The sequence below is a fragment of the Zingiber officinale genome, chromosome 8B (assembly GCF_018446385.1).
Source record: "Zingiber officinale cultivar Zhangliang chromosome 8B, Zo_v1.1, whole genome shotgun sequence".
Classification (NCBI taxonomy): Eukaryota; Viridiplantae; Streptophyta; class Magnoliopsida; order Zingiberales; family Zingiberaceae; genus Zingiber; species Zingiber officinale.
In genome coordinates this window covers 10,824,087-10,968,265 of record NC_056001.1, presented here as the reverse complement: position 1 = coordinate 10,968,265, position 144,179 = coordinate 10,824,087, and the positions used below count along the sequence as shown (strand labels likewise).

The 144,179-nt window shown below is 38.3% G+C and overlaps 9 protein-coding genes across 15 annotated transcripts; 2 read left to right on the top strand and 7 right to left on the bottom strand.

Moving 5' to 3' along the window:
- Positions 1-19,061: 19,061 nt before the first annotated feature.
- On the bottom strand, positions 19,062-21,122 carry LOC122014268 (GDSL esterase/lipase At1g31550-like). 2 transcript variants are annotated; one of them, XM_042570456.1, is made up of 5 exons: positions 20,453-21,122; positions 20,155-20,370; positions 19,926-20,071; positions 19,558-19,834; positions 19,062-19,490 (listed from the first exon to the last, which is right to left on the bottom strand). In XM_042570456.1, the coding sequence occupies exons 1-5, from the start codon at positions 20,697-20,699 to the stop codon at positions 19,201-19,203; spliced, it is 1,176 nt and encodes a 391-aa protein (XP_042426390.1). In that variant the 5' UTR covers positions 20,700-21,122; the 3' UTR covers positions 19,062-19,200. The 2 variants fall into 2 exon arrangements, with proteins under 2 accessions (XP_042426390.1, XP_042426392.1); XM_042570458.1 differs by having other exon boundaries at positions 19,062-19,475; positions 20,453-21,113.
- Positions 21,123-21,781: 659 nt separating this feature from the next.
- Positions 21,782-24,613, bottom strand: LOC122013408. The gene is made up of 2 exons (XM_042569683.1): positions 24,494-24,613; positions 21,782-22,531 (listed from the first exon to the last, which is right to left on the bottom strand). The coding sequence occupies exon 2, from the start codon at positions 22,512-22,514 to the stop codon at positions 21,972-21,974; it is 543 nt and encodes a 180-aa protein (XP_042425617.1). The 5' UTR covers positions 22,515-22,531; positions 24,494-24,613; the 3' UTR covers positions 21,782-21,971.
- Positions 24,614-54,076: 29,463 nt separating this feature from the next.
- LOC122017213 lies at positions 54,077-55,146 on the bottom strand. The gene is made up of 4 exons (XM_042574769.1): positions 55,051-55,146; positions 54,880-54,935; positions 54,492-54,717; positions 54,077-54,413 (listed from the first exon to the last, which is right to left on the bottom strand). Exons 1-4 carry the CDS (start codon positions 55,124-55,126, stop codon positions 54,259-54,261), a joined length of 513 nt encoding a protein of 170 aa, XP_042430703.1. The 5' UTR covers positions 55,127-55,146; the 3' UTR covers positions 54,077-54,258.
- Positions 55,147-56,866: 1,720 nt separating this feature from the next.
- Positions 56,867-59,138, bottom strand: LOC122014544. Its single transcript, XM_042570792.1, has 3 exons — positions 58,885-59,138; positions 58,403-58,806; positions 56,867-58,095 (listed from the first exon to the last, which is right to left on the bottom strand). The coding sequence occupies exons 1-3, from the start codon at positions 58,948-58,950 to the stop codon at positions 56,973-56,975; spliced, it is 1,593 nt and encodes a 530-aa protein (XP_042426726.1). The 5' UTR covers positions 58,951-59,138; the 3' UTR covers positions 56,867-56,972.
- Positions 59,139-87,500: 28,362 nt separating this feature from the next.
- LOC122016699 (bZIP transcription factor 53-like) lies at positions 87,501-88,757 on the top strand. 2 transcript variants are annotated; one of them, XM_042574083.1, is made up of 2 exons: positions 87,501-87,794; positions 87,874-88,757. In XM_042574083.1, exon 2 carries the CDS (start codon positions 88,114-88,116, stop codon positions 88,522-88,524), a length of 411 nt encoding a protein of 136 aa, XP_042430017.1. In that variant the 5' UTR covers positions 87,501-87,794; positions 87,874-88,113; the 3' UTR covers positions 88,525-88,757. The 2 variants fall into 2 exon arrangements, with proteins under 2 accessions (XP_042430017.1, XP_042430016.1); XM_042574082.1 differs by having other exon boundaries at positions 87,868-88,757.
- Positions 88,758-90,890: 2,133 nt separating this feature from the next.
- Positions 90,891-110,682, bottom strand: LOC122015196 (histone-lysine N-methyltransferase EZ3-like). Of its 2 annotated transcripts, XM_042571957.1 has the most exons (17): positions 110,541-110,682; positions 110,333-110,434; positions 109,916-110,253; positions 108,066-108,227; positions 107,446-107,530; positions 107,110-107,265; positions 106,957-107,004; positions 106,793-106,864; positions 105,141-105,835; positions 104,229-104,376; positions 103,422-103,642; positions 102,850-102,981; positions 101,406-101,496; positions 101,271-101,318; positions 101,069-101,197; positions 100,654-100,731; positions 90,891-91,192 (listed from the first exon to the last, which is right to left on the bottom strand). In XM_042571957.1, the coding sequence occupies exons 1-17, from the start codon at positions 110,586-110,588 to the stop codon at positions 91,007-91,009; spliced, it is 2,739 nt and encodes a 912-aa protein (XP_042427891.1). In that variant the 5' UTR covers positions 110,589-110,682; the 3' UTR covers positions 90,891-91,006. The 2 variants fall into 2 exon arrangements, with proteins under 2 accessions (XP_042427891.1, XP_042427892.1); XM_042571958.1 differs by lacking the exons at positions 90,891-91,192; positions 100,654-100,731 and having other exon boundaries at positions 101,112-101,190.
- A 350-nt stretch (positions 110,683-111,032) lies between these two features.
- On the top strand, positions 111,033-118,571 carry LOC122014841. Of its 4 annotated transcripts, none has more exons than XR_006120773.1 (8): positions 111,033-111,364; positions 113,257-113,595; positions 114,523-114,973; positions 115,124-115,129; positions 115,363-115,658; positions 117,361-117,690; positions 117,975-118,044; positions 118,337-118,571. XR_006120773.1 is itself a non-coding variant. In XM_042571296.1 (7 exons), exons 2-6 carry the CDS (start codon positions 113,281-113,283, stop codon positions 117,670-117,672), a joined length of 1,380 nt encoding a protein of 459 aa, XP_042427230.1. In that variant the 5' UTR covers positions 111,033-111,364; positions 113,257-113,280; the 3' UTR covers positions 117,673-117,690; positions 117,975-118,303. The 4 variants fall into 4 exon arrangements, 2 of the variants coding, with proteins under 2 accessions (XP_042427230.1, XP_042427231.1); XR_006120774.1 differs by lacking the exon at positions 118,337-118,571 and adding an exon at positions 118,112-118,303; XM_042571296.1 differs by lacking the exon at positions 118,337-118,571 and having other exon boundaries at positions 117,975-118,303.
- A 1,595-nt stretch (positions 118,572-120,166) lies between these two features.
- Positions 120,167-123,864, bottom strand: LOC122017825. The gene is made up of 3 exons (XM_042575531.1): positions 123,689-123,864; positions 123,458-123,606; positions 120,167-120,535 (listed from the first exon to the last, which is right to left on the bottom strand). The coding sequence occupies exons 1-3, from the start codon at positions 123,816-123,818 to the stop codon at positions 120,461-120,463; spliced, it is 354 nt and encodes a 117-aa protein (XP_042431465.1). The 5' UTR covers positions 123,819-123,864; the 3' UTR covers positions 120,167-120,460.
- A 653-nt stretch (positions 123,865-124,517) lies between these two features.
- Positions 124,518-125,606, bottom strand: LOC122016546 (transcription factor MYB2-like). The gene is made up of 3 exons (XM_042573883.1): positions 125,418-125,606; positions 125,209-125,338; positions 124,518-125,136 (listed from the first exon to the last, which is right to left on the bottom strand). The coding sequence occupies exons 1-3, from the start codon at positions 125,563-125,565 to the stop codon at positions 124,626-124,628; spliced, it is 789 nt and encodes a 262-aa protein (XP_042429817.1). The 5' UTR covers positions 125,566-125,606; the 3' UTR covers positions 124,518-124,625.
- Positions 125,607-144,179: the final 18,573 nt, after the last annotated feature.

Genomic DNA, 144,179 nt, shown 5'->3' with positions numbered 1-144,179 from the left:
TCGGCCTTTCGCTCGGACATTTATAGACGCCGGCTCGTCTCTCGATCTTTAACGACGGTGCTCGTCGGCGCAGATATTTATAGCCGATCGGCGCGACTCTCGATCTTTAACGACGGTGCTCGTCGGCGCGGATATTTATAGCCGATCGGCGCGGCTCTCGATCTTTAACGACGGTGCTCGTCGGTGCGGATATTTATAGCCGATCGGCGCGGCTCTCGATCTTTAACGACGGTGCTCGTCGGTGCGGATATTTATAGCCGATCGGCGCGGCTCTCGATCTTTAACGACGGTGCTCGTCGGCCTTTCGCTCGGACATTTATAGACGCCGGCTCGTCTCTCGATCTTTAACGACGGTGCTCGTCGGCGCGGATATTTATAGCCGATCGGCGCGGCTCTCGATTTTTAACGACGGTGCTCGTCGGCGCGGATATTTATAGCCGATCGGCGCGGCTCTCGATCTTTAACGACGGTGCTCGTCGGCGCGGATATTTATAGCCGATCGGCGCGGCTCTCGATCTTTAACGACGGTGCTCGTCGGCGCGGATATTTATAGCCGATCGGCGCGGCTCTCGATCTTTAACGACGGTGCTCGTCGGCCTTTCGCTCGGACATTTATAGACGCCGGCTCGTCTCTCGATCTTTAACGACGGTGCTCGTCGACCTTTCGCTCGGATATTTATAGACGCCGGTGCTCGTCGGCGCGGATATTTATAGCCGATCGGCGCGGCTCTCGATCTTTAACGACGGTGCTCGTCGGCCTTTCGCTCGGACATTTATAGACGCCGGCTCGTCTCTCGATCTTTAACGACGGTGCTCGTCGGCGCGGATATTTATAGCCGATCGGCGCGACTCTACGGTTTAACGTCTGAGCTAGACGACTCTGGCTAATTTTGACGCTTCCGTTCGGCGAAGCTTTTTGCCCTCCTTTTTATCACTTTTGGTTCCTTTCACCCAGCTCGGATAACATACTCTTGGCCGAATGGCTCAGGGTCTGCTTCGTCGAGCATTTTGGCTAGGATAATATACCTCCGTCCGAATGGTACGGGGCCTTCAATTTTAGAGCGCTTGGCCCGACCCATTTACCTCCGGCCGTGCGGCTCGGGGCCTTCGTTCTTTTGTTGGCGATGTCTTATTTGTTCTCTTGATTTTTCGTTTCTGCATTTTAAGTATTCAGTCGAAAAAAGTACACAAGATGATTTACATAGGCACACCTTTCACCCTGCCCGGTAAGGCTGGAGGTGGTTTGCGCTCCACGGCCTATCTAGCTGCCGACCTTCCTCATCCTCCAAATAATACGCTCCCGAGCGGAGCTTCTCGATGATTTTGAAGGGACCTGCCCACGGAGCTTCAAGCTTGCCGACTTCACCGACCGGCTTGACTTTCTTCCAGACAAGATCGCCAACCTGGAATGACCTGGGAATGACGCGCCGGTTGTAGTTTTGCTTCATTCGCTGACGGTACGCCATCAGCCGAACGGATGCCTTGGCCCGCTCCTCGTCAATCAAATCCAGCTCCACAAGTTTGGCGGCCCTCATCTCGACCAGAGCGTCGAGTTCTTCTGTTGAAAGCGCCACCGTGTGTTGTCGTCCAGCCTCGTCCATCGTTCTTGTTCGGATGCAGGTGCGTTCCCACAGACGGCGCCAATTTGATCCTATCCGAACCAGGAGTCAACGGACACTGGGCACGTGGCGCTCCCTGCTGGATCCTCAAGTGCTCCGGTGAACCTGCAGCAAAACCGAGCCGGGAGGGGTGTCCCGGCGACGGCCCTCCGACGCTCAAGTCAGGCGAGGAATAACAAAAAGGTGGCCTCAAGATGAAGACTTTTCGTACCTCCGGTGAAGAAATGGAGGCCTTATATAGACCTCTCGAAGAAGCCGGGGCGCGCCAATCAAAGCAACCACCTGCCTTTGACCATGCCCAGGCATGGGTCTGTCAGAAGGGCCATGCCCAGATATAGATCTGGCAGGAAGACGTCCATGAGGCCATACTGCTACTGTATCAACCTTTCCATGATGTGACGGCAAGATCCTCCATCGTGCGATCTTGTGTACGGCCTAATCATCAGACATGCTTCTGCTGATATCCCATATCCCGAGCCGAGAGCATAGGCCGCTCGGCCACCTTTGTACCCTCGCCCTTATCTTGGCCGAACGGACAACCCGCTCGGCCCTTTGGCCCCAGCCGAGCGGACTCCTGCTCGGCCCTTCGATCCTCCTGCCTTGGCGTCGGAAACCCAAGCCCCTGGATGGGTTATCTCTAGATCCGCTCGGACCTACTCAGCTGCTCGGCGCGGCCATTAACCGCTTAGTCAGCCCTTCATCGGTCCTCAAGCTGAGACCCTTCAGGAAGTGGGTCCCCCATTCTTACCGCCGGATCACCTGCTATGGCTACAACAAGAAGGGACACTACAAGCTTGAATGTCCAAACCAGAAGCAAGGAAGAAGGAAGGTGTCGAATGCAACATGGTCCGAGTCATCGAAAGAGTCAGATGAAGAAGAACACAAGCAAGCAAGCTTTGTTTCTCTACCAGCACAAGTGTACATTGTCGAAACCGAGTCTGAGTCCGAACCGGTGTGAAATCAGGAACCGAGTCTGAAAGAAGACACGGATCCATATCTGTTTCTGAAGGGCCAAACCACTTTGTAAGTTCTCTATTCGCTGGTACTCAAATAGATGAATTACAAAACTTAATTGAATACTTATTAAGAAAATTAGCTAAATCCAATCTCCGAGTCAAGTCACTCCAAAAGGAGGTAACATCCCTTAAGGAAGTAACTAACTCGAGTTCTTTGACTGAGTAAATTCAATAAGGAACCTCAACTCTAGTTTAACAACTTGAGGAAGAGAATTCCAATTTGAAAAGTCAAGTCAAGGAACTTAAGGACATGTTGGAACGGTTCACCTTGAGTTCCAAGAACCTTGATCTAATTCTTGGAAAATAAAGGGTTGTATACAACCGAACCGAACTTGGATATAAAGCTAGAAATCGATTCAAGTCTTACTTGTTTTTAATGAATGAATCAAATAGAAATATAGTCCAAGCATGAGTCCCCAAGTCTAACTTAAATAATCAAGTTGGACTTGATCAATATTGTATCCCCAAGGATCAAATCCATTATCTTAATAGACCTTATCGAGGCTATGATCTAGGGGGAGCCAATAGAAAGACCATCTTTATAAATAAACCTGATTGATGCTTGATTTACTATTTTTCGCTTATGCATGCTTAGATTAGGATAGATAAGGACTTAGACTTGATATACACTTGACTAATTAGACCTAGGATTTTCAGAAAGAAAATTAAATATTTAATTTTTTTAAAAGGCTTTGTCTAGAAGTGGTTGATAAACCAATACCCAAGAAGGCCTAGTGTCTCGCTACAACTTGGAAGCCAATTATTGAAATAAATATTTAATTGACTAACTATTAAACCTTAGTCTAACTCAAATATAAATCAATCCTTAGATTTGAATTTAAATTAAAAATTAAAATTAACTATCTTGCAAAACTTATAAGGTTTCCTGATTGAAAATCTAGAAAAGATTGAGATGGACATAAGTTTAAAATAAAAAGTAGTTAACTCAAATTAATTAAACTCAATTCAATTAAGTTAACTAAAATTAATTCAATTAACCGAAATCATCTTAATTAATTTCAAGTATAATTAATTTTAAATTCTTAAGTATAATTAATTTCAAATTATTAATTAATTTCAAAAATATAATTTCAAATTATTAAGTATAATTAATTTCAAATTATTAATTAATTTCAAAAATATAATTTCAAATTCTTAAGTATAATTAATTTCAAATTCTTAATCAATTTCAAAAGAATAATTAATCCTAATAATTTCAAAAATATAATTAATTAATTTAATTATTTTCAAAACATAATTTTTAAAATTCAAACTTAGTTATTCTTCAAATTAAAATTTAAACTTAAAAATTCAAATTTAATCTATTTTGATATTCAAAATCAAATTATTCTCCTTAGACTTAAATATCTTTCAGAATTCTCCATCTCGCACAAACTCATAAGCTTAATATGTTTGATAACTAGAAAGGGTGAGATTGAAAATCAGGAAAATAGATAATTACTTTTATCTTATTTTATTTGCTTGGACTCTAGGACATTCAAAACTTAAATAATTTTCGTAATTTTTTTTGGCATTAATCAAGGGGGAGTGAAAGGACCGAGGTTCAATTAAATAATTTTTTGTTAAATATATTCTCAAAGTTAGAGTTTGTTAATTACTCTCAAAATTGAATATTCTTTTAAGTTAAAGTATTTTCTTTAAGTTAATTTTTTTAGTTTCTTTTGGTTTAATTATTTTTGAAAAGAAAGTCTAACTATTTTTGAAAAGTAACTTTAAATATTTTATTTGAAAAAAGAAGTTCAAATATTTCTATCTGGAAAATAAGTTTTTGAAAAAGTACTCTTAACTAAGTTTTCATGTACTTAACTAAGTTTTTTAAATCGTTTCAAAAAAGTTAAGTACTTAACTAAGTTTTGATAAAGCTAAGTATTTTTAAGTATTTATTTTCATAGCTAAGTATTTTTACAAGAAATTTTTTAAAGCTAAGATTTATCCAAGTTTTTCGAAAAAAACTAAGTATCTAGTTAAATTTTTTTTTAAAAAAAGATCTTTCTAAAACTAAGTACTTAGTTAAATTTTTAAATAAAATCTTTCTAAGCTAAGTGTTTAGTTATATTTTTTTAAAGAGAATCTTTATAAGCTAAGTATTTAGTTATATTTTTTTTAAAATAAAATATTTTCTAAAACCAAGCCTTTAGTTAAACTTTTTAATCTTTCAAAAAGATAAGTATTTTAAATTCCTTTTAAGCTAAATTTGTTCAAAGTAATAAATTCAAAGGGAGCTTCAAATTAAACTTTTGAAAGAAATTAAGAGTTAGTATTTTTTTTAATTTTCTCTCTAACTTAGTATCTTTGTTAATTATGTCAAAGGGGGAGAGAAAGTTAAATGTTAGAAAGATAAAATTAAGTTAAACATATAACTTTTAATTAAGGGGGAGCATAAGGGAGATTTTTTTTCAAAATTATTTTGCTTATACATAAGTTCTTTTAATTGTTTCACTTATGCTCATACTTATGTTCTTTACGTTATTGTTATGTTTTCTTATGCATAAGTTCTTTTAATTGTTTCACTTATGTTCATGCTTAAGTTCTTTATATTATTGTTATGTTTTACTTAACTTTGAATCAGGTTGTCATAATCAAAAAGAGGAAGATTGTTGGTGCAAAAAGCACCAAACTGTTGGTTGCTACTCGGAAAACCTATAGGTTCCACTGTACAAAAATTTTGTACAAAGGTCTGAACCTTTTCCTAGCTACCATGTGTTCTTTTAAATTAAAATTTTGGATCGCCTGCGGAACTTAACACGTTTGATCCAAAACTTAATCTATTTGTTCTTTTAGGTTTTGACTTGGATCTCCTGCGGAACTTAACACGTTCGACCCAAGTCTCCTTAAGTTATTAATTCCATTAAATATTAATTTCCATAAAAGGTTCCCAGTACTGACGTGGCGAGGCACATGGCCTTCTTGGATATGGGAGCAACCACCACCGACTAGACAAAACCTTTAATAGAAAGCTAATATTTAATTTCCTAAAATAACTTTAGGTTAACCAAAGAGAACAATCAAATCACAAGGAAAAGAAAGAAACAAAAGAACACAACTTCGAAAAAACATATTCGAAATTCTAGAATCGTAAGCCTCTTGTATTTGGTATTATTTCCATAAATAACTAGTATGATGCGGAAAAGGAAAAAACTACTAGTTATACCTTCTAGAAAGACCTCTTGATCTTCTACCGTATTCCTCTTCTAACCTCGGACGTTGTGTGGGCAACGATCTACCAAGATGAGAAACCACCAACCACCTTCTTCTCCTCCTAGCTAGGTTCAGCCACAACAAGGAAGCTTCACCAAGGAAGAAAATCAAAACACCAACCAAGCTCCAAGAGATGCTAGCTTCCTCTCCTTCTTCTTCTTCTTCTCCAAGTAGTATCCGGCCACCACAAGAGCTCCAAGCAAGATATAAGTTTCGGCCACCACAAAGAGGAAGAAAAGAAGAAGATGGCCGGCCAAAATAACTTTCTTTAAGCATGAAGAATTTCGGCCACCACCAGTGCTCCAAGGGATGCTAGAGACGAGACTTGCTTTCTCTCCTTCTTCTCCTTCCTTGATCCGGCCACCAACAAAAGCTCCACCAAGAAGATAGGTTTCGGCCATCAAGAGGAGAGGAGAGAAAGAGAAGGGCCGGCCACCATACCAAGGAAAAAAGAGGGAGAATAATAATAATGGTTCACACATGAAGGCACCCTCACCCCTTCTTTTATATTCCTTGGCCTAGGCAAATTAGGAAATTTAATTACAATAAAATTTCCTTAATTTCCTTGACATGATTTAATTGAGAAAAAATAAATAAAATTTCCCAATTTAATCTCTAATGGCCGGCCACTTCTAGAGGAAATAAATTAGACAAGTTTTAATCAACAAATTAAAACTTCCTAATTTGTTTCCGGAAATTTTAAAAATAAAATTTCTCTTTAAAAATCTCTTCATAGTTGATAAAGGAAATTTCTATAATTTTAATTTTATCAACATGTGGATAATTTTTAAAGAGAAAATAAAATAACTCATCAATCTACAAATAAGGAAAGAGATCTAATCTCTTTCTTTAATCTTTTGTAGATCTTTTACAAGAGAGATATTTTAATTTTAATTCTCTTTAAAAAATTATTTCTTCCACATAATAAAAACTAAAATTAAAATCCCTTTTTAATTTAATTTGGCCGGCCCCACTAGCTTGGGTTCAAGCTAGGGCCGGCCACCCAATAATATACCTAGGCCGGCCCTAGCTTGGTTCCCAAGCTAGATTGGCCGGCCCCTTATTGGTGGGTATAGAAGGTGGGTATAGGTGGGTATAGAACTCTATAAATAAGAGGATACGATAGGGACCGAGAGGAGGAATTGGTTTTGGTCTCCCGATAAAATTAAGCATCCCGTGTTCGCCCCGAACACACAACTTAATTTTATCAATGATAATTCATTCCACTAGAGAACTATCATTGAACTACCGCACCAATCCCAAATTACATTTTTGGGCTCCTTCTTATTATAAGTGTGTTAGTCTCCCTGTGTTTAAGATATCGAATGTCCACTAATTAAGTGAGTTACTGACAACTCATTTAATTAATATCTTAGTCCAAGAGTAGTACCACTCAACCTTATCGTCATGTCGGACTAAGTCCACCTGCAGGGTTTAACATGACAATCCTTATGAGCTCCTCTTGGGGACATTATCAACCTAGTATCTCTAGGACACAGTTTCCTTCTATAATCAACAACACACACTATAAGTGATATCATTTCCCAACTTATCGGGCTTATTGATTCATCGAACTAAATCTCACCCATTGATAAATTAAAGAAATAAATATCAAATATATGTGCTCGTTATTATATTAGGATTAAGAGCACACACTTCCATAATAACTGAGGTCTTTGTTTCTTTATAAAGTCAGTATAAAAGAAACGACCTCTAATGGTCCTACTCAATACACTCTAAGTGTACTAGTGTAATTATATAGTTAAGATAAACTAATACCTAATTACACTACGACCTTCCAATGGTTTGTTCCTTTCCATTATGGTCGTGAGCTACTGTTTATAATTTATAAGGTACTGATAACATGATCCTCTGTGTGTGACACCACACACCATGTTATCTACAATATAAATTAATTGAACAACTACATTTATCATAAATGTAGATATTTGACCAATGTGATTCTTATTTCTAGATAAATGTTTATACCAAAAGCTAGGCTTTTAGTATACACTCTAACACAAACGATCGAACCTAAGTTTTAATTATGGTAAAGGGTCCAAAATTAATGTTACTTGTTGTCTAACAAGGTTGAATAAGCTTGCAAGAAAGTCCTAAGTGTTCTTAGGCAAAAGTCCTAGTTGATAGTAACCCTAGGTTATGGAAAGTCCTAACTATGGTTAGGCAACGCAAAGTCTTAGCGGATCGAGCACTTTGGGCGAAATCTTAGAGTCGGGGACTCTAGGTGAAAATCCTCGTGGTCGTGAACCAGATGGAAGTCTGGACGGGTCGTGGAGTGGACATTCAGTATGAAAACCTGAAGTCTCGAACGCTGAGCAAAAGTCCAGACGGACATGGAGGACCGATCTGGCAAAAGGTAAACTCTCCTGAGAGGAGTAGCTAAGGACGTGTTCCCCCGAAGAGAGAACATTAAGTGTCAGTTCAACCTAGAGTTTTAGCGAAACTTAAAATTAGAACCGGACAATTAGAGGCTATCAAATTTATATTATATATTATTTATTGTCTGAACTAACTTTATTTTATAGAAAAAAGGAGGCTGAAAAAGCTGGTTCGGATGCCCGGAGTCCGAGCACTTGGAGCTGGTCTGAGCGCCCGGACCAGGCTCACCCCGGGCTGGCAGCTGGCGTCTAGGCGGTCCGAGCGCCCAGATTCGGTTCAGGCGCTTATACCCGAAAAATCATCCATAAGCCTACATGAAGCGCGTCGATTGGCCGAGGCACGTAGCCTAGGCCCTCGGAGGGTTCGTTCCAGGCACCCGGAATAGTCTATATAAGCAGCATTCGACCAGGGGCTAAATAACGACATTCAGAATGACTTCTGCACTTGTGCGCTGCTATGATAAAGCCTCTCGACGCTCGAAAGCTACTCCGATGACTACTATGTTGAATATCTATTCCTCTAAGTCATCGGTATTATTTTATTTAAAAGTTACTTGCACTATAATTGTAAATCTCTTGTAACCTTCGATTGATTAGTGATTGACCATCGAAAGTACTCTCACGTGTGGGCCTTGGAGTAGAAGTCGCCACAGGCTCCAAACCAAGTAACTCTTGGTGTTCACGATTACTTTCTTTCTGTCTTGTCTTTCTTATTCCGCTGCATTTTACTCGAACATTTTCAGATAAACGTGAAAGCCACGAGTACTATTCAACCCCCCCTTTCTAGTGCAACGATCATACATATAATAATAATTCTCAACTTCCAAAACAGCCCCGCTAGGCAAAGATAAAAAAATATGATCCTACAACTATAAGAGCAACTCTTGCACCATTATCAACTCGTAGATTCATTTCTCCCTTTGTCAATAATCTACTCTTTCTTAGATCTTGTGCATTAATACAAATGTGAGAAGCATATTTAGTATCTAATACTCATGATGAAGAAGTAGATAAATTGACTTTTATAACATAAATACCTGATGTAGAAGTTTTACTTTTCTTCTTCTTTTTAAATTCCTCTAGGTATACTTTGTAGTACCTCTTCCAATTTTCCGTCTGACTATAGTGGAAGCATATTCCTTCCTTAGCCACTCCTCCTTTGGGTTTCAATGCAAAAGACATTGCCTTGTCTTTAGTTTGGGTCTTACCCTTACTTTTGGATTTGCATTTTCCTTTGGCCTCTTGTACCATCAATATCATGTTGGGCTTGGTCTTCTTAAAATTCAATTTAGTAGTTCTCAACATGCTTAACATCTCAAGTAACAATTCATTTAATTCATGCACTTTATGCACTTCATCATCTCTGAGGAGGCATGAGGCAACTTCTATTCCATGGCTTCTCCTCTTCCCTTCGACTTCCATCTCTCCTCCTTTCTCAAGCCCCCTCATTTTGCAAATCTTGCCACCAGCATCGCCTCCACCGCCACCGCCTCTGGTTTCACCCTGTTAGAACAAAATCCCTTCTCATCTCCCTGCAATGGTGCTAGCGGAAGCACCAGTAGTAGTGAGCCTTGGGTTAGCCCCGACTGGTTGACTTCCCCTCTCTCTGTTCCTTTTCCTTTTCCTTTTCCAAGTGCTTCCCTTCTTCCATTTTATATGCCTTCTTTTCTTTCTCCTTTCACTAGGTTCTTTCCCTAGGAATTCGTTTCCCTTCCCTTTCCTTCTTTTTCTTTTCCCTTCCCTTCCTCTGGGGATATTTTTCATTAATTGATTCCTTTCCCTCATTGATCTGTATGTCCAAATAAACTGAGCATAAGTGAAAAGTCCAAGTAGATTAAAGGTGATAGGATGTTTAATGGAAATCCCAGGGAAGTGAACTCTAGGTGGTGAAAAATCTAAGCAGCTCAAGGATGACTGGATGCTTAGTGGAAATCCTAGGAGGGTGAACCCTAGATGATGAAAAAAAGTCTTAGAGGACCGGAATAGGTTAATAGTGAGCAAATGCTTGAGGGAGGTCTGAATCATGAGAATAATGTGTTGGTTAGTCCTAGGAAAACGTACTGGTTCCACTGTACAAAATTTTTTTGTACAAGTGTCGAACCTTTCCTTAAATAACCTATTGTGTTCTTTAGAAGTTAAATTAGGAATCACAGACGGAACTTAACATCATTGATTCCAAATTTAACTTATCTGTTCTTAATGGTTTAGATTTGAATCGCAAGCGGAACTTAACATTATTGATTCAAATCTACCTAAGTTATTAATTCCATAAATATTAATTCCCAAAATTGGCTTCCAGGACTGCATGGCGAGGCACATGGCCTTCTTGGATATGGGAGCAACCACCACCGCCTAGGCAAAGCCTTTTAAGGAAAGCTAATATTTATTTTCTTAAATAACTCTAGGTTAACCAAAAAGAACAATCGAATCACAAATTCGAAAAAGAAGAAAACACAAACTCGAAAAAACTATTTCGAAAACTCTAGAATCATATGCCTCTTGTGTTTGGTATTTCCATAAATAAATATACAAAGAAAACTAGTATGATGCGAAAAATAATTACTAGTTATACCTTTCTTTGTAAGCAAAAATAACCTCTTGATCTTCTACCGTATTCCTTTTCTTATCTCGGACGTTGTGTGGGCAATGATCTTCCGCGACGAGAACCACCAAGCTCCTTCTTCTCCAAGCTAGATTCGGCCACCATTAATTCTCCATGAGAAGTAAAGATCCGGCCACCACCACCAAGCTCCAAGGGATGCTAGAAACGAAGCATTCTTTCTCTCCTTCTTCTCCTAGCTAGAACCGGCCACCATGGACTTCCCTTAAGTTGATGCCGCCGGCCACAAAGGAGGAAGAGAAAAGAAGGAGAAGAGGATGTAGGACCGATGCGGCCGGCTAGAAGGGGGGGTTGAATAGCCCTGAAAAATCAAACACAACCCTTTCTCGTACGATTAAGCTAACACATAAAAAATAGATTAAACAGAAAATAAAGGATAAAAACGAGACACCGAATTTGACTTGGTTACAACTGGAGAGGTTGTTAATCCAAGGATGAAGATCGCACTAAGAGCTCCTTCAGGCGGAGAAGCCTCGTTTATAGCAGTGTAAGCACAGAAAGACAGAAGCTAAACTAAACAGTGGAAGCACACAAGTGTTGTTTACAATTTCTGAACTAATGAAGAGCTTCTGGACCAAGGCTATATTTATAGCCTTGGTCGGGGCGCCTGGAAGGGTTCCGGGCGCCCTGGGGGGGATAAAGTTTTATCCCCCAACGTTCAGATCGCGTAAATCGCGATCTTGGTCAAAATCAGGGTCCGGGCGCCCGGAAGCATTCCGGGCGCCCCGGAGCAAAAAGTCAACTACGGTTGACTTTTTGTCCGGGACCACTTCTCCGTTAAGTCCCCGTCTCGGTCCGGGTCTTCTGCTCCGGATCCGCTTGATTGGGTGATCTCTGACATCCGGAATAGGGCTCACCCGAACCCATCTTCCGGTCTTCTCGAGCGTGCTTCCCTCCGGCTTCTCGTCCCTCGGAATTGCCGCGTGTCCCTTCTCGTCCACCAGCGTACTCATCCGCAGACTTCGTCCCTTGATCGCACCCCGTGCCGACCTTCGCGCTAGCTGCGTCTCTTGCTCCCCGAGCAATCTTCCGCTCCGGCTTTCGTACCTCGGAACCATCGCGCGCACTTCCTTCTCGTCCGCCGGTGTACTCTTCCGCAGCGCCTCGTCCCTCGGACGCACCGCGTGCCGTCCTTCTCGCTAGCTGCGTCTTCCGCTCGAGTACCTGTGCTCCTAAGCTCCTGCACACTTAGACACAAGGTTAGAAAACAACAGAACCTAACTTAACTTGTTGATCACACCAAAACCAACCTTGGGGTTCCAACAATCTCCCCCTTTTTGGTGTGATCAACCCAAGTTAAGCTAGGGTTAACTAGACAAAAAAAATAAACTAACTAAATTTACAATTTAGTGCACAAAGATAGAAAAAAAATAGTTTTAGGCTACCTCCCCCTAGACCTATACTTATCCTTCTCCCCCTTTGATCACAAAAAAAATGGGGTTCCAAGAAAAAATCTAAGGGTTAAAGACTTAGAAAATTTTGAAAAGCTACCTTAAAAAATATTTCTAAGTCAAAAGATTCTAAGTTAGAAAAAGAATTTTGCAATCAATAAAACTTAATTAAATATTTTGAAAAATATTTTTGAATCAATAAAAGCAGACTAAATTCTATTAAAGAAATTTTTGTTTAATTTTCTCACTTAAAGCGCTAACTTTAATTTTAAAATTTATACTAAGCAAGATTTAGGAACCCAATAAAGGTTCCAACATACTGGATTAACTAAAAATTTCTTAGGGACATATTTTCTAGAGATATTTTTAATTTGTCCCTGGTGATATCTATAATACCAATTCAAATTATTGAACCTTCTAAAATTGGTTTTAGATGAGCAAGCAGAGTTTTTCAAGTTTTCTACTTGAATTTTTAAATTTTGAATTTTGAATTTTAATTTTTCATTTTCTAAATTTGATTTATCTAGCATTTCTAACGGACAAGATGTAGCTAATATTGCTTTTAAATCTTTATTTTCATTTTCTAATTTGCAGCAATCTTTTGTTAAAATTTTAATGAATTTAAACATTTTATTAGGAGGAAGAGATCGTACCTCACTTACCTTGTCGATCTCGTTGTCGGTTTCTCCCCCTGAACTGCTGCTCTCTTCGGACGTGGCTCCCCCTTCATTGATGCTTTCGATGCTCATTTCGGAAGAGCTTGATTCGCAGTCGTCGTCTTGATGACTCGCCATTAATGCGAGCCCGGAGAACTCCTCGACTTCTGATTCCGACGACGTATCGTCCCACGTCGCTTTTAGGGCCTTGCGCTTTTGGATAGGCTTCTTACCCTTGTCCTTCCCGTTGTTCTTCAGTTTAGGGCAATTGTCCTTGACGTGCCCTTCTTCATCGCAATGGTAGCAGCGGATGGTTCTTTTCTTTCTTCCCTGCGGATGGTTAGATTTCCTAGATTTACAAATATTTTTAAATCGTCTTACCATCATTACCATTTCCTCGTCGTCGAGAGAAGATTCTGACTCAGGTTCGTCTCTCGAAGCTTTAAGAGCGACATTATTCTTGGGCTCCTTCGGATCTGCACATCTTGACTCATGCACTTCAAAAGTTGAAAAGAATTCGTCTAATGAAATTTTTTCTAGATCTTTTGAAATGTAAAAGGCATCTACTAGTGATGCCCATTTTGAGTTTCTAGGAAAGGAATTTAGGGCATACCTTAGCGAATCTCGGTTACTTACCTCTTCTCCGAGATTCGTAAGTCTAGTGATGAGTTCCTGAATCCTCGAGTGTAGATGTGCAATTGTTTCACCTTCTTCAAATCGGAGGTTTGTAAGCTGGTTACGAAGTAAATCCCGTCTTGCAAGTTTGGCTTCGGATGTTCCTTCGTGTAACTCAAGGAATTTCTCCCAAAGCTCCTTTGCCGAGTTGTAGGTACCGACTCGATTGACTTCTTGTGTTGGAAGTACACTTAGCAGATGAAATTCTGCTTTCTTGTTTGCCACGTGGTCAGCCTGCTCCTTCTTTGACCATTGATTTCTTGCTTTGCCCTCTGGTGCTTCATAGCCAAATTCCATTGTTAGTAATAAATCATAATCTGTTTCAAGAAATACCTCCATTCGCTTTTTCCAGCTAGCGAAGTCCCCTTCGAATTTTGGTGCGTGGATGTTGGATCCGGCCATCTTGTTGCTTCGTTCGGCGGTTAGTCCTCCTGAAGCGCCTCGGCTCTGATACCACTTGTAGGACCGATGCGGCCGGGTAGAAGGGGGGTTGAATAGCCCTGAAAAATCAAACACAACCCTTTCTCGTACGATTAAGCTAACACATAAAAAATAGATTAAACAGAAAATAAAGCATAAAAATGAGGCACCGAATTTGACTTGGTTACAACCGGGGAGGTTGTTAATCCAAGGATGAAGATCGCAGTAAGAGCTCCTTCAGGCGGAGAAGCCTCGTTTACAGCAGTGTAAGCACAGAAAGACAGAAGCTAAACTAAACAGTGGAAGCACACAAGTGTTGTTTACAATTTCTGAACTAATGAAGAGCTTCTGGACCAAGGCTATATTTATAGCCTTGGTCGGGGCGCCTGGAAGGGCTCCGGGCGCCCTGGGGGGGGATAAAGTTTTATCCCCCAACGTTCAGATCGCGTAAATCGCGATCTTGGTCGAAATCAGGGTCCGGGCGCCCGGATTGGTTCCGGGCGCCCCGGAGCAAAAAGTCAACTGCGGTTGACTTTTTGTCCGGGACCACTTCTCCGTTAAGTCCCCGTTTCGGTCCGGGTCTTCTGCTCCGGATCCGCTTGATTGGGTGATCTCTGACATCCGGAATAGGGCTCACCCGAACCCTTCTTCCGGTCTTCTCGAGCGTGCTTCCCTCCGGCTTCTCGTCCCTCGGAATTGCCGCGTGTCCCTTCTCGTCCACCAGCGTACTCATCCGCAGATTTCGTCCCTTGATCGCACCCCGTGCCGACCTTCGCGCTAGCTGCGTCTCTTGCTCCCCGAGCAATCTTCCGCTCCGGCTTTCGTACCTCGGAACTATCGCGCGCACTTCCTTCCGCAGCGCCTCGTCCCTCGGACGCACCGCGTGCCGTCCTTCTCGCTAGCTACGTCTTCCGCTCGAGTACCTGTGCTCCTAAGCTCCTGCACACTTAGACACAAGGTTAGAAAACAACAGAACATAACTTAACTTGTTGATCACACCAAAACCAACCTTGGGGTTCCAACAGAGGAGACCCTAGGACTGACCACACCAAGGAGGAAAAGAGAGGAAGAAAAGAATAGAGTCGTTAGCCATGAAGGCACATCTACCCCCTCTTTTATAATCCTTGGTCTTGACAAATAAGGAAATTTTAATAAAAACTTCCTTAATTCCTTTGCCATGAAAAAGAAAAAATTATTTAATTAAAAATAATTTTCTTTTCTTAATATCAATGGCCGACCACCTACAATCCCCAAATCAAGGAAATTTTAATTCACACAAGAATTAAAACTTTCTAATTTATTTCCGAAAATTTTATAAAAAATTTCTCGAATAATTTTTCCCTTCATGGTGGATTATAAAAAGGAAATTTTATAAATTAAAACTTTCTTTTAAATATGTGGATAAAAAGAAAGTTATCTCTAAAAATTAAAATCTCTTTCAATCTACAAATAAGGAAAGATATCAAATCTTTTCTTAATCTTTTGTAGAAACTTATAAAAAAGAATATTTAATTTTTAAACTCTCTTTTAAATCATGAACATGGTTAAAAAAGAAAGTTTTCTTAAAATTTAAAATCCACCTTTTAATCTACAAATAAAGAAAGATTTTAAATATTTTCTTAAACTTTTGTAGAAAGCTATAAAAGGAAAGATTTAAATTTTAAACTCTCTTTTAAAACCATGGAATCCACATAAGACAAAATTTATAAATAAAATTCTTTTTAATATGATGTGGTCGGCCACATCATGCTTGGACTCCAAGCATTGGTCGGCCACCAACTTGGCTCAACCTTTGGGTCTTGGCCGGCCCTAGCTTGGGTTCTAAGTTAGCTTGGCCGGCCCCTATAGGTTGGGTAAGAAGGTGGGTATGTGGTGGGTATAAATCTCTATATACAAGAGGCTACGATAGGGACCGAGAGGAGGAATTGGTTTTGGTCTCCCGATGAAATTAAGCTTCCCGTGTTCGCCCCGAACACACAACTTAATTCCATCAATAATAATTCATTCCACTAAAGAACTATTATTGAACTACCGCACCAATCCCAAATTACATTTTTGGGCTCCTTCTTATTATGAGTATGTTAGTCTCCTTGCGTTTAAGATGTCGAATGTCCACTAATTAAGTGAGTTACTGACAATTCATTTAATTAATATCTTAGTCCAAGAGTAGTACCACTCAACCTTATCGTCATGTCGGACTAAGTCTACCTGCAGGGTTTAACATGACAATCCTTATGAGCTCCTCTTGGGGACATTATCAACCTAGATCACTAGGACACAGTTTCCTTCTATAATCAACAACACATACTATAAGTGATATCATTTCCCAACTTATCGGGCTTATTGATTTATCAAACTAAATCTCACCCATTGATAAATTAAAGAAATAAATATCAAATATATGTGCTTATTATTATATTAGGATTAAGAGCACACACTTCCATAATAACTGAGGTCTTTGTTTCTTTATAAAGTCAGTATAAAAGAAACGACCTCTAAATGGTCCTGCTCAATACACTCTAAGTGTACTAGTGTAATTATATAGTTAAGATAAACTAATACCTAATTACACTACGACCTTCCAATGGTTTGTTCCTCTTCATCTTGGTCGTGAGCTACTGTTTTTAATTTATAAAGAACCGATAACACGATCTTCTGTGTGTGACACCACACACTATATTATCTATAATATAAATTAATTGAACATCTACATTTGGTATATATAAATGTAGACACTTGACCAATGTGATTCTTATAAATGTTTATACAAAAGCTAGACTTTTAGTATACACTCCAACATAATGGTGGTCATTCATTTGAGGGGAGGATTGTTAAAAATACAATCAAAGTCTCACATTGAAAATACATGAAAAAGATTATGAGTTTAAAAAGATTAAAAACATCTCCATCGGTATAAGATCTTTTGGGTAGAACTCAAAAATAAATTCATGAGAGTGTATGCCCAAAGTAGATAATATTATACTATTGTGTAGATATGTGATTTCTTTTGGTCCTAACATATATCACAATTATCCTATCATATTCTACCAAGATAAATAAAAATATTTTACTTTGGTAAACTTGTCTACTATTGATAAAGGCGGTAATGAGTATCAAACTTTGGTGGACATCTTAAATTGACTTAATTTTAGTAAAATGACACAGTTATGACCCATCTAATATGAACTTCACAAGCCAATGAGAGGATTGAAAGGTTAACCTAAGAAAATTGCATCTTCTCCAAGTATTTCCTTGGTTCTCATGTGTTGTTGATTTCTTCTCCTCAATTACAACTTGTAGTCTAGTATTATACTTGTACCATTCTAATTTGTACATTACAACTAAAAGAAACTTCAATTATATTTGAGGGGAGTTAAATTAGAAGAAAATTTTTACAACTTGAGATGTGAAGATAAAAGGCACAACATACAGATCATATTAATTTTACAACAATCATACACACAATCTAATCATATTAGTAAAAAGGTCAAAACTATGTATCATGCCACACATCACATGTATCAACCTTATAACATCATTTTATTATGATTCCAATTAATAATTTATGTAGCAAAACTATACGGGGTCCAAGGGGCAGCGCCCCTAGTGTCGATTAGCGGGTGGGGGTCAAGGGTACAGTGCCTCTTGCGGGGGATCGAGGGCAGTGCCCCCAAACGATAAATGATTTCCTTAATTCATTGAATGAGTTACTGCCAAATTTCACAAATTGTTCATAACAGATTGATTTATATATATATGTGTTCCCAACATATTATCGTATTGTATTGAAAACCATCATTCTTTAATTTGTAGAATGAAACTAGATTATAGCATTCATATAATCAAATTAACATGAAATGCTATGATCATTACTATTTAATCAAATTAAATTGTTTCTGTTTCATATAGATTAATCAAAACACCCATAAAAACGCTTGCAAATCATTTTATAATCATAATAAACATGTTTGTTTATATTATATATAAAAGCAAATATTAAAAATGATGTAAATGAATTCACAAGTGGTTCTGATACCACTGTTGAGTTTCATAGTAAAAGTAAACACAAAAAAAACACAGTGGAAAAAGGAATTCACCAGAGATCCATGTGAATTCTAATTACATTGTTGGTTTGAAATGTTACCTCTACATGTGCAATCCCTTTGCGTATCTGGAGAGTCTGGTCGATCTAAAGGTGATCAATATGTTCGTGCCTTTATGGTATCCACATGAGCACAACTGTCACTCGTCTCATGAGCACAATTAAAGAATCACATAACTCATGCCGTAGTGCTAGCTACTATTTAAAGTTGAGACTGAACCCTAACTTTTAGGGTTGACATGATCAAACTTAAAACTTAGGTCTATTTTATTTGTCATACTAAAATAAAACTCCAAAATCGACGTGCTCTCTGTGTGTGACCCAATAAGTTCTCGTAATGTTAGTAGTGACTCTAAATCTTATTTTAAAGGCATAAGTAATGAGTGATATCTAGCAAGATATTATAACTACCTAAGTAACAAGAATGTTATAGATTCGATCTAATCTGTCTATGACTATTTATTATATAACTTAGTTCTTTGTCTATAATATCTAGATTGATTTATGAGACATAGATCGTGTTATCCTTTAATCAACCTATGTGTTTCTTGATTTCTAAATATACTAACTTAAACAAATAAACTCAATATCTCAAACTGACTTATTTGAACATGACCATGCATGTTAGTAGTTCTATTTAATCAAAGGGCATACAAATATCACTTCCATTATATAGAAGGGACAAATTCCATCTATATCACTCATATCTTTTTACATAACTTATTGTATACCCAGTGAACGATTTTATAATCAACTTTTTTTTTACAAATGACGTTTATCGATACTAAAGCACACAATTCATTATGTAGGAAGTCGTAGTAACTTCAAGTCAAAAGATTATTTATACTAATAATCACTATGAGAATATTTATGATACTCATATAACAAAATATAAAATATTTTCATGATGAATCAATTCAATAATTCTTCAATATATACTCATATGTTAACTTAATATATTAATGCATCAATTAACTTACATGTTAGTCTCAATCCTAATGCATTAATATCAAATTTGGATATATGTAAACACAAATGTTGTCTTTGATTAAAATGTGATACATTAATCTCGTATCGATCATTTCATGACTCTCTGACATTCCAGACATCGAACCATCTGCTACTATCAATGCTCGTGAAGAACTTCAGTGAATTCGGCGAAGCAGAGCTTTGTTGTCTGACCGAGCAAGTTTGGTTCAATGAAGGAACACGCGCAGGCCCTTGTAAAAGACCATCAGCGATCGTTTTATATGCTGCCTCTGTCAGGTGCAACCCGTCCCAGGAAACATACCTCGATGGATCTTCGCACAAGGATTCGCCGCACCCCCTGCAGCATCCAGTCAGAGGTGTCGTAAAACCTGCAATGGGTTGAGCTGGATTGTGACTCAGAACTCGGAAGCAAATTGTGTCGAGGCTCGCCGAAGGTACATAGAAGCTTACCGAATTGTTTCGGGGAATCGAAAATCCTCATGGCTGCGTTGTAGTAATCAGCATATGTGATGGTTGCATTATGATAAACTCCATTAAGATGGTCTAGTTCATCCTGCAGCAATCTGTTATGATAGACCGAGAACTCATTCAACCACTTGATGCAGCCAGTTTTCTGATCATAATCTTCGACATTTTTGCTCTGGAACTGTCTAAGATATAGGGGAACGCAACCGATCGGAAAGTTTCCGGGAACCACCAAGTTTTTGGCACCAAGTTTGACTAAAGCCTAGAGTGGTTCATCATGGGGCCTTATCACATAGGCAAAGATGAATACGATTGGCTACGAGTTAGGAACGAGTAGGGGAGATGAGACTTACAGTGATTGCTGAACTGATTGCTTCGATCACACTCGGCACTAATTTTCTGATTTTATCGAACGGTTCATGTTGGAAGAATGGATGGTTGTAGTCATTCCCTCCGATCTCTCCTACTAAGAACAGAGCGTTGCTCAAGACGGATGGGTCTGATATTAATTGACAGGTCCGCCGTGTTCATTATCAATGCGTGATAGAGAAACAAAACAGATATTTCTAAACAAATCTTGACCTGAAATGGATGGGTTGGAATGGAGCAGCTGCTTGAACCACTCAATCTGAACGTCCAAGGAATACGGCGTCCAAGTGACATCAATTCCCTGCTCCCTGAAGAAGGAGTTGTTCATTGCGGTGGCTCCTGCCACTGCGAAGTTCACCCCATGCCTGAATTCCTCTTCGCTCCCTCCGGCGAGGTACGGCCGCACAAATGGCAATCCCATAGCTTGTGCTGAAATAAATTACCATCAAGCCTAATGTTCTTGTTTCCGAAGAAAGAATAAAAGAGATTGAAAGATGAGATGATCACTCACCAATGAAGTCTATGATGAGTCGTCCATCTGAGAATCGCCCTGTTGGTCGGCCGAAGTAAGTCTCACCGTAGGGAAGCTTGGTAGCAGCGTCGTTGGCAGAGTGCCCGTCGATGGCTACCGAATTTCCTGTGTCTGCAAGGGAATCTCCGAAGCTAAATATGGCCGTGTAGCAGCTCGTCACATGGTGGCTGATGACGAGAAAGAGGAACACGAGCAAACAGATGGCATGAGTATCGAGGGGTGCCATTACTGGGAGAAGAGAGAGATACTATGTGGTGCTCTAGCAGAGGAGCTTCAAAGACGACGAACACTTCTGATATCTACCCTACAATTGTTGTTTCTCCTTTCCACCTGATGCAGAAATCCATTATCTTTATTATTGATGTAGATGCATCTCGTTTATTATTTTGTGGTCCCTTTATTTTCTGGCTTAAATTTGATCTTTGACTTGACTAGGAGTTGGGAACTTGGGATGAAGACGGAACTACAGGAAGACGAGGAGTTGGGATGAGTGAGCCTTCACAAGATATTATTGACCGTCAGATGCAGACAGAACTAGAGGAAGACGATGTCAATGGTCTTCAGATCAGCACCTTGCTCTATTCCGTCAATGGTCTTTTCACGTAGAGCCTGTGAACAGGGAAGAAGATTAGACACGCTTTACTGTCTCTCTCTGTAGTGCCATTCGTAACGCTTACCCACTCACCAGGTGGATGAACTAAAAGCGACTTAAGAGTTTTTTTAAGGTGTGAAAATCTAAGAAAAAAGTATAACTATTATATTTTTTCCCCATTTTTTACTATTATAAAAGTTGTCCCATCTTATTTTAATATTATTATAATAATTTTGATTTAAATTATTTTAATATGAGTTAAGATTAAGCTAATGTTACTTAAATTATTTCATTAGAATTACTCTCATGCGATCAAAAATTCTCCTATGTTAATTAAAATTACTCTAAATTAAAAAAAATCTAAGATATATAGTAATTTTGATGAATATTAAAATAATTTTGATTCAAATTCTTATATATTACACTTAAAATTACTAAAATAGTACTGAATTAGTCAAATAAAAAAAATTGATATTTTTTTAATATAAGATGTGCTTTTGATGATGACAAAATAAAGGATGCCTTTTTTAAAACTCTACTTTTATTAGATTTTACTCATTTACATATCTTAGATAGGGACGGGTACACACATGTTACATACAGAAAAGTCATGTTGATAGAGCACTAATCACACTGATTTCATGAATTACTTATTCACACAGAAGCTCACATAAGAAAACTGACCACAAGCATCAGATATAGGAAACAAAGAAGCAGAAATAAATCACAATGCACATTCACATCAGAAATTAACCATCAGCTTACAGAAACTCATCACAACTTCACATAAACTGCAAAAGGTGACAGAAACCATAACATCTCAAAAATTCAAAAATACAATATTTGCTAAACAATGTTACAAAATTTATGTTGCCATTGACTGAGTCTGTAAACAAGCATCCAAGCCTAGTCTTTGCCAAGCTTGTTCATGCAAAAAAATGGGTTGTGTTTTTCAGAGCTAGACATCAACTTATGAATGACATCCAATCGATAGGCATCTGGAGCTTCAAAAAAAATCCTTGCCTTAGCTTTATCAAAGCATAAGAGCATGTATGCATCAACAATCTTTGAAGGATTGAATTGTAATCTTTCTAGTTCTGCAAAGATCTTGTCAGGTGGGAACTCCTCTTCAACATTCTCAATTATCAGTTTCCCTTGTTCAATTGCATTTGCTAATCGAATCAGTCTAGCTTCACTCTCTTGGAGCCTCTGCTCAATATTCTCATCTAGGGACGATCTTTTCCTCTTGCTCTTGCTAGATGCTGAATCGTCTCGAAATGGACTTGCTTCATCACATACTTCCAATGGCTTATCAACGTCCTTATGAGAGTCATAATATAGCTTCAGTAATTTCAATGTTTCTACATAATGGTAACAAGCTGCTACAACTGCGACCGAACGTTGTTTATGCCACCATGCTATAATTTGTTTTTCATTATCACTTATCATCTCTTTTGCCGAAATCGCTGAAAAAAAATAGAAAGCAATTGAAAATAGGCAAAATATTACTCTCGTGTTTTTAAGGAAGGGGAAAAAAATCAAATATTACAACGTATATTCCCCACGCAGTACATATAATAGAAAACTCCAAAAAAAGAAACCAATTAGTCACCTATGTAAATGTAATAGGAAACCCAACAGAAAACTGACACTCAATAAAGGTTTGAATCACTGCTAGAAGCTTGTCTTCTGCCTTTGAATTCAGCAGCAGATAGATTTAAATTTGTGATTAGGATTCTAACATAGCATATCAATATATCCATGATGAATTAGACTGATATTTACGGTCTGTTTGGGAGGAGGTGAGGGAAGGGTAAGGAAAGGGAAATAAGGGGAAGGGAAACTTTGTTTGGGAAGGAGTGAGGAAAGGGAAGGAAAGGTAAGGAAGGGTAAGCTTTAACCTTCGTTACCATTGGAAAGAGAGATTTTCTTACACCCCGAATTAGGGTGTAAGGAAGAGGAAGGGAAAACAAAAGATTTTTTATTCCAATTGTATCCCTGTTCTTAATAATTTAAGAAATGTTCCAATTTTTAATTTTGCTATGTCGCCGGAGTTCAATTTCCTCGCCTTCTTCACAGCTTGCTGCCAGATTATTAGATGAGGGGATCCGACACTTCTTCTAACTAAATTAAAGGGAGAAACCATTTTTGTCATCAAAATTTAAGAGGATGTCTACTGTTTTTTTATTTTTTTCATCAAAATTTAATAAATTTTTAAATAATAGAAATTCTCAGCATTTTTTTATTTAAGATTTCTAAAATCATTATTTTATTATTTCTCATTTAATTACTTGATTATCGGTAATTCAGTGTTTTGTTATGAATAGTATAAAAAATTAATTTTTTATTAAAAAATAACTTAATTAAATAATAATATAAAAAATTAATTTTATTATTAAAAATATCTAATTTATATTTATAAAATAAATATTAATATTATGAAAAATATCTAATTTAAAAAGTAAGGATATTTTTGTAACTATATCTATTTAACCTTTATTCCCCTTCCTTTCCTCCCAAACAAAGTAACACATGTTACACAGGTTACGTTAATGAACCTTCCCTCCCTCCCAAACAAGGAGAAGTTAAATACTTTACTTTCCCTCACTTCCCCTTCCTTCCCCTCCCTTTCCCCTCCCTCCCAAAAATTCTTTACTTTCCCTCACTTCCCCTTCCTTCCCCTCCCTTTCCTTTCCATTAATGAATCTTCCCTCACTCCATCCAAACAGAGGGTTAATACCAACGTGGAAACATACATATTCTATTCTTGAGTTTCCAATTATAAAGCAATACATTCGCCAGTTTATGAATAGCTTAAGACAAGCTTGATCAGAAGGAAGCATATACCATTAATTTGTTCTTGTGCAATCTGCTACCTGATAAACATGATACATAGAAACAACTTCCATTAAATTAACTAAAATCATCGTTAGGCATTTTGGTCAAGGCCAATCTCAAGCCAAACAATCCCAGATCATAGAATTAGCATACTTTGGCGTTTAATTCCTAACTCCTGTATTACACCTGCAATTTTTATACTTGTTGAACAAAAAAACACATAGGTTAAAAAGTAAAACCAACTTCAGAATTACCAAACTGAAGTTGACTACAAGCTGCATATATTTGGTCATGTTATCGCAGTTTTGCTTCTCATGCTTACTTTTTCTGCAAGAGGATGGAAGATCAAACTGGAGAAGCTTTTCCAATTAGAATCACTTGTGAAGCTTAAGATATATTACCGAGACTTAGTTCTCTATTACAATTCGATCCAAAATGCATTTTTTTTTTCTCTTAATGATGAAGAAAAGCGAGTAACACTGGGATACGAGGAGGAGAAGAAACCCAGTCACTAAAACGGCGATGAGGATTAGCAAGAAACACGAAGGGAGGACGGAAACTATCTTTCGATGCAGGAGAGGAGAATATACCGGTGAGATCGGCACGTGGTCCGGCGACAAGAGCCGATGAGGCCGAGGCGGAGAAACTAGGGCAAGGAGAGGAATCGAAGAGGCGCAGAAAGAGTTTTCCGAGTTTTGAGGGTATTTTAGTAATCCAAAAACTTCCGAACGCGTTATTCCGTAATTTAACAGCTGCGTAACAGCACTACTATTGGATTTTTACAGCTTAGGCATGCATTATTACCAAATCACATTGCATGATGTTCTTTGATTTTATTCTCCAATTCTGAATATTTGTTCAAAAACTACTCTCCTCTTAATATATTCGTGAGGTTGGACGGGATAGTAAGGCATCTCTAATGCTAAGTTTTTAATAAGTTTGTAAAATTTTAAAAAAGCTCAACAAAAAAAAAAGTTTTAATTATTATCTTGTTCAAGAGCAGTTGTAAAAAATTAAATTTATTTTTTTCTTTAAGATGAACTCAATAAATAATAATAAAATAATATTATATGTTTGACCCTTTTAAAATAATTTTAAAATAAATTATTTTATGTATGAATTATTTTAGTAATGAAGTTAATTTTATAAAGTATTTAATTATAATGTTTTACTTATACAATAATAATTCGTTTCTTTTATATAAATGCAAATATAAATTTTCAATAAAATTGCTAACAAATTATTATTTTTAAAAATAAATATAAAAATATAAATGATTATAATTAAATTAAAATTCATATGTTAATTAAATATTAAATGAAAATTATAAATTTAATTCAATTAAAAATCATAAAATAAGTAATATATTAATTAAAAATTATAAATAAATTAAATTAAAGATCATAATTAATAAAAATTATATAGAGATATTAAATAATAAATAAATATATGTGATTTATAATGTAGGATCATAAAAGGAATATGAGATTTTTATATTATTGATGTGCATATTGCGAATTATAAAAAAATAACTTATTGAGAAGTTTAATGATTAGAAATGCCTTAATTATAAATTGATAAGCTGAAGGATGTATTTTTCCAAAAAAATTATTTAATAACAAACGATCATCCTCCAACAATTAACATATGCTTATATAAATAAATCCTGACTCCTAATATAAAAAAATAAAAATTATTAAAAATCATAATAAAAAATGAAAATTATTAAAAATAGTAAAATTGATGTTTAGAACTTTTGAAAAAAATACTAAACGTTATATTTCAGATCTGAAATTTGGCAATTATGAATTCCACCTAATAATAAATTTAGGTCTCTGGACGAACTTTGATTCAAGTTGATCCTATCCGAAAGCGAGCGAGTGGAAAGTTGGGAGTGACGGCTTCGCTGACCGGATGTGGATTCTGCTCCACTCTACAAAACAAACGCCATTAGTGTTGAGTTAGGGAACGGGTTTCCGGTGTTGGCTCTCCAATGTTCAAGTTAGTCGCTAGAATGTGGAGAAGAAGCAAAGCAATAGGAGAATTATGCGCAAACAGTAGATAACGCATACCTCCGCCGGTGATGAGCCCACCTTTATATAGAGCCTTGATGGGTGACGTACACGCTCCTCGAGGCATTGACACGTTCTCCGATATGTTCGTGGGCACGTTCTCTAATTGGGCACATTCTCCAATATGTTCATGGTCACGTCTGTTGGTGCAATATCCCTTGGGTTAAGGTTGACCTGATTGACTAAGCTTGAGAAGGCTCAAGCTTGAGTCTTGATGTTTAGATTTCGATGTTTGACAATACATGGAGACTGACAATACATGGAGATTGCAGGAGCAATCGTTCATTCGGGGAGATTGTTGGTACAATTCTCCTCTTGTCAAGGTTGACCAATTAGATGTGAAGAAGAGTCAGATAGGTCAAGACTGACCGGATACTTGACTGGGAAGTCCTGGTGAGTGAAGCTAGGCAGATGGGAAATCCTAGTGAGTGAAGCTAGCTGGAAGTCCTGGTGAGTGAAGCCAGGCAGATGAGAAATCCTAGTGAGTGAAGCTAGCTGGAAGTCCTGGTGAGTGAAGCCAAGCAGATGAGAAATCCTAGTGAGTGAAGCTAGGTAAAAGTCCTGGTGAGTGAAGCCAAGCAGATGAGAAATCCTAGTGAGTGAAGCTAGGTAAAAGTCCTGGTGAGTGAAGCCAAGCAGATGGAAAATCCTAGTGAGTGAAGCTAAGTGAAAATCCTGCTGAATGAAACCGAGCAGTTGGGATATCCTGGTGAGTGAAACCGGGCAGTTGGGATATCCTAGTGAGTGAAGCCAGGTGAAAGACCTAGTGAGTGAAGCTAGGCAGAGGAAAAGTCCTGATGAGTGAAGCCGGGCAGTTGGAAAATCCTGGTGAGTGAAGCTAGGTGAAAGACCTAGTGAGTGAAGCTAGGCAGTATGAAAATCCTAGTGAGTGAAGCCAGGCACGTGGAAATCCAGGTGGGTCAAGGTTGACCGGACACCTGATATAGAGAAGTCCAAGTAGGTCAAAGGGTTGACCGGATACTTGGCACGAGGAGAAAAGTCCAAGTGGGTCAAAGGGATTGACCGGACACTTGGTGAGGAAGTCTTAGTAGGTTGAGGGTGACCGGATGTTAGGCATGATGTCCCAACATGTCATGGTTGACCGGATGTTGGGTTTTAGGGGCTTGGGACTTGATTAGGGCAAATCAAGTTGATTCAATCGATCAGCCGATCGATTGAATCATGTCCAATCGATCGGCTGATCAATTGGTCTGGTGCTGCGACAAAAGCCTCTCCCAATCAATCGAGTGATCGATTAGGAGAGCGACACAATCGCACAAAAGCCCTCCCAATCAATCACTCGATCGATTGGAGGCTCCCAATCGATCGGGAGGCTCCCAATCGATCGGGTGATCGATTGGGAGGCTGGAAAATCACAAAAGCCTTGAATCGATCGGGTAATTGATTCAGGCGATTTCCAGAGAGCACAGAGGCGCTTTCGATCGATCAACCGATCGATCCAAAGTCTCCCCAATCGATTGAGAGTCATTTAATCGATTGGGATCCAGCCGTTGGCGTTAGATAAAGCCGTTGTGAGCGTCTTCTTCAGAACAACTTCGCCCGATTCTTCTCCGATCTTCACAGCGATTTCTCCACAGCTCACAGCCAGTTCTTGGAGGCTCTTGGAAACAAGTGTTGGTGCACTTCCTGTTAGAGTGTATACTAAAAGCCTAGCTTTTTGTAAACATTTATATTTGAAATAAAAGAATCACATTGGTCAATATCTACATTTATATGCTAAGTGTAATTGTTCAATTGATTTATATTGTAGATAACATGGTGTGTGGTGTCACACACAGAAGATCATGTTATCAATTCCTTATAAATTATAAATAGTAGCTCACGACTGAGATGGAAAGGAACAAACCATTGGAATAGTCGTAGTGTAATTAAGTATTAGTTTATCTTGACTGATAAATTACACTAGTACACTATGAGTGTATTGAGCAGGACCATTTGAGGTAGTTTCTTTTTATACTGACTAAATAAAAGAACAATACATCTGGTATTATGGAAGTGTGTGCTCTTAATCCTAATATAATAACAAGCACATATACTTAATATTTATTTCTTTGATTTATCAAATGGTGTGATTTAGTTCGATAAATCAATAAGCCCGATAAGTTGGGAAATGATATTATTTATAGTGTGTCTTGTTGATTATAGAAGGAAACTCTGTCCTAGTAATCTAGGTTGAGAATGTCCCCAAGAGGAGCTCATAAGGATTGTCATGGTAAACCCTGCAGGTGGACTTAGTCCGACATGACAATAAGGTTGAGTGGTACTATTCGTGGATTAAGAAATTAATTAAGGTGAGTTGTCAGTAACTCATTTAATTAGTGGGCATTCGATATCTTAAACACAAGGAGACTAACACACTCATAATAAGAAGGAGTCCATAATGTAATTTGGGATTGGTGCGGTAGTGCAATAATAACTCTCTAGTGGAATGAGTTATTATTGATGAACTTGAGTTGTGTGTTCGGGGCGAACGCGGGATACTCAAGCTCGTCAGGAGGCCAAAACCAATTTCTCCTCTAGGTCCCTGTCGTAGCCTCAATGAAGTCTCAAATCCACTCATGAAAAGCCTATCTTGGTGTCCAATAGGGGGCCGGCCCGTGGCTTGGTGACCAAGCTATAAGGGTCGGCCACTTCCTTCTCAAAGGGGTCGGCCCCTTGCTTGGTGCCCAAGCAAGAAGGGGGTCGGCCACATAATTCAAAGTTTATGAGGCGTTTTGAATTTTTAAAATCTTCTATTTGTAGACATCTACAAGTTTTTAAAGAGAGATTTTAAAATTATAAAAACTTTCCTTATTTGAATTAGGTCACATGGTTTAAAAGAAAATTTTAAAACTTTCCTTTTTTTAACCATCCTCAAGGTTTTTTAAAAAGAGAGTTTTAAATTTGAAACTTTCCTTTTTTGTAAACCATGTTAAAAAAGGAAATTTTAGAAGAGATGTTTTAAATTTTAAAACTTGATTTTAATTTTTAGAACTTTCCTTTTTTAAAACATCCACATTAGGAAATTAAAAAGAGAGCTTGTAAAATTTTATAAGAACTTTCCATCTTTGCTTATAAAATTTTTACAAAATATTTTTTCCTCTTTATAGGGGTCGGCCATTAAGACTATAAAAGAGGAGAAAAAGAAAAATAAAAGGGGAAAATGAAATCAAGAGGAAGATTTTAATTTTGTAAAAATCTTTCCTTATTTGCCTTGGGTAAGTAATATAAAAGAAGGGGAGGAGAGACCTCATGGAACAATCTATTCTTTTCTCTCTTCTCTCTAGTCTTCTCCTAAGGGTCGGCCCTTGCTTCTCTTCATGCTAGGGCCGGCCACCTCTTGTGGTTACTTTGTGTGGTCGGATACAAAGAGAAGGAGAAGAAGAGGAGAAGTAGGGATTGAATCAATTTTTATTCTCTTGTTGGTGCTCTCTCTTGTGGTCGGCCCTCTCTCCCTTCCCTTTCCCCTTGCTCTCTTTTGTTCCTTGGTGGTGGTGGTGGTGGTGGCCGAATATTAGAAAAGGAGGAGGAGTTTTGCGTGGTGTTCATCTTGGAGGATCATCGCCCACACGACGTCCAAGAGGAGGCGAGGAATACGGCAAAAGATCTCAAGGTTATTAGCATACAAAGAAGAGGTATAATTGTTGGTGCAACCTTAGGTCAAGGTTGACCTGGTTGACCTGACTCGAGTTGACCTGACTCGAGTTGTATTTTGATGTTTGACTTAGGAAGATTGTCGGTGCAACCTTAGGTCAAGGTTGACCTAGTTGAGTTGCATGTTGATGTTTGACACTCGTGGAAAAGTTGTATTCTTGATATGGGACAAGAATAGATGTTTGGGAGATTATTGGTGCAACCGTAGGTCAAGGTTGACCTGATTCGGGAAAAAGTCCAAGTATGGAGACTTGGCACTGGAAAAGTCCAAGCAGGGAGCTTGGCACGCGAAAAGTCCAAGTATGGAGACTTGGCACTGGAAAAGTCCAAGTATGGAGACTTGGCACGGAAAAGTCCTAACTGGGATGTTAGGCAGTGTGGAAAGTCCTGGTGAGTGAAGCCAGCAATGGAAATCTGGTGAGTGAATCCAGGTGAAAATCCTAGTGAGTGAAGCTAGGTGAAGGTGAAAGTCCTGGTGAGTGAAGTCAGGTGAAAATCCTGGTGAGTGAAGCGGTGAAAATCCTAGTGAGTGAAGCTAGGTGAATGGAAAGTCCTAGAGTGATGTTAGGCTGGAAAGTCTGGTGAGTGAAGCCAGACGATTGGAAATCCTGGTGAGTGAAGCCGGTGAAAACCCTAGTGAGTGAAGCTAGGTGAAAGTCAAAGTGATGCGGGCAAGGGAAAATCCAGATGGATCAAGGGTGATCGGACATCTGGTGATGGGAAGTCCAAGTAGGTCATAGGAGTGACCGGATACTTGGTACGGAGAGAAAAGTCTAAGTGGGTCTAAGGGATTGACCGGACACTTAGCGGGGAGTCCTAGCAGGTCAAGGGAGTGACCGAATGCTAGGCGCAATGTACCAACGGTCAAGATTGACCGGATGTGGGTTTGGACTTGGTTTGGGCAAAAACCAAGCACTAGATCGATCAGTGGATCGATCTGGTGACCGATCAGATAACGATCAGTGGCTTACTGACGCTCTTCTGATCGGTCTGGAGACCGATCAGAGACGAGCCAACTCTCACAGAGAGTTGGCTGATCGGTCTGGGGACCGATTAGCCTAGAGCCTGATCGGTCCACAGACCGATCAGAGCACGATCAGTGGCTCTGTGAAGATATGGCTGATCGGTCTGGGGACAGATCAGACTAGAGCCTGATCGGTCCCATGACCGATCAGAGAGGCTCTGGACCGATCAGGGTGGAGCCTGATCGGTCTAGGTCCTAGCCGTTGCGACACAACGGCTAGTTTCTGTGTCTTCTTCTTCACAGGTTATAAAAGGAGATCGAGCCTCTGCTTCTACTTCTTCTGCTTCTTCCTCTTCTTCCTACTGAGCTGCTGTTGTGCTCTTGAGCTTTGTTGAGTTCCGAAGCTTCGTGTGAGCTTCTTCGACTGGGTTCCTGCTGTTGTAGGCGTCTCGTGAAGTTGCTGCTTCAACCAGTCGACGAGAAGGCAAGCGTGTTTGTTTTTACATTCATATTGTCTTGTGCTTCTTTGTATTTTGTGTACTTCTATCTTGCTGTTGCAAGAGTTATTGTGGCGAGGTTTCTCCACCCACAAGGAGTATATATTAGCCGGTTCTCCGGGGACTCATCCACCGACGGATTGATAGGCTTCGTCCACCTTACGGACACGCCGAGGAGTAGGAGCATCATCTCCGAACCTCGTACATCGCTGTGTAAAGGTTTGATATTCTTCCTTTCGTTTCTAGTTTATTTTTCCGCTGCGCTAACGAATTGTAGGAAGAAACGAGCGATTTGGGGCGGCTATTCACACCCCCCCTCTCTAGCCGAGTACGTAGGATCATAACAAGTGGTATCAGAGCGAGGTTGCTCTTCGCCGGATTAACACCCGAGGGAGCACAAGCTAGAGATGGATCAACTCGGAGAGGACATCACGATTCCACCCTTCTACGATCGCGACGACTTCGCGTTTTGGAAGGTAAGAATGAAATATTTTCTTATGACTAATCTTGAGAATTGGAGGTGTGTGCAAGTAGGGTTCACTCCTCCGGAGGATGAAGAAGGAAAACCTCTCAAGAAGAAGAGGTGGACGAAGGAGCAAATCCACCAATCAACCATCAACGATGAGGTAACGAAAATCATTGAATTTTCTTTACCTAATGATGTTTTGTGTAGGATAGGTGGATATAACGATGCCAAGGAGTTGTGGAATAACTTGGCAAAGCTCCATGAGGAGAACTCCACTTCAAGTCATGAAGAGGAGTCAAGTGAGCCAAGGAGCTCATTTCATGGAGGAATGGATTTAGAGGTTGAGGGTCACTCAACATCTAAAGAAGAAGAGGAGAAGAGTTCTTCTTCAAGTTCGGAGCAAGAAGAAGAAGCGTCTACCTCCGGAAGGGATGAAGAAGAGAGCTCTCATCCACTCTCAAACCTAGGTAACTCAAGCATTTCAAGTTCAAATAAATTGCATATATTATGCTTTGAGTGTAGGGAATTTGGACATTACAAGAGTAAGTGTCCAAAGAGGGTTAGGAAGACTCCACCGGCGCCAAAGATCAAGGAAGCCGGAGTCCCGATACGCAAGGGCAAGGAGCACGTGGTGTGCTTCCAATGCAAGCAAAGGGGACACTATAGGAGTCAATGTCCGAGGGGGAGGCAATCTCACAAGGACAAGAGATCGAGCACATGTATAGGGGGAGCTAGGGCAAACCCTAAGGTAATCTCTAAGGCACATTCTTGCAATTCTAGTAGGATGCATGCTAGTAGCCTTATTGCTATTGTCAAGAATGATAAGCATGATAACATTAGAAATCGATACACATGCTTAGGTGCTAAACATGTTAGCCTAGATAAGGACAATTCTAGAAATGTTAACCCTAGAATTAACTCATCTAAGGCTAAGGAGAATCTAGGTAGAAATCCCAAATCAACTAGACACATGCCTAGGAATACCTCAAAGAAAAATGATAAATTAAAGCTTGAGGTATTAGAGAAAGAAAATCAAGTCTTGAGGTCAAGACTTGACTCTCTAGAAAAGGCTCTTGAGGATTTGACTCTAGGGTCTAGGGGTCAAAAACCCAAGTCCAAGGACAAGAAAGGTTCGGGTCACAAACCTAAGTCCCAAGTGGTCAAGCCCACTTATCATAGTGTTCCATTCGATTATGGAACAAAACCTAGGGCTAGGAAGACCACCACCAAGGTCACAAGGGGAGTCACCCCTAGAGTTGATCTTGATGAGTCCCAAATGACCAAGGCTTTAAAGCCTAAGAGGGTCATTAGGAGGGTTGCTAGGGAAGTCATCCCTAATGAATATTTAGTGAATCCAATGAGCTCACATAGATATTGGGTTCCTAGGAGCATCTTCTCTATCCCATAGATGGGTTAGAGAGTGTCAACTCCAATTAGAAGGGTAGTTAACCCAACTTTGAGGAAATTGACACTCAAGGAGCATTTTCAAGGTTTTGATAACCTTTGAAAATGAAAAAGAATTATTATTTACTCCTTGAAGAGTAAATTGTGCCATATTTGAAAAATATCGATTTTAATCTTATTTGGCACAATTTAAGAAAACCTAGAGAAATACCATAATTGGGATTTTGGTTTTCTCTTAGGGATATATGGGCAATCTAGGGTTAGATTTTAAGTTAGCTAAGGCTAAGGATACTTAGATAGGGAATTTAGGTATTTTATTTGTGCTAACTTGCCATGATTGTTTGCCCTCACATGTCATGACATCATGTTTAGTTTTATTATCATTTGAAATGTCATGATAATGCTTAGGCTAGTTTTTATGTCATGTTTATTTAAGTTTCAAACTTTATGCCATGACATCATGACATTGGCACATGTTTTCATTTATGATACCCTTTTATGCCATGTCATCATCTCTTGCATTAATAATCAATTGAATTGATTTAAGGATGAAAAACACATTTTGATATTGAGATCAAATTTGTGTTTAGAAAATGCATGAGACCTTAGTCTAAGATACCTTAACCCATATCTCACATCAAATTGACTTGAATGTGGTTTGATACACCTTAGATGTGTGTGAGATATTAGGATCATGAGTTAGGATCAAGGTGCATTGTCCTTGTACCTAGATGACCCTAATTCAAGAAATTAAGGATCATAGGGAAAGCTTGTGTACAAGTCATGTACATCTAGCCCTAAGATTATGGTCCCAAATTCAAATGGTTTTAAAAGCATTTTAAAATTGATTTGAAAAACCTTGATGAAGCTTTCCTAGTGATAGTATTCATCATTGAACATTGTGATACAAAGTTGAGTTAAACTTGAACTATTTCAAAGTTTTAGAACTTTGTATCAAGATTGAAAAATGGAAGTTATTTTCATAGAAAACTATTTTTCCATGATAGTATATGTTATGAGGAATGTATCCTCAAAATTTTACAATTTTTCGAATTTTCTGGAATTTTCTAGGAGTTTCTGAATTTCGGGAAGGAAATTTCAGAAATCTGCCTATCAGAGTCTGGGGACCGATCCAGGGAAGTCCTGATCGGTCCGTGGACCGATCCGTGAAGCATGGATCGGTCTGCAGACCGATCAGTAACGAGCCAGTGCGATCTGTGAAGCGTGGATCGGTCTGGGGACCGATCCATGGGGTTTCTGATCGGTCTGGGGACCGATCAGAGCGTGCCAGTTTCTGATTTTCAGCTGTTGGTCTGAAATTTCAGCTGGAAGTTAGGTTTTGTGGATTTCTAAAGGTTTGGAACTCACAAAGACATTGTTGGTGCAATGGTCAAGGGGGAGTTGACCTTTAGGGGGAGTTTTACCTAATTGTCAAGGGGGAGTTGACTTTTAGGGGGAGTTTTTACTCCTTAAGACTTTTGAGGATTAGTGATATGGGATTATCGCTAAGTTGATTGTTGAGTTTAGTATCAAGGGGGAAATTAAGAGTTTCAATGAAAGGTATGAGACTTTCATTAGGAAGAAACTCTTGACCTTGATACCCTCTTTTTCTTTTTGATGTGTGTCAAAAAGGGGAGAGTGTTCATTGGAAGAATTATTGGAGAAACCCAAGTTAGGTTATCGGGTTAACCTAAGCTAGGGGAAGAATGTCAAGGAATGTTCAAGGAAGAACATTGGAATTCTTTTTGATGTGTGTCAAAAAGGGGGAGAATTATTGGAGAACCCAAGTTTGGTTATCGGGTTAACCTAAGGGGAGAATGTCCAGAGAATGTTCAAGGAAAGAACATTGGACATTGGAAGATGATTGGAAAACCTAAGTTAGGTTATCGGGTTAACCTAACTTGATTATGGGTTTTGTCAAACATCAAAAAAGGGGAGATTGTTGGTGCAACCTTAGGTCAAGGTTGACCTGGTTGACCTGACTCGAGTTGACCTGACTCGAGTTGTATTTTGATGTTTGACTTAGGAAGATTGTCGGTGCAACCTTAGGTCAAGGTTGACCTAGTTGAGTTGCATGTTGATGTTTGACACTCGTGGAAGAGTTGTATTCTTGATATGGGACAAGAATAGATGTTTGGGAGATTATTGGTGCAACCGTAGGTCAAGGTTGACCTGATTCGGGAAAAAGTCCAAGTATGGAGACTTGGCACTGGAAAAGTCCAAGCAGGGAGCTTGGCACGCGAAAAGTCCAAGTATGGAGACTTGGCATCGAAAAGTCCAAGTATGGAGACTTGGCGGAAAAGTCCTAACGGGATGTTAGGCGGTGTGGAAAGTCCCGTGAGTGAAGCCAGGCAATGGGAAATCTGGTGAGTGAATCCAGGTGAAAATCCTAGTGAGTGAAGCTAGGTGAAGGTGAAAGTCCTGGTGAGTGAAGTAGGTGCTGGAAAGTGAGTGAGGCGGTGAAAATCCTAGTGAGTGAAGCTAGGTGAATGGGAAAGTCCTAACTGGGATGTTAGGCGGTTGGAAAGTCCGTGAGTGAAGCCAGGCGGTTGTGGAAATCCTGGTGAGTGAAGCCAGGTGAAACCCTAGTGAGTGAAGCTAGGTGAAAGTCCCGTTAAGTGAGGGCAAGGGAAAATCCAGATGGATCAAGGGTGATCGGACATCCGGTGATGGGAAGTCCAAGTAGGTCATAGGAGTGACCGGATACTTGGCACGGAGAGAAAAGTCTAAGTGGGTCTAAGGGATTGACCGGACACTTAGCGGGAGTCCTAGCAGGTCAAGGAGTGACACGCTAGGCATGTATCAACGGCAAGATTAGGATGTGGGCTAACCTTGGACATTTTGGTAAAATACCAAGCAAATGGCGAATAATGATCCGGGAATCTTTTTGAATTTCTGGAAATTTATCGGGAATTTTTCGGAGCTCGTATGGACGATTTTACGAGGATAGAAAAATAGGCCTTGGGAAAGCCTGTTTAGGCTACCCATTTAAACGAGGAAACGATCGATAGCTCTGATATTTTTCTCTTTTCCTCCATTTCTTACCCGTGCTCACCCGACGGTTTCCTTCTCCCCAAATCGTCGACGCCGACTTCCCTTTTTCTTCTCCCCGCGCCGAACCTATCAAGCGAGATCGCCTTCTCCTCGCCATTACCGATTTCCCTTCTTCTCGCTTCTTCCTCTTCTTCTCTCTTCCTTCAGTGCCAAGTTCCGCTGCTTCTCGGTTTTCTAGCTGTAGGCGCCGTGAAGTTGCTGCTTCATCAACCATGACGAGAAGGCAAGCGTGTTTGTTTTTACATTCATATTGTCTTGTGCTTCTTTGTATTTTGTGTACTTCTATCTTGCTGTTGCAAGAGTTATTGTGGCGAGGTTTCTCCACCCACAAGGAGTATATATTAGCCGGTTCTCCGGGGACTCATCCACCGACGGATTGATAGGCTTCGTCCACCTTACGGACACGCCGAGGAGTAGGAGCATCATCTCCGAACCTCGTACATCGCTGTGTAAAGGTTTGATATTCTTCCTTTCGTTTCTAGTTTATTTTTCCGCTGCGCTAACGAATTGTAGGAAGAAACGAGCGATTTGGGGCGGCTATTCACACCCCCCCTCTCTAGCCGAGTACGTAGGATCCTAACAATAACTAGTAATTATTTTCCGCATCATGCTTGTTCTTCTTTGTATGAATTCCAAACACAAGAGGCATATGATTCTAGAGTTTCGAATTTGTGATTCGAGTTTGTATTTTTTTTTTCAAATTTGTGGTTCGATTGTTCTTTTTGGTTAAACCTAGAGTTATATAAGGAAATTAAATATTAAATTTCCTTAAAAGACTTTGTCTAGGTGGTGGTGGATGATCTCATACCCAAGAAGGACTAGTGCCTCGCCATGCAGTCCTGGAAGCTAATTTTGGAAATTAATATTTAATTGAATTTATAACATAGGTGGATTTTGATCAATAGTGTTAAGTTCCGCTTACGATCCAAGTCTAAACCATAAAAAACAGATAAGTTAAATTTAGAATCAATAATGTTAAGTTCCGTTTGTGATTCCTAATTTAATTTTTAAAGAACACAATAGGTTGTTTAGGAAAGGTTCGACACTTGTACAAAATTTTTGTACAGTGAAACCGGCACGATCTTCCTAGGACCAACCAACATTTCCAAAGTTCAAGAGGCAACAACAAGTAAGAAGAAAGGCAAGCTAGGGTTTCTACCGTGTAAATCTTATAAGGTTTACTATTTTATCAGCTTGTATTTTGTTCTTCTTGTGTATCTTTGTGTGTGAGTCCTATACAGGCTTCTCCGCCTTCGGTAGTTACTGTAAAGGAATGTTTTCATAGTGAAGAGTGAGTGTCGTGTGTGGATCCTTGGATTAGTCACCTCTTCTTGAGGTGGATACCAAGTAAATCCTTCATGTTAGTGTTGTATTTTTGTTTCTTGTAATTTTCGCTGCCTATCATCACCAAGAAGCAAGACAACGAGCGCACGACGAGCTATTCACCCCCCCTCTAGCATATTTCAACCCTAACAAGTGGTATCAGAGTGAGGTCGCTCTTCACTGGAATCATCGTTGGAAGGGGCAACAAGGCTAGAGGGTGAAGAAGTTGGAGCAAAATTCTTCAAGTCAAAGATTTCATCAAGCTCAACTTCAAATGGAGTTTGGAGATGGATTTGGATTCGACACGAGGGTGCCTCCAACATTTTTATCCACAAGCTTCGATCTTTGGAGATCAAAGATCGAAAATTTTCTTATGATGGAGATAAAGCAATGGTTTACTCTAATGGAAGGTTTTGAAGCTCCAACAAATTCAAAGGGAAAAACTCTTAAGAGGAGCAAGTGGAGCCAAGAGCAAATTCAAAGGAGCGAGGTAAATGACAAAATGACCAAGCTATTAGTCAATTTGTTGCCAAGCAATATTTTGGCTCAAGTTGGAGAATTCAAGGATGCCAAGGAGCTTTGGAGCAAATTGGCAAAGATTCATGAGATCCCCTCCACTGTACCAAATCAAGAAGAATCCAAAGAGAGCGACTCAATGGATCAAAATCAAAAGCAAGAGGACTCCGAAGTTGAGAGATGCTCAACTTCCGAAGAGGAAGTCCAAGAAGCCTCATCTTCAAGGGAATGCAATGAAAAGGGCAAGGAGGGAACATACTTCTTGTCCCATATACAAGATGAAGATGAAGAAGCCTCCACCTCTAGGGTTGAGGGGGAGCGACCTTCGTTGACACCGGATCAAGAAGAAGGAGAAGCTTCTATATCCGGGTCAAACGGAGAAGAAAATGATGCATCCTCCAAAAATCAAGAGACATCAAATGGAGGATCAAGTGTCATCCCTACATATGAAGGTATAATTATTTCAATTAAAAATAAAAATCATATTATATGTTTTGAGTGTAGGGAGCATGGGCACTACAAGAGTAAGTGCCCTAAATTGGTCAAGAAGAAGGGTCAAGTGGCACCAAAGGGCAAGGAAAAGCCCAAGGAGATCACCCCCACAACAAAGAAGAGCAAGAAACACATTGTGTGTTTCTTGTGTCAACAAAAAGGACATTATCGGAGTCAATGTCCAAAGGGGAAGAAAGCGGTCAAAGTCAAGGGAGAAAGCACAAGTCAAGGGGGAGCTTCCAAGGTAAAACCCAAGGTATCATTTATTGAGCCTACCCCTTGAAATAATGGTAAAAAGCATGCTAGCTCTAATTTATTTTATTTTAATTCTATTTGCCATAAAAATAGGAAGCATGATAGCATTAAGGAAAATTATATAGCCTATTATGCCAAAACCACTCAACCCAAGGTTAGTAGAGTAGAAAATAATTTAGGCAATAACTCTAAGGATTCTAGGTATTTGTCTAAGAAAAAAAATCAAGGTGTTAGTGAAAAATCTAAGGTTAAGGTGTTATGGAGAGAAAATCAAGTCTTGAGGTCAAGACTTGATAAATTGGAGAGGACCCTTAAAAGAATCACAAATGAAATACAAGGGTCTAAGAATCAAAACCTAGGTCTAGGAAAACAACAAGCGTCATCAATTGGTCATAGAGTTTTGGGATACAAACCTAAAACCAAGAAGGATGTGTCTTCTTATCATAGGGTTCCATATAGGTATGGAACCAACCCTAGGTCTAGCGGTCAAGTCAAGGATACAAGGAAAGTTATCCCTAGGAGTATCTTTGCAACGACAAAAGTGACTAAGACTTCTAAGAAGTCTAACAAAGTCCCTAAGAAGGTCACAAGGGAAGCAATCCCTAGAGTTGACCTAGAGAAGGTGACCAAGGCTTCTAAGAAGCCTAACAAGGTCACTAGGAAGGTAACTAGGGAAGTTATCCCTAGTGAATACCTAAAGCATCCAAGGAGCATCAATAGGTTTTGAGTTCCTAGAAGCATTTTCTCTACTCCTTAGATGGGTTAGAGAGTGTCAACTCAAATTGGGAAGGTAGTTAACCCAACCTTGATGAAGTTGACACTCGAAGAGAATTTTCAAGGTTATTATTAACCTTTGAAAATGAAGTGGATTTTCATTTACTCTTTAAAAGAGTAAAATGTGTCATAATTTAAAATTTTTTATTTTATTTTAAATTGGCACAAATAGGGAAAACATAAGAAATACCAAGTTGGAGTTTTGGTATTTTTCTTAGGGATTTAAAGGCAAATATAAGCCTTAATTTAAAGTGTTTACTCTTTGGACGAGTAAAATGTGCCAAAGATTTGAGGAATATACTTAATTTTAATTAGCACAAATTTAATCATGGGTTAAAGAAATGTCAATTTGGATTTTGGCATTTTCATGAGTAGATAAGGGGCAATCTAGTTTAATTTTAGGTTTAGCTAAGGATTTAAGGATACTTAGATAGATAATCTAGGTATTTTATTTAAGCTAAACTACCATGCTTTGTTTGCCCATCATATGTCATGACATCATGTTTAACATTCATGCTTTATTATGAAAAATAATAAAAATACCATGTTATGTCATACATACATCATGTAGTTATAGCAAATTTTCTTTTGAAAATTATTCATTTTGATGTATGTCATAACTCATCATGCATCACTTTTAATTCCTTGCAATTAAGGACAAATGACATTTATTAACAAGTAACATCCTTGGTGGATGTTCAAAATTCTTTAAATGCTTAGATAGAAATGCATGATCCCTAGTTTAGGGCAAAAATCAAACTTTACATCTCACAAAGACTTATAAGATGACTTATATGTGTTTTAGTACACATTAGATACAAGTGAGATGTTAGGATGATGAACGAAACTCAAGATGTTGATTTAGTGCATCTAGTTGAGTTTTAGTTTCATCAAAACACATAGTTATGTGCATTTCAATCATTGGGAAAGCTAATGTACAAGTCATATGCATTGAGCCCAAAGAACATGGTTGGATATTGGTTTTGAAAATAATTTTAAAATACTTTTGGAAAACCTTGGTGAAGACTATCTTTTGATAGTAATCATCATTGAAATGTTAAGCACAAACTTGAAGAAAACACTAAAGTTTTTATAAATTTTCAAGTTTGTGTCAATATTTGAAAATAGGAAGTATTTTCATAGAAAACTATTTTTTCCTTGATAGTATATACCCTAAGTAATGTCTACATGAATTTTCATGATTTTTAGAATTTTGTAAAATTTTTAGAGAGTTTCTGAAATTCATTGAAATGAAATTTCAGAATTTCAGTGCTCCAATCGATCGGGTGATCGATTGAGAAGGTTGTTATCGCGAGCAGAAGCTCACTGGATCGATCCACACTGCTTGAATCGATCCATTGATCGATTGAAGTGCTGATTTCGGCTGGGAAAGCTAAATTTAAGCATTTTAGATCATTTTTAATCTAGGTAATCATTCCTAACCCCTTGAAACCCACTTGTATACATTTAGGGGGAGTTTTCATGATGAAAACAAGATTGGATTGGTAAAGGAAGACTAAGTAAAAGTTTAGGTTGAGGTTTGGTTTCATTATGGAATTTTTGAACCTTAAAACTTCTAAATTTTGGATTTCCTAAAGAGTTAGTGATTCCAAGTCATTGTTGGTGCAATGACAGAAGTTTGAATCATGCCTTTAGGGGGAGTCACTCTTTAAGGATAATGCTCAAGGTGATTAAACCTTCGTTTAGAAAAACAATGCTCAAGGTTGAGCATTGAAAAATAATGAAGAGTGGATATCTTCATTATGGGGTTATGAATGCTCTAGGATGAGCATCATAACGTAGGTTAATGCTCAAGGATGAGCGTTGAAAATAATGAAGGGTATGAGACCTTCATTATGGTGTTGTGAACAACGAGTGAAGTTGTGAACAACGATGTGTAACTCTTCGGGGAGAGAGTTCTTTTTTATGTGTGCCAATAGGGGGAGAATATTGGGTTTAAGTTAGGCCCTCATTACCTAAAGAGGGGGTTTGCCCTCTAGGAAAGGAGGAGGATGAAGGGAACCCTCATTCATACATTGGCATGAAACGAAGTTGAGGCTATGAGATTAACCTAACCTAAAGGTATTGTCAAACATCAAAAAGGGGGAGATTGTTGGTGCAATATCCCTTGGGTCAAGGTTGACTTGGTTGACTAAGTTTGAGAAGGCTCAATCTTGAGTCTTGATGTTTAGGTTTCGATGTTTGACAATACATGGAGATTGCAGGAGCAATCGTTCATTCGGGGAGATTGTTGGTACAATTCTCCTCTTGTCAAGGTTGACCAGTTAGATGTGAAGAAGAGTCAGGTAGGTCAAGACTGACTGGGAAGTCCTGGTGAGTGAAGCTAGGGAGATGGGAAATCCTAGTGAGTGAAGCTAGGTGGAAGTCCTGGTATGTGAAGTCAGGCGGATGGGAAATCCTAGTGAGTGAAGATAGGTAAAAGTCCTGGTGAGTGAAGTCAGGCAGAAGGAAAATCCTAATGAGTGAAGCTAAGTGAAAATCTTGGTGAGTGAAACCGGGCAGTTGGGATATCCTGGTGAGTGAAGCCGGGTGAAAGACCTAGTGAGTGAAGCTAGGCAGAGGAAAAGTCCTGATGAGTGAAGTCGGGCAGTTGGAAAATCCTGGTGAATGAAGCCAGGTGAAAGACCTAATGAGTGAAGCTAGGCAGTATGAAAATCCTAGTGAGTGAAGCTAGGTGAAGGTCTTGGTGAGCGAAGCTAGGCACGTGGAAATCCAGGTAAGTCAAGGTTGACCGGACACCTGGTATGGAGAAGTCCAAGTAGGTCAAAGGGTTGACCGGATACTTGGCACGAGGAGAAAAGTCCAAGTGGGTCAAAGGAATTAACCAGACACTTGGTGAGGAAGTCTTAACAAGTCAAGGGTGACTGGATGATAGGCATGATGTCCCAACAGGTCATAGTTGACCGGATGTTGGGTTTTAGGGGCTTGGGACTTGATTAGGGCAAATCAAGTTGATTCAATCGATCAGCTGATCGATTGAATCATGTCCAATCAATCGGCTGATCGATTGGACTAGTGTCGCGACAAAGTCTCTCCCAATCGATCAAGTAATCAATTGGGAGAGCGACGCAATCGCATAGAAGCCCTCCCAATCGATCACCCGATCGATTGGGAGCCTCTAATCGATCGGGCGATCGATTGGGAGGCTGGAAAATCGTAGAAGCCTTGAATCGATCGGGCAATCGATTTAGGCGATTTCCAGAGAGCACAGAGGCGCTCTAGATAGATCAATCGATCGATCCAAAGCCTCCCCAATCGATTGAAAGTCATTTAATCGATTGAGATCCGACCGTTGGCGCTGGATAAAGCCGTTACAAGCGTCTTCTTCAGAACAACTTCGCCCGATTCTTCTCCGATCTTCACGGCGATTTCTCCATAGCTCACAGTCAGTTCTTGGAGGCTCTTGGAAACAAGTGTTGGTGCACTTCCAAGGTTCAAGAGGCAACAACAAGCAAGAATAAAGGCAAGCTGGGGTTTCTACCGTGTAAATCTTGTAAGGTTTACTATTTTATCAGCTTGTATTTTGTTCTTCTTGTGTATCTTTGTGTGTGAGTCCTGTACAGGCTTCTCCACCTTCGGTAGTTATTGTAAAAGAGTGTTTTTATAGTGGAGAGTGTGTTGTGTGTGGATTCTTGGATTAGTCACCTCTTCTTAAGGTGGATACCAAGTAAATCCTTCGTGTTAGCATTGTATTTTTGTTTCTTGTATTTTTCGCTACCTATCATCACCAAGAAGCAAGACGACGAGCGCACGACGAGTGCATGATGAGCTATTCACCCCCCGCCTCCCCCCTCTAGTATATTTTGACCCTAACAACATCCTCTACTATGTACGATGAAAATACCTATCAGTAAAGTGTGTTTGACAACATACCTTAACAGGGCATGCTTAAGCGGTAGAACCTTCTACCATACGATTCGTCTGTCGACCTTGCCTGGTGTCAGCGATAGCCGCTAGGCCAAGACTCCACCGCTCGGTCAGCTTCGGTTGCTCTTCTGTGTAATGATTCTGAGCGGCGACTTGTTCCTCTCGATCAGACAAGCTCTTCCATACCCTTTGGTGCCTCATTGCTTCTCGGGATGGTCGGTTCTTAGAGATAGGGGTGAGCAAAAGTTCGGTTAAACCGAATAAATCGATCAAACCGACCGAATTTAAAAATTTGGTTCGGTTTATTCGAAAATTCAGTTTTTTTCTTCAACAAATCGGTTAATTCGATTCGGGTTCGATTTTGAATTTTTTTTATTAGGTTAAACCAAATTGGCCGAATAGACCGAATTTTTGAACCAAATCAATTTTTTTACACCATAAATTTTAGACCGAACCAAAATTTTATTAAGTCAAACCAAATTTTTAGAAAAAATCGATTTATTCAGTTTGTTCGGTTTTATTGAAAATTTGGTTCGGTTTTATCAAAAATTGGTTCGGTTCGGTTTGTTTGAAAAAAATCGGTTCAGTTAATTTGATTCGATTTAACCGAATACTCACCCCTACTTGGAGATGCCACTGCCATCCTCCGGGGTGGACGGGTGGTCCGCTCGGACAAGTCTCCTACCGACCGGGCACTAGTGCATTCGGTCAGCCAATGTAGCCACTTCCGCTGGGCGACGCGGATGAGCCTTTTTGAGTCCTAGCGTTGACTGCCTTGACATTGACCTCTACCATGGCAGTTGACCCATGCCAAGTGCACTCCTTCTCTTCACCGCATCACAAGTCTCCCCTTCAAGTCTAGTCGAAGGAAGTTGTAAGTTCGATTGATTGGACCAGTAGAGTTCGATGACTCCCACGCCGTTGTTGTTCGGTCTCGCCTTGTCAGACTGGTATATGACTGTCGCTCGACCCAAGAATTTCAAAGCAAACAGTGATTTGGTTGTTCCACCGTGTGATAATAGCTTATCCGTTTCTGGTCGAGATGATGAGCGACGACACTTGGTAAATTTTCTCCTCCCTGCTCCTCGTGCTCCTCAGTAGAGCACCTAACGTTATATAAATTTCTTGAAGACCATGCAAATCTCTAATGATTATGGATGAGCACGCAATCATACCTTTTAATTAAGCCTCATTAATGTCATCCGGTGATTGAGCGCCATGTGTCCTTTTTACCGCCGCACGTTTGACGTGACAGGCAGATATCCGCTGGCAATGTGGCAGGCACCTTTTCGAATTCAACGGCCAGAGCTCCACCTAGTTATTCGTAACCTTGGATCGGACGACTCAGGTCGATCGGCCGCGAGGTTTATAAACCTCGCGTGCGTTGCCTTCTTCCCCACTTCACGTACCTTCATCTTCGAGCTCCCCGATGACGCTACGTTTCTTCCTCTTCGGCGATCCTATTTGTAGGCTTCCTCCTCCTTTCAATCGAATCTTTTCGTTGCACTCCTTCGATCTTTTCGCTTTTGTTGGCAAGATTCTCACAACCCCCCGTCCCCATCCCTGTCCTTGGGCTCTGGTATACTTCCACCGAGTCCAGGTTCGACAGCGACGACGCTGAGAGTTTGAGAGCCGCTTACGAAATTCCATTTGACTATCAAATCGCTCTTCCATCTCCTTCCGACCAGCCATATGAACCGTCGCCAGGTTTTATATGTTTCTTTAGGGATCAGTTCACTGCCGGTCTAAGGTTTCCTATCCACCTCTTTTTTCTCGTAATCTGTAAATATTTTTATATTTCTCTCTACCAATTAGTCCCGAACTCCTTTAGGTTACTGTGCAGGGTCATCCTCCTGTTCCGCCTGCACGACATTCCTTTGACCCCTTAGCTCTTTGACTACTTCTATTATCCTAAATTGTTGAAGGACCTTTCTATTCTAAACTCGAGTGGACTTGGTCTATTTTGATAAGATATTGTCCTCCAATAAGAATTAGAAGGACTCCTATTTTTTCGTTCACTTTCCCAAGTGGCCAAATTTCCTGACCGGTTGGTAGCTGGAAGTGGCGAACCCTCCGACGCTCAAAAAGTACAAGAACTGATCGGATTACCTCTACGCAGACTAAAGTTTGGTCGATCAAAAGTACCACATTCACAAACTACTGCTAGAGGGCGCCCTCTATGTGCTTGGCCTGAGCCTGATCCACACGAAGCTTCTGACCAGTCTAGGTATACTCTTTCTTCTCCCAACCTTTGAATCTAACTGATTTTTCTCTTTCTTTTGCAGCCCGAATCATGTTATGTGCCCGTTTGGCTGGCAAATGCAAGCTCGCAAACGTAGAGATAAACACTGCAGCCATAGCTGAATTTTACAGCCGGTCGGCTCCCAAGAGGACCCACTCGATGAAAAGGAGGGAGCGTCGTTGCAGTTGAGAAAAGGAGGAGCCAATCAGACGGCTGGCAATGGGGCAACTGGTAAAGCAAATCTCCCACTGGAGCAACCACCAGCACTTCCATTTGACGTCGCCTCAGAGTCGGCCTCTTCTGGGGAACCTCTGATGAGTCGGAAGAGGCGCCGCGCGGAAGTTGCCTCCCGATCCGCTACTTCTGCTATGCATACCCCAACACGAGCCAGCTCACACCCTCCATCCGAGCAGGGCAAGACCTCTATGCCTACTCCCAAACAAGCGGCGACTGTCCTCCATACTTCAATTTCATCCGATCGGACGTCGTCCTTGTCCGGACTGCCCCAAGGAACCATCTGTGTGTCGTTGGTCACTTTCATACCGCCTCCCTCTTTGTCAATGACCCAGAAACCACGCATCCGACCGACACAAGCATCTCAGTCGGTCGACTGACCGACCTTCGCCCCGTCTGGCCCGAGCGGCCAGCGTCACATAACGGCAGTCATTCATCTGCCGACAGACGAGTGGCGCGACTCCGACGACGCCGCATCCCGAACCCCCAAACACCAAATAATTATTCAAGGTTCCCTCGCCTAGATATGGGCCGACACACGGGCTCGTGCGGCGGTCATGCCTCCTGGGGCTCTCACCAACAGTCATACCGAGATATCCATTGAGGTAAGTATCTCTCATGTATACCTGTTTATTTCCGTTCAGCCTTCATAGTTTCCTGGTGCATTGTAGTATTGGGTAGAGAGCCTGGTCATGTGACAAAGGCTCACCTACTTGGAGCATGAAGTCCAGCAGTGCGTGCTCTGAGCAGCCAATCATCTGCTTCTCAGGTGCAGCTAGAGAAGATGAGCTCTGAGATGGCTCAATTAAGAGCCGATCTGAATAAGAGATCTAAGCAGCTGGAGGTGGAGAGGGGCAAGAGCGTTGAGTAGGCCACTTTGTTGGCTCAGCTAAATAAACATGCTAGTACCTTCAAGTCTAAGATCCACTCGGCCAACACCTGGAAGCTCCGACCCATCAAAGACTTGGAGATCAAAAACAAGGAGGCCCAGCTCCTGGCACAAAACTTGAAGGAGGCTGAAGTCGCACTGAAGGTCGAGCGAGAGGGTCGATTGGCAGAGCAAATTGCAACAAAGATCTAACTCGCTGGGATGGATGAGGAGCTGGCGGCGTTGAATGCGGAATTGGAGACCTCCCGAGCGGCCCTAGAGACTTATCAGGGAGCCGAGTCTAGCAGATTCAAGCTGATGAAGAAGGACTACCTCCGCTCGGATGCTTTTAATGACAAGGTCACCAATCGGGCTCTCTGCCTTTTCAACCTCGCGATCAACAGGACGCTCGACCAACTAAAGGACGATGGTGACATTCCGATCGCGCTGACAAACAAGGTCATCAGCCGGGATAAGATGATCGAATCGCTATCTGATGATGTTTTAGATTATATTGAGTGAGCTAGTTCGTTCGAGTTTTGCCTTATTTTGTATTGCCCTTTTAGAGCTTGTAAGAACTTTCCCAAGTGCTAATGCACAATTCCCCGTTTGGCGAGTTTTTCTTGTTCGTTCGTCTCTGGGTCATCGTTCTACATTTTCTTTCCGGGTTGACTTACATTTTCATAGCCGATCGATCAATTCAGGATTGCCGAACGACCACCTTATAGTGAAAACCATTGTTTTTGAGCAGTGCATTTCCTGGTCGGCCTTTTTCGCCGAAACACTATTTTTCGTCAAGTCTCAGGTTTAAGATCGCCGCTCGACCGTTGACGGAGATGAGGGTTTAACATCGCCACTCAACGGTCGGTGTAAATTGGGGTTTAATGTCATCGCTCAACGGTCGACGAAGACGAGGGTTTAACGTCGTCGCTCGACGGTCAGTGTAGACTGGGGTTTAACGTCGACGCTCAACGGTCGATGAAGACGAGGCTTTAACGTTGCTTCTCGACGGTTGGTGTAGACTGAGATTTAACGTTGTCGCTCGACGATCGACGAAGATGAGAGTTTAACGTCGCCACTAGATAATCGACGAAGATGAGGCTTTAACGTCGCCGCTTGACGGTCGACAAAGACGAGAGTTTAACATCACTGCTCGACAGTCGACGAAGACGAGGGCTTAACGTCGTTGCTCGACTTTTAACTTGTTCGATCGGCACAAGAGTCTTAAATACTTCGTGTTTTTCATTCATAATTTTCCTGCATTCACAAAGCACACTTATGCAGTTACATTGGGACTCATTCACGCACCTCTCACCCCCGCTCTATAAGGCTGAAGGTGGTTCGTGCACCAAGGATGCTCGAGCTGTCTGTCATTTTAGTCCTGCAGGTAATATGATCCTGAGCGAAGCGTTTGCATTACCTTGAAGGGACCACCCCAGGGAGCTTCGAGCTTGGTGACATATTTGACCGATTTTATCTTGTTTTCACACCAAATCGTCGACTTAGAAGGATTTCAAGATCACCTTCGATTGTAGTTCTGTCTCATCTGTTGTTGGTATGTCATTAGTCGAACAGCAGCCTTATCCCATGCTTCGTCCACCAAGTCGAGCTCTATTAGCCTCCACTTGGCATTCCTCTCATCGTAAAGGTGTACCCGGTCGGACTCCACTCCGACTTCGACGGAGACCACTGCTTCGCCTCCACACACCAGCTGGAATGTTGTTACACAGGTCGCCTCTTTTGGAGTCGTGCGAAGTGCCCATAGGACACTCGGGAGCTCATCGACCCAACTTCCTCCTATGTGGTCGAGCCGAGCCAATGGACCTATGAGGATTTCCTGATTCATGACTTCCGCCTGGCCGTTGCTTTGGAGGTAGGCCACTGAGGTGAAGGTCTGCTGAATGTCGTAGCCTTCGCACCACTCCCTGAGCCTTCGACTGGCAAATTGCCTTCCGTTGTCCGAGAAGAGTCGACAGGCGATGCCGAATTGACACAGGTTGATGTTCTACTAGATGAATTTGATGACCATTTGCTCACTTATTTTTACTAGCGGCTTGACCTCCACCCACTTTGAAAAGTATTTCATCGTGATGAGCAGGAACCTTCGCTGACCGATCGCCATGGGAAACAGTCCCATGATGCCCATTCCCCACTGGTTGAATGGGCAAGACACTATAGATGTCTTCCTCTTCTCGGTCGGTTAGTGCGGGATGATGTAATATCTTTGGCAGGATAGATAGTTGGCTACTGTCCAAGCGACATCCTCTTGGAGCATAGGCCAAAATCCAGCCAGGAGAATCTTTCGAGCCAGCGAACAGCCACCTAGATGGCTTCCGCAGGAGCCATAATGTACTTCTTGGAGTATATACTCCATGTCCTTCGGACCCACACATTTGAGCAGTGACCTTGAGAAAGATCTCTTATAAATATGGTCTTCGATCAAGGTGAATCGTCTGACCCTCTTTTTTAGTAGTCGAGATGCCTCTTGGTCGGCCAGCGTGCTACCTGATCGGAGAAACTCAATCAGCGACGTCCTCCAATCGCTCGGGAAGATTATTTCCTCCATCCGATCAATGTGTGCTACCAGTGAAACCTGTTCGATCAGCTAACTTATCATGACCAGTGATAACGAACTAGTTAACTTAACCAGTTCATCTTCTACTTGATTATCCGATTGGGGGATCTTTTGTACAATGACTTCTTGAAAATTTGCCTTCAGCTTCTCAAAGGCTTCTGCATATAACTTGAGTCGGAAGCTGCTAATCTTGAACGCCCCCGATAGCTGTTGGGCGGCCAACTAAGAGTCCAAGTGAATGAGGACTTTTGTGGCTCCAATAAGTCGTGTTGCCTGTAAGCCGGCTATCAAGGCTTCATATTCAAGTTCGTTGTTGGTGGCACGATAATCCAGCCGAATGAAAAATTGCATCCGATCTTCCCAAGGTGAAATGAATAGAATGTCGATGTCGTTGCCCTGTTGAGTGGACGAATCATCGACATATATTCTCGAAACATATTCTGGCTCGATGTTTTGGGCCTCTGTGATGAAATCAGCCAAGACCTGAACTTTGATCGCCAATCGAGGCTAGTATTGAATGTCGAACTCACTTAGTTCGGTTGTCCATATAATTAATCATCCGAACACCTCTAGATTAAGGAGGACTCTCCCCAAGGCGCTGTTGGTCATCACGATAATCGGATGTGCGAGAAAGTATGGGCGGAGTCTCCGAGCGGCAAATATCAATGCGTAAGCTAACTTTTCAAGACCAGTGTAGCGGGACTCGACATCTTTCAATATATGGCTTAAAAATATACGGGTTGTTATTCATAGTTGTTCTGCTTAACTGACGCCAAGCCAACTGCATACTCGGTGGACGACAGGTAGATCCAGAGCGGCTCCCTAGCGCTCAGCTTAGCTGACACAGGCAAGGAGTTGAGACACTCCTTAAGCTCTTCCAACGCCCGGTCACACTTTGTGTCCCACTGGAATTTTGTCACTCGTTGCAACACCTTGAAGAGCAATAGGCTCCGATTGGATAACTTGGATATGACTTTGGGCAATACTGTGATCCGTCCGGTCAGCCGTTGGGCCTCCTTTAAGCTGTGCGACAAAGGCATGTCTTGTAGCGCCCTCACCTTGCTCAGATTCACCTCGATCCCCCGCTCAATGACGATGTAACCTAGGAATTAACTGCTTCTTAAGTCGAACAGGCACTTGTCTGGGTTCAACTTTATTCCATAGGCCCTAAGGGATCGGGAGGTCTCGTCAACGTCTGCACAAAGGTCGACAGCTCGGAGAGACTTTATTAAGATGTCATCAACATATACCTTCATATTACGGCCAATCTACCTTCGAAACACCTTGTTTATCAGCCTTTGATAGGTGGCCCCGACGTTCTTCAGTCCGAACGGTATGACGTTGTAGCAGTATGTTCCATCGGCTGTAATGAAGCTAACCTTCTCCTGATCTTCTCGGCAGAGCAGTACTTGGTGATAACCTTGATACGCGTCGAGCATGCATATTCGCTCCATGGAATCCACCATCTGATCTATCATGAGAAGCGAATAGAAATCCTTCGGGCACGCCTTATTCAAATCGTGGAAGTCGATGCAGACTCACCATTTATTGCCAGACTTGGAGACCAACACCACATTCGAGAACCAGCTTGGGAATTAGACTTCCCGTATATGACCGGCCTCTAGGAGTTTCTCTATCTCCTCCCGGATGACCAGGTTTTGCTCCGCGCTAAAGCCCCTTTTCTTTTGCTTCACTGGCTGAGCGTCCAGTCGGACATGAAGCTCGTGTTGAGCCACGCTGGGTGAAATTCCAAGGAGCTCATGGGTTGACCAGGCGAACACGTTATGGTTTCGCCTAAGGCAGGCAGACAACTCTGCCTTCTTCTCGCTCTCCAGATCGGCAACAATGAAAGTGGTTGCTTCCGACCGGCTAGGGTGGATTTGGATCACCTCCTTTTCTTCATAAACCAGCGTAGGAGGCTTCTCCATGATAGCGTTCACCTCTAAATGAAGGTTTTTACGAGCGGTCCTCGCCTAAGACTTGATCATTTCGACGTAGCATCGCCGACCAGCTAGATGGTCCCCTTTGACTTCCCCCACCTTATCGTCCACCAGGAATTTAATCTTCTGGCAGTAGGTGAACACCACCGCTCGAAACTCATTGAGTGTCGGTCAGCCCAAGATGATGTTGTAGGCCGAAGGCGCATCCACCACAATGAAATTTGTGGTCCTTGTTCTCTTCAGGAGCTCCTCTCCGAGCAAAATGGTCAGCCTGATCTGGCCAATTGGCAATACTTTGTTGCTCGTGAAATCGTAGAGCGGGGTTGTTATCAGCAACAGCTCGCTCCGGTCGATTTACAACTAATCGAACACTTTCTTGAATATGATATTCACTGAACTCCCTGTATCAACAAAGATTTGATGAGTTGTATAATTGGCAATTACTGCTCGAATGGTCGGTGCATCGTAGTGAGGGATTTCCACTCCCTTTAAATCTTTCGGACCGAAGCTGATCTCGAGTCCTTCAGCCCTCTCCTTACTGCAACCGACAGCGTGGATCTCAAGTCACCAAGCGTGTGTGACTTCCTTGCTCAGTTAGAATCATCGTCAGTCGGGCCACCGACGATCATTCCTATTTCTCCCCAAGCGGCGTTGCTCTGGTTCTCCTCCTCCCATTTCGACGGTCTGATCCTCTTAGCAGAGACTCGAGCGAAACTTGTGTTATTCCTTCGAGGAGGTTGATGATATGGCTCAGTCGTCCTCCTTTCCTCCCCCCCCTTCGCCCTGCAGATCGACGTCTGTGTCGCCGATCAAGAGATGGTGATCGACGACGATATCCACATGGGGCCGGTATACTAGCTATTGATGGTCGATCGTAGCAATTTCGTGTGTTGTGTGTCGTCGACTGGTGGAAAGAGCAGTAGAGTGGCATCCATGCCTTGCCTTTTGTGGACTTCGGGCGACCAAGCACCACATTCTATACGGTATGAGTCCTTGGTCTTGGTGGGATTGGGCTCCACCCGATCGAAGCCCCTTCGGAGGTTGATGGCTGCTCGGCGGCCTCCGTTCAGATGCTGTTGCTGGCTCGGTGGGCGCCTCCCTTTTTCTTGCTGCTTGGGCTTCTTCCACGTTAATGTATTCCGTGGCCTTCCTTTGAAGCTATTCGAAGTCCCGTGGCGGCCTCCGAATGAGTGATCGGAATAACTCCCCTTCTGTGAGTCCTTAGGTGAATGCATTCACCAACACATCCGAGGAGAACACCGGGATGTCCATTGCCACCTGATTGAAGCGCTAGATGTAGGACCTCAACGCTTCCCTGGGCCCTTGCTTCAAGGCGAACAAGTTGACGCTCGTTCTCTGATGGCGGCGACTGCTGGCGAAGTGATGCAAGAAGGCCGCTTGGAAGTCCTTGAAGCTGTGGATCGAGCCTCTCGACAACCGCTTGAACCAACATTACGCCGATCCAGATAGCGTGGTGAGGAAGACTCAGTACTTCAGCCCATCAATGTACTGGCAGACTGGCATAGCGTGTAATGCTTCAGCAGAGCGTCGTCCAGAATCCCCTATGAGAACTGTTGTTGATCCGCTCGAGCGAATCATCTTCCCTTGGTGCTTTTCTTTTTCGTGGCCCCAAACTGGCGCATCCTTCGATGAAGATCCCCGATCTCTATCCGCTCGGCCCCACTCTTCTGATGAAGTTCGAAATAACGCTTGATGGAATGAGATCGGCGCATTAGGGGCTTCCCCATAGGTGTCGATCGGCTTCTTGGTCTGCTCCCGAGTGGCTATTTGGTCCACTTGCTCTACTCGTTTGGCCAACCGGCTTGCAGCTGATGCCACAGGCTCTAGTGATTGGCGCTCGGCCAGCGTTTATTGTTGTTGTTGCTCCACTATCTTCGCTGCTCTGGCTTGTATCAGCGCATCGAGCTCTTCTTGTGTCAGCGTCACCGTGTGGTGTCATCCAACATCTTCTATCTCCTCGTTTCGGATGCATGCTACATTCCCACAGACGACACCAAAATGATCTTGTCCGAAAGCGAGTGAGTGGAAAGCTGGGAGTGATGGCTTCGCTGACCGGATGTGGATTCTGCTCCGCTCTACAAAACAAGCACCATCAATGTCGAGCCAGGGAAGGGGTCTCCGGCGTTGGCCCTCCGACGCTCAAGTCAGTCGCTAGAATGTGGAGAAGAAGCAAAGCAACAGGAGAATTATGCGCAAATAGTAGATAATGTATACCTCCGCCAGTGATGGACTCCTCTTTATATAGAGCCTTAGTAGGCCACGTACACGCTCCTCGAGGCATGGGCACATTCTCCAATATGTTCATGGCCATGTCCTCTACTATGTCCGATGAAAAGATCCATCAGTAAAGTGCATCTGACAACGTATCTTAACAGGACATGCCTAAGCGGTAGAATCTTCTACCTTACGATCTGCCTGTCGACCTTGCCTAGTGCCAGCGATAGCTACTCGGCCAAGACTCCTCCGCTCGGTCGGCTTCAACTGCTCTTCTGTGTAATGATTCCGAGCGACGACTTGTCCCTCCCGATCGGACAAGCTCTTCCATACCCTTTGGTGACTCACTGCTTCCCAGGACAGTTGGTGCTTGGAGATGCCATCGCCATACTCCAGATTGGACGGGTGGTCCGCTCGGACGAATCTCTTGCCGACCGAGCACTAGTGCATCCGGTCGGCCAATGTAGCCACTTTCCGCTCAAGCGACGTAGACGAGCCTTTTTGAGTCCTAGTATTGACCGTCTTAACTTTGACCTCCATCATGACAATTGACTCATGCAAGATGGACTTCTCCTCTTCACCGCATCACAAATCAAATTGTATCCATTTTGATATCCGAATAAAGAATTATAACCTTTAAAATTCGAAAAGTAATCGATCCTGCATATTCCTAAACTAAACTTATGTACAATTTTGTCCATTATTTTAAAAACAATAATATTCAAAATTAATTGATATCTCTATACAATAGTTAGTCCGATTTATTAACTTTAATCCATCAATTAAGAAATGGATAACACAACAAAATGATAGATGATGATTCACACAAAACACTACATGCTAAAAATTATTAACAATACTCAAGGAGTTCTCATTCAATATCGTTCAGTATGCATCACAATTCACAGAAGTAAAACAAAAGTGAAGATTATCAGCAAGTTAATGGGAGCACTGATCTTGTTTGCAATTGCATCATCATAGTCCGCATAGCCATCAGCAACGCCATGTGAATAATGGCTACCACTATCTCCCAAATGTTCAGCAACATCAAAATCTCCTGCCATTGGAAATTAAACAACAAATTACTGAAGTTAATTCATATCTTCACAATCTTGTTCGAGAATCCACACCATACCTCTGTTGTTTGTGTCGCCACAGCCTGCATCGAGGGTATATTTAACATCCTGAACCGACGCGCCATTGTAGAACTTGAAAGTATACAGTATTTCGTCCACACACGAAAGCACGAACTTTGTCTCGCTAAGGCATGGGCCACCGCAGTAGTCATCAGTCGCCTCTTTAGGGACATTGATCGTCCCTTCTGCGTTCAGTCTGTATGACTCTTGGCAACTGCTATAAACCTTTTTTTTCCCCACAAAAATATGAGCACATCAATCAAACCGATAGAACAAACATGTGAAGAATTTGAACCTCGTATTATATTTCATGGTCTTATAGGTTTCACTCGTCAGTCTTTGGTTTTGTTAGAACTGATGATATTTGAAACTTATATGTATACATACCACGCTATTGTCGAAACATGTCATGGCTTTCGCAACAAGGCTTACAGGAGTTTGATCTGCACAAATATGTTGATGTTAGGTAGGAGAGAACACCTTACATATCAAATTTTACGTTAGATTTATATTTGTAAATTGGGATCTATAGATAGAATTAACAGGAGGAATGCATACCTGATTTGCAACAAACTGTGAAGAAGAAGAGTGCCATGAAGAAGCAAAAATGCTTGAAGGTGAAAATGGAAGTCATAATTGTACGCTCTTATGATAATGGCATTGCATGGATTTATAGTTTCATGATGGCGTGTGGGAAATCTCATGGTAACCAACCAATCCATCTAATTTTCCTCAACTTTTCATGCTTTTTGGTGAGCTCTTCCATAATCATATTTCTGTTTCAGAGAGAATTTTTTTCCACCAGTTTTCTTAACTAGATCGAGAATTTATTGTTTCTTGTATTGTTTTGGGAGATGGTTCTACTTTGTTGATTTCAAGTTCTACTTCTGCGCACATGATGTATTATTTTAGTGAACATTCTTGACATAGATTTGAGAGTTGGGAAAGATCGGGCAGCATTGTTGACTTAATGGAGTGATTCAGTGGCTTTAGGTTGGGTGGGACAAATAGCATTCAACTGCCAAAGTTGCTTAATTTTGAAAATAAAAAAAAAATAATGTACGAGATGAGTTATTAGATGAGTTTTTTTAATGGGAATATATATATATATATATATATATATATATATATATATATATATATATATATATATATATATGAGCTGTGATACTCATTTAGAATTTTCATCTAAAAAATTCATCTAGATACACACATAAATGATGGGACCCATCATTTCATTTTTTGTGGATCCATTATTTATGTGTCTATTTAGATGAATTTTTTAGATGAAAATTCTAGATGAATATCATTTATATATATATATATATATATATAAACACAAGATGTTCTTCGGTATTGTGTTAGTGGATGCCACATGAAACGTTTCGGTTTCCAAAATAATGGTGGTATTAATGGTCATTAGGTGAACCCATACGGCACAGATTTCATAATAATATTTATTTATTTTGTTGCCCCACGTGATGCCGCAGCTTTAGCACCAACTTCCTCACGTGCTAGTCTGCCGAATTACTGGATACAATGAACATGGACAGTGAGCCCATGTGCAGCTCACGTGACAAATTGCAATCTTTTAAGCGAAAAGTAAACCCCTCATTAAGCAGCAGCTTAAACTCGTGTTAGTTCTTTATACTTGCTTTAGTCATATTATTTCACGCTCCCACATGCCACCTTAATTTTTTTTTTTGTTAATTTTTAATTGTGTCCCCGATTGTTCCCACATCTACGAAAACAAGTTAAAATATATAGATAAGGATTTCAAGTTTTCTCATCTACAAAACAAGTTAAAATATATACATTTGTGTCAGAATGTTAGCTATATTGATTATTATCCATGCAAAAATAATTGATAAAAAAAATTTATTTATTACAGATGGCATCAAAAAGTTAATTAACTACTAATCCTGGAGCAATGAAAAAGAAATGTATGATGGTATAAAAAATACTGGAAAATAGTTTCACAAACAATAAAAAATTAATGGGCAAAAATGAAGAGGCACAATAACTTTAGAAAAGGGTGAAATAATATATAAACAAAAAGTAGGATTGTTTTATTAATGCAAAATTTTCAAAAGATGTTTATCATATACTCTCAAACTAATTGCTAGAATCTAATTTCACTTAAAATTGCTATATTGATTATAAATTTTAAAAATTATAAAAAAATATTTTTAAAAAATAAAAAAAAAGTAAAGTAATAAATTCCATTTTAAAATTTTTTATATTCGTTAAATTTGATTTATTAGAAAATTATGATAAATATATTTTTATTTATTTTAAGAAAGTAAAAAAATCATAGTAAGTAATACATGCAATTTCTGCTAAATAGATAATAAATTAGGCAGCATATAAAATGTAGGAGGAGAAAAATATTTTACATTCACAGTCACAAAGTCTTACCTTCAATTTAATTAATTAAGCAAAATTTTGTACATTGAGCAGGTAAAAAGGCATGCTGCCTTCTATTTCACCGGAATTGCACCGTGCGGAAGTACGCTTCCTGCCGCCGTTATGTCACGACAAAACATCCCCTGAAACAACGCAGTCGCCGTTGGTGACGAGGTTGTAGTTTCCAATAGGAAATTAGATTTTATCGGCATGGAATTTTTCTCCCTGATCACTTGCTTCCTTTCCACGACCGCCGCCGCCGCCGCCTCCTGCTCCATCACCGTCGCCGTAATCCTCGAATACCCTTTCTGCAGCAACCGATACAGTATTGTTGCCGACATCTTCGCCTGATCCCTGGCGCTGTCCGGATCCCGGTGGTCGTCGCCGAACTCCAACCGTTCCACGAACGCCGCCGACTTCTCCGGCTTGTGTCTCAGCATCAACAACAAGTTCGCCCGCTCCAACTCCGACTTAGTGCACCCGCGGCGGACTCCCATCAAGGCGTAGTAGTCCACGTCGACGAGCCCTCCGGTGGCCGCCACTTGGTTCTTTAGCTGTTGCACCCGAGCGGTCAACGCCCGGTGCTCTGTCGCCACGTCACGGTACCGGACGCCGTGGTGGGGCCTCCAAGACGGACCAGGGAGCTTGCCGTCGCGAAGTATGGAATCGTAGAGGAGCTTCAGGTGGTCGAGGTCGCGGAGGCAGTCCAGGATGGCGCCGACGGCCTCGAGGAGGTCTGCGCGGGTGCGGAGGGCAGTGATGCACGAAGGCTCCACTGCGAGGGCGCGATTGCAATCGGCGATAGCCTCCGCTAGGCGGCCAGCCAGGCGGTGGGCGGAGGCGCGTCCGACGAAGCAGCCGGCGGCGTATGCGGCTGGTACTCCTCTTCGGCCATCGAGGACCTTGGAGAAGTGGCGGACGGCTTCGGAGGCGGCACCGACCTCAAGCGCTGCGGCGGCGGCCGAGGTCCGGCGGAGGAGGAGCTTGATGTGAGAAATGAGTTGGGAGGCGGATTCCGACTCTGTTGCTGCGCCGCTACTACCTACAGTGTCAGAAAAGGATATGAAGCTGTCCCCGGAGGAGGAGACTGAACGGCGGCGAGAGGCGGCGGCCGCGAGACGGCGGCCGGTTTGGAGGAGGACCAGAGCGTCTTCCATTAGCCCGAGGCGGCTGCAAGCATGGCCAAGTACTAAGTACCTGCAGCAGAGAGCATCGAATTGATTCGGCGGTGTTACAAACAGAGATGCGTATTCGGTGTACCAATTGAAAAAGTAAAAGCATTTATTACATAATAAAAGAACCCTTAAATATTATTTGCTTCTCGTCAAGATTCAAGAATATGATTAAAATAAAATAAAATGTTAAAATTATCCTGCTGCATTTGTTGCGAACTCTGCTCCAGCAGGCTCAAGAATCCATTGAACCAAACAGGAAGAAAACTTTAAACTAAAATGGCAACCAAAGGCAATCAATGGTTCTTTAGCGTGCAACGCGGTTAGATTACCTCCAATGTCCTTCGCCGGGAATACTAGAGAGTCCGGCCAAGACCTTGCGCTTGAGGTCGGCGATGGAGAAGCAGCGGAAGGAGCAAGCGCTGACGGATTTCTCACGGCGTGGAAAGAATCGCTCCTCATTTAGAGGAGCGGAGGCGGCGGAGCCAACGGAGGTGGAGGAGTCGCCCTCGCCGGTTCCCACCTTGGCGCAGCTCGGTATATAGTCTTGGAGCATGTCGGCGACCTCCCGGAAGCGGCGGAGGAAGAGAAGAGAGCGCGCTTTGAGCTCCAGCGCGGCCTCGTGGCGTGGCGAGAGAGCGAGGGCGGCATCGAGGAGGCCGACGGCGTTGAAGACGTTGGAGTGTTCCCGCGTCGCGACCAGATCTCGTGCTTCACGAAGGTACTTGCCGACGAGCTGCGCAGTGAGAAGAAAAACAGAGTAAGCATGGCGATCGATCTTTTGCCATAAGAGAAGCACACAAATGAATATTACCTTCCTGTTGCTCACCCACCAGTGCTTCTTCTTCTCCGAGCTCGCCATTGTCGTCAAATCAAGCATCAAATTTTCTCCTCAGCGAAGTCATAAAAGAGCATAATATGCCTTCATCAAAGTCTAATACAACCCAGCTCAGTGATCAGATCTCTTCCTCGCCTTTCCGAGAAAGCTTCGACTTCTTTCCCTCCTCTTCGCTGGCATAGAATGAGCTCACTCTCCTCTCAGACCTCGTGAGAGAGAGAGAGAGAGGGGGGAATAAATAGCATCAATGAAAAAGAAAGCTGACACGTACAGAGAAGCAAAAGCATACTGTTCTTACTGACTTCAGCCGAACTGAGTATGTAAAAGGCTATTATACGTGTTACTGAAGGTTTTACCCAAAGCCAATGCAACTTCCTAACAGTATCCATCAGTCCATCGAATCTACAGATCGATTTGTAATCATGTTTGAAATGGAGGTCATATCTAACAATGAATAAGACTGGAGGAATTGGACTTAGTCCATCGCAGACAATGGATCCACCATACTGTTCTCTGGCAAATGACGACTTTGAGAAGACGATGATGTTGCACGTGACTCCTGCATGCATGTCAGAGGAGCTAGCCACCAATGTCAAGATCTTTGACTCGGGTGTCCTCTGGAATTGGATCGGTTCTTCCTTTCCCACTCTTCTGGACAAGGTTCTATAACCTTTTCCTTATAGCTCTCGTTTTCCTATGCCACCTCCATTCTTCTCTCAGTTATTCACTTATTCTACATCGATATATACATTTACACTTTCATATCTGTTGTGATTTGTTTCTGCCTCAGGATTCGATTGTTTGTTTGCATAACTTGTCACTTGGGCCTTTGAACATGTACAGCCTACTCTGGCTGTAAGAAATGGCATTATTTCTCTGGGAGATTTGCAGAGTAGGGACATGCATTATTTCTCGATCAATGACTTCCTCTTAATTCATTTGTCCTAGCTCGGCATTTTCAAGTTTAAGCAATGAAACAAACCACGTATCAATGTGATAATGGCTAGCAGAAAGAAAGAGCATTCATTAGGCCCCAGTCTCCAGGAGGCATATAGCAATCATGATCTCTCTTGAGGAGTTACTGTCATTCATCAGTCTCAAGCACGCGTGTTGAATAACAGGACAATACAATCTTGTCACCATTGAAAACCATTTAGAATAACTTCCAAATCTCAATTTCACTTAGTTGATTTAGCTCAGAATCCAATCCAAAATTCTCCCATAAGTAGTTGCATCAGAAAGATCTTTAACCATCAATTTGAAACATTAATTTCTTATCATACTAGTTCTAGATCAACAACGAAGAGCTTAATTATATATACTCTCCGAAGAGAAAGGCTTACTGACCATATTGTGGATCTGTATTATTGATCAGGAGGAATCTTGCACTATCTGTTTCATCATTGCTGGTGCACTAGGCATGGATGACAATTATTGTTATCTATCATCCCCTCATGGGCAGCCACAGCTAGAGGCTCTCGTTTAGATTGGTGTATGGCAGCATTTTCAAATCGTTAAGGATTCCTTTTGTGTATTACGGATTGGAATGAATGAAGGCATTATTTTGATCTAAGAAGCTATCAGCTATGCTTGGTCGCTTAGATATCTCCATGGATTGCTTCACTGCACTGGACATCCACAAGCTGTGTTAGGCCAATTTTTGCATGCAGATTCGTGCATGTTTAAGATAAAGTCTGAATTGGCAATGTGGAGGTGGAGTTTCGTTTCTAACTCTTGATTCTTCCTTTTTATCTTCTTGAACGTGTCTTTGTTTTACTCTCAACTCATTAACAGATTCGTCAAATATTTTTTATTTTGCCTAAAAGTGCATAGATATAAGTTTTTAAATTATATAAACTTTTTCATTCAATAAAATTATGAAAAAAAACAGTAAATTTATGAAACTACTGATGTTTAGATATAAAAAAAAAACAAAAAAAATTTAAAAGGTGTGTCATGTGTGAAACGATGCGTATCAAAATGTTTTGTGTATAACAGCATCCATAATGGGATATTTCTTTTAAGTATTTGTGACCCTCATTTTCATATCGTTCTTCAAATATCTTACTATTCAAATATTTCAACTTTTATAATGAAATACTCTATCAATCAAATATTTATGGGTCTCACTCATCAAATATTCACTCTCAAATATCCTCAATTCCACAATCAAATATCTCACCAACCAAATATTTATGGAGCCCACGACCATTTAATTAACTTACATTTAATTTTAAGAAAAATACAATAGAAGACATATAAATTTAAGTTTATACAAATACAAATATTTTATAAATTTAAAATTGAAATACAGAGTATAAACTATATTTGGAGAGTTGATTATCAGAATTTTTATCCATTTCTCTCTAAATTTTTTATAGACAATAGGTATGGAAGTGATGAAAATAGATGAAAGAAATGATGTATATATATGGTGAACTTGAATGTTACCCAATGTTTAAAAAAAATGAACGTTTCTTCCTAACGTTCGAAAAATGAACATTTATTTTTTCGAACGTTTGATTTGTTTTTCGTTTTTAAATTTTTTTCAATTTAATTAAATTTTAAAAAACAAACGTAAAAACAATATGGCAGCCACCATTTTGGTGGGCCCCACAATATTAAATTAAATTAAAAAAATAAAAAACAATGACACCCATCATTTTGATGGGCCCCACAAGAAGGAAATCATCGAGTACAAATTTGTGCCCGGTGATTTCCAATCACCCCTCAAATATCTCCCACAATGGGGGATATTTGAGAGGGGGATATTTGGAAAAATATCCTCATTGGAGATGCTCTAAGAAAATTAATAGTCTTATTGAGATGAAATTCAAAGTCTAAGTGAGTTAACCAGATATTTTTTCCTTGGGCTACCGAACGGGTGGGTTGGCTATTTGGTTTGGTTAAACTGAGACTAGAAGCTTCACCGATCAGCTCAGCTCCATGGAGATGGTTCTGTGCTCATCTCCAGTCAATCCTATCGACTGGATGGTTAGCTTCACCGAGACAACTCTTAGTTCATCTCTAGTCAGTCCTATATCGACCAGACACTCTTATATATTCGGCTTAGTTTCTAACTCAACATTCAAGTCTATCCAGCTCGATTTCATTAGCCTGACACTCAACAACCTAATATACTCAATCCTTCAAACCCACCGGCCTATAACACGTGATGCCTCACGTAGGCTATCAAAGCTCCTAAAATAACATGGTGCACTTGGAGCATGATAACCCGTGAGGCATGATCTTCCACAATATAGAATGAAGGTGACATGACCTTAGATATAATATGACACTTTCCTTCTCAGAGTATATAGTTGTGATATTAAAGGAGTCCGCTCCTGCGAGGAGAGGTACACTTACGAATTACGATTCTATACATCCACTCCTATGTGTATTACAAGGCGACCGTTAGGCAAGTGGAAAAACGAGCAAAGATCTGGGTCGATTATCTCTGGGCCTTAGTGGTTATTTCTTTAGTCTGTTTAGCAATATTCACGTTCTTGAACGCCCAAGCGACGAGGATCGCGAGTCAGCCCCCTCCATCTCATGCATCAATGGAGAAGTGGAGAAGATCAACGAGTGTATCTTGATGGAGCAGCAGAGGAGGATGTTACTAGTTGGAAGACTTTCGGTAGGGACTAGAGGCTCATCTTTGGTTGTTGGAGGGGCTCCTTAGTGGTGTAGTTGTAATTGAGGTAGGGGAAGAGCATGGCGGCAAAGGCTTTCGTGTCCGCCACCATGAACAAAGCTAAAATCTGAAAATTAAGTAGCAGCTTCCAGCACAGGGAAGTCCAATAGTCTCTTCCCCCTCAACAAACAGCAATCCCATCAGTCGTTAAAGAGGAATCATCGTGCCACAATAATCTCCTGTTGCTTGATCTTGAGCCGAAAGGGGGCTTTAAGGGGGAGCGTCGAGACGTGACAAAGGGTGTGGATGTGGACGACAGACGGTAGGGGTGTTCGGATCTATGAACTTGCTTCATGCTGCCATTGTAGCTGGTCCCAAACCACCAAACATATGGCTGGGGCGGAGGAAGGGGAGGAAAAGATGAACAACATATCCATTAAGGAGGAATCCCCTCCTCCCTTTCATCAGGCCCTAAAAGCAATGGCTTGGGCCCTCCCAACAGCTACGGAGGAGGAAAAGTTATGACAGCGGTGAGAGGGCGTTCACGATAAAACAGTAAAAATAGATATAATAAAAAGAAATCAATAGATTTGTATGGAGTTGCACAACGGATATATTTCGGTTGGGCATTCAGGGTAGATTATCAGAATAGTCACTCAAAGTCTTTCACTCACATTCCCATAAATAGTGTAGATTTGTTCTAGTTCAAATATCTCATCACGATAATATGGTGGTAGAAATTCATCCCGCCATCAAGAATGATTACGTCGAGACATTCTCCTTGGTTTCTTGTTGTAGGACCATAATTTCCTCTAGAGAGTAACAAATATCAAAAGGTTCACTAGGAGTTGTTCCGACGATACAACTCTGATACCTAAGTTAGCATGAAGGTTTGATAATTGTTAAGATGCACGTGAGGGGGGAGGTGGGTGAATCACGTGGTTTTCAAAAATCTTATTTTTTAATTTTGAGATCAAAGTACATGGCGGAAAACTTAGTTGAAAGCGAAGTAGAAAAACAAGTAAAATAACATGCAAATTCAGTTGGTTTACTTGGTTTTGAGACTTCAACGACTTCTACTCCAAGACCAGGTCTCACAGGCCTATTGACGGATAATTCACTAAAAGTCTCTTCTGGAACCGTCAGAAAAAGGGATCGAGTACAAAAGAATTGGAGAAGTGTAATACACTACACTTCTCATTTACAGAAATTAAGTATAGTAATTTATGTTACTGAACACTTTCTTAGACGGTCTGCTTTAGCTCAGTGTTTGGATGGCTTCTTGACGACGATCAAACATAGTAAAGTCGTAGCAGGGCAGTAGCTGCAAGTCAGAGCAGTCAGAAAGTCAATTGGATGTATAGAAGCTCATATGGAAGTTTTGTCTTGAACGCTCCTCGAGATACCCTTTTAAAGGGTGTGGAAGGCGCCTTCCATATCCTTGAAGGCACCTTTAATGGTTAAACTTTATCCAGCATAGCTCGCTCATTATCTGCGACAAAGTCTGGATTTTATACCTTTGAAGTGTCTTTCATAGCACCGAAGGCGCCTTCAATGAACAATGTGAAGGCGGCTTCCAATGCTTAAAGGCGCCTAGAGTACTGTTCACCCGAGACATTTTTTGCTCCTTTTGCCCTACAAGTTAGGTTAGTTCAACATGACAATATCTAACCTACAAAACAAGTTTTAGTACAATCATAATAAGGAGTATTAATTAGTCCTTATCCTTGTGGGATAAGAAACTAGTCAAGGTCTCAGCTTAGGGATCCAAAATAGACTTAAACTAGACTGACGCCTACTGCCCCTCAACCGGGATGCATTCTCACCCAGTCACTCTCCTCCAGTGACTTACCTTCACTTACCAACTTGTAGTCGGTTGACTAGCCTTTCGACCCACCATATCTTCATGACAGTTGTCAAGTCCGCAGACCCAATTGGATTTCGACCAGCTGTTAGGCTCTATGGATCCAACTGAATTTCCTATCAGATATTAGGTCAACCCTTTGACCTATTTAGGCTTCGTACCAACTATTGAGTCCTCAAACATAGTTGGGTTTCATCCTGGTGTCATGTCCTCTAGATCTGTCAACTCCTATACACTTGATATAGTAATTAAACCACAATAACAACTACTTAATTTACTTGTCATTCATCAAAATATGAGCTAGACCGTTAATGCAAATTACACTAATAATCTTCTTCTTCTTGATGTAATGATAACATGGGTTAAAGTTAGGAAACAAAATGTAAAACAAAAATGACTTTAAGAGAATAAAGATAAACAAGTAAATTTTTGTTCTCTGTATCATTTTAAGATTAAGTTTTTTGATTTTCTTACTTAAACTCTAAACCTTTCACTTTGACATTTATCAAAAAATGTGTAGATAAATGAACCTAATTATGAAAAATTACCACTCAATTTGAAAGAAGTATTCAAAATTTATAACATGTTTGGAAAGCTAACTTTTTATAAAATGATTTTTTAGAGTATATAGATATAGAGAGAAGTTTTCAAATAAATGATTTTTAGAGTATATAGATATAGAGAGAAGTTTTCAAATAAAATATTTTAAGAGGGGTTTGCAAAGGACTTTTGTAAAATAATTTAAAGTAGCTTTTGTAACAATTTTAAAATAAATTTTAAAGAATTTGAAAGATTATTTTGAATATTTGCGAACTAGTTGTCAAGATAAATAATTGAAATTACTTTACAAATGAAATTATTTACTTTGCAAAATAGTTTGAAAAGGTTTTTCAAAGTGAAAAAAATAACCTTTAAATAAAATTTTTCAAAATTTTCAAAGTGTTTTCTAAAAATATCCTACAAAATGTTTTTCAACTTGCAATTTTTAAGTCAGATAGTTTGAAAAAGTATAAGAATTTTGGAAAGCAAGTATCCTAAAATTAATTTTGAAAGTATGTTTCAAAAAGAGTTTTGAAAATAATTTTAAAGGTAATTTAGATAATAATTTTGAAAACAAATATTAGGAAAGGAAATAAATATATTTGAAAATTATTTTTTATTATCCTCTCCCTAAACCGGATATATAAAAAAGATATTCATCTAAAAAATTTTGGCCTTAAATGTCTAACCGTTAGTTACTAACTAACTATCAAAAAATAGCAGTGTTCACTTGGTTAGTCAGGTTAAGTAGATGGATTCAGTTAGTGTTTAACCAAAATGGACTACTTAACCTGATCACTATAATATTAATATTTTTTGCCTAAACCTGTGTTGATGCACTGATATAAGCATCTGAAGTCTAGGCAAAGGACCTACACATCTCACGTCATTCTAAATATTTGAATACATAACTAAGGTAGACCTATTGTGTTTGTGAAATGCTCAAGTCCGAGATCTATAGGAATATGCTTTCTATGAATTTGATCTAGACTAAGGCTAAAGTCAATTTTGAATAACTAAGTAAATGGAAATTTTAAGAAAATATAAGAGATTTCCCTAGAATTTACAAACCATTTGAAAAATTATTTTAAAAATAGCAGTCCTAATCTAAAAAGGAACTTTGTAGATTAACAAATAGATAGGCAAAAAAATAGCTAAAGGTGTAGATCAAGTCAATCAGATATACAATGTAAAACAGTGCACTAGACATAGTCAAATCTAGTCATCGTCAGTAGATAGAGGTGGGGGATGCTCAGGTGCTCTGTAAGCCTAAAGAATCTACTAAAATTCGATGGACATCTCCTCCTTGAGAGAGGAGAATCCGATGGTCATCTCTCCCCGAATAACACTAAATCCGTCCGAGACTGACTGCTAGAACTGTGCAGAAAACTCCTCAAGTCGAGCTAGTCAGTCCTCGACAGATAACGAGGTCAAGGGCTGGGTCGAGGTTGAGGGCTGGGTCGGAGTCAGAGGATATCCAAAGAGCTCCTCAGCCGTGAATGTCTGCAACTCCGCTCCCTCGGTAGGAATGATAGGTGGAAAATCGTCCTAGGCCTTGCCTGGAGCGTTTGGTTGCGGTCCCACTCTCCAAGCTAGTCCCCCCTAAGTAGTGACGTCTATATTTACTAATGCAAGCTAATGCTGACCAATCTCGTCATACGCACTAAGGGAAGTGGATGTACCCTGGGTCATATCTATCCTTATGGTTGAAAATATATATGTCAAAATATGACAATAGGATATATGAACCTGACACCTAGTGATGAGACTGGATGTATGAATGATATTCTGGAATATGTGTAATGCAATGTCGATGTCAAAGCACTGACAAAGTGCATATAGGAAGAAGGAATGAGAGTGTCACATCATCGCAACATCGCAAGATGTGATCGGCAAAATACAGGTGGTCAGGACTTAATACAGGACATAGTCCTGTACCCTAAGGGAGAGTGACCTAAAGTCAGGCACAGTAGGTAGTCTCTCCTCCCTAAAAAAGTACATATGGATAGTATCCAATGTGATATATTAGTAGGGTTCGCCAAATGGCAAATCCTTACTAGGGTAACATAAAAATAGATAGACTGATCTCCTAAGTCCTAAGCTATCATACAATAGAGTGGGGGAGAAGCTAAAGTCTTTTTCACCAACTCTAGTGAAGTATGTCAGATCGTCGATCTTAACTAGGTTGTTGCAAATTATGTACACAGGTCTAGATTTACTGAATGACTAGAGTAAACTAGCATGTCTAACTAGTAATAGTCAATGATCCCAATGATAGGTGCATAGTATCTGGTGAAAAGGGACCTACTCAAAAACCTAGATTTAAGTGTAATGTATGTATGCTATAGAAAGTCTAGCCTAAGTCGTGGAGTGGGAAATCTAGCATTAGTAGATGGAGTGTTGCTCGAGGTAGGAGCAACATTTCATCATTTCCTAAAGTAGCACAATATTGTGTGCAAACGTATATTTTCAAAGGAAACATACAAACAACCAAATATTGACTAGATATATTAAGTTAGAGTATACCTAGGAGGTATTGTTGAAGTTTGGAGGTAGAAAACTTGGAAATCAGTCGCGGGAAGGTGCCTTGCCATGAGTAAAATCACGAACATAGCTATGCTCTGTTCGCTGGAAAAAGTTGAATTGAAGGCGCCTTCAGCTTAATAGAAGGCCCCATCCACGTGCTATAGAGGGTGCCTTCAACCTACTTAAGGCACTTTCAGTCGGTTGAGGCGGGAATTTTCCTGCCTTTCCGAAGGCACCTCCGGCGCCTTTGATGTCAAATTTTTATTTTTTATGTTTAAGTTTAATTAAGTTTTAATTTTAATTTAATTTGAATTAAATTTTAATTTTAATTTATTTTTATTTTAATCTATTTTAATTTGGTTTGATTTATTTTATTTTAATTTAATTTAGTTTAATTTTAATCCTTAGTCATCTCACCCGATCTATATTTTCAATCAGGGAATTCTATGATTTTGTAAGATGAGTTAAGTTGAATTTTAAGATTTGGTTTAACTTTATGTTACCAGTTATGATTAGTAAGGGGTAGCTTTAATTAGTTCCACTCAATCAAATGCACCAGATCGAAGTCATATCTTCCTAGACATGCATAGATGAAGCTTCCCTAACCTACTATAATCCAAAATTTCTCCATTACCATTTATCTACTTATACTTTTGTCCATATTTAACTTAGTCCTAATTACCCCGCCGGGTAAACTATTGCTTTGGAGGTGCCAACCAGTTTGAGTCTTCCCCTGAATTATTAAAATTTAGGTTTTATGTTTATGTCGATTTATTTTATAATTATAATAGACTTTGTTATAGTTTAGATTAATTCTATTTAGTTTAGGTTTAGTTATTACTTTGTTGGATTTTATTGAATTTAGCTTAGAAAGTTTAATTTTTGAGATTAGGGTTGGCCTTTTTTGTTTATTTGGTTTATTTGATTTATTTGGTTTTAAATAGTATATTTTCTTTTTAGGTACATAATATTGATTGATTCCTACTTACGTGTTTAGGCATGCTTTTGGAACCTGGGCTTTGGTTTGATTTTTATTTTGATTAACTAGAGATATAAATGTTTTGTTAGTTGAGCTAGACTTGTATCTGAGTCCGGACTTATTGTATACAGTTCTTTGTGATCCAAGTATCATATCAAAGTACTTGAATCAAGTTATAAATTTTTCTAGCAGTTATTTTAGTTCAACTACTTCACCTTTCAATCTAAAATTGTCCTCTTCAAGTTTTGCAACTTAGGTTGAGATTTCAGCTTGAATTGGCTCGGTCATTGAGATTGATTTTAGTTATTCATTAAGTGTTTTATTTTCTATACTTAGTTCATTTATTTGATTTTCAGACATAGTTAATTTCCCATGTAAACATGCAATTATTTAAAAAAAACTTTTTACTTAAAATAGATTGTACCTTGTCAGAACCTTCGGAAATGAGTGCGGACTCGTGGTTCAATTCGAGTTCGAACTCGTCTTCCTATTCACTTTCGGATTCTGGTCCATATGCTATTAGCACGAGGTAGTTGGTGTGCTTCGGTTCGTCACTATCTGATTCCTCTGCGGATGATTCACCCTAAGTCGCCTTAAGGGCTTTCTTCTTCTTGAGCTTCCGACAATCGTTCTTATAATGTCCCTTCTTGTTGCATCTAAAGCATGTGATGTTTGTTTTGATGTTGCTGGGAGTAGACTTGATCTTCTGCAGATCCCTTTTAGTGAAGTCTTTCTTTCTCCTAGTGAACATATTTTTTACCAGATTCACTAGGTATTTTTCATCATATAAGTTTGAGTCAAACTCATCTACTGGTTCAAGTTTAGGTCTGGATTCTTCTTTTGACGATCCTGTAACAAGAGCAATGCCTTTTTCAGGTTTGGCGTTAGTCTGTTCATGCAGCTCTAATTCATAGAAAAGTTCATCTAATTTTAATTTAAATAAATTTCTCAAGATTTTGTAGGTATCCACAATGGATGCCCACAGTGCATTTCGAGAAAATACGTTTAGAGCATATCTTATTAGATCTCGGTTCTCCATCTGATGGTCGATTTCGTGGAGTCTGTTGAGGATGTCCTTTATCCTCATGTGTAACTGATTGGCAGACTCTTCTTCCTGTATTTTGATGTTAAATAATCTATTTAAGGGCAAGTCCATTTTTGTTACCTTTGTGTCGTTGGTTCTCTCGTATAGTTCTATGAGCTTATCCCATAGCTCCTTTGCATTTTAGTGTGGGCTGATGTGGTTCAGTTCCACCTTTGTTACTTTGCACTGGATTATGTTGAGACCTTGAAGTCAATTTGGATATTTTTCTTCATCTCTGGATTCTAATTTTTCGGGTCCATTAGAATTTCAGTGTTATGGTCGACTGGCGCCTTGTATCCTTTGGTGATGTTAAACCATTAGTCGAAGTTGGCCTTCAGGTATACTTCCATTCATCTCTTCCAGTAGGGGAAGTCATCTCCTTTGAAGAGAGGAGGATGAGCAATGATGTATCCCTCAAGTTGGGTCATTTATCACTGAAATAAAGAACTAAGAGGAGATACCAAGACTTGATCTTGGATTAGCAGAGTTTGAGAAAAAAATATCGAAGAACTCAAGTGGTGTTGCACCAACTTTGAGTTAAAACTGAATGAAAAATAATTATCTGAAGAGGTAAGTTTTACCAAATCAGATAAGATATGAAAGACCAAAAAAATGATCCCCCTGGCTTGATTGGTAGTTGCACCAATTCAGAATAGAACCTGCTCTTATAGCACTTGTTTGATCGAGACGCACATGAGAAGGGGGGGGGTGAATCACATGGTTTTTAAAAATCTTATTTTTCAATTTTGAAATCAAAGTACGCAACGGAAAATTAAGTTAGAAAGCGAAGTAGAAAAACAAGCAAAAGAACACGCAAACTCATTCGGTTTACTTTGTTCGGAGCCTTTAACGACTCCTACTCCAAGACCCAGGTCCTGCAGACCTATCGACGGGTAATTCACCAAAGCCTCTTCCGGAACCTCCGGAAAAGGGGATCATGTACAAAAGAATCGGAGAAATGTAACACACTACACTTCTCGTTTGCAGAAATTAAATACAGCAATTGATATTACCGAACACTTTCGTAGACGGTCTGCTTAAGCTTGGTGTTTGGATGGCTTCTTAATGATAATCAGGCAAAGTAAAGTCGTAGCAGGGCAACAGCAGCAAACTAGAGCAGTCGGAAAGCCAATTGAATGCATAGAAGCTTGTATGAAAGTTCTGTCTGAATGCTCCTAGAGATACCCTTTTAAAGGGTGTGGAAGGCGCTTTCCAAAGCCTTAAAGGCGCCTTCAATGGCCAAAACTTTATCCAGAATAGCTCGCTCCTTATCTACGACGAAGTCTGAATTTTATCCCTTTGAAGGCACATTCAGTGCTATGGAAGACACTTTCAATGAACAGTGCGAAAGCGTCTTCCAATGCTTGAAAGCGTCTCAGGTACTGTTCACTCGAGGTTTTTTTTGTTCTTGTTGTCTTGCAAGTTAGGTTAGTCCAACATGACAATACCTAACCTACAAAACAAGTTTTGGTACAATCATAATAAGGAGTATTAATTAGTCCCTATCCTTGTGGGATAAGAAACTAGTCAAGGTCTCAGCTTAGGGATCCAAAATAGATTTAAACTAGACTGACGTCTACTGCCCCTCAACCGGGATGCATTCTCACCCAGTCACTCTCCTCCAGTGACTTACCTTCATTTACCAACTTATAGTCGGTTGACTAACTTCTCGACCCACTAGGTCTTCATGCAGTTGTCAAGTTCGCAAACCCAACTGGATTTCGGCCAGTTGTCGGCTTCGCAGACCCAACTAGACTTCCTGTCAGATATCAAGTCAGTCCTTTGACCTATCTGAGTTTTGTACTAATTATTGGATTCTCAGACCCAGTTGGGTTTTATTATGGTGTTAAGTCCTCTAGACTTGTCGACTCCTGTACATTTGGTAAAATAATTAGATCATAATAATATCTAACTTAACTCACTTGTCATTTATTAAAATCTGAACTAGATCGTTGGTCCAAATTACATCAACAATAATAGTCGCAATAAGATAGAAGACTACAGAAAAGCATAATTTGAGAGCTCCCCTCACCTTCTCTTTTTCATACTTTTGCATTAAGGATTTATTAACGGCAATTTACCAAAAGGCGTACTACAGTTAATGTATTTACCAAAAAATGCATCACAGTTTTGTATTTACCAAAAGGCGGAGTTTACCAAAATCAATCCCCAGATTACCCCTCTGGCTAACCTGGCAACCGCCTTTTTCAAACACATTTTTCCAAGCATCCAAGCCGAAAGTAGAATAGAAAAATAATTTGTGGTTCGGATACACGTCTTCTCACCGTCTCTCTCCCTTCGTCCCCCTCTGTGTGGTGTTATAAACTTGAAAGAAAAAAAAATATGAACCCTGCGCTTGCCATTACTGCTTGTGGTGGTTGGCGATTGCAATAGACCAGTTAGGTTTATGGCATAATTGCGTAAGAGTTGCTAGAGGAGACCAAGGACAAATTAAGTTAAGAAGGTCAGCCGAGAAGGACAAACTTCTTGCAAGAGGGAAATGAGTAGAAGCACACATTTAAAGATTTAGACATGTATGTATGGATTTTTTTACTGTAAAATAGGGTAGTGAAGGTAAATAAAAAGTACACCATTTGTCTGTGAAGGGTGGCAGCAAAAAGTGGTATTATGGTTAATTTTGGTTGTGTGGGGAATAATATTCAATAACACCTGAATTATGATGTAATAGAAGACTTAATCGATTTAATTCATGTTAGTTTTTGGCGTTGATAGTTAAGTTTGGCTAGGGTTTAGTCAGTGGTGGTCCTAGTTTACAATAAGTATCTGCTTCAAAAGTGGCTTGATATCTATGAGATCAGGCCCATCGTGGGCCTGATATCATAGATATCATGCCCAACGTGGGCCTGATATCATAGATATCAGGCCTAACGTGGGCCTGATACCTATGATATCAGGCCCACGTAGAGCCTGATATCGATAATGTGTTATGTGGTTAAAACTTTACTTTTACATCAGACCGTTCCTAGTTTGAGCAAAATTACAATTTAACTACAAAAAATGATTATGTAGTTGCAAATTTACTAAAATAGTTTTTTAATTTATTTATCAGGGATGATCATATAACTGACGAAATTCTATATGAGATATGGAATACTCTTGATGCAACTTCTAGCATTGGACATGCAGATAATGTAGGAGAAGTATCCAGAACAAATATTCCATCATCTTCACAGTATAATTGTGTGCATAACACAAATAGAAATACGAGCAGTAATTTCACATTTGATCTAAATGAAGAAGCTAGTATTCAAGAAGATGAGGTTCTGAACCCGTGTGCAACACTTGTTGATTACTATGAGCCTAGTTGGAGTGAGGAGGAAGGGTATTATAACTGAAATGGAGAGGAAATGCAATGCAATACAAATGTACAAGAATTCTTTGCTGATGATATGCAGATTGAACAATATGAAATATCTCAAGAGCAGTATAGTGACTTAGAGGAGGAGTTCCCAATAGCTGATGATCCATATATTCTAAATTCTCGATTGCTCCAAAGGCCAATTGAAGAGGCAACAGATCAGCATGAATTTTTTGTAGGACAGATATTTCAGTCTCGACAAGAGTTCAAGAATCAACTTGTGAAGCATGCCATGGTTAAACATATGAGATATAACCCATTTGACACTCGGAAAAATAAAGTAAAAGCTGTCTGCTTCAATCAACCGTGTAAGTGGAGAGTAGTTGCCAGGGGGGATGTCGAGTTCATTGTTACGAAATATATAAAGGAACACCAATGTGGCACCATTAGGGAAAGTGCTGATCATCAAGCATGCTCTTCATCCTTTGTAGCTTCCTTTGTTGAAGAGCAATTTCTTGCTAATGAACAATACAAGCCAAGTATGATTATAGCAGATATAAAAGCCAGGTTCGGAGTGACCATATCCTACAGAAAAGCTTACATAGCTCGAGAGAAAGCGATGAAGAAAGTTGTTGGAGATTATGATCAAGCATATAGAGATCTTCCACTATATCTGCGTGAGTTAAGAGTCAGGGATCCTGAAACCTATATTGCACTACACAGGAATGAGGATAATCAGTTCCAGCGATGTTTTTGGGGTTAGGAGCTTGTAGGAGAGTATTCAGGTCTTATCTGCGTAAATTAATTGGAATTGATGCCACACACCTAAGAGGCAAATATTCAGGTGTGTTGTTGATGGCTACATCAATAGATGCTAATGACAATGTCCTCCCAGTAGCCTTTGGAATCGCTGAAGTTGAATGTGGGTCTGCATGGGAGTGGTTTCTGGATCATACGAAGAGATTCTTTAATGTTGATCCAGAGTCAATGAGTATAGTATCAGATAGACATCGTGGCATTATAGCAGCAGTTAGGAAAGTATACCCTACTGCCCATCATGCTTTTTGTTGCCACCACATGTCTTGCAATATGGTAACAGATACTGGCAGTAGGTCAGGTTTAGGGTTGTTTTGGGCAGCTGCTCGAGCAAACACAACACTACAATATGATCTCATAATGCAATCCATGCTTGAAAAACATCCAGATGCTCATAAGTGGCTTCAAAACATTGACCCTAAAAGATGGGCTAATGCACACTTTAGTGGGAGAAGGTACACAATGCTAACCACCAATTGTGTAGAGAGTTTAAATGCTTTGTTCAAGGAGACGCGTGAATTTCCGATAAACAGGTTAATTGATAATACCAGAAGAAATGTAGCTCAATGGTTCTGTAACCGTAAGGAGGAAGCGTCGAAATGGTATGTAGCGTTGACACCTCATGCTACCAAAGAAATGCAATCAAGGAGAGAGAAAGCTAGACGATATAAAGTTCACCCCTACTCTCAATCCGAAATGGAAGTAGAGACATGGGGTGCTTCATACATTGTTGATTTGGAGAGGAAATATTATAACTGTGGGGAGTTTCAAATTTCAGGATTGCCTTGCTCACATGCAAATGCCGTCATAATTCACCGGAACATGGATACACTCCCATATTGTGAGCATTACTTTCATTCACATAATTGGAAAACGACATACATGGATCGTATTTACCCCTGTCGAAGAAAAGAATTTTGGCCTAGGGGTGTCAACAACATTATAGTGCTATGTCCACGTAGCCTTGTGCAGCCTGGTAGGCGAAAGAAGGCAAGGATCGAGTCAAAACATAATGGGAAGGTAAAAATCAAATGCAGCAGGTGCAAACAACTGGGCCATAATCGGAGGACCTGTAGAATGCCGCCAGCCCCTGGATCTTGACTGAATTGTAAATTCGAGGAGTTGAGGCATATGTTTTGTATGAAGTACATAAATAGGTTTGTAAGACAAACAGTTGTTAAAAGTGATGTTTCTGTTATATACGTTTATGGAGTATTTAGTTTGTGTTACAGTTTTATGGTAGGTATGAGAAGTGTAAACCATCACCTGCAAGGCAGAAATAATACTTCACACCATATCTCCATTGTGTCAAATAAAAATGTGATACATTTCAATTCAACAGGAAGGGGTTCGTAATTTCAAAGTCACATTAATATGTAGTGAAATATAGATGTGTTAAAACATGCACAAAGGGAGTGTAGTAATCGATTCCATAGGGTAGAAAAGAAAAGGTGTGGACTGTTCCGTGCCAACTGGCACGGAGCCATACTTCGTAATCCATGGTGTATAAATTATGTTTGACAAATAAATACCATCTCCCACCATGACCTTCACAGGGGACTTGATTTCATGAAAATCCAAGTAGGGAGGGCCATCAGTGGGTTTTGGTCAAACCCACCGATGGACCTAGACATCGGATTGGACCCATTTCAGCGGTATATGGAGTTGCAAGGACTCGAATCTGGTGGCAAATAAATGTTTAAATATTTATAGGTGGGAAAAATTTAAAATGCAATCAGCCTCCGTTAGCTTGGATATCAGGCCCACCGTGGGCCCGATATGGTTGGATAGCCCACGTGGGCCGATATCCAAGCATATCAGCCCAAAGCTGACACTTATAAATGAACTGGCACGGAGCCATACTGTAATCCATGGTGTATAAATTATGTTTGACAACATAAATACCATCTCCCACCATGACCTTCACAGGACTTGATTTCATGAAAATCCAAGTAGGGGAGGGCCATCAGTGGGTTTTGCTCAAAACCCACTGATGGACCTAGACACATCGGATTGGACCCATTTCAGCGCTAGTGGTATTCTGGAGTTGCAAGGACTCAGAATCTGGTGGCAAATAAATGTTTAAATATTTATAGGTGCTGGGAAAAATTTAAAATGCAATCAACCTCCGTTGGGCCTGATATGCTTGGATATCAGGCCCAACGTGGACCTGATACGCTTGGATATCAGGCCCAACGTGGGCCTGATATCCAAGCATATCAGGCCCAAAGTCGCCTTGGCACTTATAAATGGCAACTGGCACGGAGCCATACTTCGTAATCCATGGTTTATAAATTATGTTTCACACCATAAATACCATCTCCCCACCAAGACCTTCACATGGGACTTGATTTCATGAAAATCCAAGTAGGGGAGGGCCATCAGTGGGTTTTGCTCAAAACCCACTGATGGACCTAGACACATCGGATTGGATCCATTTCAGCCCTAGTGGTATTCTGGAGTTGCAAGGACTCAGAATCTGGTGGCAAATAAATGTTTAAATATTTATAGGTGCTGGGAAAAATTTAAAATACAATCAGCCTCCGTTGGGCCTGATATGCCTGGATATCAGGCCCAACGTGGGCCTGATACGCTTGGATATCAGGCCCAACGTGGGCCTGATATCCAAGCATATCAGGCCCAAAGTCGCCTTGGCACTTATAAATGGCAACTGGCACGGAGCCATACTTCGTAATCCATGGTTTATAAATTATGTTTGACACCATAAATACCATCTCCCCACCAAGACCTTCACATGAGACTTGATTTCATGAAAATCCAAGTAGGGGAGGGCCATCAGTGGGTTTTGCTCAAAACCCACTGATGGACCTAGACACATCGGATTGGACCCATTTCAGCGATAGTGGTATTCTGGAGTTGCAAGGACTCAGAATCTGGTGGCAAATAATAATTTAAATATTTATAGGTGCTGGGAAAAATTTAAAATGCAATCAGCCTCCGTTGGGCCTGATATGAATATCATTTAATAAAGCAGTATTCTATCTCCCCCTAATATAAACTCCAAGCATTCTTACAGGGGCCTGATCAAAATAATAAAATAACATCAATTTTAATAGTCACCTTCCATAGGGTAGAAAAGAAAAGGTGTGCACTGTTCCGTGCCAATTGGCACGGAGCCATACTTCGTAATCCATGGTGTATAAATTATGTTTGACAGCATAAATACCATCTCCCCACCATGACCTTCACAGGGGACTTGATTTCATGAAAATCCAAGTAGGGGAGGGCCATCAGTGGGTTTTGCTCAAAACCCACTGATGGACCTAGACACATCGGATTGGACCCATTTCAGCGCTAGTGGTATTCTAGAGTTGCAAGGACTCAGAATCTGGTGGCAAATAATAATTTAAATATTTATAGGTGTTGGGAAAATTTAAATGCAATCAGCCTCCGTTGGGCCTGATATGCTTGGATATCAGGCCCAAAGTGGCCTTGGAATGGTATCCTTTCTTATAAATTTAATTTACAATAATTTTATTCACCATAAATTTTAGTTACACAAACAGTAAATCATTACTACAATAAATTATTACAATTGTTCACTATTTCTATAGTTTAAAATTTTTGTCAGACATGATTTTGTGTCCAAGTCTAAATTTATAAGCTCTCATATCAAATTGTACAAAGTCTGTAGATCTCCGGAACATCAAACTCTCTGCATAGCGCATTATAAAAAAGGCACAATCCAACCTACAAAACAAATGCACAATCCATCATAGAAAAGGCAAATAGAATTATTATGGAACATACACTAATACTTACGATTTGCTTTGTGTGGGGCCAATAACTTGCATCGTTTTATACTCTCTCCCGGCGAATGGTTCTAAACCTTTATGCCATATGTGATAGTATGACCAGTTCAGCTCCTTAAAAAACAACACCTACAAATATCAAACCATAGTAATTAATACATAAACAATGATTATTGGATATAAGAAATTTGTTACTTACAGTTTGATTAAAAACAGAAGTGTAAAGTTCTGTGGTGCCAAGAGAGTTATAATGAATTATTTGTCGTTCCTCCAGGTCCATGACCATTAGATGCCAATGATCATCTTGGTTATGTAGAGGACAAAAAATATATCTAATGTCCTTGTCGTCATCTGTTTTTGCAGTTTGTTTCAATGCATCCACGTGCATCATTCCGAACAAGTCCTATACAAATAATAGAGCTATTATGGTGACTGCATCCAATATATAATTTAAACAATTTACAATGAGATAAGGGACATACTGGGAATCCAACCCCACAAAATATGGATGGGTGGTATGGTGAGTTAGAGTGTTTGGCTTCATTAGCAAGAATATTCCAATAAACATTTATGCAATCCCCATTGGTATATTGTGTCCAATCAAATATTGTCATAAAAGATTGCATATCTAAGGTGAAATTATCATTTGCCCATATTGGTTGCACCGTCACCCTACACACAAGTATACAGTCAATGGTATTTAATAAATTGAAAATAAAAAAATTATCATTAACCTCCAATAATAATCCTTTGTTGACATGTGGGTTAAGAATTTAGGTTGGCAACTACGTTACCTTAATTGACTGAGCTTCAACAATGCATCGGCTATCACATCATCTTTGCTCTTTTTAAAAAATGTTTTTGCTTGCTGAGATAATTAAAATAATACTATGTCATTAAGGATTCTAAAATAACAACTTACCTACTCTCGACCGTACCTTCAATATTTTGGTTTTGACCTTGTTAATTTCATGACATTGTGTTTCTATCTGTGATGAACTTGTATTTTCTGTCTTTGATGGTGCAGGAGCATCTGGTTCGACACTAAGAACAACCTGTTTGCCTTTTTTTTTGGTGCATTGGGATATCAACCTTCTCTGGGTTCTCTTTCTTTTGGGGCCTACCCGAAAATTAGTTGGAATTATAAGCAGATTAGGGTCTATGCCTTCTGATGCTCTTGGCTCCCCTGATATGCTCTGTATGACTTGTTGGAGCTCTTTAATCTTATTTTCGGCATCGGCTATGATTTTGTCTTTTACAGTTAAAATTCTGTTATCCACGTCAGAATTTATAGTGTCAGCCTTGTTGCCACTCGTATCCCGTTCTTTACGCAGTTCACTTATTTGTTGATCCTTTTCTTTAAGCATAGCTTCCATATCAGCAATCACAATATCCTTTGCTGCTACTAGACTATCCTTTTCTTCTATCACCGTTGCCAGGTTTTTATTAGCTTCCTCCAAACTTTGAGAAGCTTTATATAATTCTTGCTTTAAACTCTCAATTTTGTTATCCTTTTCCTTGCACAAACTACAATCTACGGTATCGTCACACTGGAGTTGCCCTTCTTCGGCTTAATGTAAAGATCCTTGGCCAACCAACTCAAGATACTCAGATGGCTGAGGCCGGTTTGGTAGTAAATTAAACTCTGATTCTGTCGGAATTAAATCTACTAAAATTTTATCTGCAGTTACACGGTCTATCATTTTTTTTACTGTGTCAACATGATAGTTAGGCCACCTCCATCGTAGTATTCTTGGCAATTTTTCTGGATGGTCTGGATCAATAATGCTGATGTGCTCACACACCCATACCTACAATATGATTATAAAAGTAATTCATAATCTTTACACATATCTTGCTATATATGTAATCGGACTTACAGCTAAAATATTTGGAAATCCCTTTAGCAAGGGGGCCTTGGGCGTTGCATCAGCAACCTGTGGTTTTGGTCTTAATGTAAGCTCCAATCCAATGGAGTCTAATTGTTGAGCCATGAAACTGTATACTGCATTGCACCAGTTAAACCTAGCTAAGTTCTCAAAATCATCTACACAGTCAATTAGGGAGAGCACAGGTATTCTGAGAACACTGCTACTCCCACAAAACAGAACTGTTGTAAAAAAATACAGGATAAAAAGCTGACAGTACAGCTTGTCGTTTGATCTATACTTCCTAATCAGTTTCTCTAAATGTTTGGCAGAACAATCCGATTCTCGGAAAAACTCCATGTACAGTGCGCTTGAAGCCTCATTTAAATCGAGACGAACTATATCTCCATTGTCGGGTAGGCCAAGAATCAGTCCCACATCTACCTTTGTAAAATTGAGCTTCTTCCCATGGAAGATAAAGTTTTTTTCCTCATGATCCCAGTTATCAAACATATTTTGTACCTGAGCTCTTACAAAAGAACTATCAGGGAGGTCGAGGATCCAGGAAAAAGGTGTGCCTCGAATCATCTGTTCTTGTTCTGCAGTCGGGTTAACAGAAGAGATAAACTTTCTGAAGTGGCAAATGGTACTTTTCCAGTTCATTCTTTTAGTTCTTCCTCTGTTGACGTAACTTTGATAAGTTGGTCGATCAGCACACAGACTTGTGGAGACTTCTTTTGTTGCCATTGCGAACCTACGTACTGTATAACCAAACACAGAAAAACTCTACGCTCTTATTCTAACACACCCACACAAACCCTAGGTTAACCGGTTATAGAAAGCTTAACTAAATTAGCAACCGACCTCCGTACGGAAATGATTCTTGAACGCCGGTGAAGGAAGAGTGGGTTTTGGCCCGGAGCTGCGTTGAATGGCTTCGAGAAGAAGATGAAGAACGAAGCAGGAGAGTGTGCGCTTTTGCAGATTGAAACTTGGGCCTGATATCTCATTAATTTATTTTATCTAATCGCCTCGATTTATGTGTAAGATTATTTATTATTAATTTGAAATATTACTTTTTATATTATCAGGCCCACGTTGGGCCTGATATCCAAGCATATCAGGCCCAACGGAGGCTGATTGTATTTTAAATTTTTCCCAGCAGCTATAAATATTTAAACATTTATTTGCCACCATATTCTGAGTCCTTGCAACTCCAGAATACCACTAGATCTGAAATGGGTCCATTCCGATGTGTCTAGGTCCATCAGTGGGTTTTGACCAAAACCCACTGATGGCCCTCCCCTACTTGGATTTTCATGAAATCAAGTCCCCTGTAAAGGTCATGGTGGGGAGTTGGTATTTATGGTGTCAAACATAATTTATACACCATGGATTACGAAGTATGGCTCCGTGCCAGTTGCCATTTATAAGTGCCAAGGCGACTTTGGGCCTGATATGCTTGGATATCAGGCCCACGTTGGGCCTGATATCCAAGCGTATCAGGCCCACGTTGGGCCTGATATCCAAGCATATCAGGCCCAACGGAGGCTGATTGCATTTTAAATTTTTCCCAGCACCTATAAATATTTAAACATTTATTTGCCACCAGATTCTGAGTCCTTGCAACTCCAGAATACCACTAGGGCTGAAATGGATCCAATCCGATGTGTCTAGGTCCATCAGTGGGTTTTGAGCAAAACCCACTGATGGCCCTCCCCTACTTGGATTTTCATGAAATCAAGTCCCTATGAAGGTCATGGTGGGGAGATGGTATTTATGCTGTCAAACATAATTTATACACCATGGATTACGAAGTATGGCTCCGTGCCAGTTCCCATTTATAAGTGTCAAGGCGACTTTGGGCCTGATATGCTTGGATATCAGGCCCACGTTGGGCCTGATATCCAACCATATCAGGCCCACGGTGGGCCTGATATCCAAGCATATCAGGCCCAACGGAGGCTGATTGCATTTTAAATTTTTCCCAGCACCTATAAATATTTAAATATTTATTTGCCACCAGATTCTGAGTCCTTGCAACTCCAGAATACCACTAGGGCTGAAATGGATCTAATCCGATGTGTCTAGGTCCATCAGTGGGTTTTGAGCAAAACCCACTGATGGCCCTCCCCTACTTGGATTTTCATGAAATCAAGTCCCTGTGAAGGTCATGGTGGGGAAATGGTATTTATGCTGTCAAACATAATTTATACACCATGGATTACGAAGTATGGCTCCGTGCCAGTTCCCATTTATAAGTGTCAAGGCGACTTTGGGCCTGATATGCTTGGATATCAGGCCCACGTTGGGCCTGATATCCAACCATATCAGGCCCACGTTGGGCCTGATATCCAAGCATATCAGGCCCACGTTGGGCCTGATATCCAAGCCTGATATCCAAGCATATCAGGCCCAACGGAGGCTGATTGCATTTTAAATTTTTCCCAGCACCTATAAATATTTAAACATTTATTTGCCACCAGATTCTGAGTCCTTGCAACTCCAGAATACCACTAGCGCTGAAATGGGTCCAATCCGATGTGTCTAGGTCCATCAGTGGGTTTTGACCAAAACCCACTGATGGCCCTCCCCTACTTGGATTTTCATGAAATCAAGTCCCATGTGAAGGTCTTGGTGGGGAGATGGTATTTATGGTGTCAAACATAATTTATAAACCATGGATTACGAAGTATGGCTCCGTGCCAGTTGCCATTTATAAGTGCCAAGGCGACTTTGGGCCTGATATGCTTGGATATCAGGCCCACGTTGGGCCTGATATCACGTTGGGCCTGATATCCAAGCATATCAGGCCCAACGGAGGCTGATTGTATTTTAAATTTTTCCCAGCACCTATAAATATTTAAACATTTATTTGCCACCATATTCTGAGTCCTTGCAACTCCAGAATACCACTAGATCTGAAATGGGTCCATTCCGATGTGTCTAGGTCCATCAGTGGGTTTTGACCAAAACCCACTGATGGCCCTCCCCTACTTGGATTTTCATGAAATCAAGTCCCATGTGAAGGTCTTGGTGGGGAGATGGTATTTATGGTGTCAAACATAATTTATAAACCATGGATTACGAAGTATGGCTCCGTGCCAGTTGCCCTTTATAAGTGCCAAGGCGACTTTGGGCCTGATATGCTTGGATATCAGGCCCACGTTGGGCCTGATATCGAGGCGTATCAGGCCCACGTTGGGCCTGATATCCAAGCATATCAGCCCCAACGGAGGCTGATTGCATTTTAAATTTTTCCCAGCACCTATAAATATTTAAATTATTATTTGCCACCAGATTCTGAGTCCTTGCAACTCCAGAATACCACTAGAGCTGAAATAGGTCCAATCCGATGTGTCTAGGTCCATCAGTGGGTTTTCACCAAAACCCACTGATGGCCCTCCCCTACTTGGTTCTACCTGAAATCATGTTCCCTGTGAAGTTCTAACTGGGAAGATGGTATATTTGGTGTCAAAACGTATTTATACCCCATTTCTAATAAGGTATTGCTCCGTGGCAGTTGGCACGGAACCTAGTGACGTGCTCTGGAAACCTCCGTTGGTCCAAGCCTATTTGATTTTTTAAACAATCCCAACCGTTACCATGATTTTAGTTTTGAGAAGATAGAAATGGTGCGCATTACAACTTATATACATTGTCTCTTTCCACTGATAAGCACCAGCATTGCATTTTGTATTTTGTGATTTATATTTCTGACTAATCACTATGCAATATTATTAATATTCCAGTGACAGTTTCTAATCTTCTCATGCACTACATACCACCGTATTATACAACAAAGACTACATACAAAGATATTAAAAGTCCTACACTACGTAATAATTGCATTTACAATCTATACAAGTTTTTGCCTTACAAGACTGGATATTTAATCCAATGTTTGAAAATATTTATCCCTCAAAATTGCTACCATTACATCAATTCTAATCTTTTTCATGTCTCCTTGTTTGAAGTCCATCTTCATATCATATAGGAGACATCGAATGTATTGCATCACAAAAAAGCCACAGTCAACGCTATAAAGAACAACAGCATTTTAATTGTCAATAATTTTTTATCAATTATTTATATTCACACCTTGTGCTCGATTTACCTTGCTTGTTGTTGTGGACATTCAATTGTGCGAGAGACCCATCTATCAAACACATAATGCCTTTCCAAGTTTGGATGAATAGCAGCAACGTGCTCACGACTATATAATTTAAAATCTGATACCTGAACATTGAAGAGGAAATTTTCATTTTCCATCAACTAGCATTTATATTAAAATACAAACAATATCATTATTATTAGATGCTCACCGCTGCTTCAAATTCATATTTGTATTTACTTCCAGTTGCAAGAGAATTGTACTGATTGAACGTCATTGATTTGGTGTCGACCACCAGCAAGTGGAAGTGTGCATTATCACTGCACAAAGGTATAAATATATACCTTACCTCTTCATCTCGTCTATCCGTCTTTATCATGTGTTCGAAGGCAAACTTACTTGACGATTTCATTAATGACTACAAATATGCAAAGTCATACATACATAACCAACTAATAAAAAGAATTCTATTTTTAACTATAATCAAATCAATTCCTTACTGTGAAGAATGTTGAACAATATATTGACTTGTTGTATGTGCTTCCAGACGGGAATGCCCCCCTAAATAAAATTTTACAATACGTGTCGATTACATCCCCTCTTGTCAACATTTCTCCATTCACACCAGATAAAAGGGAATACAAATTTAAACAAAAGGGTGGTTCCTCCCAAACTATATCATTTGTAAACCTACAAAGTAAACAAATCACAGATTATTTTTACAAATTCCTTTTTGATAACCTTAGCCCAAATATGTAATCAGATATGCATATATTATACTTTACTATTCAACTATTTCATTTACGTACTTCATTTCCTCCAAGGCTTTTAACAAGTACGCCACCTCTTCGTCTTGTTTTTTTTTCTTGGAAGACTTAAATTGCTTCTTGACATACTATGCATACAAACAAAAAAGCCAATTAGATAATCCATTATATCTAACAAATTGCAAAGAAATTTGCATATATCGTCTTACAGCAATTGCTTGTTTCCTCATTTTGTCATATTTGGCAAACATTTCTACATCCTTGTCTGCCTCTTCATCAGATTTATCTTCCATCATTTGTACAATATTAATTTCTTCTTCCATTTCATCCAAACCTATTTTTCCTTTCCCCTTGCCCACAACAACATATTCTTTGACAAATTTTTTTCCTTCTCCTATACTTGTAACTTTTTCCGCAGGCTCACTTATATGTATATTTCTACGCTGCCTCTTAAGTAAAGTTTTGAGCCACAATGGACTATCAATTGGAGTATCCCTGTAATCATAGCGACTTCTGTCACGTCCTCTCCTACTTCTTGTTGTAACACCTACAGGTTCAATTTGAGGATCGTCTACAGGCTCGCTATATTGAGATTCCATGCCTTTTTTTTCAACTATTTTAAGTAACTCTTTCACCCTCTCCTTCAATTGCATGTTCTCCATTGTTAGCTCTTTATTTATGTTTGCTTGCATAATGCAATTACAACAATCCTTATTAATCTGCCTTCCTCCTACACTCACTTCAATTTGTGATGCCTCCATTGCATGTGGACTGTCCTCAACGCCAGCAAGGTTCTCAACCAATGATCTTTCATCTTGGTTAGGGATTAGGTTAATCACAACCTGTAAGAATATTAAACCACATGTTTAAAATATACTTTTTTACCAAACTATAGTCAAAGTATTCTAAATTTACCTCTTCAGATGAAACTTGGTTTATCATTTCTCTCACCTTACTAATATGTGAAGGAATATTCCTCCACTTATTTATTCTGGCTCCTTTTATTTTGTATGGTTTTTGGATTGGAACATGCTCCAAAAACCATGCCTGATTCACCATGACAAGGGTTAACTATTTTATAATTGTTCGCAAAATATTAAAAATTTTCACACAAATTAAACACTTACTGCCAAAAGACCAGCAAATCCCTTTAGGTAAGGGAGGTTGGTGTTAGCATGTTTTGTCTCAGTTGATGAAAATATATCCCCAATCTTAGGTAATTGTGGAGCCATAAATTCATGGATTGATTCAACCCAGTTGAATCTATCAAGATTCTCAAAATCATCTACTATATCTATAAGACTTAACGGAACCTTATATGTACTAGAAGAAAATAAGACACAAACAAATATATACAAAATATAGAATTTGCAAAATAATAAAACATCATCTTCGACTTCAACGCGATTGCCATAAAATTTAAGCAACTCCTCAATTCTTGATCTAGTAGCTTCTTTTTTGTTTGAGAAGTAAGTTAGAAAAAGGTCACTGGATGCTTTAGCTGAATCAATCGGAATTGAAGCTCCTCGGTCTGCAATACCAAGCAGCAATGAAACGTCTCCTCTTGTGAAGCAAATTGGAACACCTGACCAAGTTAAATCATTATTAGACTTCTACCAACACATACAAAAGTATTACGAACACCGTGGACATGATACGATGTCATATCAAGCACTGATACAGCATCGTATCAGGACCACGTTGGGCCTGATACAGCATCGTATCAGGCCCACGTTGGGCCTGATACGGCATTGTATCAGCCCCAAGTTTAGCAAACGCTTAAATTTTACCATACAACTACTTTGTAATTAAAATACAAATTTATAAATTGTACCTGAGAATCTAAAGGTTTGACTACTTGAATCCCAATTTTCAAATATATTTACCAAAATCCCACGGATGTGCTGCATATCTTCTATGTCCAAAAAAATACGAAAGGGTGACTATTTTATCAGCATTATGTGTCGGTCATGTAAAATAACACCGCCTCCATGCGTTCCTTTCTTCGTGGATGGTTGAAAAAAACTTTTAAAGTGACCGAGGACACTGTTCCAATGCAGTTTCTGTCCAACATCAACTGAACCCTATACTTTATAAAAATAAAAAAATTTAAATCATACTAGTTCAGCTTCTCAATATCACAGAGTTTGTAAAATGATAACCTTTACAGCTAATTGATGTGGCGAGGATGATGATTCGCCCGATCGACGTCTTTGCGCCATTATGATACTAGCTGATTAATGTAATGTAAACCCTAGAATCCTTCACTGATGACTCACGAACACTCTTGGTTTTTAATTAAATTGAAATGCTAGCTAGATGGCGCTTGAGAAAAACTCGAACTGATGGCTCAAGAACACTAAACTAGGGTTTCACAAGACCAAGCTGCACTCGCATGTCACGAAGGAGGGAGGTACCCTATTGATCGTTTTTTTTTAATATCTAAGTTTTTTAAAAATGTGGTTCGGATGCCTGGGAATTGATGACTGATCAGAGGTGTTGGTTGGCGGTAGGGTTATATTCGGTAATATACATCACTTACCTGCGCCTTTTGATAAATACAAAACTGTGATGCGTTTTTTGGCAAATACATTAACTGTAGTATGCCTTTTGATAAATTACCGATTTATTAATGAGTCATTCATGGATTATTAAAGGATCATTAAAGGGTTTTATTATAACCACCCTGCCCTTTAATTTTAGTAACCGCTGTACGTCTAGAACTAGAGAGGTGCGCGGGTCGACAACTCGGATCGCTTCAGAAGTTGGATCGTCTTTGAAGATGGAATACCGCTACATAATTTTTACGTTGACCAAGTCCTAGGGGTGTCATCAGGATTCCATGTTGACCGGATCAAGGGCCCACGTGAACCCTTATCGATCATTCACATCAGATATATTTAATATCCTTGAGAAGTGAATTGGATAGTTTATTATACAGCAAAGTTGCTCATTGGCAACAAAGATCTAAGTTGGAATCGATGAGAATACTGCTTATTTTCAAAAAATTGCATCACTTGGTACGTCAAGCTCTATTGCAAATTGCTACTCAATCTATAATTATTCTTCACGCGGTCAACGAATCAGATGGCATCTAGTGAAGGAATCTTCCTCGCCGCCTTTTTTCTATTGGAATCGGATTCCACTGCTTGAACTCCCGCAACTTTCTTATCAGTTTCCTTACCCAGTCAAATTTGCCATTTATTTCTTGAATTTATAAACTTTGCTGACGGCGCCAAGCTTGTTTCCTTAAACTTCAAGGAAGATATATAGAATATTGGTTACATCACCAAGGCCACTTGTTAGCTTAATTAATGTTCTTGTTTAGCTATATTTTAATGGTGATGAAGAAATCCACGAAGTTGTTGCATTGGTTTCTCATCCGGCAAGATATTTCTTTTTCACTCAAGATTATTTAATCTGTAAAATGACGAAACCTTCTTCTTGATAACTCATTCCCGGCTTATTCCCACCTTCATAGACCAAGTATATCCTATTCCTTTCCTCCCTCTCCTCCTCTCCAATTTCTTGCGGTGGATTATCTTCGTCTCAAGTTCCTGATACCCGTTCTTGAGATCCTCCAAGGATCTTCAATCGGAAGAGTAATAGAAGCTTTAGTAGTTTTTTTTTGTTCTGTTTCGATTATAAAGTCATCTGTTCTAAACTATTTTGCAGTTGCAGATTTTGAATCATCAGAAAAAGCGGCTGGGTCCTTCATAATGTTCAGTGATACAACAATCTTATAGACCTCATGACGTTCCATTTCTGCTTCCTCCAGTCCTTCTCAGTTGCGTTCCTCTACTGGTTCTACTCCATCCATTGACCTGCACTCCCGCACGACGCCATTCTAGCTCGTTCCATTCTCTCCAAGGAGAACCAGATTTTTGCAGTTAAAATTCAATACAAATCCTCCAAAAGACCATGTTTGCTGAAGGAGATCCACATGTTGCCGGCGATGAAAAGAAGCGAAAGCGAATGCTCTCGAACCGCGAGTCGGCAAAGCGGTCGAGGATGAGGAAGCAGCAGCAACTGCATGATCTGAAAAGCCAAATATCAGAGCTCAAGTGCCAAAACGATCAGCTCCTGTTGCAGACCAATACGCTGACACAGCACAACATGCTTTTGGAGTCCAACAACACTGTCTTGAGATACGAGTTGAACTCGCTGAAAGAGAGGTTGCAGTTTCTGAATTCGACGATCCGAATGATGGAGCAGATAAGCGGGATATCGATTGATGTGCTAATGGCTCCAGACCCGCTACTGATGCCATGGCAGCTTCCTTGTCCCTCGCAGTTGATCATGGCGAATGATGATGGCAACTTCCAGCTCTGAATGATCGTGTTTTATGAGGGAAGCAATTGGTTGAAGCTGTAAACATCTTTTTATGTCCATGAAGGTCCTCTACTATGTGATCTGTTAGGTTGCTTGTTTATGGTTTGATCAAGATATGTTTTGGTGTGCTTGATCATTGTTGTAATTTAGTTTGTCTTTGAATTGTGTATTGCTGCTTGTTGTTGTATTTGTGGTTAAACATACGGAATTATGATAGTGGTTATAATGATAAGATCAAGTTATCAAAGTATTAGTTTTTCGTTACTGATGGGCAACAAATTCTTAACATATTATATCACTTTGACTATTTCAAGGGTTTCAGATGATGCCTTTTTTGGTTTTTTAAAAAGAATTCAACTATGAGGTCCACCACTTGCTAAATAGCTAGAATTCAATACAGTTGAAATATCGCTTTTTTTTTCTTTTTTTTTTCCTAGTGAATATTAAAAAACTAAATATATTGGGAAATTCTTGCATCACCTTAAACTGGACCTGAGATACATAGGCTTTGTATCATCAAAGACGAGGCAGATTGTTTGGATTCAATTAATAATTTCATATTAAAATATTTATATTGAAATGAGGTTTTTTTAAGATAGAATTTAAGACTAAAATTATAAGGATTTAAATTAAAATAGATAATATTATATTATTATGGAGATATGTTAATATTTTTAAGCATAATAAATGATATCAAAGTAATAATTCAAATTAGATACCATATGGGATGATCTTGAACAAAATTGATAGTGGGCTCGGAGCATATTAAGATGACTAGATGCTCGCGGTGAGGTTCAAAGCAAGGTCAGGATAATCGGATGTCTGCAGGTAAGGTCCGGAGTATATCAAGGTGACCGGATGCTCGTGGGAATGCCCAGAGCAGGTGAGGGTGATCGGATTCAGATGCTCACGAGAAGGCCCGGAGCAGGTCAAGGTGACCGAATGCTTGTGGAGAAATATGAAGTAAGTCAAAAATGACTAGATACTCGTGGAGAGGTTCAAACCATGAGAGTAATGATTATTTTTCGTTTGAGGGGAGGATTGTTTGGATTCAATCAAAGTCTCACATTAAAAAAATTTTTTAAAAAAAATCATGGGTTTAAAAGGATGTAAGATATCTATATTACCTTTTGGGTATAGCCCAAGAGTAAAACCACGAGAGCTTAGGCCCGAAGTGAACAATATCATGTCATTATGGAAATATGTGAACATCTTTTGGTCACAACAAATGGTATCAAAATTATGGTCCATACTAGGGGTGTAAACGAATCGAGCCGGCTCGCGAGCTTTTTGAGCCGGATCGAAAAATATTTGATTCGTATTCGAATTTATCGAATTCGAGCCCATGTTCGAATTTTTTTTTAATCGAACTCGAGCTCAAATTATATTGTTTAATAGTTCGCGAGCCGCTCGCGAGTTTTAATATTTTATTAATATAAGTTAAATATATATTAAATAAATAAATTTTGAGCCTTTTGAGTACCTATTTTCGATTAATAATTCGAATAGTTCATGAACATGTTCGAATCTTTCGAATCGAATTCGAACCCGAGCACTAATTCGAACCATACTCGAACAAAAAATTTTGAATTTTTCTAACTTCGAATCGAGCTCGAATATACCTATTTCGAGCCGAATTCGAGCCTTAGATTTTTCTACATATTCGAATCGATTCGGTTCGTTTACACCCCTATTCCAGACCAAATGTCATGTGGGATGACCTTAAACAAAATTACGGGAAGACCTGGAGCAAGTCAGGATGACCGAATGCTTGCGAGAAGATCTAGAGCAAGTCAGGGTGACCGAATGCTCACGGAAAAATCCGAAACAAATAGAGAGTGACCAAATCCAGATGCTTGTGGGAAGGCCCGGAGCAAGTCAACATGACTAGAGAGCAAGTCAGGATGACCGAATGCTTGCGAGAAGATCTAGAGCAAGTCAGGGTGACCGAATGCTCACGGAAAAATCCAAAGCAAATAGAGAGTGACCAAATCCAGATGCTTGTGGGAAGGCCCGGAGCAAGTCAACATGACTAGAGTGACCGGATACTCATGGAGAGACCCGGAATAACTCAAAAATGATTGAATGCTCACGGGGAAATCCAAATCATAAGAATAATGATGGTCTTTTATTTAAAAGGAGAATTGTTATGATTCAATTAAAATTCTATATTAGAAAATTTTAGAAAAGATCATAAATTTAAGAGGATATATGATATCTCAATTGAATGAGATACTTTGAATAAAATCCAAAAGCGAAATCATAAATACTAAGATTTAAAATAGACAATAATATCAAATCATTATAAACATACGTAAACATCCTCACATAAATCTCATTTACTAGATAATGGCATTTATAAAGACTAGTTAAACTTTATTTACTATATATTTAATATATTCACGCAAAAATCAACTACGGTAGATTGTGAAATTAATCGGCACAATTAATAGACAGAATTTCTGTAATGAAAACTAAATTTTCAAGCCACTTTATGCGCGCGGCTATGAGAAACTGACGAGTCATCTCTTTTTGAACCTTCAGGTTTTCTTGCCCATGCAGGTGCCTGGTCAGGTCCATAGCGATAATCATAAAAGAGCTCTTCACCAGCTTCGATGTGTTCTTTGGCAAAAATGCCCACTCTGTGGTCACCAGCTACCAGCATAACCTGCAAAATATCGTATTGTCAGGAAACAGATATAATTAGTAAGCTTGATTCAAGTCGTCATTTTAGATAGTGTCAGAACATACAGGCTGAATATGCAAAATAAAAACAAAAATATAATCATGATAAACGAACTGTGCATGTTTGTTGATATATGTTACAACTCCCTTATTAACGACAGAAGCATCACAGAGCACAGGTATGTGATTTTAAACTTTCCAAACGAAAGTTATCGGGTGGTTTATGTAAAAATTGTAAACCAATTTTCTTTCTCAAAGCGTAGTAGTTCACTTGGTAGAAAATTTAAACTCTAGGAATTTCGTTACATATTTAAACTCTAGGAACATGCTTGTAACTCCGCCCATCCGCCCATGACAAATTACTTTATCATAGCCGATCCTAAGCTCGATAAAGAATGAAGGTTACGTTAAATTATCAATCAACATTAAACTAAGATAAATGTTCCATAAATGAATCATTAAATTATTGTATTAATATTAAATTGTTCTTTGAAAAAATATGTTACAAGATCCGACTGTAGCATCTCAACAAAGGTCAATACATATCAAGAACTCGAATGTAATGTTAAATATATCTCCATAAGAACTTAGATGTAGTATTAAATACACAAGAGTTCTCACACCATAAGTTGAATAAAAATAAATATTATAGAAAAACTAATAGTCTAAAATTTAGAACGTGAAACATAGGAATCCTCATTAGTAAAACAATAGAGGTAGCAGATACGATGATTAAAAGAATAATTAGGTGGCGTTTGATTCTCTCCTAGGAATCGGAATGGGAATGAGTATTATAGTATTATGAAATGGAAATGAGTATGAGCTTGGGTATCATTCTTAAAAATAATGTTTGGTTAGCTGAATATTTTCAATCGAAATTAACTTAACTTTTTTTTTACCCTTAGAAGAAAATAAGAGAAAAAATTAGATGGAAAAGAAAGTTGAATGTGAGAGAAACATATGATAAGAGAATGATGAGAGAGAAAGTATGATAAGAGAGAGTGTGATGGGAAAAATTAAAAAGAGGGAAAGCGTGATGAAAGAAAATGAGAAGAGAGAGCGTGATAGGAGAGATTGAGAAGAGAAAAAGTATGATGAGAGAGAAAGTGTGCTGAGAGAGAAAGAGTGATAGGAAAAAATGAAAAGAGAGAAAGTGTGATAAGAGAAAATGAGAGATTGAGGAGAGAAAGTATGATGAGAAAATTCGATGAGAGAAAAAGTGTAATGAGAAAAAATGAAGAAAGGGAAAATGTGAGAAGAGAAAATGTGATGGAAGAGAATGAAGAGAGAGAAAGTATTATGAGAGGAAATATGGAGAAAGAGTATGGTAAGAGAAATTGAGGAGAGAGAAAGTATGATTAAAAAAATAAGGAGAGAATGAAGAGAGAGAAAATAATGAGAGAATGTATGATAAGAGAGAATACAGAGAGAAAATGGTAGAGAATCTGTAATGAGAGAGAATGAGGAGAGAAAGTGTAATAGAAGAAAATGAAGAGAGAGAAAGTGTGATGAGAGGAAATATGGAGAGAGAGTATGGTAAGAGAGCTTGAGCAGAGAGGAAGTATGATAAGAGAGAAAGTATAATGAAAAATGAGAAGAGAATGAAGAGAAAGAAAATAATGAGAGAAAGTGTGTGTGTGATGAGAGATAATATAGAGAGAAAATGATAGAGAATGTGTGATGAGAGAGAATGAGGAGAGAGAAAGTATGTTGAGAGAGAAAATATGATGATAGAATGAGGAGAGAAAAAGTATGATGAGAGAGAACAAGGAGAGAGAGTGAAATGAAAGAAAAATTGAACAAATATACTAAGGGTATTTTCGTCCAAACTTAATTCTTATTCTCATTTCATTAAAACCCAAGGGAGGAGGTGAGTTTCATCCATATCCAAAATTTTGGATTTCATTCCAAAATCTTGATTCCATTCCCATCAACCAAACACAAAATTTGAGAATGAATCCATTACCTCATTCCCCAACCCTCTAAACCAAACACCCCCTTAGCATTTTGTGTGTGCAAGAGACAAAAATAAATAGGCGAGAATGTAAAAATGATAGAAAACTCGAGTTTTAAATGATGGTACATAGGAAAAAATAAAACAAGAAATGAAGCGGATATCATTGTAGATAGTTCGTTAAACGATAAAGTTATAAGAGTGGTTAGAACATGGAATAGAATTATAGCTCTCAAGATAGTAATAGCGAAAAAAACTATGAACGTAATTAGTATATATGCATCTCAAATAGGATTAGATAAAGATATCAAATCAAAATTTTAAGACGACCTAGATAAAGTATTACAAAATATTCCACCAAATGAAATTGATTTTAAAAGGAGACGATCTTAATAAACATGTCGAAGTGAAAAATAAGGAATATGAATGGATATATAAGAGTTATGGGTTTGGAATAAGAAATGAAAAAGAAAAAACTATATTAGATTTTGTGATAACATATGATTTTATATTAGCTAATATGTTTTTTAAAAAATAAAAGAATATTTTATCAGGTTCAAAAGTGAGAATAATAAATTGTAAATTAACTTTTTTATGGTTAGGAAGAGAGATAGAAAGATTTGTAAAGATTGTAAAGTCATTTCTGGAAAAAACTTAACTATCAAACATAGATTAGTAGTATTGGATATACGACTCACTCATAATATCAATAGAAGGAAAATATGCACGACTGATATAATTAAATGGTAGAAGTTAAAGGATGGGAAGCAAAATATATTTAAGAAAAAAATAAGAGTATAAACGGTTGGGAATACAATCAAAGTCTCATGTTAGAAATACACGGGAAAAGATTATAAATTTAAAAGATAAAAGATATCTCCATTGATATGAAGTCTGTTGAATGAAACCCAAAAATAAATTCATAAAGACTTACACCCAAAGTGGACAATATCATACCATTATGAAGATATGTGAATTCTTTTGGTCCTAACATAAATATTAGGTGAAATATATATATAACATGAGATAAGATGATATCAAAGTTAAAAATAGTAGTCAAGAGTGTACTTGGTAAGTCTAAGGGACATGCACCACTAAATAAGGAATCTTGATAATAGAATGAGAAAGTATAGGAGAAAATGAAGGAAAAACGAACAACCTATAAAGAATTATATATTTGTAAGAACGAGGAAAATTTTAAAAAATATACAATAACCAAGAAAAAGGCTAAAAAACAATAAATGACGTAAAGAATGAAACTTTTGAACGGTTATATCGAAAATTGGATACAAAAGAAGGTAAGTAAAAGAGAGGAAGACAAGATATCTTATTCAAATAAGATGTATTAAATATGAATGTAATAGAGTACTAGTAAATGATGAGGAAATAAAAGAGCGATGGAAAAGATATTTTCATTAACTTTTTAATGAAGGTTTAGGTGACCAACTTAACTTAAGTAATTTAAGTAGGTGAAATGAGTTAAAAATTTAAATTTTTATCGTAGAATTCAAACTTCAAAAGTAGAATAAGTTTTAAATGAGATACAAAATGGAAAAACTATTAAACCGGATGACATTACTATAGAGGCATGAAAGTGTTTAGGGAAACAAGATAATAAATGGCTTATAAAATTAAGTAATATAATATTGAAAACGAAAAAAATATTTGACTGTTGTTTATAAAAGAATAAGGACGGCATACAAAATTGTACAAATTATAGAGATATTAAGCTAATGAGTCATACCAAACTTTTAAAAAGAATAATAGAAAATAGATTAAGGAAGGAGACCGTGGTAACTAAAAATTAATTTGGACTCATGTCAGGAAGGTCGACAATAGAGGCTATGCATCTTCTCAAACAACTAATTGAAAATATCAAGAGTAAAAGCAAAATCTACATATGATATTCATTGACTTGAAAAAACTTATGATAGAAAATTCTAGAAAAAAGATTTGTTGACATAACATATATTGAACTACTTAAGTATATGTATGATGACATAACGACTAAAGTAAAGATTTTAGGCGGATTAACTGAAACATTTCTAATAAAGATAGAGTTACATCAAGATCAACTACAAGTCTCTATCTTTTTACACTAATCATGTACAAACTTGACACATTCAAGACATAGTACCGTAGTGCATTTTGTTTATTGTTTTGGTAGAAAAGATATGTGAAAAAGTAAATGCTAAACTAGAATCTTAACGTGAAATACTAAAAATGAAAGATTTTAGACCTAGTAGAGTAAAAACATAAAATAGGATACATGGATTTAAGTTTAGTAATATTAAACGTAATGAGACAATTAGACCACAAGTTATTTGCAATTAAGAGTTTTAAGTATTTAGGATCATTTTTATAAAATGATGTAGTGATTGAAAGAGATATCTTACATAGAATACAAACAAGTTGTTGAAATGGAGGATAGTGTTGGATGTTTTATGTGATCGTAAATTACCTCTAAAATTTAAAGAGAAGTTGTACAAAATAGCGATTAGACCTGCTATGTTATATGACGCTAAATGTTGGACTATGATTCGAGCACATAAACAGAAGATGATAATTGTAGAGATGAGGATGTTAAGGTGGATGCATGGACATATGAGAATTGACAGAATAAGAAATGAGAGCATTAGAGAGAAAATTACTTCTATTAAGGGAAAACTCCGAGAAACACGTTTAAGATATTAAGGTACTTAGACGAGCAATAAATGCTCTAGTTAGATGATGTGAAATTATAACAAATACACACAAGAAATGAAAAGGACCAAAAAAAATTTGTTTAGCAACAATAAAATAAGATAAGACTTATTTAAATATAGATAATGATATAGTAGGTTGTCAACCAGCATTAAAATTATAACAAATACTCAATGAATGAATCCATTAAATTATTGTACTAATGCTAAATTGTTCTCCGGATAGAACGCATTATAGGGTCCAACTATAACGTCTTGGCAAGGGTCACTACATCTCCAGAACTCGGATATAGTGTTAAATATATAAGAGTTTGATTGCAGGATAGACTGTAACGTATCGACAAGGATCGCTACATCTTCATGAGAACTTGGGCGTAATGTTAAATATGCAAAAGTTCTTACACTATAGGTTGAATAAGAACAAATATGATAGAAAAACTAATAATCTAATATTTGAAACATAGAACATAGGAACTCTTACTAGTAAATTAATGGAGATAGTAGATATGATGATTACGAGAAGAATTAGTATTTTGTGTGTACAAGAAATAAAATAGATAGGCGAGACGACAAAACTGATAGAGAACTCAGGTTTTAAGTTAAGGTACACATGAAATAGTAAAGTAAGAAATGGAATAGATATTGTTGTAGATAATTTGTTAAACGATGAAATTGTGAAAGTAGTTAAAAAAGGAAATAGAATTATAGCCCTTAAAATAATAGTGACGAAAGAAATTATGAACATAATTAGCGTATGTATAAGTAGGGATTAGATGAAGCTACAAAATCAAGATTTTGGGATGACTTAGATGAAATATTACAAAATATTTCGCCAAATAAAATGATTTTAATATGAGGCGATCTAAATGGGCATGTCAGAGTGAAAAATGAGGAATATGAAAGGGTATATGGGGGTTATGAGTTTGGAAAGAGAAATGAAGAAGAAAAAACTATATTAGATTTTATGATAACATATGATCTTATATTAGCTAATACGTTTTTAAGAAAAGAGAATAACACTTAGGTGACGTTTGGTTTAGAGATTTGGGAATGAGGGAATGGATTCATTCTCAAACCTTATGTTTGGTTGATGGGAATGGAATCAAGATTTTGGAATAAAACCCAAAAACTTGAGTATAGATGAAACTCATCCCCTCTCTTAGGTTTTGATGGAATGGGAATAAGAATTAAGTTTTGGATGAAAATATTCTTAGTATATTTGTTCAATTTTTCTTTCATTTTCACTCTCTCTCCTTGTTCTTTCTTATCATATTTTCTCTCTCCTCATTCTATCATCATATTTCTCTCTCAACATACTTTCTCTCTCCTCTTTCTCTCTCATCACACATTCTCTATCATTTTCTCTCTATATTCTCTCTCATCACACACACTCTCTCATTATTTTCTCTCTCTTCATTCTCTCCTCATTTTTTCCTCATACTTTCTCTCTTACCATACTCTCTCCATATTTTATCTCATCACACTTTCTCTCTCTTTATTCTCTTCTATCACACTATCTCTCCTCATTATCTCTCTGTATTCTCTCTCATCACACACTCTCTCTCATTATTTTCATTCTCTCCTCATTTTTTCATCATACTTTCTCTCTTACTATACTCTCTTTCCATATTTTCTCTCATCACACTTTCTCTCTTCATTTTCTTCCATCACACTCTCTCTCCTCATTTTCTCTCATCACACTCTCTCTCCTCATTTTCTCTCATCACACTTTCCCTCTCTTCATTTTTTACCATCATACTTTCTCTCTCATCATACTTTCTCTCCTCAATCTCTCATTTTCTCTCATCCTTTCTCTCTTTTCATTTTTTCCCATCACTCTTTCTCTCTCAACACATTTTCTTCCTCATCATACTTTTTCTCTTCTCAATCTCTCCTATCACGCTCTCTCTACTCATTTTCTCTCATCACACTTTCCTTCTCTTCATTTTTTCCCATCAACTTTCTCTCTCATCATTCTCTCTCATCATATGTTTATCTCACGTTCAATTTTTTCTTCCATCTAATTTTTTCTCTTATTTTCCTCTAAGGGTAAAAAAAGAAATTTAGATTCATTTCGATTGAAAATATTCAACTAACCAAACATTATTTTTAAGAATGATACCCAAGCTCATACCCATTCTCATTCCACAATACTATGATACTCATTTCTATTCCGATTCCTAAGAGAGAACCAAACACCACCTTAGTCACGTTCAAAAGTGAAAATAATAAATCGCGAATTGACTTTATTATGGTTAAGAAGAAAGATAGAAAAATTTGTAAAGATTACAAGATCATCGTTGAAGAAATTTTAACTACCCAACATACGTTAGTAGTGTTGGATATATGCCTCAAATATAGTATTATTAGAAAGAAAATATATACGACTCATAGAATTAAGTGGTGAAAGTTAAAAGATGAAAGCAAAATATATTTAAGGAGAATATAGGAGTACAAGATGATTTTAATACGACATGGGATAAGATGGTATTAAAGTTGAAAATAGTATCTAAGAGTATACTCGGTGATTCAAAGGGGCATACACCACTAAGTAAGAAATCTTGGTAGTGAAATGAGAAAGTATAAGAGAAAGTGAAAGAAAAACGAATAGCTTAAAGGAATTATATATTTATAAGAACGATGAAAACTTAAAAAAATATACAATAGCCAAGAAAGAAGCTAAGAGAGTAGTGACTGAAGCAAAGAATGAAACTTTTGAACGATTATATCAAAAATTAGATATAAAAGAAGGTGAAAGAGACATTTATAGAATAGCTAAAGTGAGAGAAAGGAAGACAAAGAGATTTTATCCAAACAAAATGTATTAAAGATAAATGTAATAAGGTACTAGTAAACGATAGAAAAATAAAAAAGCGGTGGAAGAGATATTTTCATCAACTTTTTAATAAAGATTTAGACAACCAACTTAACTTAGATAATTTAAGCAGGTCAAATGAGCATAGAAATTTAAATTTGTATCGTAGAATTCAAACTTCAGAAGTAAAATAAATTTTAAATGAGATGCAAAATGAAAAAGTCATTGGACCAGATGATATTTCGATAGAGATATGGAAGTATCTAAGGAACAAGGTATTAAATGACTTATTAAATTATTTAGCATGATATTGAAAACGAAAAAAATGTCTGATCAATAGAGAATAATACTCTAATTCCCTTATATAAAAACAAGGAAGACGTACAAAATTGTGCAAACTATAGGGGTATTAAACTAATGAGTCATATTATGAAATTTTAAGGAAAAATAATAGAAAAAAGATTAAGGAAAGAGACCACAGTGACCAAAAATTAATTTGAGTTCATGCCTAAAAGGTCGACAATAGAAGCTATACATCTTTTTATACAATTAATTGAAAAATATCGGGAGGAAAAACAAGATCTACACATGGTATTCATTGACTTACAAAAAACTTATGATAGAGTTCTAAGAAAAATTATATGAAAAATTCTAGAAAAATAGGTGTTAGCATAATATATATTGAACTAAGTAAGGATATGTACGAGAATGTAACGACTAGAGTAACGACTTCAAACGGAGTAACTGAAGTATTTCTAATAAAGCTATGGTTACATCAAGAATTAGCTCTAAGTCTCTATCTTTTTACACTAATTATAAACGAACTTCTTGCACACATTCAAGACACGGTATTGTGGTGACTATTGTTTGTCGATGATATTATTTTGGTAGATAAAATACGTCAATGAGTAAATACTAAACTAGAATCTTAGCGGAAAATACTAGAAAGAAAATGTTTTAGGTATGGTAGAATAAAGATAGAATATATGAAATTTAAGTTTAGCAATATTAGACATTATGAGACAATTGTTAAAATAGGAGATAATGAGTTGCCCAGAACTGAGAGTTTTAGATATTTAAGATCATTTTTGTAAAATGATGGAGGGATTGAGAGAGATGTCTTATATAAAATACAAACGGGATGATTAAAATGAAGGAGAGCGTCGAGTATTTTATGTGACCATGAAGTATCTATAAACTTAAAGGAAAATTTTACAAAACCGTAGTTAGACCTGTTATATTATATGGAGTTGAATGTTGGGCTATGACTCGAACAAAAGAGCAGAAGATGAGAGTTGGAGAGATAAGGATGTTAAGATGGATATGTGGATATACGAGAATGGGCAGAATAAGAAATAAGAGCATTAGAAAAAAAAGTCAGAATTACCTCTATTGAGGGAAAACTCCGAGAGACATGATAGTACGGGCATGTACTTAAAAGACTAATAAATGCTCCAGTTAGACGATGTGAAATTATGATAAACACGTATATCAAACGAGGAAGAGGTAGATAAAAAAAAACTTAGTTAGTAATAATAAAACAAAATAAAATTTAAGTATAAATGATGATATCGTAGGAGATAGAGCTCAATGGCGCAAAAGGATCCATATAACCGACCTCACCTAGTGGGATAAGGTTTGGTTGTTGTTGTTGTTGTATAGATCATGATATAGTAGAGAATAAAGCTCAATAATATAGAATGATCCATATAGTCGATTCCACCTAGTGGGATATTACTTGGTGGCTTGGTTGTTGTTGGCGGCTGAACATGCTTGTCTCATGCTAAGATTGAATAGAAATGGCACCATATCAATCTAAATGCAATCTGCTCATCCTTTCAGTTCCACAACTGATAATTTTAATCTTAGAAGAGAAGAGACAGTCTGAAACTAACATTTCGATCAAATGTTTCTCCTAATTAAAGTTTTCAAAAATTAGAAAATTGCTAGTAAATGGAAATGCTTTTGACTACCTTGGCGTAGCAATTCGGATTTGATGAATGGTTAGCAAACTTCAGCTTATCACCCTTCCGATAAGCATCCAACACAAACTGCATACAAGGAATATGTGAAAAAACCGCATTAACTAATGATGAGAATAACTCTTCTTGTCATGTCACCGATGATGATGAGTATCAAAATTGCAAGACATTGCAAAACAGAAAACACATAATATGTCAAAACCAAATGGATCTCAACCTGCCGGTTCCAACTATTTGAGGACTGCTGCTGCATATTATATTACCATTTAGTTCTCTATGTAAGGTTGTATCCTTAATATTCTCCTAGTGATTTGAATCTCTTATTAAATTATGTAGTCAACCACACATTGCACAGTGTCCCAACTTCCATGTCAAATGAGTATTAGATATAATATAAAAGAATTACCTGATCATTCAAGTCAAAAAGAAAAGATGAGTTTGCACGGTCATAAATCTTTCCACGTTTATCTGCTTCTCGGTGGGAGATCAATTCACCAGTATATTCACCAAGATAATCGTTCTTGTTAACTGGGTTCTTTTTGTCATGTGAGAAATGTTAATCAGTTGAAAACACTACTGTTTAAAGTAGGAGATAAAAATTCAATTACCCTAATAAATGCTCCCCATCCTGCAACATCAGACCTTGCTAACAAGATCTACATGAACAGCAAGAATCACAAAAGACATCAGCATGAGCCACCATAAAAGGATGATTAAATACTGAAATATACTAGTACACTCACTCTTTCCTGTTGCTTCAGTAGGAGTTTCATGTTGCCACACTGATAACCATCACCACGAGCTGGTGGCTCACCCAATGATCCATCTCCACAGCTGCGGAAAAGTGATGAATTTACCTTATATATAGGCATGTGTGTATTCTTTCAACAACAGCAGCAGCAGCAGCAACAACAAAAATGCATGCATGCATGAAATAGTTATTACAGGAGAAGTCCAACTTTCAGAAAGGAATCTTCACTTTTTATCAGTGATTTAAACTAGGCAATGTGAATGGTTTTTCTGGTGAAAAACTCCAATGGTAAATTTGTTGTCACGATACGGTATAATAGGTTGTTGTTGATACAGAATAATAGTTCTGGGAATAAATCACCCTCGGCATCCTTCTGGAATAAAGGGAAACCGAAATGAAATATGTCCAACGAAAATACCTTTTTTTCCAGAATTTAGACTCAAAGATGACTATAATGGATTGGATACCTGATCAAGTAATTGAGTAAATTGTCCCTGTCTACAATTTTATGAAATTTCACACCATTGTTTGTTCAATCATCCCAAAAAATTCAACTTAATAAAGTTCTTGAAGTGGATTACTAAATTTGATTTAGCTCTCATTTAGTAAACCGAACATCATTGCCCAACTGTGAATTGGCTTAAGCAACATATAGTAGATTGTATAATCTAATTTCCTAAACTTTGCCTTATTTTTAACTGGATTTAACTTATCTTTACTCAGAACCAACAGCTGGCAATTCAACCACACATTATACATCTAAAGAATTGAGTATATTGAGAAGTGAAAGCATGATGTAATCGACATCAAATATGGTGCCTTAAAGGTAGTTCATGAAGGGCTTTTTGCTCTGATGCAACAGCCAAAGAAGATGTATGTCCTCACTATATGGGGTTGACTAAAGCAAATTGTTCCATTTTCTTCTAAAAACACAGTTAATTGTTCCATTAGTCAAGGAAGTTAAGACTATGACCCATGCTCATATGATTTTTGACAGAGATTAATAATAGTCGTTAGAGCTCAGAAATCATTTCTAGGAACATAATTGGCTGTGTATAAGAATACCTTTTGCCTTGATGCAAATTGAAGCAGTAAATACAAGAAACAATGTGGGAGCAGCTAGAAAAATAAATGTATGAAGTTTCTCCTAGATAACTAGATCTAAAAATATAATCAATAACTCCCTAATGCCTGGCTATAGAAAACCAATAAGTTATTTTCATAACCATAGTTAATCAATTGCCTAATTGTGATAATCACATAACTTTGCACATAATTTATCATATTACAATCAAGGAAAACAATTTTAATTGAGTGACCAAAATTTCAGTCAAATGTAAATTCTTTCAAAAAGAAACAAATCAGTCTTGATCGTGCAAAAAACTCAGTCAATTGAATCGTTGTACTCAATACTCTGTGACGAAATATTGGATTACCTAACCCAACAATTCCTACAGACATCAGGATCACACTCCCGACCTGCTGCGAAGCACGGACATTGACGGCTTCTGCACTGACTCTTAGCACAATGACATCCTCGGAAGCGATTTTTGCAACCCTTGGAGCACCTAGATACCGAGAAAATAGGAACTAATGAATTATTTAAAAGATGGCAAACATGTTTTGAGATAAATTAAAAAGCTGAACGTATCATAAATCAGCTGTACTAATATATACTTTGGCTTGTCTGTTTTCAGCTTTCATTTTTCAGAAACAGAATTTGAAATTTGAATAAATAAATAAATACTTGTATTTAATTTCTTTTTATACCTTCGAATTTGTTCTAGGTGAGCGGTGTCAAAAAATTAATTATAAATATATTTTTTTTAAATTCATAAATCTAAATGAAATAAAAATAGAAAAATTTCCCCAAAGCAAACATTCTTTAACGTACTCAAAGACAAACATGTTTCTTGAATTAGCTGTCTTCCATTCAATATGCTGTTCAGAGTAGAAACTGACAGAAACAAACAGTTGTATGTCATAATCAGGGGAAGTGAAAGCATACCCACAATACTTCTCACAGCAAGTTCCATTGTGCATACATGGGCATAGTTTTCCACACATCTGTTGACAGCCACATGGCGTATACTGCTTACATGATTGTTGTTTACCATCAGCAATTCTTTTACGAATATAAGGATATCCAGCAGATTTCCAAGTATATTTAAGCTTTCGGGCCTTCCCCCTTCTACGCAGCATTCGTGTTCTAGTGGGCATCTCTTGTTCCTGCACCAGAACATCAAACTATGCTATAGGGAAGTAAATTTTGACCTTTAAATATGGAATTTGAGGATAAACCTGGGGTGTGAAAGTAATAAGCATGCATAATCAGCTAAAGATATATTTTAGCATAAAAAAAATGCCAGACAATTGGAACAGAATGATAGAATGCGGTAAACAATAGGTTAGGCTTTCAGTTAATGCTACTATGTCCCAAAAAAATCAAGAAGATGCAAGGGGCAAGAGAACAAAAAAAGGGGGTCATTGCTAAATAAATTAAAAATATTGCTAGTATCAATTTGATTATCTTCTTTAGTCTTAATTCCGTTCTCCTTGGTTGAACTAGAATCTTATCAAAGGTACAAAAGTTAATTGCAGAATAACTACATATGTAAGTAGCAATTACTTTCCACTAGTTTCCTGTATTCTTGAGTACCAACTGACCACTATAATTCACACAATCACCCTAATTGTTTGGACATGGATTGCTGCCTCTAAAGTTACTATAATAAACTCATCACCTTGAGTCATTCAGTATCAATTGGAACATAATTTTGTGAAGTGAGACATGCATAGATAATTTAGCACACACCATATGTTCCAGATCTGCTTTCCCATCATCAAAGTATGAATTTGCCAACATGGGTCTGCTTGTTAATGAAGTTCCATAGCTAGCCATATAGCATGCAACTTCCATGCATGTCTTTAGCCCAGAAAGTAGGTTTCTTGCTATGAGACAACTGCAGTATACAAACAATTGAATGAATATGAACTAATACATATATGATAATAAAGAGGATTGACAATAAAAACCATTACAATTTTATTAACTTAAAAATAGTTTAAGCTCATGTCTTATTTACCCCAATATAGCTAATTAGAGACACAGAGAATGATAGCTTGATATAAAATAAATATTCCAATTTCCAAATAACTTCACACAAGTATTAACTTAGCAAAACTTTTTTATATCATAGTTCGTAAAGTCTTACAGAACAATCAAAAGCTAAATGTAAAGTAAATATTCCAAATAATTTCACAAGTATTATCTTGGTAAAACTCACTTATATCATATGCCTCATAAAGTCTTAAAAACAAAATATATATTCTATGTTTGGTTTTTTAATGAAGAAAATTAGATTGAATAAAAATAATAATAATCCTTAATCAAACATATAGTGAAATTGAACATGGCCAACCAACTGTTTCAACATTTTGGTTAAAGTACAATGACCAACTGTTTCTTAAAAATTAGGTAAACCTGCTCACCAAAAACCCTGCACAAATCAAGAATAGCAAAGAAATCGAACACAAGTATCACATTGGATTGTTTCATGTCTCAAGCCATCTTTGCATAACTCATGCTGTAAATTGTTTTTTTTTTTTTTGAAACATTATCTTTCACATGAAGCCGACCGCACCTAATGGGATAAGACTTAGTAGTTGTTGTTGTTGTATTATCTTTCACATGAAGTTAACAAGTATTATGAATTCAACATATTACCAGTTTTCTCCAAATATCTCAATTCCCTTTAAGTATAGATCCTTCTCCATTGTACTCCAACCAGGAGGGTTTCTGCTAGAAGATGCCTTTATTGTTGTCACTCTATCAGTACCTTTTGCAATCTCTTCTATGGTATTGCTGATGTTACCAGCATGAACATCTTTCCTAGTATGATGTCCAACAGATTCATCCAGAACCTTCTCCTGATTCTGACCATGAGAAGATGTTTCAAAATCTGGACTTTTACTACCAGATGCAGAATTGGGATGTCTGTCTTGTGAGTTAACTTCATTGATCAAACCAACCACTGAACAAGATGGTTTCTTCCTTTTCTTATTAGAGCCAATAAAAATTTCCTCACTGGCCAGTTGTTCTCCAAGTAAGCTCTTTCCATCCTTTGACGTCTTGCGCTTGCATAGATTTCTCAAAGGAACTTCTGATGATGTTTCTATGTCATCAGTGTCATCATCATTTTGTCTATTGCTTCCATCAGAAGTCTCTGAAGAAGTGAAAGTCCTCTTGGCATCAGTAATCTTTTCAGAAGCAAGTAGTTTTATACTCTCATCAGGGTTTGAGTCTTCAGATTCAGATGGTAACAATGTATCAAATCTCTCTGCCATTGCTTTAGTTTCTATATCATGTGTAGGTTTGATACCTAGAACTGGACTGGTTTGAGCTTGACTGTCTCCTTTTCTCTGAGACAAAGATGAAAGCATGCCAAATTTTCTCTTGATTACTTGATTAAAAAAGAAGCCTAAAAACTTAAATGTTACCTCATAATCCATATATTGCAAGAACACTACAATATTGCCAACGCTACCAATTGACAATATGTGCATATCTATCTTAGTGCATTTCTAGGAATTATTTGTTCCTATATGAAATACAGTTTCTCCAACAAAGAAAAGCAGAAAGGAATTATGAAGATGAATGAAATATATTTAAGAATCAAGTTTTTAACAAGTAAATATTGATGAATATAACATTAATAGAAAAACGATGAGTGGTTGAAAAAGAGAGAAGTTTGGGATTTGGTATGATTATTGTGTGCCTTTAGTCTAAAAGTAAAATCCAACAAATTATGAGACAATCATACTTAATGAATTTGAGTGTCGGACTAGAAAACAAAACGTATAAAATGAAAGTTGAGCATGTTAAGATGAATGTGTGAGGTTGCTAAAAGGGTTGTTTGAAAGAAAAAAAAATGTACTATTAGTATTATCAAAGAGTAACTAGTTGCAACTCAAAATAAGAGATCACAAATTTTATAGTTAGATTAGTTAAATCACTTAAAATTGAGGGTGTAGAAAATAAGGAAAATTAAAGAAATCTCTAGTCAACTTAAACTAATGTGACTTCTATAATCTAAATGTTACATTATTAGTGATATAGCTTTGCATTAAGTTTGACGGAAAGATGAGTACACGTAACTCTAAATAGTTGGAAATAATATGCATTGATAACTATCAAGTTGTTTATAGTAGATCCCAAGTACTTGAGACAAACATATTTTGAGGATGTAACTGACTGCAAATAGCTGGGACTAATGTGCCTTATCAAGTTGTTTATATTAGATCCCAAGTATATCTTGATGATGATGATGCTATTTGGTCCTCTATGAAATGTATTTGATAGTGATATGAGAATCATACCCTAAGATAGCATTGATCACCACAAGGTTTCCTATTCTCCTCAAGATCAAGACCGGTACACTGTTTTTCACTCTGTAAAGCACAAGGTTATGGAAATGAAAACACATTTTAAAATTTGAACATATAAATTTGAATATAAAAAACCTTCAAAAAGCATGACTGACAGGGATGATTAGATTCTGAGAGCAGCCATGAAGTCGACAGTCAAAGATCTGCCAGTGGTAGCATCTATTCTTCAGTGAAGGCAATATGAATCTAAAGAAACAAATTAGAAAAAACTAATATTAAACAGAAAACCAGAATATGGTAGAACTTACCAAACAACGGCGACAGAAAAGGTTATCAAAAGAATCTAAAGCTTCATTGAGAGTCTTATCAACAAATGATCTCTCCTCTGAAACTTTCTCATCAGAAATTTTTAACTCACTTTTGTGTTCTTTGTTATGCTTTGCCAGAAGCAGTTCATACCTATCCTGCAAAAGTAATTTAATATGTATGCTGAAGTTCAATAGAATTTAAGCTAATCCTTCAAAGATGAAAAGCCTACTTCATGAGTATATCATTCAAAGTATAAAGAATGTGATAAAGCAAAGGTATTGTCTCAGAAATTTCAGTAATTTAATGTGATGCATTTAATCCCAGAGTCAAGATACCTCAATTTCATCTTGAGTTCCATCAATAAACTGACGAACAATATTCAGGACTTCCTGATTCGTTCCATGCTCATGAATGGCCTTCCTGTACACAAAAGAGAGATGTCAGATTTTCTAGTTGAGAGTAAGAAATGTATTGGTAGACTTTTTTCTGTGTAGAGTATAACACTGAGGATTTTTCTAGGCACGATGGTTAGGTTCAAGCTTTGAAAACAATTTTTTGGTTACAAGAATAACATACATAATTATCCTCCAGAAATCCCAGATCAGGTCAAGTCTCACACAATGGTTGTCCTTTTGGTTAACTTGTTGAGTTGTTGGCATATGCTTATGGTTCTTGAAGGCTTGTACATCATATTTGAACTATAAATCACCCAACAGAAATATATACACACTGGAATACTCAGATGAGATTACATGTTAAATAGAGAGCACTGTAGTTTAATAATTGAGGCATTCAAATATAGAAACTGAGACTATTTGTGAATACACACTGGAAAAAAAATTGAAATGCAATTGTAGTAAGGGCCCTAGATTCAATTAACTTCTTTGAAGTGTCAAACCCAAATGACCACCAGAGCAATAATAAAACTTAAGAAAGGGCCTAAGCTCATCCTTACCACAAAATTTGATCTTCTCCTTCAGAAAACTCATGTTTTTCTTCCTCTGGTTCTTGGATCTCCTCATCAGTATCACTACAGACAAGTGCTTCGTTGCCAACTGAATCATAATAAATCCGTCTTCTTCCAACCACAGACTGATCTTCAGCCATCCTTTGGTTTCTGCAAAGTATAACACATAAAAATAGAAACTACGAAGATCTTACAGCTTACCAAATGCCAAATTTTAGCTAGTGCAGATTTCTCTAACAAAAAGGTTCTTAATAATTTTTGATAGACAGGGAAAGTGGTACAAAAAAAGTTAAAAACAACTTTGGAGTTCTTATACAAAACTATCTTCACCAGTGCAAGGTCAACTTTAAAAGCTAATATAGATCGAAGACATTTCAGATATTGTCTGAATTTCTGAAATAAAGGTAAATAGTACTAAGCATAATCACCAAGTCTAGAGATCTATTATATCTTTGAAATAATAATAGGTAGAAAAAAGGCACCAGAAATGATTTAATATTTCACAAATTACAAAAAAAGAATGAGTTTGAATACTCAAAGCTACTACTTTTCCCACAATAAACATCAATCAGGATATTGAAGATGAAAGATGCATATCCATTACAACTTCACCTAGCTAAACATAGCATAGCAGGTACTATGTGACAAGAGTCCTAACTGTAATCTACCTTGCATGAAATTTTTGAAGATAGAGAAACAAAAGTTCATTGAAGAAACAAAGTCAGAAAACCAACATCAGGATCTTCAACATTAAGATTGACTTTATAACTAATTATATTCGTATTTAGCATTACACTATTGGAATTTTAACTGCATCTTGTTAGATTCTCTAATAGAAACTAGAAAATTATACTTGCAAGATAGAATACTGAAACTTGAGAGCTGGGTGTGGCATGAAAACTGCACTCTTCAAATTAATATTCATGCATATGTAATACAAAAAACTCCAGTGGCATGATATAACTCCAGAAGAATCACATTTGCTCAACTAACGGTTCTTGGTTCCAGTTGAAGACACAGAATACTGAAGACTTGAAAACAATGAATTTTGATACTAGAGTTCATAGATAGCATGTTTTGAAATCTTCATTCAAATCTCATGTCATGCATAATGCATAGCAAAACTAATGGTATTGAAGCATGCATCTAAGTGGCAAGGCATCATCAGTAGCTAACCATCATATGCAAATGAGTGTTGTCATCAATTCAACGGCAACTCTAACTTAGACAGTCAAGTATTATATCATTATCAAAGCCTTGAGAAAGTTGGCATACACAAACAACAAGATAAGGGGTTTTACCATAGGCATCCCATAACTGATTGAGAGGAAAAAAACAACCTACAACACTTTACTTAGTGTATAAGCACCACCCTTCAAAAGTAGAACAAAACTTCCAAATCTCCAGTTTTTCCTTTTTCTCAATCATAGTAGGCACAAAAACAGCTTGATGATAACGAGTCAAACAGTAAAGCTGACAAGACCAAACACAATCACACATCTCACTTGCCTCAACCAAAAGCACGATTGATAGAGATAAAACACAAAAGTAACATAACATGATCCAAGATATAACTTGATGACACAAATTCATAGATCTTATAAAAATATATTTTAAAATATACAATTAGTTTAATGTTATTTTTATTTATATGACAAAATTAACACGACATAACACATATCGTCACACCTACAAATTAGGCTATAAAGCTTACACGAAACCAAAAATAAATAAATGATGCATAAACAGGTCCTTCTCTGCAAACAATATTCCATGTGAATGCAAAATAATTGAAAGATGATCTTAGTAAAAGGTACCAATAAGATATTATTTAATACTTGTCTAAGAATATCCAGGTGGTGTATGGTGGAATCTTCTCAACAAAGGGAAGCTTCAAGAGGCGCAGTACACTCTTGTTACCGCCATTATTTCCAATCACGAGGGTCCCCGAAGGTTGAATCTCCTCTTGGATGTGCAATACCTCCTTCTCCCCCGTCCCATTCAACACATCCCATCCGCTCAACGTGCATAGAGCGTTTCCCATCCTGCTCGATAGCATGTTCTCCCCTTTCGACTGTCTCGATGAGCTCCTCGTGGCGGCCTCTGCGGCAGCAGCCACATCAAAGAGCTTACAGGTGTGGATTTGTAAATTCTTCCTATTCCTCTCGATCTTTTCCTATAGTGAGGGAATTAGCATCCAATCTGAATCTGATTTTTGGGGAATTACAACGAGTGCAAGGATTTAGAAGACGAACTTTAATGTAAACCAATCTCGACGCTTTGACTTGCTTCTTCATCTGGGACAATTTCCATTGGAGGTTAGCTATCCCTTCCCTCCCCTGTTCTCCCTCCAATCTCTGTGCAACAAAATTTAGGCGACAAGATGGGGAAGACTAGATTATATTCAGGAGTATTACGAAATAATTAAGATGGAAGCATCAAGGAACTGTGAGAAAACCACACCTTGGATCGACTAGAAGAGGAATCGGCGGGACGGGAGGCGGTCACCATGGCGGCCTCCTGTCGACGGCGGAAGGATCGAACGGAAGCGTTAAAAGTACGGCCCTTTTTGGGAAGCGATCAGGGAAATATTTCCCCCCGCTTGTTTAATACCCAACGACGCGAAACCCAAAACAAGGATCAACGTGGCACACAGGCAGTGTGGGTTCCAGATCCACTCCGCCAATGAACTATCACGTTGTTGAGTTATGTTTCCAGGCCTGACCTTTCCCCGTCACCGTTTCTTATCCGATTAGGCGAGAAAATCAAGAATAGCACAATTTTTAAAAATTATATATTTAAATAAAGGAACAAGATGTTAGGGACCAAAATAAAACTTTCCCAAATTTGATGAATTCAGGACGGTGTTTACATTGGATTCGGTTTACCTATCGGATCTAGTTGAAACCCGATCCGTAAGCTGAAACGTTCATACACAAATGAGTGAGCAGATGCTTGCCCTAATTCCAGTCTCCGAAACTCCGACTCGATCCCAATCGAAGCTGCTCGCCGCCACGTTCCATCGTCGCCCTCCCTTTTCCACGGTTTCCCCGTCAGTGCCCGCTCCTCGATCGCGCTTCGTCAGCCCTCCTCGCCTTCGAGAACTCCTCCTTCCTCCCTTGCCGTCACAGCTGACCTTCTGACCGTTCTTGTAGCGCCCGCCGTAATCTCGTCATTTCTGTCATCGTCGCTTCTTGACAAGGATATCAGGCACCGATATACTTGAAGCATTTAACATTTGAGTGCTCTAAGTATTGAAGCCCTCATTTGCAATCTTTAACTACAAGGTATGAATTTGTCCTCATGCCCCTTCACTTTTGCTTCCTTTTTTTTTTTTAATGCTTTTGCGATTCGTCTGTTTTTTTTTCTTGCTTCTGCAATGTCAGAGGTCTTGACTTGACATGAAGTCAATTTGTTGCTGCATCCATTTCTCTTAGAATCTATGATCTGTGTCAGGAAGGGCTATCCTTGGAGTGTTTTTACTTCCTTGCTTTTACGAACCAACTGACTATTCATCATACACAACTTTTCAATCAATTCTATTTTCTGAATACATTAAATTAACTATAGCTTAGATTCATTGCAAGAAAAAGTTAGAGCGTATGTAAAATTATTTTAATGTCGTTTCCATTTCAGTTGAAGATAGGGTTTATTTAAACGTGATTCATAAACAATACTAGCTTAGCTAATGATTTTAGTTCTAGTAAATAATCCAAATGTTTAGATGTATTATAAAATTTTCTCTTTATTTTACTGTTTCAATTGTATTCAGACATATCCAGCGCATTAGACAATTTGGATGTTGAAACATACAACAAAAGGTATATTCTTGGTCTCCAATTAGAAGGCCCTTATTGATTTATATAAAGTTTGAATAGAGAATTGCAGGGTTTTTTTTTTAATATCTTGAGAGCATAATGCTTCTGGATGTGGCTTTTTATAACCTGCTGAGTAAGCCTAAAAAAAAAGAATCCTTCAGGGTAAGTCTAAAATAAGATATTAAACAACTAATTTAAAAGAGCTTGGTAAAGTGCTATGAGCGTAGTAGTCAGATGGTATTGTTGATCCACTATTGATAGCCCTAGTGTTGTTACATATATTTAAAGCTTTGATGCCAGAATCATTTGAAGGAGAGAGGAAATTATTCCAAATAGATAGGTATTTTGTAACTTAATAGCCTAAAGAAAGCTTCAAGGGTGCAAAGTATGTAAATGCAGTTGAAATACTATGTTTGATTTGTGAATTTTTTAATTTTTATTATTGTTGTTTGGAGGCAGACTGGTTCATTTTGGTTCACCATCAGTTGAGTTATAGAACACTCAAAAATCTGATTCACATGTGGTTTGTATCTAAGACAAACTTAACTTGATCAACATGTGACTCAACAATCTATTGGCTTAATAAATCTCAAATTGGACATAATCTAGTCAGAATCCTTAAAAGCAGTCCTAAACACTCCAAACATTGAAAAAAATAATGAGTGTAACATGGATCCTTACATGTGCCAGATACACATATATGAGTCCTAGTAACATAGACTTTGACTTGGAAAATCAAGTGATGATTATTGCTTACAATCCTGGTAAAGATTAATCTGTAATACAAGGAATACTTTAACATTATTCGTTGACCATTGTGTTTTCATTTTCTTGCAACTTTGTAGGGCAATTTTCAAAATACCATTCAATGTTTAACAATTTTTTCAGGCTACTCTATTACAATTAATTAATGTCAAAGTACCCCAAGGTTTTTCATTTGTAGTTAAATTGTTCCCTATGTAGGACCAAATTGCATATTTTACCCTTCTAAATTACCACCTAAATTAGTCACTTATTAAAGCTAAGAATTAGCCCAAATGAAAACCATTGGGAAAATTTGAAAATTTCCCAACCTTTTGAGGATATAGCATAATGTGATGGTTACTAAAGCTGGTTTAAAATTAAACAACGCTGCATTTGACTATTAGAAATTGAATACCTCTTTAGTCATTTTTTGGCTTTCATTATATAATTTTAGCTTTTGCTGTGCAAGCTTCCATGGGGTGTTATGAGATGGAAATAATCTTACAGGTGACTACAGTCATTCAATTGTCATCAGGCAGAGCAATTTTACTTTTGTTGAAGAATGATGATTGGAAAATGTCAAATGAAGATTATAACCATACTTATTTGTGATTCAGGTTTTAATTCGTTGGCTTCTCAAAATGGCCAGACATGCAAGCCCTGAAATAGATGATGAGCTTTTTAATGAAATCTATGGGAAGGCATATACTGGTCCGGTGCAATCAAAAGTTGATACAACCACACAGAAAGGGGATACAAACAAGAGGGCCCTTTCTGGTAGTCATTCTGACGAGGAAGATGAACCTCGAGACCCTAATGCTGTGCCAACTGATTTTACAAGTAGAGAGGCCAAGGTTTGGGAGGCTAAAGCTAAGGCAACTGAAAGAAATTGGAAGAAAAGAAAAGAAGAAGAAATGATATGCAAGATTTGTGGGGAGTCAGGCCATTTTACTCAGGTAAGCTGTATAATTTGGGTAAGATGTTGCTACAAGGGAATCTGACTTGCAGATGAGTTTGTCAAACTTTACTGTGGTATCACTACCGATCTTGTTAGACAGAAAATTCGGAATTACTTTGCTTTTTATTCTACCCTGTGAAACCAAAATGTTCTATCTCTTTGGTATGCTTCAAACACTTTTATTTTAAATGTACTTGTTTTTGTTTATAGGAAGAATAGTTCAGTAGATTCTTATGTTTACTGACAATATTAAATTATTTATTTTTAAGGAGGTATCCAGAAAAGCTGGGGTAGAAGAGGAGTGAGTCATGCAAACTATGATATCTCCTTTATGGCACCTTATGCTGTACAAAAGCTGGTTTAAAATGTGTACTTGTTTTTATCATGACGTTTTTCCTCCTCTCTGTAACCATTTTTAGTTAACCTGAATTTGTTCCATTCATTTTTTTTCATAAACATAATTAGCTGACACACTTCTTATTTCTAAAGAGCAGGTATGCTGTTTTGAAAATGTGTTCTTCAAGAACAACTCAAAATTAATATGATCATCTGCTTACTAAGACAATGGGTGTACATATCTTTTTCCTCATTGAGTGCTTCCATTTGTAGCTAGCAAACTGAGCTCACTAAAATTAATCTTTATGGAAAGAATCAGCAATAGTGGAAGGAGAATGCAGAAATTTTAGTTTTATGGATTTTTTTTTCTTTTAGCAATAACCTTCTAAAGGTTTCTAGCTTTTGGCTACATATCTAACTTTATTATAGAAACATAACATTTCACAGCATGTGGTATAAGTAAAAAGTTGAGGAAATATTTTCAAGTTCATGCTCTGTTATATTTAATGAAGCCAGACATTTACTCTATTTTTATTTTTCTTTTATGCTGTAAAAGGCCTAATCCTCTCTATTACCATGTTTCCTTTAGGGATGTCCATCAACACTTGGAGCAAGCCGTAAATCTGCAGAGTTTTTTGAAAGAGTTCCTGCTAGAGACAAGAATGTGAGAATCCTTTTCTCTGAGAAGGTGATAAATCAAATTGAAATGGATGTTGGCTGTAAGATTAAAATGGACGAGAAGTTTCTATTTGTTAGTGGGAAAGACCGATTAATTTTAGCAAAAGGGGTAGATGCTGTTCATAAAACAATTCAGGATGGCAAGGATAGACAGAGAAGCCCTAGTAGTTCAAACAGAAATGAGATTAGATCACCTCATGGAAGTCCAAAATCTACACATCTAAGACGTTCTGAATCTCAAAGGTCTCATTCTAGCCCTAGAAGTGCATCACGCTTCCCAAGCAGGAGTGCCAATCAGGAAAGGCCGGCTGAAGAACATGTTCGTCAAGACCCACATAAAATATCTAGGGGTTCTCCAAGAGGTAGGGAATGGATCTCTCTGTCAGTTGCAGAGATATTGGTACCTGAAAACATATTGTTTCATCCATTAGTTTTCTTTCTGGTTTGACAATTATTTAAGAGATTATCCTATATGTTTGATCATGAAATAATTTAGCGTTTGTCCTTTGCAGCAAGAGGTAAGTTCAAGCTTTATGTGTTCGATTATGAAGTGATTTTCTCCGTGCTTCTGGGTCAGACTGATTTATTGAAAGGACAGCCTATTATGGTTTGATTACCCTTTGAGATTTGTGTATCGTTCTGGCATTGACCCCTCTTCAAACATATTCTACTCTCTAGATAAAGCATCAATCTACCTTACAAGTCTGGATTTATAGTCTGGAATTGCTTACATGTTCTTCATTTCCCGAAGCTTATCCTAATGATGGAGGAAAAGGTCGCCAAACACACTCAAAGTCTCCTCTTCGTCCAGATGTTGGACGGGACACATTTAGATCTTTTGATGGGCGCAATCATTTTACTGGTTTGCATGAAGGTAGCTGGGATGTTGAGAGGTGGAGAACAGATTCCCTTCCTGAGCATAAATATGACTCGCATAGTTACTCTCAATCTTTGGAAGATCTTGAGAAGGAATTTAAGGAAGAGGTCATAGAATTGTCAAGAATACACGCTCAAGAAGAGGATGAAGAGAACTACAAGCACCGTGAGGTATCATTTAAGCATATTGGTTAACTGTGCGTCTATTAAGAAATCCCTTCACGTTTGCAGTTGTCATATGTACATGAAAGATATTTGGACCTTTGTTTTCTGGTAGTTATTATCTCCTAATCTACATGTATATGCTTCTCAATAGTGTTGTGTTCAATTTGTTTACATGTTAATTATTAGCTTCCTGTTAGTAGTTTTTCTTCCTAATCTGATGCTGTTAAAGAAGAAATTTAATACATTCTTTAATGCTCCTTCAAATAATGCAATAAATGCATGACTTGAGCTATTAAAATATGCTTGTGCTCCTTTAGATGGATTGTGAATATATGATAGTTCAAAACTACTTCAAATATACAAAAATAAATGGATTATTATTTATATTCAAAGAAAACCCCCTTTAACCTACATTGAACTGTCCTGCCAGGTTACTTCTCCATCCTTAAAGAAAGCTCTAGTAGAAGGTTCAAAATCATATTGTTCCTACTAATTTCAGTAGCTTTGCTAAATATTCAATTTATCTTGGCTGTAACTGATCCAATTATTTATCTATGGACCCAGTTCATACATCAGAGTTGACAACCTTAACCTCTTTAAATACTTTGTCTGCATGAAATATGCATTATGCATGTTGATCATAGTAGAAGGTAAGGCCAAATGGAATATGAAGGAAACTGCTGATAAAGAAGAATCAATGGAAAAGTGGAGTTGGGAGGAGAGAGTTGAATGGTAAAGTTGAGAAGAGAAGTGATAAATAAATCTCCTTTGTTGTTGAATGCTTGAATTGTGAACTGCTTTGCTACTGTTTTGATTCAGAATCCTGAAATACTCGCATATCAACTTCCAGTATGTGAGGCCTTATCTTAGATCCATGTATGAGGCCTTTGTTGGCTGTTTTTTGTTATCAATACTGCAGATTAATACATGTTAAATACGTGTTCCAAAACGTTGTTGGGTGCTTAAGAATAGGTACATTTTGATTGTACTGATTCACATTTGCTGGTTTTATCCCTGAACTTGTTTAATGAAGGCCTACCTAAATGGCTAGATCTGTTAAAATTGAAAGCATATTGTTCATAATTCATAAATCAGACCTTTTCTAATTGCTAAAAATTTGGTTTAAGTGATTACTCATTTAAATGTAGCATGATAACAGTGCAGTTGACTTTGTAGTTGAATCCTACATTTTCTCTATTGTAAAAAATTATATGCCTCTTAGTTAAGTCACTCCACAAGTTGGGCTTGGACTGAATCCACTCTTGCTCACATATAAAAGGGAGGATATCTTTTGGGATGGGTAGTCATTCAATCATATTTAACATAATCAAATTGTTCTATAACCTATACCGTTCTTAATGGCAGTTTGTACCTATCCATATGTAGTATGTACCATTCCTACCAGTAGTTTGACTTCTTAGTTTTTTGTATTCTGATTTTATTAAGGCAAGCTGATAGTCATATGGGAGATTCATAAATCTGACAGTAATGTCCCTTGGTTCAGCCTAGCATTGATGTGAGTTTCCCCGAGTAATTGAGACGAAATACTTATTTGATAGTTCATAATTTAGTATTCTTTTATTTTTATCCTTTTCTTTTTCTTTCTTGTATGAAACAACCATCTACTGTTTTCTGTGTGCGCGTGAACTCAAAACTTATTTATACAATGGCACGCTCTTGGTGTAATAGTTGCACATATTATATGCAGTGCATAAGGCAGCTTAGAGAGGATTACATGAAGAAGCTGGCTGATACAAGGACTGAGCACTTGAAACAGTGGCAGGAATTTATTCAAAAGCAGTCTCAAACACGACAGACTGCATATAGCCAACCATCTTTGGTTGAATACGACCAATCCTCCAGGAATCTGCAGTATGCTGGGTCTAGCTTACCCATGGATTCTGGAAGCAGACACCAGTACCCTGCCGATAACTATTCAGCTTCAAGGCCACCTGAAGGGTATGGTGAATTCCAGCGCCAAAGACGTGAAGATTTTGGGAACGCATACGGCCGTTATTAATCAGTATTGAGTCTGGCGGTGAGTTGAATTTTGCATTTTGAACCTTCCAAAGTAGGAAAGAAACTAGGAGGTATTTGTCTTTGTTTCTTTCTTCCTTGATGCTTAAGACATTCTACTTCTAAGAATGGGGCTGTGTATTGGCTGCAGCTTAAGGTAAGTGTGGCAACAAGGATTACCTGATTGCTGACAAGGAAAGATGTTTCTAAGTGTCAGTCATTGAGAAAGGAATCACGACTAGTATACAAGTCATTTATTGGATATTGTTGCACTGGTTTTCTAATCCTTCCTAGTGTAATTTTCAGGGTGCATACATGGAAATTCAAGAAAAGGACAGAGGGCATTTCCCTGTAAGCAGCTGGCTCTTTACCCTAGGCAAGTATGTTAAAGTACTTGGATGGTTTTGAGAAACTCAGATCTAATGTGGTACCTATGTTTCTAGAGATGTGTTCGATTTGAGTTGGAGGGTTTCTCATTGAAAGGTGATGAAGATGTATCTTGCTAGTAGGATCATATTTGTAAACATGTTTTATCGGACACCATTAACTACCGCGCAATTTTAGTTGAATCTTGGAAACAATAATTTTGAATTGTTTTTTGAGTCACAAGCCGAAATGCTATTTAATATTTGTCTCCCTAACGGAATTATGTTTTTGGTGCATTTTAGGAAGTTGACTCTTTGTAAGGCGAGTTTATTTGAGGCGAAGCAGCCAAAACAAAGGAATTTGAAGGATTTCGCATTTAAGCCAAAAGTGAACAAAAGGCGCGAGGAAAGTTTTAAAAAAACGGTTTCATTATGCATGCCTCAGAAATGGCGATTAAAGAGCTAACTTCAATCATCTCATCTGCATCCTTGATGCTTATTAGAGATTTTGCATGTTTGAAGTATTGCAAAAATTAAATTATTTTTTAAAAAATTGGCTATTAAATAGCCCCATTTGGCTTAAGCATATAAATGTGAAATCCCTAAAGAACAATTTGCAATCCAATTATCTATCCATGAAATCCAGCGATTCAAAACCAACTACTCACGTCTACTTGTTTAATATTTTGCAACCCAATCTGTGACAGACGTAGACGTCGATCGATCCTCTTGGCTTTTCAGCGTCGCAATTACTTACTGGAATATCACGTTGAGGCGTCTCTTGGAATTGAGCTCTCAGTTTCTCCAATGCAATCTTTCAAATCGAACTCTTGTTGACACAATTTCTTCTCCCTGTACTCCGTGAATGCACGATCCAAGTCGACAGCATTTTGACAGCAAAGGCAGTAGTCATCCTCAAGGGTGGAGACATCACTGTCCAGTCCAAATCCAACAAAGGTTATGTCGCCGTCTTCAAGGAAATAGATGGCCGGAGGAAGGTAGGGCGTGTGGAGGAGACATTTGTTTCTGGCACAAAGCTGAAGAGTGGCCACTCTGCCCCTCACACAGTTGGTCCTCAATGCCACAATCCTCGGCCAGCCAACTCCACCGTAGAGTACACCACCATACACCCATTTTTCTGCTGATGATGCGTCATCAGTTAAGTTTATCACATGACGAGTTGTCACCGGAGAGGCGTTTTTGATCCAATACGGAGCCATCTTGCTTATGAAATTGAGCTTTCTACTTGCTGTTACAAACAAGTAGAGGAGCTTAGATTGATATTTAAATCTTCGTTCTGGAGAAAAAGAGTATATTATAGAAAGAAAATAGATCTTCATGCCATCAGAACGTGCAAGCCATAATATGTGACTGCTCGCAGTGCTGATCATTGAGTGAATCAATCCTTAACTTTGATTAATCATTAACTCGTTGTGCAGAATATCTTAGTTCAATAAGCACATAATGTCGTTGTGCGACTGAGGTGCCAGGTTTGAGCATTCTCCTGTACAGATTCTTATCAATTAAGTGGTACCGTTCATCTAAAAATTCCTTCAGAGGTTTCTGATAAGGGGTCATTTCGGCGGTGATATCGATCACTATAAAAAGTTTACCCATACAGTTTAGTCCCCTCGGATGGGTCTAGTAACTAACATATGAGGTGTTACCACCAATAAAGTCTGGGGTTCAAATTTCAACAAAACCGAGGTAAATACCTCCTTTATATGCTAGTCACTATTCCAAAAGCTAATAGTCATCCGTGATTTACTTTCTCCGTGTTGACCCTAGAATGAATTGACGAAAACACTGGGACGAACATATTCGTTTTTGCCACCAATAAACACATAATGCCAGGACGTCTTTTCAATTTCCCAAACATCCCAAGATTGAATCCCAATTTCAACAAATTAATGAATAAACTTTTTTTTAATAAACAATTAATCTAACATCCTAAAATTATCTAATGTCAATTAAAAAACATACCGAAAGCTAATGGGTAAAAATTAAAATAGCAATTTCTTTTTGAAACGTCATTTTTCTAGAACAACACAACTTAAATTGTTCTATCATAGATATTTTCAATAAACTTTAGCCGTCAATTCAAAAGAATCAGACCGGCTGCTCACATGCCAATGATACTATAAAAAGCTCAATTTCATAGGCAGGATGACTTGATATTGGATCAAGAATTGTTGATACTATAAGTAGGATTTTGCATATTCTAAAGACAATAAACATCACAGCTAATCAGCTAGTGCGCTTTGTCATGGAATTCTGCAAACTAAACAGATGTTTTATGCAAGTTTCCTTGGTTTTGAAGAAGATTTAAAACAAGAACAAGTATTTTCATCAAACTCCATCTGAGATTACAGAACTGAGGAAGACTTGTTGCTGTCATTGTCCAATTTTAACATTTAAACCCCGAGCTCATTTCTGAACCTCAGCTCGAGGCCTCCAAAGACCCAGCCTGTACTTATGTGTGTATCGAAGAATCAGTTTCCTCTGCATTATACACAAGCAAAAATCAGTGGAACAAACTTTCAGGGATCAACAACATTCATTTATTCAATTGGTAAAAGAATTTCCAATATTTCAGACGGATGAAACTGAAATAAGCACGAATGTTAAGTTTGCTCCATATTTGCAATTTGCATCTCCTTTGGAAATTGAAACGATGATCTCATTTTGAAAATTGAAACAACAATAAAGATGTTGAACTGTATACAGGTATTCCAGGGTTTCTATTCAAACAAGCAACACAATAAGCATATACATAAGCACTGCAAGAATGCAGATTACAACAACAACCAAGCATTTTCCCACTAGGTGAGGTCGGTTGTATGAATCCTTTTACGCCATTAAACTATTGTGCACTGCGAGAATGCAGATTATTGCATTTTAAATAAGTTTAATGCCAATCTGAATCAGGTCCTGCAGGAAAATATAAGAGCAACATGCCCTGTCATATTCAATTTTATTGAAGACAAAATCCTGGTCAAATCTAGATGGGTGCCCTGGAAGTTGACATGCATGGAAGAGTAAGGAAGCAAGACAAGGATATCAGTTAGTTATATACTCTTTATTTATTAGTCACATCTTTATCTTTGTCCTTGAATTTCCCAGTGCAATAATTCCTGGCCAACAAGTGACAACAGAAAGTTTGCGAACCTTAAGAAATTGTTTCCAGATTTAAAAAAATACTATTATTAGATGTACAGATATAACTTGGCAATGTCCAGCTTGCAAATAGTGCGCTTTGCTGTCGGTCACCTCGCTGCTCACCAACGCTTTGCAAGCTTCTCCTTAAATTATCTTCATGCATTGCTACCCATAGAATCTCCCTCTTCTTCTTTGCCTCTTCCATCAAACATATCCATGCCAGAATTGGCATTCTTCAATTTCTGCTGCATCATATCCTTCCAAAATCTCCAGATCTACTCCCCTTCTGTCTGCTTCAGTGTGTAGCAAATTTGTGTGCTCTGCCTTTTTTTTTTGCTAGTTTTAGTTCTCCTTTACTGTTTCAAATATGCTATTAGCTATCCCTTCAGCAGAAACTTCCTTTTGCTTAATCTCCCCAGTATTGGTTTCTACTAACTTCTTCCATCTCCGCCGAAAACCTAACCAATGAAAATATCTTATATCCATATTGTTATATCCAACAAAAGGTGGAGCTGGAGAAAATGTTCTGTTCTTATTTGTCATGTCCAATAAAGAGTTGAGTTGTGCCAACTATCTTTCCTTCATAACCTTCAAATGCTTCCCTTTTCCTTCAATCTATTGCAGAGGAAACTAATTTTGTGAAAAAGCTCACTCAAGGGAGATCTTTCTCTTCATGCTTGTTTCACTTCATCCTTGCTCTCTTTGTCCTCTCTTTGTTGATGTATTAATTTTAGGTCAAGCACATCATTGGTCATATGCAGATCTGAGCTCTAAGAGTTTGTTAGTTGCATGCTCTATTAACTTTTTTATGTTTCGTTTTTACCTGCATACAAGTACTATGCTTTCATTTGACAGTCATAGTCATGATCTCGGTTAGTGTTACCACTTTATATTTAGTAGAACTTTTCAAATTTATATAACCAACTTCGATAAATATAAGGATTCAACTTGAGTGTTAAAATATTTTCAATAGGTTACTAGGGGTAATGAGTTTAGTTCACATTAATACTTTAAGAATAGGGTTTTTATCATGACTCCTATGTATACCCATGTGATAATGTGTAATAGATATTTCACATACAACCTTCAATAATAGCAGATAGAAAGAAATCTAATCATAGATAATTGATTAAACAAGTGCAACAGTAGAATAATAACATAGAAGTGCTTCAATTTCACATTCAAGCAATTGAAGAAGATGCCACCAAGGGATAAATTTATCAGGATCCACAATATAGGGAAAATAAACAGTAAAATTGGTAGGATTTGTTTTATTAGGAGGGTAGAAAACAGAAAAGAGTGATAACATAGCATTCCTAATCCTTAGCTAGACCATTCTCTCCATCCAAAAATATTATAGAAATACTAAGAGTAAATGTTGAGATTTTCCACTTCCAGGCAGTCAAAATTTTACTAAACCAAATTGGATCAGACAGTTCAGATATATTACATTGTTGGTTAGGTCCAAATCTCCTATTTTATCACTTAAATTATGCAAATGTCCAAATTACTACATGCCTTCTCATTCACACCAAAATTTGATGCTTCTTATGGACTCTTTTGTAAATTTCAAATTTAGACTTTGGAAAGACTGATTTGGAAAGACACACTTGTTCACTCTAAGGTTCATTATGATGTCCTTGTTTGAGCCGATATTACTAACATTCTTTTCCAGCTTTTACTGTTGTTGAACACCCCTTATTATAGTTAAAAGCTATCCATGTATTGATAACCATCACCGTGGAACCAATAGACAGTGTATTAACAACCACTACAGTTAGAGAGCAAGTCTAAACCTTCTACTACATAGGAAAACTCATCTCCGTAGCTTGTAGGGTCCTAATGAATCTCACTGGAATTATAGAAACCAAAAGCACATAAGCTATATTCACCTAATCAGGATCAGCTACTAAACCATCGGGGCATAAAACTCTTGCAAAACTTGAGCTTCTCCAGATTTTTTTCTTTTTTGGAAGCAGATGATGTAGTCCTATAATTGTCAAAACTTCACGAAAGTCTCAGATGGGAGTGTTAAATTATTTTGAACAGCAGTCGATTCCCTTAGAAGAGTGCCTATTTTTTTTTATGGAGCCATATCTTGAAACTTGGAAGAACAAGATCAACTCCATTTTCCTAGAATATCATTTGTGTATACTGATATTGATAGCTTAAACCAAACTGAATCAGTAATTCCTTTAACAATGATAGAATAAACTTGACAGAGAAGGAGAGATTTTACAAAAAAAACAAGAAAAGAACATTCACATGTTTGCAGGGAATGCCGAGTTTCTTGAGGCGAAGGGTTCGCGTGACGAGAAGCTTCTGGAAATCTCCGATCTCTGATTCCAGCTTCGCGGCGTGCGCTTCCACTCCGTTTCCCACCCCCTTCAAGAACTCCGGAATCCCCACCTTCACTGAGAAACCAATACCCTCGAGCCCATGATTAAACGATCGTCTAAGTTCCTCGTCGAACTCAAAACCCTAACCTTACCGTACCTTCGTAAATGGGCGCATGGTATGATCTGACACTGGCAATCCTAGGGAGGAGCGGCGGCGGAGAGAAGGCTCGAGCAGCGCCTCCACCACCGGCGATGAGTCGCATCCAGCATTTCGCCGCCAGCGCCATCCTCCCACTGCCGATCCCGTGTGAGTACGAACGAACCGGACGATGTGCCTGGGTTTAAAGTTCAAAGGTTTTAACCCAAGAAACTCGGCTCCGTGTAACCTGGGCCTAGATTGGGCCTTCAAAATGTGAAGGCCGCTGCCTGCTTAGTTCACATCTATTCGACATTTTGTTTATAATTTTGCTTTTTTAAATAATATTTGCAAAATACAAAAAGTCATTTGTAATTATGTCCGAGTCAACTCTACGATTGGTCATATCATCAATTGTGCAATGTCATTATAATCTACCCAAACAAAATAGTAGAACAGACAAAATATCTCATATCTCCTCTAACTTCAGTCCTACTTCTACTTCTATTTATCTAGAAAGCTTCTACCCTGTAGACTCCACAAAATATCTCCTTTTTTTTCCTTTGAGAACGAGATGAGTGATAAGGAACAGTGTGAGTATCCGGAATCATCACTTGAATTGTGGCATTCTAAAGAGGCATGGGAACGGTAGCCATTATTATGGAATTATTGCTTGAAAATACGATTAATTTTGTACGGCGTGACACGAATTTAAAAGGTCTTTTTCTTCAGTAAACATTGAGACATGGACTGCTATATATGATATTCATGGACAAATGATCTATAATAGAATCTAATAGCAGTTTTAAATTACAATTAGATCTGAAATTAACAGTTTAAGCGCTACAATTTGCTCAAAGAATCAGATGAAATTACGAACTTCAGTAGTCATCAAGAAGAAAGTTACAGCAAAAGTTCCATTTTACATAGTTTTGGCTAGCTCTGTTCTTCATGTCTGCTAAAGCCCCTGCTCCATGTTCCACAGGCAGCACTCCTCCCACCCGCTCTGCTCCAAATCCTGCGACCAAAAGTTATCGCAGATTCCCGGACTCCGCAGCGACTCTATCCATCCTTCTTCACTCAGCTCCGCAGCCGCAGTATCCCGAAACCACGCGGCGTCGACTTCGACGCCGCCGGTAAAGTAATTAGACGCCGAGGCCGCATCGGACGACTCCGACGACAAATTGACCGTGTTCGATTTGCTGGCCGTGTCTGCCACAGGTACAAGACTCGTGCCTTCCTCCGCTGGCCACGCGGTCTGTTGCACGGAGGCTTCGCAACGGCCGCCGGAAGCGGCCTGAATTCTCTCCACCAGACGGGGCATCCACATGTACTTCACCATGTCCTTGAACCGCTTGCTGTTGACGTCGCACCGCAGCTGCTTCGCGTGCTTCTGCACTCGCGTCCTCCAGTAGTTCTTGATCTCGTTGTCCGTCCTCCCCGGCAACAACTGCGCTATCTTTGACCATCTACCATGCCATATTTTAAATTACTCATGATCGGTTATATGAATCTCGTCTCTTTGTTCATCTACTACTCACCGGTTTCCCCAACGAGAGTGGAGCTCGAGAATGAGGAGTTGCTCTTCCGGAGTGATGTTACCCCGTCGGACGTCCGGGCGGAGGTAGTTCAGCCACCGGAGCCGGCAACTCTTCCCGGTCCTTCTCAGCCCTGTTATTCCACATCTCTAGTTAAGATTTCTGCACGAATCTTAGAAACTTAATGGAAACTAAGCAAATGGAGTAGAAACCTGAGCATTTGGCTACAGAATCCCATCGGCCCTCGCCATGCACAGAGACGTAGTTCGCCAACAAGAGGTCTTCTTCCACCGTCCATGGACCTTTCCTCAGCTCCATCTCAGCATCAGAGTTACTACCAGCTCTTGCATCGAAATCCATCACTGTGTGAATGCTTTGGAGCTAAATTACTCACTCTTCTGTGAATTAGTTGCTATGGATGATTGCGGGGTTTTATAGAGGGCGGCGTCAAAGCAGCATGTGATGTAACGAGATTAGTTTAAGCTAATTAAAGCCTTAAAGTAGGGGCATTATATAATTAGCAAGGCCAGGCCAAACAGAGTACTGAAGACGTGAACTTTGACTTTGCTTTGTCTTCATTCTTCCAAGTGGAGTTTGGGAATTATGAGAATTTTGTTTGTATTTGTAGGAGAACATGAAGTGATTGTTTTGGATTTGGGGGAAGAGGCAAAGGTCAATGATTGACGTGGATGCCTACTTGTCTTGTTTGCCGAATGGGATGGGGAATAGAATAGATTATGACCTTGTGTGACGAGACAAATTGATGCTTTGGTATTTAGTTATCGAATTTATTATCTATTTTAATTTGTGGTTGACATTCTGAGGTTGTAAGTCAAACAGCTGATGAGTAAGATTGTTGACTTTCAGAAGTGTGGAATATGGGCTATTAGAAAGAGAAGTTAGGTGACCAGGGATTAGAATTATATTAGACGACACCTAGAAGGTAGGTGCTCAAACACAGCTTTCAAAGGACATATGAATTGGCATCAAATAGAATGACAACTTATACCAAAACTTTAGTCATTAAGGATGTGTGTATCCCTGTAAAATGGAGAGGAAATTAAAGGAAATAAGAACACAGCATTTATAGATCATTTTTCTGATTCATCTTAGTAGCCGAGGTTAAAAATACCTTTTTTATGTGCTAGTCATTATTCTAAATATTAGTAGTCGTCCGTGATTTACCTCCTCCGTGTTAATATTGGGACGTGTTGACGGAGGCGCTGGGGCGAACGTATTCGCCTTTTGTCATAATTTTTCTGATTCATCTTAGTGAAAATTTATTTGATAATTTTTTCTCTCTCTCTTTTCTCAATCCAGGTATATTCATCCACCCTTCAATATCCCGGGGCTCTTCTCCTATTCTTTCATATTGTGATTAAACATGGTCTAAACAAATTAAGGGTACTAAAAAATTCACCCATAGTTAAAAGGAACACTCAAGAAGAACAATTAAAATTAATTAATGCAATAAAAATAAAATTTAGCCGATGTAACTATTTTAAATAATATATATTTTAAAGAATTCAATGGAAAGATACAATTGATATAATTTAACACAAAGGGCTCATCAATGGAATTACAATAGTAATCACCAACCAGAACCACTTCAAGATATATTGAAAAAGAAATACTTGCCTTCACGGGTGCCTAGGTTGTTAAAGGATAGCAAATTTATTGCAATGGAACATGAATCAATTCCTAATTGACGCATGCTCTCAAAAAAATAACTCCTCCCCCTCTAGTCACTTAATGATCAGCTATAAATTGATCGTTATTTGCCTCCATTTATATAACATGAGGACGGATTATAAGAGACATCTGGATTAATAAAATAAAATGTTTCACTTTTTTAATTACATCCTCTCTAACATAAATAGAGTTAAACTAAAATTAGTACAAGAAAACGTGACTATGTGAGTGGATTTATTAATTTTATTAGCATTCTAGAAGGACGAACTTTCTCCGCTTAATTAATTATAAATGAAAATTTAGGCTTAAACAGACAAACAAGCTCCTTCGCTGAAGCCCACAATCCTGTTCTCAGTTCAAACCAAGATAGTAACTAAAAAAGGAGGAGAATATAATTAAAAGAATTTCATGGGCAAAATATAATATGTTTGTGTCTGCTATTTGCTTTGACTCGTGAACACTTTTGATAGTCAATATTCTTACGAGATGAATCTTGTTTGACTCAAAAACTTCTCTACGTGGACAAGTATTGTTTTCATTATTTTGACTTCAAATCCGCGTGGGTGTTGTCATGTACATGTAATTAGTCGTCAAGTGTAATGATTTGGATCTTGATATTAATTAGCTTGCTAATCGGTCAGGATGTATAGGACTAGTCCAATATTTAGCATAAGAATAGTAATCATTGTTGATATTAAGACTGTACATTCAAAGCAAGGTATGAGTTATACATTCATATTCAATTTGGACAAGTATTGTATTAGAGCATAGCATTTAGTAATCGGTGTTTAAGTCAAAATATTTAATTAAATAATATAAAAGAAGCTAGTGTTCATGCCAACTGTTTTGATGCAACACATACCAAACTGGTAGGTTAAGACTACGAAGTTGAAGGCCTAAATGCTCTAGGCGTTGATCAACTTTATAGATCACAGGATTAACGGCCGAGATTAAAACAGGCACACATCGTGTGGCAGGAAGGGACCTCATCCACACCATAAATGGTTTACAATCAGGAAAATAAAGTATTTTTCTCAAATGGAATTTGCATCACGACAATAACCTTTGGATGAATTTATGATTAAGAGTATAATACAGACATGATAAGCTTGTTTTATAATGAAGTGAAAAAGGGATGTGCATGAGCAACTTTACTCTTCAGAGGTAACATATGCAAAACATCAATTGCGAGAACTACATAAAACAAAATCAAATCTGAGAAAATGTCTCCCATCTTGTCACATGACGTGAATGTTTTGCTCTCTAACTCTCCCTTATGGCATGCGCATGCAAGTAGAAGACCGATCAAGCATCATATCCTTTTGAGAGAGAAGTGATTTCTCTAATGAAGAATGTTGTGGCACAAGTAGGCAAAGGTCATGATAAGCTTGCTAGTTTTAATATGAAATGATTGCACCAGTATGAAGAAGTTGCCTCTTTCTCATCCTCCTTTTCTTTCACTGTTCAACTCTTGTCAATGGAGAAAGCAAAGCAAAAGTGTACAAGAACAGATATATATCCTTCTCGTGCCTCATGCACTACGCTTTCTTTACTGCGTTAATCTCCACTTTTACGAATCAGCAGGTGCTTTCATGTCTAGTACATGCATGTGTCCTAATCAGAACATAAATGTGATCTTGAGGTGCTTGAGCATGCCACCAGTGCTCCCAAGTCCTCAATTAATTTCTTTAAATACCAGCTTAAAGTTTGTTTATGAGAGGTTTTATATACATGTGTCCAAAAGTATGGAGGTTTGTAAGCAGTAAGCTACCAAGATTAGTTTTCAAATGGCAGGTCCTTGAGCAATTGCAATTTCTTCTCCTTCGATCGGCGACCTCACTAGCTACTGCCTCTTAGATTGCTCCACTCCACACGCGATCGCTTCTTTAATTTTCTTAAACTACAGATTCGCTTTTGTGTGATTCAATGATGGCGGCAATGATGATCCAAGTGGCAAAACATATATGATGAAGTGAGAATATTGTAAACAGAATTCAAAAGGTTGACTGCAATTGGTAGGAACTGTAAGGTGATGAGTTATTGAAGCATGAAGGACGTGTGTTCCTCTCGGATTTGCCTACTTTCACCAGCATCTCACAAATTTTTTATCATTATCCTCATCCTTTGCACTTTTTTTATGGCCCAATCTCCTATTGCAAGAAACACTAGACTCAGTGCATCACTCTCCCCCAATCCTTTAGTACTTCATCATGCTAAGGCCTGTTGCATATCATATCAATGAACTTTCATCGCCATAAATATCTAATATGGCAGTGTGTTCACTTCAGAAGGTTGTTTAGATATATAGATCTTTAGTTGGGGAGGGTTGACTTTTATTTTGCCTGCACAAGTCATTCTGAGATGATGGTGAATTGTATAATTGCTGGTAGCACTGAACGAAATGAATTAATATCTTGGGGGTAAGTGAGTGTTGCTGTGTCGTCCTGATACAGTAGAAGAAGAACAGTTTTCTTCAGATATTGTCAACTTTGTAGTAATGTCACACGGATGGTGTAAAACTTTAGTTCTACTCTAGCGTGATTAATGGCCCAACAGATGTTCCACACGTACAGAACCTTGGAAAATGTTGGCAGCAGGAATCCAACTCTTTAGCATCTCATTGGAGGAGGAGAAGTGAAACTTATTTGAGGTAGGTAGAAAGCTGCCTAAAGGAGACGCAATCTTTCCCAGTTGACTGATAAGTGAGGGTCATGTGTCGTTGGAAAAGTTAATGGAAAAATGGATGGAAAATGAACTCCAGTTTTAATCCAACTATTTCGGTCAAATATTGTTGATGGTCAAGTCATCGGTTAATAAACGTACTGACATGTACTTTATTTAGAGATCGTCAGTGACTAAGATGAAGGAGTCTAAAATTTACTCCAAAAGAGAATTAGATCGATATCAAAGAGTATCGGTAGGTCATTCTGATGTTCAAATTAAGATTTACTTAAGGTGATATATAAGACAAAGTATGTAACAACCCACCCTCCCCTTAATTAGTATATGAAAGTGAGATGTTACTGTTCTATTAACTTTTCTTAACTAGTGTTGCTCACATGTAAATACCAATACTTAAAACTTTCAAAAACTCAAAGGATACCATAAGTAACAATTGGAAACATAAATAACTCATCTCAACATTCTACTCAATTATTTGTTCTCAACTAAAACTATATATATTAATCTGAACATGCTAAAACTATATATTAATCTGAACATGCATGCAACAATAATACAACTCAGATAGCGGAACTAATGTGCATAGCAAATAAAATGAAGAATTCTAAAACTTAAATTATTCAATGAACAAATCCAGCAACATGAAAGAATAATCCCAACAGTCTAAATACAAAATCTTAATGAATTCTTAAGCAAGGTCCCAAGGCTTCCATAGTCCAAACATCACACATCCATCTCACATCTCCTTGTCGCCTTCCTTCACTATAGATTTCCTTTCCCTTTATCTGCAGTAAGAGGAAAATGCAACTATAAGCAGAATGCTTAGTAAACGCTATCTAACTCACAAAACTCGGATATGCATATGAACAGGAAAAGATCTAAGAACTGAATGCTTTAACAAGAACACTACTCATGCTCATCTATTAGCAAGGAAATCAAAACAAACTGAAATGCTAAACATGTAAAGCTGCTCATGCTCATCTAATAGCAATAAGAAAATCTAAACATGTAAGAATAAAACAGCTAAGCTTGCTGATTTTTAAACTTATGTGAAGCTTATTTCACTTGTTCAAAACTTATACTTTTATACTTCAAAATATTAATCTCTTGGGCCCAGGCTTAGTACCATTGCGCGCTCCCTAATAGAAACTAAGGTAGCGAGCCACCAGTCCTACGAGGGTAAAGACCTTGGTCTTACCAGGGCCGAGACCTCGGAACCGGTCACCTGGATTTGTTTAACGACAACCTCGGAAGTCGGGTACTAGCATTCTCAAATAAAATACTTATTACTTGTTAATACTTATAATAAAAGACTGCCTCATACAAAACTGCAATACTTAAACAAATTCTAAAACTGCCACGCTTAAACAATTCTAAAACTGTAATACTTAACAAAATCTGCACTATGATACTTAACAAAAATCTGCACCATGATACTTAACAAAATCTGCACTGTAAGCTTAATAAAAATCTGCACTATAAGCTTAACAAAAATCTGCACTATAAGCTCTAAAGGGGTTGTTCGTGCCCCTTTTACAGCACAAAACAAAATTGAAACTTGTTGGAATTAAAGCCTATGTGAAGCTTGCTGGAATTTTAAACAAAACCCATGTAAAACTTGTTCAAAGCTTATATCTTTACATAGCAACAGAAATCCTTCAGCATGCTACAGCAGGAATGCTAGGAGAAAGCAAATCTCGGATCTATTCTAAAATCCCTAGCAATCACAATTCTTTACAACATAATCCGAAAGCCAAAAGAAGATCATTCATACTAAGCAAATCAACAACAAGTTTTAAAGCGGATATGAAATTCATGGCTGTTCTAGTTCGGATTTAACAGGTAATCTGTGGCAGAAATACTATACTACATACAATGAATCCAAAATTTCATGTATAAGAAAACTAATAACAAAAGATCCATAACGAAAACTTAAACAAACTGGAATGCTAAACCACATGCCCAATCTAAACAATTCCTTTTCGTTTTCTTCATGAGACTCACGGCAGCAAGCTACAAAACACCAATCTTTACAGCATGCTTCGAAATCAAGAAGAAACAAGGTCCGAAACTACTCCTACTGCAGGTGAGAAGCACTTACCTTCTTCTTGGACTTACAACCGAACAAAAAGGACTTCTAGGGTTTCGGAGATTGCAAGTTTCGACCTCTTCTTCGTGCCCTCGGGTTCTCCTCGACGAGAGAATTGTGAGGATGTGAAGAACTCACGGAATCGAACCTTGGCCGGCCACCGGAGAGGAACCCTAGTTCCGGCTTTGTTTCCGCTCGAGCAGAGATGTCGTCACACGCGAGAGAGGAGAGAAAAGTTTAGGTCACGAAAATAAATCTCATTCCTCTCGTAACTCATCCCTTTTAATACCTAATATTTCTGTTAACTACTATTGCTTAAATTAATTTCGCTATCTATTCGATCAGCACGGCCCTGCTGGGTTCTTGGTCATCCGAAACAACTTAAGGCTTTGCTTAACCAGAGGTCTCCGATTCGAACCTCGGCCCGACCTCTTTTTACCTCTAACTTGTTTCTTTTGGTAAAAATATCAAACAAACTCCGAAAATTACATAAAAATACTCTAAAAATTTCTAAAAAATCTCTAGAATATTTATAAAGCATTTCTAAATATTTATAAGCACCATTAGGACTTGTAATAAGGAAATTTGGGTCGTTACAAAGTAGATGTAGGAGAAGGAGAAAACCTAGTGTAGGATTTTAAAATTGGGGATCTCTTGTCATTATTTTCGAAAGTGTTTATATAGTTGTCAATAAAGCATTCCTATGTCAATCGTAGTGTCATCATTGTATGAGCCGATGGGGAGACTAGATCTAACGGTCGTTAGGTTTCTTTTTATTCACGATATGTCACGTGTTTGAAGGAGAGCGTCTAGAAGAACAATTCTGACAACCTATAGTAACTTCTTCTCCATTCATCTAGCGTCATATGCCTTGGAATATTCATGGTCATTATCAGTAGGCCCTCAAAAGGTATAAGGTTTAGGTCTGATCTGAAGATAGGGAAGTGGGGTTGATGATGAGTGGTCTTGAGGACAAATGAAGTTAATGACTTAGGTCGAGACTATGAGATACTGGCTCTTAGACTGAGATGCAAGAATGTTGGTTGTTAAGACTGAGACAAGATGTTGGAATCTGAGTCATGGAGGATATCAACGACTGAGACTGAAATTGAGAGGAAGTTGGTAGTGTAGGATCGATGATGTGCTAGAGGGGGTGAATAACACTCGTGACTAATTGATTCATTTATCGAAAAACACAAAGTAAGAATGTAGCGGAATAAAGAAAAACACAAAAGCAATCGCTAACACAATTTTATTTGCTTGGTTTGAAGCCTGTGACGACTCCTACTCCAAGGTCCGCGATCGTTGATCGCTTTCGGTGGACAATCACTAATAACTTGGAAATTCTTTACAAGTAAGTAATTACAAGTACAAAACTAAACAAAGTATACAAACAATATAAGGATGAGTAAAAGAGTCGTCAATTGTCAGAGCAGCAGTTGAGCGTTGTTGAAGCGTTTCAGAGCAACACACAGGAGCATAAGTAGTCTGATTTTTGCTGGCCAAGACCCTTTTTATAGCCTCTTCAAACCTGATCCAGATCCTCTGATCTCAGGATCAAGTTTTGACTCGACCTGGATCGGTCGACTGATCACCAAGTTCGGTTGACCGAACCTGCTGAATCCTCTCAGCCTTCTGTCCAAATTAGCCTCTCCGGATAGCGCCTTCGTTCGATCGACCGATCTGCTGATGATCTTCACCTCATCCGATTCGATCAACCCGACTCGACTGAGTCTCTATCTATCCTCGGTTTCATCGACCGATCTCTTGATCAAATCCGGTCTGATCTCTAGAAATCTGATCCTGCTATACTGGTTTGGTCGACCGATCCGGTCGTTCAGTCAATCGATCTGGTCGTTCAGTCGACCGATCAAGACTAAGTCCGACCCTGCAAAACTTGTTAGTTTTCTGTAAAATAGAGTTAGACAAATAACAATTAATATGTAAATAAATAACTTGACAACCTTTGGACTGTCCGGTTCTGACTTCGGATTTCCTCCGGAAATCATAGGTCGAACTGACACCTACTGTTCCCTCGGCTGGGAACGCGTCCTCACCTACTCCTCTCAGGAGAAGTTACTTGTTGCCAGACCGGTCATCTAGATCAATTGGACTTTTGCTGAGCGCCCGAGACTTCAGATCTTCATGTTGGGCGTCCGCTCCACGACCCATCCAGACTTCCACCCAGTCCGCAACCACCAGGATTTTCACCTAGAGTCCCCGACTCTAGGATTTTGCCCAAAACGCTCGACCCGCCAAGACTTTCCACCTAGGGTTACCACCCTCTAGGAGTTTCCACCTGCCTAACCGCAACTAAGACTTTTTATCACCTAGAGTTACCGCCCCCTAGGACCTAGGGTTACCACCCTCTAGAGTTTTCCACCTGCCTAAAATCCACTAGGACTTTTGCCTAAGACAATTTAGGACTTTCCTTCAAGCGCAATCAACCTTGTTAGATCACAAAACAACTTAACTTTGGACTCTTTGACATAATCAAAACACAGGTTCGATCGTCTGGTACTTCCTGCACCAACAGAAACTAAGACCGAGACTAAGAGGGAGTCGATAGCTGAAATCGAGACAGAAGGATGCTGAATGCTCAGACCAAGATGCTAGGATTCGACACTGAGATAGAGTCATGGAGGATGCCAGCAAATGAGGCCGAGATTAAAAGAAAGTCAATAGCTGAGACCGAGATTGAGAGGGAGTCAGTAGCTATAACCGAGATAAAAGGATTGTAACTGTTGAGGCTGAGACAAGATGCTAGGATCTAAGACTGAGATAGTCATGGAAGATACTGACTACCAAGGCTGAGATTGAGGAAGTCAGTAGTTGAGACTGACACTAAGAGGGATCTGATAGTTGAAACTGAGACATAAGAATGTCGGTTGTTAAGCCCGAGATAGGTTGCTAGGATTTAAGACTGAGACAAAATCATGGAGGATATCAGCAACTGAGATTGAGATTGAGAGGAAGTCAGTAGTTGAGACCGAGACTGCGAGGGAGCCAATAGCTGAAACCAAGATGGAAGGACGTCGACTGCTGAAGCCGAAGCCAAGACAATATCGGGATCTATGATTGAACGAGAGGGAATGTTGGGATCGAAAGTTGAGACATGGACCCTTTTAGTCAGGGGCGTAGCAAGAATCTAAATTTACCTGGTGTTGATCATCAAGATATAATAAATTAATTGATTCAAAAATATAAACAAAAAACGATTATTAATTTTTTGAAATTATAGAACAATAGTACTAATATTCAATACATTCAAAATTAAAGCATAGAGCAAAAAATGCTATTGAAATTGTGCTCTTCGATTTTTTTTAGAATCAAACTCATTAATTATTATATCATTATCAATTTTTTCAACCAACTCTCATTGAACAAACTCATTAAATAAAAATAATCAAATTAATTAATAAATCTGTTAATAAATTTAATCGATTTATTAAAATAAAAAATAGTAGTTGACTCATATAGATAATATCAAAAGAAAATATACCTACGACAATGGTCATACCGATATCGTGTGCTATTCGAGAGAAAGGATGTCGCGCTTGTACTTGTCGAGTTACTGTCGAACACCTGTATAAGACATGAATATAAAATATCATGAGAATGATAATGTAAAGATTTTCAAGAAATTGAGAGATTACGTCGCCGAGAAAGGAGCTCGATTGCTCGAAGGAAATTCATTCTAAAAATAAACAGATCTACTCGAACCTAGTGACGGAAAAAGAGGATTAAAATTAAAATCTTTCGCACCTATAACTTTGCAGATAAGACACTACAAAAAAAAAAACAGTTTTACCGACGGAATTATCTGTCGGACTTTCGTCGGTATAATAGATTACCGACGGAAATACAGTTGTCAGTAACCGATTTGTCAGAAACGTCATTACCGACGGACGTAGGAATTTCTGTCGATAATAATATACCGACGGACCATAATTCCGTCGGAGACATTGCCGGAACAGGGATTTTGGCCGGGGAAAGACTACCGACGGAAGCCCTTTTCCGTCGGTATATTACCGACGGAATATGGTTTCCGTCGGTAATTACCGACAGAAACACCTATTTCCGTCGGTAATATATTGAGATACCAACGGAAATTAGTGTTTCCATCGGTAGGTTTTTTCGATATTTACCGATGGATGCTTATTTACATCGGTATTCCGTCAGTAAATTAAAAAAAAATCATAAATTCTGTCTGTTTTGACAATTTTCATATATACAAATTTCAAATATACAAACCATCACAGATATAATCCATTACAATCAATCCACACAAACATATATAATCCACACATAAATTAAAGAATCACATTTATACAATCCACAGTTAAACAATCATAACATTCTAACACTTCATTCATACATCTTCATACAAACATATAATCCACACTTACATCAGATATATATATAACAATCACATATAAACAATCACTTTTACACAATCGACACTTAAACAATCACAATATCATGACAATTCATTCATATTATTAGAAACAACTATAATCATCTAAAATAAACTAAACTAAACAATTCTGCATAATACAAATAGTCATATATAAATCTAAGTTACAGAATACATACCATAGTGCAAAGTACGCAAAATAATACAAGAATGAAAGATAATGCTAGAAATCCTGTCAAAAGACAAATATCAAATGATCATGTTGATATATAAATAAACATTTTTGCATATATGTATATCGAATTTTATTTATAATAAAATGATACCTGAACAAAAAATGAGCATATGATCATATGAAGAGTCAGTATGTAAATAGAACCGAACGTGACTCCTGAAACATATATTAATAAAACATTTAGAAATTAAATGAACATATTATACCAAATATAAAAATAGAATAAATATATTACCACGGTCTATCTATGATAAATAAAAAACTAATAAAGTGTAATTGAACATACCTTAGAAAATGCTAATCATCACCGGTTGATGGATCTTGAGTCTCCTGTGACTCAAAACCATGTGACCCCTAGGTGAAATTAGCCACGATCTAGCGCATCTGGGCCATGAGATCATCATTACTCTTGTCACGTTCGGCTCTCCTCCTCTCCTCATCAGCTCTCCACTGATCCATATCGGCCATCCTTTGATCCATTGATTTCAATTGAGTGTGCAGTTCTTGATTTTCACGTCTTAAGGACTGCATCTCACTAGATGAAGAGGAACTAGCACGACCAACCGGATTTCTCAGACAATCAAATGCAACTTTTGCTTGAGAGCCCAGGCCGTAGAGGGTAGAGTTTTTTGTCCTTCCACCGACAACATCATAATAAATCTTATTTAGAGCGTCGGTGGATAAAGACTGTGAATCTCCCCCCTTTACTGATGGCTGAGATGTCTGAGTCACCCTTTCTGTCATTTGTTGCTGTAAACAAAAATATAATATCCAATTTAATCAGTATTACTGACTATTAATTAAGATAGAAATGAACAAATGTAATAAAGTTAATAATCCTACATGGAGAGTCTGAGATCGAGAATCAACAAATGATCCATCCTTCTTCTTATGGGTCTTGAGAAAGACCTCCATACATGTGGGTTGTCGGGCAAGCTCGCGTCCCTACATACAAAAAAATTTTAGATGAAATTATACAAGTTTGCTAATAAATACATAATTTGTTACAATGTATAACTTTAAATTTTACTCACCAGATCCATGGTATGCTCTACAATAGATCTGGATTCTGACGTATGCCAAGCGGTTCCAGTGCTCGGGCCACCTGATTTTGTATTTCTATTTGCTTTTGCCTTTTCAGCATTTGTCTGCCATCTTTCTGCAGCCCAGGTGGTCGTCCATGCACTCCATATCGCCTCGGAAACATACGCAGGTCTAACGTTCTTCTTTCTCATGTAATACATATGGTCTCTGTATAGTTTGGCACAGTATGTATTCCATGTAGATTTAAATTCTTCTTCATTCCTATCCTCCCATGTATACCTTTCCTACAATTATAAGTTAAGCATTTAAGTTAAGTGATAACTATATTAACTAAAATAGCAAATATATTAAATTTACGTACCACAAATTCATTATAGTAAAATAGCTTCATCTCCTGATATACATGCCTCCATGTAGTACCAGACGCGCTAACTCGTTCTTTGAATTTTCCCGTGATATATGTGGCAACTCGATGGACATCTGGAGTGAACCTGCAGAAAATAATATTAAGTTAAGAGAAATCAATTATATATTAACTTGAATTAATATAAGAAAAAAATACGTACAAGTGCCCGATGACTTTAAGGACCTTGTAGTCACGTAGTGCTACAGGTTGCTGCTCTGCCATAATGATATCTGTAAAACAACATTGCAACACATAATAATAAGGTGATGAAAATGATAATAAAAATACAAATTAATACGAAAGCATAACTTACTTGATGATTACTAATTTTAATACTTAATCATCGTTACCATCTGACTAATCAACTCTGTACAATTTCTATGTCCTCTTCGCTAGATGAGCTTAGTTCAACTTCATACTCACTGTTGGACATCTATCCATCATCAATCTCTTCGTAAGTGACATTAACATCTACAAGTAATTGACAAGTAGATTGGAGTTGTAAATCAACTAAATGTCTCTCTACTTCATCAATCTGAAATGCATCATGATTTTGAGGAGTGATTGTGTTCGACATCTCTATGGTTGAGCGAGACTTGATTCGACAAACAGACAACCATTCACTAGATCTTCTTCTCTTCATAGGGTATTCAAGATAGAAAACCTGACCCGCTTGTATCCCAAAAATGAAAAGCTCAAATTTGTTGAATATTTTGTTTGCATTAACCTCAACTAAATTATAATTTGGATAAATTCTAGTACCTATTCTTGGGGTCGGATCATACCATGAACACTTGAACAACACACACCTCTTTATTGGTAATGCAGGATATTCAATCTCTATGATCTCCTCAAATCTACCATAGTAATCAAACTCAGTATTATTGTTGTCCATAGATCCTTTGACGCAAACACCAGAATTATAAGTTAATCTTTGTGAATCTTTTTGTACCACGTGAAATTTAAGGTCATTAACATAATAACCAGAGTACACCTTAATTTTACGGAGCGGGTCTGATGCAATATTCATTATCCTATCATCTTGCACATTTGATATTCTACGGTCTTTCACCTATAAAATATAGTCCACATATAAATTATGACACCTATTAATAGGATTGAAGGAAAAAAAATTATAAATTTTGTAACTTACATATATTTGAAACCATAGTGCAAATTCGATCTCTAATTTTGCAGCTACCTCACTTGCAGCAATTGATGGATTTTGTATATATAGTTGTTGTTCGTACAAGCTGAGAAAGAAGGTAATTATATAAATATTGGGATATCAAGAAAAATATATAAGAATGAATAATTATTTACTTAGAGAAGTTAACTTACTTTATGTATGGTTTGACATCTTCACAGTTTAATAGTATGTATGTTCTTGCAGCATGGTATTCATCTTCGGTTAACCTTCTAGAACGTGATACACCCATTGACTTACCAGGAAATTTGAAAATAAAAAGCATCGATGGGTCTATCGTCTGAACATCGTCAGAATTTCTAGGACATTTGCGATGTCTTGTTTGCACATTATCAGTAAAATAATATGAACAGAAAGAAGATGCTTCTTCAACCAGATAAGCATTACAGATTGACCCTCAACTCTTGCTTTGTTACGAACATTTTTTTTAATTTCCTCAAAAACCGTTCAAATGGATACACCCATCTGTACTGCACAGGCCCTCATATTTGTGTCTCGTATGGTAAATGCACTGGTAGATATTCCATTGAATCAAAAAATCTAGGTGGAAATATGTGCTCCAGCTTACATAATATAAGAGGAATGCCTGTTTCTAGCCGAAACATATCATCCATCATAATACATCTCGCTGTCAAATCTCTAAAAAATAGACTCAATTCAGTGAGTGTTTGCCAAACATGTTGAGGAAGTAAGTCATAGAAGGCTACTGGAATAAATCTTTGCATGAATACATGACAGTCATGACTTTTCATTCCAAACATCTTTAATTTATTCACATCCACGCATCTAGCTATATTTGAGGCATATCTATCTGGAAATTTAATTTCTTTCAACCAATTACATAAATCTTGCTTACTATCTTTGTCTAATGTATAACAAGCTTTCAGAAATCTGTTGGTTGTTTCATCCTGATGCAACTCTGGTCTATTAACTAATTCCTTTAATTCTTCACGTGATTTTGCAGTGTCTTTAGTACTTCCAGGCACGTTCATCACAGTGTTGAAAATATTATCGAAGAAAATTTTCTCAATATGAATGACATCCAAATTATGTCTAATAAGTAGATGCTTTCAATACGGTAGCTCCCAAAAAAATACTTCTTTTCTTCCAACCACACTTGCACATCCTAATAATGTATTTATTTAACTCATCGGAACCAAGTTGAGATACTGGTAGAAATCCATAACTATCTATTTGCTCAATAATTTCTTCACCTGAAACATGGGTTGGAGCAAATTTTCTGACTACAACATTTTTTAAAAAGAATTTCTTATTTCGCCTAAAAGAGTGATCAATTGCTAAAAATTTACAGTGATTATCAAACAAAAATACTTTCCCACTGTAAGGTAATGAAAATGCATCAGAATCTGTCATACAGTGTGGACAAGCTAATTTACCAGCCGTGCTCCATCCCGACAACATTGAGAATGCTGAAAAATCACTGATTGTCCATAATAATGTAGCATGCAATCTAAAATTAGTTTTACTTGCAACATCGTAAGTCACTGACCCTACATTTCATAATTCATTCAACTCGGCAATCAAATGTTGCAAGAAAACATCTATCTTCTCTTTTGGATTTGTTGGACCAGGAATAAGTACTGTAAGGAACATAAATTCATCCTTCATACACATCCATGGTGATAAATTGTACGGTGTTAATATAACTAGCCAAGATGAATATTGTTGTCCTGACTGACCAAATGGCTGAAATCCATCGGCAGAAAGTCTCAATCTCACATTACGTGGTTCAATTGCAGACGAGGGAAATAAATCATCAAGATTTTTCCATGCAGGGGAATCACAAGGATAACACATCAGCGCTCCATCGTGCTCATGTTCATGATGTCACATCATGTGGCAAGCTGTGGCAGTAGATGCATACAAACGTTGAAGTCTAGTGGTTAACGGAAAACAATACATCACTTTCCAAGCAATTTTTTTCTTCTTCTACCCTGTTATACGAGTACCATGCTTATAACGAGGGTGTGTACAGATTTTGCATTCACGTAGATCATTATCTTCCCACACTTCTCTTTCACTAGCCTTTAACATTTCATATAGTTGCTGATATTCAGGTGTTTGTGTTTCATCTATATTAGAATAATCAACTGCAACATTCATCACATCGTGAACTATTGACTGCATTGCAATATCATTAGTTGAGATATCAGGAGCAGTATAAGTTGTGGCAGATGACGTCCCACCAGAGGGTCCAATTGATTCATACACATAAGGCTCCCCGTGACAATACCAATTATAGTAATTTGGTATAAAACCATTTCTGCATATGTGAACCTTCACGGTATCCTCATCACGAAAAGCTCTATTCCTACATTTCTTAAGATTACACGGGCACCGTAACTCATCACCATTCATGCATTCTGGATGACTCTTAGCAAAGTTCACAAATTCTTCAACTTCAGCAATAAAATCATCTCTAATAAACTCATTTTCCAAATGATTGTACATCCAAGCTTTGTTTATAGACATTTTGACCTTAAACTAATAAATTGAAAATTAGCAAATATTAACGTACAAACACATTACAAATGAAATAACTATATTATGTTACAGATTAATATACAAATATAACATATATCTAAATTAAATCATGCTAAATAATATAAAGTACAATTTACTAAAATATACCTGAAGATGTGTAGGTCAACCGGAGAAGAGCAGCAAATGCTATCTGTTTACAAAATAAAAACAACTTAGTACAAAATTTTACTAAAAATTAACAAGTACAAAACATAAACTATTGCTACCGACCAACACAGCAGTGTCCAACGCAACAACGTTCACCAAGGCAGCGTTTAGAACAACCAGCTCACCAGCAACCGACACAGCGGCCAGCGGGCCGCTCGCAGCCGGCACATGCAGCGGCCCGCTGGCCGCTGCCGGTCGGTATAGCGGCCCACTGGCGGCCGCCACCGGCCGACAAACCCGCCACCGAGGGAAGGGGAACGAGAAAAACCGAAAGAAATAGTGAGATTCGACTTACCGACCGATCGGAGGAAAACCTAGCTCGCCATCGTCGTCCGCGGGCGTGGAAAGAAAGGGTTCGCGATAGGTTAATTAGGCGTGTTTGCCGACGAAAAGTTTTCCGTCGGTAACCCTTAATTTTACCGACGGAATACTTTATCCCGTCGGTAAACTTAGGATTTTACCGACGGAATCAAGTATTCTGTCGATAAAATTATGGGTTACCAACGGAATAAACATTCCATCGGTAAAATTAAGGGTTACCAACGGAAAGTTTTTTCCGTCAGTAATTCCGTCGGTAAAACTATATTTTTTTGTAGTGAGAGGAAAAATAAGGAGATAGAGAGGGGCACTTGTGGCTCTGTAGATAAAAGGAAAAATAAGAGGCAACTTGCGTGGAGTTTGTAAAATTTTAATTTAATTAAAATTTCTAATAAATTGACATGTGTTTTAAAAATTTAATTAAATAAAATCAAAAATTTTGATTTAATGAAAAGTGCATGCGGGAAATATGAAATAATTAAGGAAAAAAAATATAGGGATAATTTGTTTTTTAGTGGACTCGTGCTTAATCAAACTTGAATTTCTAGGATAAATATATCGAGTCGATTCAATCAGATTTGAATATTTATCTGAGCAGAGTCTCATTCTCTCAAGGTTATGTTGGACTCATCTGGACTTTAAGTGATAGATAAATATGAATTTTCATAACACGGGATATGTCGAGACTACAGAAAACTTCAGCATCACCTACATTGGCAGTTTTATGGTACGAAGGTGGAACTTTTAATGTTGTGAACGTGTATGATGAGAAATTCTCTCTCTCTCGTGCACCCTGACTGTGATCTGTATTGTCTTTGTCTAGTGTTTTCACTATCATCTGAAAGGATTGCGGGTCCTCTTCCTTGAGGTGAAAATGACAGGGCAAGAAATAGGCATTAATTCCTAGTTGCAAACCACATTTGCAGGTCTTCATCATCTCACAAGTTGTTATCTGAATAGTGAATCTTTCATTTTCAGAATAAACTGCACAGTTGTATGTCTCACTACTGATCTTTTTACTAAATGGCCTCCTGACGCAAGTAGAAAGATTTCTACATAAATTGCATATTAATGTTTACTATAGAAAGCAAATTTTCTCCAGAGTCAATTTCATCCAGAGGTCCAATCTTGATCTTACACGAGAAATCTAGGGCTACTCCATTGAATTTTATAGCAAACTAGACAGGTTAAGGAGCACTACTTCCAAGTACCATACCATATATCTACACTTCGTTTTTGTTATAAAACAACAATAATAAACTGAAAAATAAATGAAACCATAAGCTAGTTAATCAGTAGGATATCTGAATTCTGAATCATACTGGTGAATTTTTTAATGGTTTCTAAATAATTCACGTCACATTAAGTTGCCATCAGACATCATCACCGGCCGTTTCGAGTAACCAAGTAAACATTCATCAACTTTGTAATTTTTTTCGCAGCATTTTCAATCTCATCTAATTTCAAATACACTGTGAGCGCTCTATATATTAAGCAATATATGTAGTCCACAAAACACAGTAGTATGTGAAAGACCAAGATACAAACAAATTAAAATACTGTTAATATATGTAAGAAGGAATAATGCTTTAACAAGTGCGGTTTTGTAGTATGAAAAACGCATTCCATCGAGATTATAGAAAAGATGGAGTGCATGACAAGACAAAACATGCAGAAAATACAAAATGGCTCGATGACTTCATGTAAACATTTAGTAACCAATTCAAAAGTGCTGTTCTTATCCAACTTAGCTTTAGCCAACCATCACAAAGGCACAATATGAGGCGAGAAAGACAAGGGAAAGAGAATGGAAGGAAGACATGGATAACTCCGACTAAACATTCTTCTTAGTGTGACATGATCGATGAGTCGTCAACATGGATGAAAAGTAGAAATCAGTTGGAAGGAAAACTTCATTGGAGGATAACAATTAATGATCTAGACAAGAGGCAAAAGCGTCTCCTATAAGTAGGCAATAGATCAAGAAAGTTGTAGGCTGGGTCATGGGTTCAAAATCTATCTACACCAAAAATTGATGGTTGCTCCATATATAGTAAAAAAAGGCCCAGATTAGGAGCAAAAACTCAAGTGATTGGTCAAAAAATCGATCATTGCAACCAGACTCCCCTTCGTTCTATTTACTCTATTAGATGATCATATTTGGTAACTTGA

Coding starts and splice junctions, on each gene's coding strand:
- LOC122015196 (XM_042571957.1), bottom strand. CDS start 110,588: ATGGTGACCGCCTCCCGTCCCGCCGATTCCTCTTCTAGTCGATCCAAG. Junction 107,266..107,445: donor GAACTCAAGATGAAATTGAG/GTATCTTGACTC, acceptor TTACTTTTGCAG/GATAGGTATGAACTGCTTCT. Junction 105,836..106,792: donor GTGATCAATGCTATCTTAGG/GTATGATTCTCA, acceptor TCTTTGTCTCAG/AGAAAAGGAGACAGTCAAGC.
- LOC122013408 (XM_042569683.1), bottom strand. CDS start 22,514: ATGATAAGTGATAATGAAAAACAAATTATAGCATGGTGGCATAAACAA.
- LOC122014268 (XM_042570456.1), bottom strand. CDS start 20,699: ATGGCACCCCTCGATACTCATGCCATCTGTTTGCTCGTGTTCCTCTTT. Junction 20,371..20,452: donor ACTCATCATAGACTTCATTG/GTGAGTGATCAT, acceptor AATTTATTTCAG/CACAAGCTATGGGATTGCCA. Junction 20,072..20,154: donor TTCCAACCCATCCATTTCAG/GTCAAGATTTGT, acceptor AATTAATATCAG/ACCCATCCGTCTTGAGCAAC.
- LOC122017825 (XM_042575531.1), bottom strand. CDS start 123,818: ATGGCGCTGGCGGCGAAATGCTGGATGCGACTCATCGCCGGTGGTGGA. Junction 123,607..123,688: donor CCATGCGCCCATTTACGAAG/GTACGGTAAGGT, acceptor TTGGTTTCTCAG/TGAAGGTGGGGATTCCGGAG. Junction 120,536..123,457: donor TCGGCATTCCCTGCAAACAT/GTGAATGTTCTT, acceptor TGTATAATGCAG/AGGAAACTGATTCTTCGATA.
- LOC122014841 (XM_042571296.1), top strand. CDS start 113,281: ATGGCCAGACATGCAAGCCCTGAAATAGATGATGAGCTTTTTAATGAA. Junction 113,596..114,522: donor AGTCAGGCCATTTTACTCAG/GTAAGCTGTATA, acceptor TGTTTCCTTTAG/GGATGTCCATCAACACTTGG. Junction 115,659..117,360: donor AGAACTACAAGCACCGTGAG/GTATCATTTAAG, acceptor TATTATATGCAG/TGCATAAGGCAGCTTAGAGA.
- LOC122014544 (XM_042570792.1), bottom strand. CDS start 58,950: ATGCTTGATTTGACGACAATGGCGAGCTCGGAGAAGAAGAAGCACTGG. Junction 58,807..58,884: donor GGTGGGTGAGCAACAGGAAG/GTAATATTCATT, acceptor CTCACTGCGCAG/CTCGTCGGCAAGTACCTTCG. Junction 58,096..58,402: donor CCCGGCGAAGGACATTGGAG/GTAATCTAACCG, acceptor TCTCTGCTGCAG/GTACTTAGTACTTGGCCATG.
- LOC122017213 (XM_042574769.1), bottom strand. CDS start 55,126: ATGACTTCCATTTTCACCTTCAAGCATTTTTGCTTCTTCATGGCACTC. Junction 54,936..55,050: donor CACAGTTTGTTGCAAATCAG/GTATGCATTCCT, acceptor ATATTTGTGCAG/ATCAAACTCCTGTAAGCCTT. Junction 54,414..54,491: donor TGGCGACACAAACAACAGAG/GTATGGTGTGGA, acceptor TTCCAATGGCAG/GAGATTTTGATGTTGCTGAA.
- LOC122016546 (XM_042573883.1), bottom strand. CDS start 125,565: ATGGATTTCGATGCAAGAGCTGGTAGTAACTCTGATGCTGAGATGGAG. Junction 125,339..125,417: donor TTCTGTAGCCAAATGCTCAG/GTTTCTACTCCA, acceptor GTGGAATAACAG/GGCTGAGAAGGACCGGGAAG. Junction 125,137..125,208: donor CACTCTCGTTGGGGAAACCG/GTGAGTAGTAGA, acceptor ATGGCATGGTAG/ATGGTCAAAGATAGCGCAGT.
- LOC122016699 (XM_042574083.1), top strand. CDS start 88,114: ATGTTTGCTGAAGGAGATCCACATGTTGCCGGCGATGAAAAGAAGCGA.